Source organism: Oryx dammah, unplaced genomic scaffold, assembly GCF_014754425.2.
Source record: "Oryx dammah isolate SB20612 unplaced genomic scaffold, SCBI_Odam_1.1 HiC_scaffold_28, whole genome shotgun sequence".
NCBI classification, from domain to species: Eukaryota; Metazoa; Chordata; class Mammalia; order Artiodactyla; family Bovidae; genus Oryx; species Oryx dammah.
In genome coordinates this window covers 111350658-111494836 of record NW_024070212.1, presented here as the reverse complement: position 1 = coordinate 111494836, position 144179 = coordinate 111350658, and the positions used below count along the sequence as shown (strand labels likewise).

The following is a 144179-nucleotide window of genomic DNA, read 5'->3' as shown; positions in this document are numbered from 1 at the left end:
TGCTTCCCAAAGATAATCTTACCAAATTACCCTCTCTCTAACAATGTTTGAGATTTCCCTTTTTCTCTCCTCCTTCCTCTTCACCTTGGTATTTCAGTTCTGATTTTGTTGGCTGTTAGAGAGGTGATGTATTTTCTCCAATGCTTCTGGTGCATTTGTATTCCTTCTTTTGTGAGTTGTTTTGTACCCTCAGTGCCAGAGATCTGTTCCTTCATCTCTTTCCTGAGCTCTTTGCTTGACTCTGAGTGGATCTCTTGGGTCTACTGTTATGGGGGGGGGGGGACTGGCATATTTGGGGCCACCTTTAGGTCATTTGTAGGAGGTATGACTAACACATACTCCTTTTCCTGTTTGGAACCAGACATGCAGATGACACCACCCTTATGGCAGAAAGCGAAGAAGAACTAAAGAGCCTCTTGATGAAAGTGAAAGAGGAGAGTGAAAAAGTTGGCTTAAAGCTCAACATTCAGAAAACGAAGATCATGGCATCCGGTCCCACCACTTCATGGCAAATAGATGGGGAAACAGTGGAAACAGTGGCAGACTTTTGAGGGGAGGGAGCTCCAAAATCACTGCAGATGGTGACTACAGCCATGAAATTAAAAACTACTTACTCCTTGGATGAAAATTTATGACCAACCTAGACAGCATATTAAAAAGCAGAGACATTATTTTGCCAACAAAGGTCCATCTAGTCAAGGCTATGGTTTTTCCAGTAGTCGTATGGATATGAGAGTTGGACTTTATAAAGAAGGCTGAGCACCGAAGAATTGATGCTTTTGAACTGTGGTGTTGGAGAAGACTCTTGAGAGTCCCTTGGACTGCAAGGAGATTCAACCAGTCCATCCTAAAGAAAAGCAACCCTGAATATTCATTGGAAAGACTGATGCTGAAGATGAAATTCCAATACTTTGTCTATGTGAAGAATTGACTCATTGGAAAAGACCTTGATGCTGGGAAAGACTGAAGGTGGGAGGAGAAGGGGACGACAGAGGATGAGATGGTTGGATGGCATCACCGACTCAATGGACATGAGTTTGGGTAAACTCCGGGAGTTGATGATGGACAGGGAGGGCTGGCGTGCTACGGTTCATGGGATCACAAAGACACAACTGAACTGAACATGTACAATAAAAAGCAAAATGTGAACCACTTCTAAAAAGAAAGAAGCATCACCAGGACAGATCAAAAAGGGAGAGTTTTCCTTCCATTGGGAGAAGAAGGGAAGTTTTCATGGCAGAGACATGGTGATGGAACTTGGCCAGTGAATTTGAATAATGAGAAAAGGCTGGAAAGAAACAAAATTAAGCAGAAGTCCAGAGAGAAGGCAGCTTACTGGAAGTGAAGGGACATCTCCTGCTTGTGTTCTCATTAAGGATCCCACACACAGGTATGTTATTTGCAGGTGCCTGTGTGTCTGGGCTCAGATGTCTGATACCAAGATGACCCCACGTGCTGGAATGTGCTCTGGGTGACGACACCTCATGCTAGCTCATCTTCACTGGCCAGATTTCCATGGTGTCAGTAACTGGTTCTTTCAGGAGCAGTCCTCAGGCTCTTATTCACTTATTTAACTACTAACTTTCTTCTGTAGCAAGCACTATCTAAATTACAGGTAAATCTAAACTGTCTATTTGCATGCTGGGCAAAAGGACATGAATACCCACCCTGCCACACACATGGATTTCATTAAATGGGAAAGATGGAAGCCAGTACAGCCAGTGTGGGAGGGAGAGGTTCTTTATTCTGTCCAGTACCCCTCCAGAAGGAACTCTCCCTTTGGCTTGGCAGCTGACCACATATATCTTCCAGGGTCTCTGCACTGCGACAGCCAGGCCACGTGACTGTCTACAGCAGCCCAGTTCTGGGCAGGGTGCCTTGCTGAAGCATCATCTTCATGACCTATGACCCAATTAGGAAAGACAACTGGGATAATTTGATACGTTTCCCAGGAATATGGAATGAGAAACTGAGCCATTTTCTGAAGAAGCAGGGTCAAGATGAATGTATTGATATCTTATTTGGAGACTGGAGCTGTGGAGCCAGCAGCTGTGTGCCCTTCACAGGAGGAGAGAGGCAAACAAGATGAGAGCTAAGGCAGTACCCAGGGCTTCCCCAGTAGCTCAGAGGTAAAGAATCTGCCTGCAAGGCAGGAGGCACAAGAGAAGCTGGTTGGATCCCTAGATTGGGAAGATCCCCTGGAGGTGGAAATGGCAAACCACTCCAGTATTCTTGCTTGAAAAATCCTATGGACAGAGGTACCTGGCGGGCTATAGCCCAAAGAGTCACAAAGAATTGAACACGACTGAGCAATCATGCATACAGGTGGCACCCCGCAGGGATGGGAGACATGAGCACGAAGGTGGAGAGGACGCAGTGGCCCTCTGACCTCTGTGAGGAAGCAGGCATTGCTTGGACTCCTGGTCATTTCTCCTTGGTTCCCAATTTCCCGGGTGGCCTGGCTGCAACGAGTTCTCACTCTTAAGACCTGGAACCTTGTAGAAGTTCCCCACCTCTTATCTTAATCTTAACTCTGCTGGAGGATATTTCTGCTCCCCCTTGCTGAAGACAACGTGCAGGCGGTGGAATCACCTGGGGCCCAGCGAGGGGGTAGACGACTGCTGTCTAGTTTCTCATTCCCTTTGAAGGATAATTCTGTGTTTCTTTCTTTGCCAATCATGCTCTTAGTCATTGGAAGCCCATGAAAATTCATCTTTTCCCCATTTCCCCAAGCTAACAGGAAACAGACGATTACCAAATTGACAAAGGAAAGTGGATTTCTTTGGCTCAAAAGCCAGAATTTATTTCCTATAAGTATTAGAAGCAGAACTGCTGAACTTGAAAAGGCCTCATTTCTAATAAACAAGCAGTTTTTAATAAACGTCTCAGAAAGAACCATGGGCACTTTCAGTCTAGAAACAGAGGGTAACATCTGGAAACAGGAAATGAGGCCAGAGGGAAGAAAACTGAAAGAAGAATCAGGAATCTGAGGTAGCTTTGAGAGCTTTATGGCAATTGTAATTAAATCCTTTCTCTCGCAAAAAAAGAATGTGAAAGCGATGAGTAGCTGTTATCTTTTTAAACTGGAAAAATTTTAATGTGTACCTCAAAAAATGACAAGAGGAAAAAAAATAGTATAGAGAAGATGTAACAAGCACTTACTCTTTTAATTGAGCTTCTGAACGCTCGAAACAGATAGGGGCTCAGTGACTGGGAATTCACTTTTGCCACAGAGGCGCTGAGAGCCTCCTTCAGGGAAGCCGGGTCATAGTCGTACACCGGGAAACCTGGGCACACAAGCACACAGGGACACAGTGAGTCAGGACCCAGGGTCCAAACAAGCTACATCATCAAGGGCAGGGGCCCTGGTCCCCAAGCTCCTTACCTGTACAGGTCCAGTGGTTCATTCCAAGGACAAATATCACCAACATCTTCATCACCATCTTCTCCATTATGGGAAGAACAATTTCAGTGCAGAGACAGGGAGATTGTCTCTGTGCCTTTGGGGTTGACTAGTTGTCCTGAAAGCAGCTATTTATCAGTGTGACCTGACTTGGTCTCTCCAACTGGAGCAGACAGCGGCTTCAACAGAGACTCTAATTGATCCTGGGATCAATATTTACTTCTGTGGACAAGGTCCAGTTGGAGGCCACTTTTGAAGTTTGGACCTCAACATGGGACTTCAGCCCACAGCTAAAGCCATCAAGAGGCGGGGACTCTGCATGCAGTTTTTGTTTTTCTCTATTTTAATTTCACCCAGATGGACTGTCTATTTCTCTTTATTTCATTTCATTTTTAGAGGGAGAGATGTAATCTTACTTTCAACAAAATGGTTAATTTTTTAAATTTATTTATTTCTAATAGAAGGATAATTGCTTTACAATATTGTGTTGGTTTCTGCCATACATCACTGTAAATCAGCCGTAGGTATACTTATGAAACTCTCCCTCTTGAAACTCCCTCCCACTTCCCATTCCCTCCACACCTCTAGGTTGTTACAGAGCCCCAGTTTGTGTTCCCTGAGTCATACAGCAAATTCCCATTGGTTGTCTGTTTTACATATGGCAGTAGACGTGTTTCCATGCTGCTCCCTCCATCACCCCACCCTCTCCTTCCCCCTACTATGTCCATAAGTCTGTTCTCAATATCTGCATCTCCACAAAGTGGTTAATTTTAAAATGTTATCTGTTTCGTTCCCTCCCTCTCATATTCCTAAAGATGACTGTTCATAAAAAATATGTGGTTATTTCACAATCTCACTGGAAATTATGACTTTAAAGGAGAGAACTTAACCTGCAGAATTTAAATATGCCAAGCAAGTTTACATGCAGTAAAAAGCAATGGCGTGCCTTCATGTGCACTGAACTTCTCTGCTAATGGTTGTTTTCGCATCTCACCTGGATGACAAGGTATTTGCATGCTGATGAGTCTCATGCACTATAAGATTCCAAGGTAGTTTGTGAATCATTAAAAAGAAGAGACTTTTTACAGTAAATACATGTTGTGTCACTTGTAACTCATGGTATTCTCAGTACTTGAATTCATGCTTTAGAAGCTGTACTGTTCTGGGGCTCAGAAACACCTGGACCAGAATCCTGGTTCCATGCTTGTCAGATATGCATCCTCGGACATGAACTCAGCACCTCTGAACCTCAGCTTCTTCATCCATAAAATGGGCATAAATGTTTAGATGTAAAGGCATGTTATTATTCAGGAAGGCACAGAGGGAGATTGATTTTAAGGAGTTGGCTCATGCAATGGTGGGAGTGTTGCAAATTCAAAATCTGCAAGATGGGTGGCAGGCTAAAGACCTAGGAAAGTTACAGCTCAACTCCAAAAGCCATCTATTGCCACAATTCCTTTCTGCTTGTGGGGAGAACAGTCTTTGTTTATTCAGGCCTTCAACTGATTGGATGAGGCCCCCACACAATACAGAGAGCAATCTGACTTCTTCAGAGTCCACTGATTTAAGAGTTAATCTCACTAAAAATTATCACAGAAACATCCATAATAATGCTTGACCAAATATCTGGGCACCATGGCCAAGGTGACATGAAAATCAATCATCACCTAAAAATTAAATAACAAACCCTAGAGAGAATGCTTGGCAAGTTAATTGCTCAGTAAATAGGAACTGCTGGCAAGAATTTAATTTGATAAATATATTTTTAGAATCTGCTATGTAAAAGACTTTTCCAGTAGTCATGTATGGAAGTGAGAGTTGGAGAGTTGGACTCTTTGTGACCCCATGGACTGTAGCCTACCAGGCTCCTCTGTCCATGGGATTCTCCAGGCAGTAGTACTGGAGTGGATTGCTATTTCCTTCTCCAGGGGATCTTCCCAACCCAGGGATCCAACCCAGGTCTCCTGCATTGTGGACAGATGCTTTACCGTTTGAGCCACCGGGGAAGTCCATGTAAGACTTTTCCAATAGTCAGGTATGGATGTGAGAGATGGACTCTAAAGAAAGCTGAGCACCGAAGAATTGATGTTATTGCATAAATGAATGAGTGAGTGACTGAGCCCCCTTTGCCTCTCTGAACCTCAATCCCAGTCTTTCTGTTTGAAGCCTGCACTGATTTCTGGTGCATAAAATGTACACAAAACAATGCCCTATGAGATGATGACCGCTAAGTTTTGTGACTCTGTTACTCTTAACCTGGTTTGAACTCAACTCTATTATGGCCTTCCAGATTTAACTGACTGCACCATCTGGCTCCAAACTCCAGGGTCTCATTAAATGAGCAGTAATAATAAAAGTAATTGCAAAAGAGTAGAGGAGATTAAGGAGACAACAATAAAATAACATTGCCAGCACAGGGCTATTGATTTTGTTTGTAGCCTGCTGGTGCAGAGGATAAATCATTTTATTTCTCAGATTCATTTGGTTACAATAAACATTGACCCCCGGGCATGCAGGGCAGCCACTGATAAGTGCTAAAGAGCGATCACTACTAGAAATGTCTCTGCAGAGTTCCATCATGTCTGCTAAACCTAGAAGATTAAATAGAAGCCAACCCCTGAAACTCAAGCCGTAATGATTTCTTTCATTGTTCTTTTTCTGATTGGCAGAAATGTACACAGCAGTAATTCCAGCAGTTTCCTGCTGTTCCAACAAAAATTATTTAGTTAAGGTATTAAAAGTTCTGTGTCACTAGGGGAAGAGTGCACTGTAACTTTTTAAAAAAATTTTACTTTATTTTACTTTACAATACTGTATTGGTTTTGCCATACATCAACATGAATCCACCACAGGTGTACATGAGTTCTCAATCCTGAACCCCCCTCCCACCTCCCTCCACATACCATCTCTCTGGGTCATCCCAGTGCACCAGCCCCAAGCATCCTGTATCCTGCATCAAACCTAGACTGGCGATTCATTTCTTACATGAGAGTATACATGTTTCAATGACATGCTCCCAAATCATCCCACCCTCTCCCTCTCGCACAGAGTCCAAAAGTCCACTCTACACATCTGTGTCTCTTTTGCTGTCTCACATACAGGGTATTATTGTTACCATCTTCCTAAATTCCATATATATGTGTTAGTATACTGTATTGGTGTTTTTCTTTCTGGCTTACTTCACTCTGTATAATCGGCTCCAGTTTCATCCATCTCATTAGAACTGATTCAAATGTATTCTTTTTAATGGCTGAGTAATACTCCATTGTGTATATGTACCACAGCTTTCTTATCCATTCATCGGCTGATGGACATCTAGGTTGTTTCCATGTCCTGGCTATTATAAAGAGTGCTGCGATGAACATTGGGGTACACGTGTCTCTTTCAATTCTGGTTTCCTCGGTGTGTATGCCCAGCAGTGGGATTGCTGGGTCATAAGGCAGTTCTATATGTGGCCTCTGGAAATTTATATAAAACTTATCATCTAAGCTTAATGAGCAATTTGTAAAAGTTGAATGAAGATGTATGACATCCATCAGAGACTAATAAGATTCATTGCTATTACCTTTATCATTTCTCTTGAGACAGTTTCTTTTCATTGTGGTCATCCTTACAGTAATATTATTTGAGAAAAATCACTAAATTTAGAGTGAGCATAAACCATGTGTGTACATGCTAAGTTGCTTCAATCATGTTCAACTGCTTATGACCCCATGGACTATATAGCTCACCAGGCTTCTCTGTCCATGGGATTCTCCAAGCAAGAATATTGGAGTGTGTTGCCATGCCCTCCTCCAGGGGATCTTCCTGACCCAGGAATTGAACCCATGTCTCTTATGTCTCCTGCGCTGGCAGGTGGGTTCTTTACCACTAGCACCACCTGGGAAGACCAAGCATAAACCATATTTTCATCCAATCCATAAACCACAAATTTTGCAGCTGTCTTCCAATTTCTTCTAATAGCCTGGTTTCTGAACTCCGCTATCTTTTTCCATGTTCTGAAAACATCAATATTATTGTTACTTTTATTTTATAGGGGATGGCATGTTTATTTGCAAGCAAAGTGGCAGAAATCAGTTCTCAAAGGGTGTTCCCTGGGCCAGCAGTTTCAGCATCACATGGCAACTTACTGAAAATGTAAATTCTCAAACCCCAACCCAGACCTACTTATGTCAGCCACCCTAGAGAGAAGAACCAGCCACCAGTGTTCCACAAATCCTCCAGGGGATTCTGATGAACACTCAAGTGGTTCTCAGTTGGGGGTCAGCTTGCCCCCCTACCCTCAGGGCATTTCACAACATCTGGAGACAATTTTAGTTGTCAACAACTAGGGGAGAGGTTGTAGTGGGCGTCTAGTGGATAGAAGCAAAAGATTCTGTTGAACACCCTACAAGGCACAGGACAGATTCTCATAGCAGAGAATCCAAGTCCAAAATGTCAATAGCTCCAAGGCTGAGAAATCATGGTGAAAGGAAAGAACTCTAATGAGCAACTCTGAGTTTTAATGTTTCCTATTTATTTTTATTTATTATGTTATTTTCGGTGTTCCATGTATCACAAATGATTTTACTTTTCATTTCCTATTTTTATTTTAAACCCACCCAACATGATTTCTATCACGGTCATCTTTAGAAGGTCTTCCTCCAGCTTAAATCACGTCAACGTTTACCTATGTGTTAGATTTCCTTTTTTATACTTAATTAGTTAATCCATCTGGAATTAATTTTCATAAAAGCTGTGATGTTTTGACAGTTTCTTTACTGTATTAAAAGTCTTCATACATGGATATGAATTGCTTCTATTTCCTGACCAAGCCACAGCTAAGAGGATGTGCTTCACCAAAACAAAGGAATTAACTGAGCGAAAAGACCAGTTTGAACCAGCTTCAACCTCATGTGACCAAAACTTTAATACTAAATTGAATGCCAGATGAAAGGATATTTCTCACACTAAAAAATAAAGATGTGGCAATGAACAGAATGGTGCCTGGTTTGTGGTGCTGTGATTATTAGGGGCCTAGACCTCTTCAAAATATCCTTGTCATTATGATCTAAAATGCCCGCGAAAGCTCCAGCCATCCCATTCTATTACATGCAGTTTGATGAAGAAAAAGACAGAAAAGGGTGAGCCTCTTCTCTTTAAGGACACTTTCCGAAGTTAACATACATTATTGTTTGTATCTCATTGGCCAAAAATAAGTTATAGACCACATCTATTGCAAAGAAGCCCAGGAAATACAATCTACTAATTAGGAGAATAGTTATAGAGGTAGGGATAATCATCTTTGCCAAGTTGAGTTGCAGGAACCAGGGGTTTAATGTTCCAAAGTTTTGAGATAAAGGGCATCTCCAGAATGACAACTCTGTGTGTGTTGGCTGTGGGGTGTGCTGGAGGGCAACCCTTTAATGGAGAGTCCCAAAGAGAAAGTGAAAGAGGAGCCTCTCAGTCGTGTCTGACTCTTGGTGACCCCATGGACTTGTAGCCCACCAGGCTCTTCCGTCCATGGGATTCTCCAGGCAAGAACACCAGAGTGGGTTGTCACCCCTCTTCCATGTCATCTTTCTCTGCAGAAAAGGGAGGAGAGAGATGATTTGCCTTATTTGCCTTACTGGCATCTTTGCCACATAACACCAAGTGCTCAGCCCTGGAGCAAATCCTGAGTCTGTTTCCATTTTCACAACCAACACATAAGCATTGCTTAAGAGCAAAGAAAACTCAGTAAGCCCCAACAAAGAATGATCTGCAAGCTTTTACCTTTCCATTAACCATATCTAGCCATGTGCCAACCCCTGGGAAGCATAATGCCATTTCTATAAGACTGGAATAAAGCTAATTTTAAAACAGCACACTTTTATTTTAAAAATGTAAATCAGAGGACCTGTTTGCAGGCTCAATCACTGAATGCACTCCAAAGATTTATTTAAAAGCTTCTGTGATTTTTCCAAATTCTTGAGATTGTTTGTACCTCTCTGAAATGAATCAGAAATATTAATTTTTTTCTACCTGATGAGATATGGATATTTTCATGACAGTCATTTTCCAAGCATATGCTTGTTTGAAGGACAGAAGGAATGGGACCTATTTGGGGCCAACATGGCTCTGTCTCCCTGCTGGTTCCTGGCAGGTCAGCCAACGCCATGTGACTGAGGCTGTTAAACTCTTCCTATTGACTCACATAGATGTAAATAATACTGACAGTCTTGGATATCCTCACCAGATGCCCTGAATCACTTTTGTCTTCCTTCTCAAGACTGGTGGGGTGAAGACTCAAGACAGGAGAATAATAGAGTTTGTAAATTCCACCTCTAGACAGTATTCTGCCTTCCAAGGCTAACTGCTTACTCCCTAATCCTATTATGCATGTTAGAAACTGGGAATTATCTCTGCCTCCCTGCAGGATGCTGATATGTTTCTGATCTGGGCTCCCTTTTCCCACCCTAGACAGATGGAAATGCTAGGCCAACTGGGGAAATGCTTGTGTTCTCAAAGAGGCAAAAAAGAAAGTTGTTTTTGTTCAATGCCTAAGTCCTGTCCAGCTCTTTGCAACCCCATGGACTGCAGCATGCCAAGCTCCTCCGTCCTTCACCATCTCCCAGAGTTTGCTCAAATTCATGTCCATTGAGTCGGTGATGCTATCTGATCATCTCATCCTCCGTCTCCCCTTCTCTTCCTCCCCTCTATTTTTCCCAGCATCAGGGTTTTTTCCAATGAGTCAGCTCTTTGCATCAGGTGGCAAAGTACTGGAGCTTCAACTTCAGCATCAGTCCTTCCAATGAATATTCAGGGTTGCTTTTCTTTAGGATGGACTGGTTGGATCTCCTTGCAGTCCAAGGGACTCTCAAGAGTCTTCTCCAACACCACAGTTCAAAAGCATCAATTCTTCAATGGTCAGTCCTCTTTATGGTCCAAATCTCACATCCATATATGACTACTGGAAAAACCTTAGCTTTGACTATACAGACCTCTGTTGGTAAAATGATATTTGTGCTTTTTAATATGCTGTCTAGGTTGGTCATAACTTCCCTTCCAAGGAGCAAGCACCTTTTAGTTTCATAGCTGCAGTCATCATCTGCAGTGATTTTGGAGCCCAAGAAAAGAAAATCTGTCACTGCTTCTACTATCCCTTCTTCTATTTGCCATGAAGTGATGGGACTAGAGGCCATGAATAACTTCCAAGCTTCCCCGCCCCCATCTGGGTGCAGGCACTTGGACGCTTGCCTTTCTCCAAGGTCTGTGTCAAGCCCTGATGTCCCACAACCACCTGTCATGTGTGTGCTCAGTCTCAGTCATGTCTGACACTTTCTTGACCCCATGAACTGTATCCCACCAGCCTCCTCGGTTCATGGCAAGAATATTGGAGCAGGTTGCCATTTCCACCTCCAGAGCATCTGCCCAGACCAGGGATCAAACCTGCATCTCCTGTATTGCAGGCGAATTCTTTACAGCTGAGCCATCAGTGAAGCATGACCACCCCTGGGGGATGCTAATAGGATCCCCTTTAGGCAGACAAGAAGGCTGGGTCCAGACAGTAGGCTTATGGCAGAGCGGGGCTGGGCCCTTCACAGTAGCCTCACACTGCTGTCCACAAGGTACACGTGGCCCTAGGGGTGATAAAGATTCTCCCCTGGGAGGGAGACTAGCACTAGAGGTTTGATCATAGAGGCAGAGCGTGGCAAGCAAGGATGGTAAGGGAAAGACTCAGTAGAAATTGTAGGGACTGCTTCCTTTGGCTAAAACCCCTGTCCTGGCCTTCTTCATGGCCAGTTGCCTGAGCAGACTGGGCTCAGGCCCTGGCTCACCCTGGCAGATCACCTTCCTCTGCCCACTCTGGAGAGCTATGCAGCGGCTCTCCAGGATTTCCTATGATGTCACACTGTTCACCGTGGGAAGATCTTGAGTTCTCTTGTCTGCCTCCCTCATTAGAGGGCAAGTCCTATGAAGGCAGCAACAAAGTCATTTATTGCAAATAATTCAATAAGTGACTTGTTAAGTGAAGGAGGGAGTTCAGATGAGGAAACAAGTTTTGCAACCTGCCCAGTTGTCCATAACCAATTACTCCTAATGAATGTCAAAGTTGTCTCCTAACTTCTGGCCCAGAGATTGTTCTTTGATGCTTTACTAAACCCTGATTTTATGTCCTCTTTCAGAGTCCTCTATAAAATCTGGATAGCAGTGTGGGAGAAATTAGTTTAACCACTTGGAAGAGAATAGAGATTAAAGACCTAGGAGGGAAAAAATTGCAAAATTAGAAGGAGAAAAAGAGAACATGCACGAAAGAGATGAAAACCATTGCTAGCTTCAGAGGGTCTCAGTTCAGTTCAGTTCAGTTGCTCAGTCGTGTTTGACTCTTTGCGACCCCATGGACTACAGCACGCCAGGCCTCCCTGTCCATCCCCAGCTCCCAGATTCATCCAAACTCATGTCCATTGAGTTGGGGATGCCATCCAACCATCTCATCCTCTGTCGTCCCCTTCTCTTCTTGCCTTCAACCTTTCCCAGCATCAGGGTCTTTTCCAATAAGTCAGTTCTTTGCATCAGGTGGCCAAAGTATTGGAGTTTCAGCTTCATCATCAGTCCTTTCAATGAATATTCAGGACTGATTTCCTTTAGGATGGACTGGTTGGATCTCCTTGCAGTCCAAGGGACTCTCAAGATTCTTCTCCAACACCACAGTTCAAAAGCATCAATTCGTTGGCGCTCAGCTTTCCTTATAGTCCAACTCTCACATCCATACATGACTACTGGAAAAACCATAGCTTTGACTAGATGGACCTTTGTAGGCTCAGAGGGTATTTCCAGGATATTATTTGTGTGGAAGGAATAAACAGATGGTCCTCAAAGCATTCACATTTCATTTCTTCACATCTTGATACTGAAATCAAAGAAACATGAAAAATGGATAAAATAGAATTGCTTTTCATGTTCATTATGCCTAGAATAGGGTATGCTCAGTTGTATCCAACTCTTTTGTGACCCCATGGACTGTAGCCTGTCAGGATCCTCTGTCCCCAGGATTTCCCAGGCAAGAATACTGGAGTGGGTTGCCATTTCTTACTCCAGGAACTCTTCCCAACCCAGGGCTCCAACCTGTGTCTCTTGCATCTCCTATCTCCTGCACTGGCAGGCAGATTCTTTACTACTGCACCACCTGGGACTCTAGTTAATGTCAGGCCTTGGGAAAAGTCTGAAGTTTTTCCCAACATGCAGCTGAGATGGACGCTGAGAGAAGACCCAATACTCCTGCGTAAGAGGTGAGGCTACCTCACTCACAGCGGTGGCCAGGGTATCTGCAACTGTTGCTTTGGTTACCTGGGCCCTGATTCCCAAAGGCAACATGAAAAAGAGCCAGGTGATACCTGCATGCATGGTCAACCACATTACAGAGGAAGATCTTAGAGAACCCGAGGCTTCTAAGGGGCAGTGAGCATGCCTGCCACTTTTTTTTTTCCAGAGGAGGATATTATCTTTATTATACAGAGTGTTAGTGGGCCTGTTCTTTTTAGTAAAGGGAGAAATCACTTCTATCTCCAAGGCTGTTCTTCATATGAAAATCCTTGAACAAATAGAAACAGAGGCAAATGTGCAGACTCATGAGAAACCAATGTATCCATTGCTGTCTCTCAGAAATTACCTGATTTATCCATTCGCTCACACACTGGACATCACTTAGCAATTATATGCCAGGTACTGAGCTGCTTGCTGGATATACATCTGGGAGCAAATCTTGATGTGGTTCCTGACTGCAGGGAGCTTACACTTTTAGCCAGGAAGATAATCATACCTTCAGGATCACATAAAGGCATGCAAAATGGCAACAGTGATGAAGACCCTTTGAGGAGGGCTCAGTGCCACCACAGAGACATATCATAGTGGATACTACGAAAGTGTGATGTGGCAAGAAAGAGACTCCCAAACAGATGAGACAGGATGAGCAAAGGCCCCGGAGTCAGAGGGCAGATGTCCCCTGTGAGCGGATGAATAGTACAGTTTTCCCATGACTGTTGTCTCTTTCAAGCCAGTTGCAGCAGACTGATCATTAATTGCATCCCTCTTCCCTCTAGAAAAATGCTACAGGTGAACCTGTCTGCAAAGCAGAAATAGAGGCACAGATATAGAGAACAAATGTATGAACACCGAGGATGGAAAGGGGGGATGAGGGATTGCCATATGCACACTACTGTGTATAAACTAGATAAGTAATAAGAACCTACTGCACAGCACAGGGAACTCTACTCAGTGCTCTGTGGTGACCTAAACGGGAAGGAAACCCACAAAAGGGATATGCACATACATATGGCTGATTCACCTGTGGTAGAGCAGAAAATAACAAAACATTCTAAAGCAACTATACTCCAGCTTTTTTTTAATAGTGCCATCTGAGGATCTGAGAGGTTCAGAGTTCAGGGAGAAGGCAGCATGTTTCAGATGCCACTCTACAAAATGGGACCAGAGCACGCTGAGTTTTTCAGGCACTGCTAACAAAGTGGGTCATTATCCCAGGAGCAATGGGGTGCTGTATGAGGGTTTTGAACAAGAGCATCACATGAGCAGGTTTTCATTCTGAAGAGATCACTTTGGTGTTTGTTGATGCAGAGAAGGATTTAGAGGAGATAATCAGGTCATCAGAATCTATGACTGTGGTTCAAGCAGAGAAAACAGTGGCTTGGATGAGAATGGTAAAGCAAGACGAAGTTGGATTTAAGTGGAGAAGAAGGGACATGGTTAGACTCCAGATACTTAGGGGGTTCAAAGGACAGGCTATGACTTGGGAGTAAATAGATCATCAGTGATGATGCTAGAATTTCTGTCCGGCACTATCACAGCAAATATTAGTGAAGGTAAGGAGAAAGTCTAGCTAGGCAGCGGGATGAGCAGGTATGAGCTCAGGTGGGGAATACAGGCTGGAGCCATACATCGGCACTGACATCATCTGGACGCTAACTGAAGCCGGGGTGTGAAGGAGGGAACCCAAGTACAGGAGGAGAGAGCCAAGGATGGAGCCTGGGAAAGCCAGCCTGGACAGATGAGCAGAGCAGGACAAGTCTTAAAGGCAACTGCGAGGGTGCTTATCGAGTCAGGGAGAAGCCTGGACTGGGGTTCCAGAAAGCCTGGAGGAGCAAGGTCACAAGAAGACTGGCAAACGTCTGTGGATGGAAGACTGGAGCCCACTGGTGGTCCACGCAAGCGGAGGGGTGTGGAGGTGGCTGGAGGAGACTCAGCCACATGTGAGGGGTGGGGAACAGAGCCCAAGAGTCCCGGCACCTCTGTGAGGTTTCAGGCGGTGAGAGGGAGGAAACAGAAGGGCTGCGGAAGGTGGAGGGCAGCAGGGCTCGATTCTGAGGACGGGAAATATGGAAGCAAGCAGAAACACTTCCAGTGGGGAGAATCCCCTTGAGAAAAGAAGGGGTAAAAGGAAAGTGAGGAGGAAGAGTAACCAGCCCTAGAAGATTCCTGAGAAGCGCAAGCCCGGGATGGAGTCCAAAGCACAGGAGGAAGGAACTGACTTGGAGAAGACAAAGGGCAGCGGGAAGGAAGGCCCCTCGGTGGGTGTCAGGGTGTCCACAAATCTGGAAGAGGGTGGCCGAGTGAGCCCATGGGTATGCGAGTGGGAGGAGGAAGGAAGGCTATTGACCAAGGGCAAAGAAGGAGATGGAGTCAAGTGGAGCCAGAGGTTTCCAGGAGAGTGTGTCTGGAGGCAGCCACTGCAGAGAACAAGTGGGACAGAGGAAAACAAGGAGGGTGCCGGGCGGTTTCTGTGTGCACACACAGACACACGCACACACATGCACACACGTGTGTGTTGACACACATGCACAGGCACACACACCTACAAATGTGCATACGCACAAGCACATGTCCACACATGCATGTGCACGTGCACATATGTATGTGTGCATGCACACATGTGTTCGCATACACATGTGCACACGTGTGAACGAATGTTCCCACATACACGTGCTGTCGCACACTCACACACGTGTGTGCATGTGTGTTCACACATGCATGCACACATTGCACGCATACACGTGCACATGGTGCCCACATACGGGCACACACGCGTGTGTGCACGTGCACACTCATGTGTGAATATGCGTCGCATGCATGCACACACATACAGGCACACACGTGTGTGCACGTGCACACTCACATGTACACGTGTTCACATGCACATACATATGCACTTACATGCGTCACACACATTCAAACACACAAACACATACACACAGGCCAGGACCCCAGTCTCTCTCGAACTCTGTAAACACTCCCTCACACCCGGGCTCCCTCCTCCCTCCCACTAGCCTGCCTGTGTCCATCCCTGCATAGTCCTGTCACCATAAGCCTTCCTACAAGAGGTGGCCTGAGGAAGCCTCCGAAGCTTGGGCAGCTGGTGAGAGGGAAGATCATTGCCAGCACTCCTCAGTTCCTATCCACCCCCTCATCAGACACATTTACAGAAATAAGCTCAAAGCCATCGAAGTGACCCAGAAGAGAAAATCCAAAGCCAAGCTCTGCTCATCTACCCAGGGGGCTGGTGTTTCAGAGAGGGGAAGGCCTGAGGAGCAATGAAGCTCAACTTCTCCTCCCTCTAATGAGGAGCCCAAAGCCCAGAGAGGTTTAAAGGCAGCTGCTCACCCACAGGTGTCCTCGTTCTTTGAGAATTAATCTGGGCACATTGCATCCAGAGGCAGGCAGTGAGTGCTTGACGAAAGTGAATTTATCTCCCCCTCGCCAAACCTCCAAATGCTTCCCTCCAAGTCAAATGCACCACAAGTCTGAAAATGAAAGCCTCTCTTTGCTTAATCAGGGGAGAAATGGTATCGCCTCATTTCAGGCGGATCAGAGGAAAGCTCAAGAGGAAGGAACACGGCCCAGGATTCTGGAGCTGGAACGCCGAGTGCTCTCCGGACTGCGAAGGAAATGACTCTTCTGACCTGGAAACAACCCTCATTTGCCATGAAAGTCTCTTGTTTCCAGACTCTCCAAGGACAGCGGGGGTCAGAGGCTGGGGCTTTGGTGGGTAGACAGCGTGGGGTCTGCAGGGAGAGAGAATGCAGGTTGTGCCTGGGGTCTCCCGGAGGTGGTGGGCTGTTAGGGAATCCCTGGGAGTGTGCTGATGACCCCCACCCTCCTGCCACCACAGCCAGGACTCCTGAGTGTCTTCCGTTCTGGGTCACTGAAGGCACACGGCTCCTTAAGCATCCATAAATCGCCTGATCTGCCTGAAAGAAACTGACAGTGGAGCTTGAAAGAAAATCCATTTCTGGAATAATAAGAGAGCTTGGCAGCTTCTGCGAGCAGATTCAAGGCAAAGCTGAGGGCGCCCGGGGTATTTTCACTTTGCAAGGGGTGGGGAGTGAGGGTTGTCTGTGCCCGGAGGTTGAACCAGGGGATGTGAAAGGTGAAATTGAAGGCGAAAAGCCTCTCTGTCAGCGTGGAAGGGCAGCTTCACTCTTGTTCTTTACCCATCTCCAAGAAAAATTAAGTAGACATCAGAGTCATCTGCCAGCACTGAACTGGAAGGAGAGAGACAATGAGGAAGGGAAAGGCTGGAGAAGGCTTGGGCAGGGGTGCAGGGGGAGGAGGCAGGGGGACAGGAATCAGGGCCAGAGACCATTGCTGCTTAACATCTCTTCAGCTGGGGTCACTGCAGCACTGTAACACAGTTTGTTCTTTTGTACTCAGCTCAAATGGAGAATCCCAGGGACAGGGGAGCCTAGTGGGCTGCCGTCTATGGGGTCACACAGAGTCGGACACGACTGACGCGACTTAGCAGCAACAGCAGCAGCAGCAGCAGCAGATGGTAAAGAATATGCCTGGGGATCCGAGTTCGATTCCTGGGTCAAGAAGATCTCCTGGAGAAGGGAATGGCTCCCTATTCCAGTATCCTTGCCTGTGAAACCCCATGGACAGAGGAGCCTGGTAGGCTACAGTCCACGGGGTCACAAAGAGTCAGACACGTTTAAGCGACTGACACTAACACAACAGCAGGAAGGCGAAGGAGCAGGTGAGGTTTTACATTCATGCACACAAAATCACTGCAAACACTGTTCTCCTACCTCAGAACTATGTATGTGTGTGTGTGTGTATACACATATATTAAATCTCAATTTGGGAGTTACATCCTTTTTGGCTTATTTTTAAAATAAACCCTCCTGGAGTAGGAAATGGCAACCCACTGCAGTATTCTTTTCTAGAGAATCCCATGGACAGAGGAGCCTGGTGGGCTACAGTCCATAGGGTCACAAAGAGTTGGACACGACGGAGCAAATGAACACATAAAATAAAAGCAAGTGCTTCTCTGTGTGTCTGTGTGAAAAACGCACTCCGGCTTGAGGGTGGGAAGGGACCCACAGGTTCAAGGCTAACGTCCTGTGGGTCAGAGCTTCTTGCCAGGTCAGGTCTAAGTGAACTCCAGGGTCAGGATTTGGGCCCAGGTGAGCTGGTTCAAGGGCTTCCCAGGCGGCGCTTCCCAGGCTTCCCTGCCTGCCAATGCAGTAGACAGAAGAGACTCGGCTTCGATCCCGGCTTCCCTGGGTAGGGAAGATTCCTCTTGAGAAGGAAATGGCAGCCCACTCCAGTATTCTTGTCCAAAGAATCCCCATGTACAGAGGAGACTGATGGGCTACAGTCCATGGGGTCACATAGAGTCAGATGCACCTGAAGCAACTCAACAGGCATACTCAACTTGGTTCAGGTCCCTGCTTTCCACCACATCCGTGCTGCTGCTGTGTCTTCCCTCCGCTTTAGACACTCCCCTCCTGTCCTGGATTAACACTCTCTATCGCTTTGCTGGTTCTGAGGAATCCCTCCTGCCTCTCCCCCAGAGCTAGGTTGAGAGGCCCTCATACCTGCCCCCTGGATCCTTGTACTACACCCCCCCATCAGCCCCCAAGTCTCAGGACTCCCTGCAGACAGGAAGATCCCTGGGGACAGGGTTTCTGTAATATCCAGGCATGGTGAGGCACACAGTGCGTGTGTCTGCAAGCACAAATGACTGAAATCCTTAAAAAGACCAGATCTTTGTCCTACAAGAGCTCCTAAACCCGTGGGAGGACAGATTTCTACACAACGGCCATGACACCTCATGGACAGGCTGGGATGGCTGCAGTCCAGTTTACAAGTCAGGTTCCAAACTCACACGGGAAGGACTGGTGACCTCTGCCTACGGTGCAAGGAAAGGGCAGGATGGCACTTAATTAGGGATGCGTGTGTATGTGCTCAGTTGCCCAGTCATGTCTGGCTCTTTTGCAACCCCATGGACCACCAGGGTCCTCCGCCCATCTCCCAAGCAAGAATACTGGAGCAGTTTACCATTTCCTACTTCACAGGATCTTCCTGACCCAGGGGTCAAACCCACGTCTCTTGCATCTCCTGCGTTAGTAGGCAGAGTATTTACCACTGAGCCACCTGGGAAGGGATGAGTCATTCTAACCAGCCAAGAAGGGAGGAGGAACAGACTGATAAGGAGACCACAGGGCACATGGGAAATGGTGACTAGTTTAGTCCAACAGCACAGGTGTCTGATTGAGCTCCCACAATAGATCGGGCATCGTCCAGATGCAGTGAGCCAAACACAGAGGGGACACAAAGCCCTTGCCTCTGAAAGGCCACATTGAAGGAGGGAGTGAGACCCCCAGTGCACCGTGGTGGAAACTTAACCACAGGTTCTTGGCCAGGATGCCCATCCAAGCAGGGGGTCAGTGAGTGAGGTGCTCACCCTCCAGCTCCTGGGTGGCTGGGTGGAGACATGGCCAGGGCCTGTGGCCTCGAGAAGTCCCCTCTAGCACTCTGGTGACCCATAGGTACTCATATCTTCCACACGGCCAGGAGGTAGAAAAGCTGGGAAACTGTCTCAGGACAGAGCTTCTCTGGGAATGCAGGGTCAAGGCAGACTTTCTGGAGGAGGTGATTCCCAAGTTGGGCCCTGACAATACAGTAGGAGAGGTGGAGAGATTTTTAACAAAGGAACAAACTAAGAGTGGTGACAATAAAGAGTGCTAATCTTCACTGAATCACTTCATGGTAAATAGAAGGGGGAAAAGTCAATTCTAAAGAAAATCAACCCTGAACATTCATTGGAAGGACTGATGCTGAAGCTGAAGCTCCGGTACTTTGGCTACCGGATGCAAAGAGCCAACTCATTGGAAAAGACTCTGATGCAGGGAATTATTGAAGGTCAAAGGAGAAGGAGGTGGCAGAAGATAAGATGATTGGATACCATCACTGACTCAATGGGCATGAGTTTGAGCAAACTCTGGGAGATAGAGAAGGACAGGGAATCCTGGCACGCTGCAGTTCATGGGGTCACAAAGAGTCAGACACAACTTAGCGACTGGAAAACAACAAGCCTTCACAGAGCAGTAAAGAAGCGCCAGCCTGGACCTAAGCACGTCTAAACTTACCTCATTTAACCCTCCCACCTCTCTGAAGGGAAAGAGGTCATTTTACACATGAGTAAATTGAGGCACTGGGTCATTGAAAAAGCAAGAGAGTTCCAGAAAAACATCTATTTCTGCTTTATTGACTATGCCAAAGCCTTTGACTGTGTGGATCACAATCAACTGTGGAAAATTCTGAAGGAGATGGAAATACCAGACCACCTGACCTGCCTCTTGAGAAACCTGTATGCAGGTCACAACAGTTAGAACTGGACATGGAACAACAGACTGGTTCCAAATAGGAAAAGGAGTACATCAAGGCTGTTTATTGTCACCCTGCTTATTTAACTTATATGCAGAGTACATCATGAGAAATGCTGGGCTGGAAGAAGCACAAGCTGGAATCAAGATTGCCGGGAGAAAGATCAATAACCTCAGATATGCAGATGACACCACCCTTATGGCAGAAAGTGAAGAAGAACTAAAGAGCCTCTTGATGAAAGTGAAAGAGGAGAGTGAAAAAGTTGGCTTAAAGCTCAACATTCAGAAAACTTAGATCACAGCATGCAGTCCCATCACTTCATGGCAAATAGATGGGGAAAAAGTGGAAACAGTGGCTGACTTTAGTTTTTTAGGCTCCAAGATCACTGCAGGTGGCGATTGCAAGCATGCAATTAAAATACGCTTACTTCTTGGAGGGAAAGTTATGACCAACCTAGACAGCAAATTAAAAAGCAGAGACATTACTTTGTCAACAAAGATCCATCTAGTCAAGGCTATGGTTTTTCCAGTGGTCATGTATGGATGTGAGAGGTGGACTATAAGGAATGCTGAGTGCAGAAGAATTGATGCTTTTGAACTGTGGTGTTGGAGAAGACTCTTGAGAGTCCCTTGGACTGCAAGGAGATCCAACTAATCCATCCTAAAGGAAATCAGTCCTGGGTGTTCATTGGCAGGACTGATGTTGAAGCTGAAATTCCAATACTTTGGCCACATGATGCAAAGAGCTGATGGATTTGAAAAGACCCTGATGCTGGGATAGATTGAGGGCAGGAGGAGAAGGGGATGACAGAGAATGAGATGGTTCGATGGCATCACCAACTCAATGGACGTGGGTTTGGGTAGACTCTGGCAGTTGGTGATGGACAGGGACACCTGGTGTGCTGCAGTTCATGGGGTCACAGAGTCGGACACGACTGAGTGACTGAACTGAACTGAAATTGAGGCACAGAAAGTTTAAGTAACCTTCCCAAAGTCACACAGCCAGAAAGCAGTGAAGCTAGGATTCACAGCAAGGTAAATGTGCCCCAAATTTCTGTTCCCTAGTAAATGATCCATTGAGGCACATAGCAAAACCGCAGAAGCGGTGTGGCTTTCCTGGGATACAGGATGCTGGATGGTCAGTGGTAAGAAACAGGCTGGGAGGAAGACACAGCATTTGACTCAGACCAGGAGAGCCACATGTTCCTGGAGGTTGGGAACTAGGTCAGGAGGTCACATCGTGTGTCTGCGGAGGTGGGTGGGGGCCAGTCTGCCCAAGTCTGGGGATTTGGGCAGGAATTCAGTGGGGAACCATCGAAGACTCATGAGCGGGGCATGGGATGCTCAGTGGGGAGTGTCAGGAAGATGACTCTCAGGCAGGGCCAAGGATCAGGAGGAGGGGGTGCTGTGGTGGAGACACGTAGAAGGATGTTGCAGTGGTGCGGTGGGACGCGAGCCCGTGGGTGGCTCCAGGTGCGATACGGTCCCTGCACATGTTCTCTGTCTGCTGCCACGACTCCTTCCTGGTTTGTATTTCTTGCCTGATGATTGGTACCATCATAAAGATGTGCTCCCAAGAACACCACCCTACACACCCCTTAATACACCCCTCCTGGCCTGCACCTTTCTTCTCTGTCCCCATCTCAATAAACCTGCCACAATCCACCACCCCTCTCCAGCAACTTCAAACACCTCAGCCCTGCTGGTGAACAGCAGTCAGTGACTGGCTTTAGCTACTTGGGTCTCACTGTCTACCCCAGGGAGCTTCTCAAGGCATTTCTTTGATACAAACACAGAGGGATTCGGGGGAAGCCAGTCTCCTCCGTCTGCCGCCAGAGCAGGTGTCTCTTGGACCCTTCACCCCACACAGTCCCTCCTGGGTCCACACTCATGGCCTTTGCACTCGGCTTACTGCCTGCAGCATCATGCATGCATGCCTGCTTAGTCATTCAGTCCTGTCCGACTCTCTGCAACCTCATGGACTGCAGCCCACCAGGCTCCTCTGTCCATGGCTTTCTCCAGGCAAGAATACTGGAGTGGGTAGTCATTTCCTACTCCAGGGGACCTTCCCAACCCAAGGATCAAACCCAGGTCTCCTGCCTTGGCAGGTGGATTCTTTACCACTGAGCCACGAGGAAGCTTTCACTTTTCACTTTCATGCATTGGAGAAGGAAATGGCAACCCACTCCAGTGTTCTTGCCTGGAGAATCCCAGGGACAGCAGAGCCTGGTGAGCTGCCGTCTATGGGGTCGCACAGAGTCGGACACGACTGAAGTGACTTAGCAGCAGCAGCAGCACCAGTAAGCATCAAGTGCCTGTTTATCTTAAATCAATCTTGTCTCCCTGGTGGCTCAGACAGTAAAGCGTCTGCCTGCAATGCAGGAGACCTGGGTTCAATCCCTGGGTCAGGAAGATTCCCTGGAGAAGAAAATGGCAATCCACTCCAGTACTCTTGCCTGGAAAATTCCATGGGCAGAGGAGCCTGGTGGGCTACAGTCCTTGGGATCTCAAAGAGTCTGACACAACTGAACGACTTCACTTTCACTTTTATCTCTTCTAATGGATTGTAAGATGGTGGAGAGCAGGGTCTCCTGTTCCTTTCTTATTTTGATTTATTTTTATTTTTTACTTTATTGTTAATCCCTAGGAAGTATTCACAGTGGCTACTTACTGACAACACATTGCACATTATGAGAAAAATAAGGGAAACTGCTCCTAGTAAAGCAAGACTTCTGCAGGGGGAAAAACACTGATTAAAAATTTGAGGCTATAAATGAGCCCATGGAGTCCCAAAGCCCCAGCTTGATCCTAAACTATGGTTCAGAAACATCCACCGAGGTTTGATGGATGAATGGGACAGGCCACGGAAGGCTGTTTTGTCCCTCATGTTTTCCACCTTCAGGAGAATGGAGACCTGTCCAGTCCACATGTGCCTGGGCTGGGGTGGGTAAGGAAGGCAATGGGATGTTTGTGTCCAAAATCCGGCCCCAGCTCAACAGAGGGCCCAACTCCTAAGCCTTTTCTTTTTGAGGTGGAGGCTGTGGGCGGAGGCTGTGTCCATGACAGCCACCGAGTTCAGTCCACCACATGGACTGTGAAAGGGGAGGGGCAGCAGGAGGGAGACACACTTCCCCAGTTGTGTCCGGAACCAAGGTGGCTTTGGAGGACTCTGCCTTCAGCAAGGACACCAGGTCTGGGCCCCAGCCTCCATCAGCACGTCGGGTTGTGGACATAAGGCACCATCTTGGCCCCAGGACAGATCCTGAGCCCACAGGAGACCCTGGAAGCTCAGAAACAGCCACACATATCTGATGGGTGGTGACCTAGCAAGGTGTCTCCAAGTCACAGAAGCTGGAGACCCTGGGGGTGCAGATGGGTGCCCAACCAGGGGCACCAAAAAGCGACCATGGACCCAACCTTGGCCCTGAGGGCAAGAATCAGAACCATGGGGACAGCCTTCTGCGTGCATGTGGTCTGAATGCTCGAGTTATCTGCTTATCAAAGTCAGCTCGTGTAACTCTGCGAGTCAGATCCCCATAGAAATAAATCTGGAGGGAGGGATTGTATTTTTTTTCCCACTCTCAAAAGAATGACAAAGGCAACCCATGGCATTTCCTCCTCATTTAATTCAACACAGTCATTTGAACCAAGCCGCAAGGCTAACAGCCGCCATGTACACATGCCCAGGACACTTTCAGTCCCACATACAATGACAGCGCCTTTGATTACAGGTACAGCCAAGACATGTGCTGCTTTCATGAGCTACACCTAAAACAAGGACTTGTCCTAGACAGAGATCACAGAGAGGAACCATGCAAAAACCTCCGCCAGACAAGCGGAGCTGAAACACTGGGCGGCTCCTCCAAGTGAACTCCAAGCGTCGTTCAAGTTCGTCATTAGCGTCAGCGGAGCAGTTGCTTTTACTCACGATGTTTATGTGCACATGGCCTATTTCTCACACTCACAAAAGCACAGTCTGTGAAAACGTGAACATAGAGACAAGCACATTTAAGGAGATCAGCCAAGAGTTATGCCAAGTTTCATCTTCTAGGAGGTTTCAAGTTACTGATTTTATTCACATTCGCCATTTGAACTGAGGATAAACGGTTAGGATGGTTGTCATTCTCTACGTGGTCTTGTGGACAGAGCTAAATGGTTTTTTTCCAGTCACTATGGCGATAACACAAGCTTCTGCTTGGTGGATTCAGAAAAGGCAGTTCTTCTAGTTGCCATGGTGAAACAAAAATGAAATTCTCTCGCTAACAGAAAACTTCAAAATTCCACTCATCGACAATTTTTGCCACGTAAATTTTATTCCACCTTTCAGAATCCAAAACCATGAATTGATCATCCCTACCACTAAGATTCCTTGTCAGCTCATTAAAGAGGTTTAGGTAAAAAGACACCTTTCATTTGTGTTCATTCGCTACAAACATCATGAATGTTGTGAGGAGTCATTTTAACTACTGCCCAGACAAAACAGAAAACTATTTTTTTGGTTCATGCTTTTGTAGTTTTTCTAATGAGATAATCATTTAATAGCTTCCTTCTAAGATTTTCTTCTTTAGCCACTGAGTACATTCTATTCAAAGTGGAAAAACTAATCACGGATGTTTAAATAACTTCATGTACTTCTTTTGTGCAAAGATAACACCACTTCCAGAAAAAGCTGGGACTACAAGCATTCAATAAGATAATACCTTGAATTCTATACCAATGCCCTCACCCTCTCTAATACTGAAATAAGTATACTGGTTTCTTCCTAAACTAAGAATTAGATGCAATATTTTATCTTAGGAGTTCTAGGTTCTGTATCGCATTAATAATTCCCATTTGCTAAACATTTTTGAAAAAGCCTTATAAATACTTTGATAAGACTTATATTGAAGGCAGGAGGAGAAGGGGGTGACAGAGGATGAAATGGTTGGATGGCATCACCCACTCAATGTACATGCGTTTGAGTAAACCCCGGGAATTGGTGATGGCCAAGGAGGCCTGGCGTGCTGCAGTCCATGGGGTCGCAAAGAGTTGGACACAACTGAGCAACTGAACTGAACTGATATCAAGCTAACAATTCCTATTTGCTAAACATTTCTGAAAAAAACCTTATAACTAGTTTGATAAGAAGTACGTATTCCTGGGAATCTAGCCATGGGAAATTTTCCCAACTGTGGAAAAAGGTTCATACACATAGATGCTCACCTCACTGGCCAACAAGAAACCACCTTCCGTGACCAACAGAGCGGAAATCATTAGAGACTAATTAGCATGCAAGTGCTAATGTAAAGTTTAAGGCTGTATATAAAGACTACATCTGGGATAAAATACTAAGTGAAAAAGCTTATGCAAAATGTATATGTGGTATGCTGACTTTATATAAAATTTTAAAAAGACATAAAACATGCATAGAGAAAAAAAAAAAAACAGACCTGGAAAAACACCCTGACTTGTTAGCAGTGATTATTTTTAGATAGTGAGACTGTTTATATTGTCTACTTTCCTCGTAGTCTACGTTTTGTATAATACCCAGGAATTTCCTATCATACCCATGAATTATTTATAATGGGAAAATAATAAGCAAGAGGGACACTCAGTGAAAACAAAATCAGATGCGCCTCTCGGGAGGTCGTCTTCAGGTGCCTTTTCGCACTGCTAGGAAGGGGGTACTTCCGTCAAGTGGGGTTCCTGGGGCACGTGCAGGAAGACGATGCTTTATCACCTGCTTTAATGATTAAAATCATAGAGAGCAATGATAAGAGTTTCTCCTGAAAAAAAGCAGAGTCCTCTAGCTGTAGCACGTCTTAGAATCTGACCTGACTGCAGAAATGTTTAACACTATGACAGCTAATTAGTCACATAATACCAAAAAAAAGGAGGGGGGGGACAAAAGAGAATCAGTTGAAGACAAAGTAAGGATCCAGGAGAGAAAGCAGGACCAGGTTGCTATTCCTAGGAGAGATGTTCCCTAACATGCATGGGTTCAAGGAGGACAAGAGGAGGAAACAGGAGAACACCGGGCAGCTCAGACCATCCACAGAGGTTCTGGCCACGGAGACGTGGAGAGCAACAGGGCGGCCTGGGGGGAAGCACGGGCAGGAAATGTTCTTCCTTTACATCCGTCTTCTTGAGTGAAATCGGGGACACATTTTATCCTCAGACTGAGCACACTGGAGCGATGAAAGCCATCACGGTGCACCCAGGGGCCTGAACAATTCTCGCTTAGTCAGGAACACAGCTGTTGTCAAGATGCAACTGTTCACCAGGATCCCTTGAATCTTGGCCATGTAGACGTCTGATGTGACCTGTAAAAACAAAGGAAGAGTACTGCGTGAAGAGCCATCTCCCTCTTCTGTTCTCAGGACACTGTCGGCTTCGAAACACACCGGTAACATACTGACAGAGGGCCGAATGCCTAAGCCAGGCACTGAGATGCTGCCTTTCAGTACTGAAGCGATCACATGACCATTTTTTCTCCCTTAAAGAGGTGAGTTCTGACCACTCTGCCAATGTAAACGAAATGACTATAGTTAAGACTCAACTCAAAGGTAAGACCCAGAAAGCTTCCAAGTGCCCTATTTGCTGAGTGATTTCTGCATAAGGATGAGTTGATAATAACAATAAGAACTGCAATAATGTACTGAAGAGATGAACTGGAGTTGAAGTGCAGCCAACACCAGAACGGATGGATGATTATGGAGGGATCAAACAATTTCTGGTGCCCAAGGAAGTACTCCCCAGCAACCTTCACTCCGTCCCATCCTCAGGGAGGGTGCAAGGCTGTGAGAAAACAAATAGCTTTCTCTCACCCTGGTTCTTACTTCCTTTTCATTTTAGCATTGGAGGAAGAAATATTTATACCCAAACATCTCATCCCAAGTTACTGGATCCAAGGCTGATTCAAGATGAAGAGCCCCGATGGGCAAACTGATAAAGACGTGTCCCCAGATGTCCTCTTCTGCCCTGCCTTCACTGGTGCCCAGCTTACACCCGCTTGAGTTGGCATTCACTTCCTTGCCCCTACTCCTAGGAAAGATAACCTCACCTCTCTAGAGAAAGCAGTATCAGAGAGACACTACAATAATATTTCAGCCCCATGTACCAGTGGGGAGAGGTAAGAGAGAGAGGCAGGATATGGGGAGGGGAGTAAGAGGTACAAACTATTGGTAGAAAATAACCTACACGGATATATTATACAACATGGGGAATGTAGCCAACATTTTATAATAACTATAAATAGAGTTAACCTTTAAAGAATTAACCTTTAAAATTGCAAATCACTATACTGTACACTTATAACATATAATATTTTACAGCAACAATATTTCAATTTAAAAAATCAAAAAATATATATTTTAGCAGCATGTAGGTGGTTGCCTATAAAGTTACATTTTCTGCGAACTTCTTAAGGACATGCCAGACAGATGACATCAAAAAAAGAAAATGGATCTTCTACCCAGAAGTAAAAAGTATACCAACAAACTGGACGTGCCAAGCACACTGTTTCTAAAGATATCTGTGGTTAAGACTATCTCGGGCTTCTGTGTTCTCACGCTCTTCTCATCCCCAGGCTCACAGATGACCACGTGGACGTGAAGTAATGTCCTTCTCCCAATTCATCTTCATTCACCAATGAATTAACTCTCCCTATCTTAAAAAAAATTAAGTCTAAGCAAAGAGTAGGTTGCTAAGAAACCAGTCTGTGTGCTCATTTTCCTCATAGTCAACATTTTTGGAAAAAAATAAAAAGAGAGATGAGATTAGAGCTTTAAGAGGTGGATGAGTATATCTTTTCTGATTATTACACCTCTATGGATTTTTTAATCATTTTGAATTGTTTCATCACATCCTAATTGCTTTTTCTGTGGCTCAGCTCATAAACAAAATACCAAATGCTTCAAAACTCGAATTATAATTTATTGTAAAGTATAATACAGTGTTCATGAAACACCATGATGGAAGAGTTGAAATGCATTCTTCCTAAATATACAAGGTTTGTTTTCTTGAGCAACTTGCGAGGATATGCCTGCCTTCACACAAAATAAATATGCGCCAATCTTGCCCTTACGAAATCTTCCAGGGTAGTAGGCTTAGAATATGATCTGTAATTGTCAGAACCCAAGGAAAAGTGTTGAGGGACCAGATAAACCAAATGGGTCCCAACACAGTTACCGTTATAACACAGCCACTCTGTGAATAGAAATTCTGCTGTGAGAGGATTTATGCAAAGATAGAAATCAGAGTCTGAGCCTCAGCACTTAGAAGGTGCTCAGTAAACACAAAGGGAAAGAGGGAAGGTGGAAGGGAGCCTTAACTGTGTTTCAATTCTGTGCAATTCACTTTCTCAAAAAAATTCTAATCAAATAGAATGCTTATAGCTGTTTCCTCCTAGCTCTACAACTCCCTAACAACATTGTTAACATTTGGTTTCGGCATTTGGACAAGTAATGAGAAAACTTAATTAAAGTAAATGCTCAGATCATGGTGCAAAGCCTTGGGCTCAATTTTGTCAGTTAACTGAATTACATTTTTATTGTGCAAATGAGCTATTGCTAAAAACCTTGCAAGTGAATGAAAGCGTTAGTGGCTCAGTCGACTCTTTGTGATCCCTGCAACCTGCCAGGCTCCTCTAGCCATGGAATTCTCCAGGGAAGAATCCTGGAGTGGGTAGCCATTCCCTTCTCCAGGGCATCTTCCTGACCCAGGGGTCTCCCAACATTGCAAGGAGATTCTTTACCTGTCCAAATTATCAGGGAAGCCCCCCAAATCTTAAAAGCTTTACTAAAACATTTTTGATAGTAAGATGTGTTCAACATGCATTTGTTGAGAGAAAATAAACCAACCAAAAGACCCAGACATCTGCCCCCCACAGCAATAATCATCAATGAAGCACCATGAGAATGAGGTACATATTTGAAGCACAGATCTGTAAAGACACTCATGATCTAGAGCTAAGTAAAAGAAAAAAAAAAAAGCTAACTCTTAGAATAGTCTGATATTGATTCAATTAATGTCAAAATAGCTGTACAATTTGCAAGTTTGTTTTAAAGTTTCAAAAGGATGCTATCAGTGCTCACCTTGGACCAGGAAACAGTCTTGGAGTGTGGGCATGAGGGGGAGTTATGGGAGGGTTTCTACCTGTATCCTTTCTATATCCCTTGATTGTTTTTTTTTATACCATCGCTATTTTGCAAATCTGATCACATGTGAAAATAAAATAACTGAGAAAATATCATGATTTTGAATTAGTCTAAAAATATGTAAATTTTCAGAGCAAAAAAAGAAGAAAGCTATTAAAATGACTTACCTTGCTAGAATTAAATTTTTCTCCATCAGAGTCCATGCAGTATTATTTGATTTTATTAGCAATCTCTTTCAGAATACCTTTGAGGTCATTAAGCTTGGAAAGGGGAAAAACAGAACTGGTCTTAAGATAAATTTTCCAACTTAAATTTTAAATCATGACTCTAAGGCTTTTCCATGAAATAGATTAACTATACATGAAATAAGAAGTATGGCCCATGCCTGGAGTACGGCAGAATATCAGACAGGTGATATTTCAGAGCTTGTTCACTACAGACTTTCTGAAATCAAATCAGTAACAAATAAGCATTAGCACCAATCAAGATTCGTTTTTTCTATTGTTGTGGTTTAGTCACTAAGTCACGCCCGACTCCTTTGTGACCCCATGGCCTGTAGCCCACCAGGTTTCTCTGTCTGTGCGATTTTCCAGGCAAGAATACTGGAGTGGGTTGCCATTCCCTTCTCCGTGGGATCTTCCCAACCCAGGGATCAAACCTGTGTCTCCTGAATTACAGGCAGATTCTTTACCACTGAGTCATCAGGGAAGCACAAATCTTAATCACTAGTGATTCCCACATAGAAATGATAGATTTTTTTAACAGCACAGAAATAATATATGACCTATATATAGATATATAATTTACACATATAAATCATAATGTTCTATGTAACTAATACCAATAAATGATATCAATAAAGCTTTGCTTTGATAAAGGATAACACTAATGAAAATAATATAATATCAATCAACTTTTTGCAAATAAAGTGTCTCCCCTCACCAAAAACACAGTATAAATAGCAAAACAAATTTAGGTAAAAGGCATGATAAAATTATTTTCAATACATGCATATTTCACAAGTTTTTACACAAAATACATGAAGATGATAAAGATCACTTCAAATTACAAGCCATATTGTTACACTTGATAAAAGCTGTAGACATAAAGCAATCTCTGTACTGTTGGTTTCCAACTTGCTAAATCACTCACTCAAGGAGAACTCTTGGTTTAACTATGGCTTCTTTCCAGTATTAACCTCATCATTTAACTGTTCTCGCTGCTGCTGCTGCTAAGTCGCTTCAGTCGTGTCCGACTCTGTGCGACCCCATAGACGGCAGCCCACCAGGCTCCCCGATCCCTGGGATTCTCCAGGCAAGAACACTGGAGTGGGTTGCCATTTCTTAGAAAAGGACAAAACGAAACCAGGAGGGCTGCCTAAAATAAAGAAGGCATAGTAAGATTCCTACTTACAGATTCAAGGTCAAGGAATGACTTTGTTTTCTGGTGTAAGAATGAGATGGAGTGGGTTTTTTTTGTTTTGTTTTGTTTTTTACTGGAGGGCTTTGGGGAAATCTCTATATTTGTTGCAGTAAAAGGACTTCAATACACTGTTTAGTATGGTTTAAGACATCAAGAGCTTGCTCAAGAAACAAGCGGCCAGCCCTAAAATTCTCTTTGGATACAAAGGAGAAACTTTTTGTTGTTCAGAGGAGAAGGCACAGAGGATGGGGGAGGAGAAAAAAAGGAGAGAGGGCGGAGGCGGGACTAGAGAGGGGAGAGAGGCAGCGAAAGAAACCCGAGGTGGGCCCCGAGGGCTCTGCGTTGTGTGGTTTATGGTTTCCCAGGGGTCTGCCTAAATTCTACCAAAACCTGCAAAATGCAGCGTGTGGGGGGCTTCTTAGAGGAACCCACAAAGAGGCTGAGCTCCACAGCCAGAGCGACGCCAAGGGGCCTGGACCCAAGGCCCTCCCCTGAAGGCCCCACAGAACCCAGGCTCACACGTATGTGTGGACAGCCCCCAACTGTGACTGCCACCATCTGGGACCCCTCAGCAGCCCCCACACCCCCCACTGCTCAGGCCCACCGCCCCCACCACCGGATCAACCCTCCCAGAAGCTCACTGGCTAGGAGGCCTCCCTGAACCCTGGGAATCAGTTCAGCTGGTCCAGTGCCCGGATGTCCAGCTGACCTCTGACCCCAGTCCCACTCTGCTCCATCCCCGTGTTGCCATCCTTCCCAGGCTCTGCGTGCCCCCCAGCAAGGCACACAGAAGGTTGAGTTCAACCTGAAGTCCACTTTCCATCGACTCCCTCCAAAGCCACCTCAAGTGGACTCACAAGTAAAGCAACAGAATAACCCAAAATAGCCTGTTTTCTCTACACACAGACACACACCTCTAGACACATCCCTTGTACCTCTATTCCCAAGCCAAACTGTTTAAGCCCCTCTTATGTGGCCACTCTGACTGCTCAGAGGGCTCTTTGAAGGGAGTGTCCCCAGATATGTCCCCAGAGGTTTGTGGGGGAATAAAACCCATCCCTAAAGAGGCCAACAAGTTCCCTCACAGGATGACATAGCTTCCCCCTTCTTCCCACTCGGGGTTCCCCCTCATTCACACTGTCCCTCTCTAGACTACAACATTCCATGCCTCTCTGGACTTAGGGTCTTCACAGCTGCTGACCTTGTTCCCGGATAATGTAGACTCAGGCAATCTGGAAAACACGCCTGATACTGCAAAGTGTTATTCCTACTTAATCCTACGTAATTGGGCTTGAAAATGCTCCCACACCCAAAACATTCAACAAAGGGTCCATTCATGAAATGTGGGGGCCGGGTCTGCTTTGATGGCACTTAGCCCAGTGGTGTCTTCCTTGTTCAGTTGCTCACTTGTCTCCGACTCTTTGTGATCCCACAGACCACAGCACACCAGGCCTCCCTGTCCCTCACCATCTCTCGGAGTTTGCTTAAACTCATGTCCATTGAGTCAGTGAAACCATCCAACCATCTCATCCTCTGTCGTCCCCTTCTCCTCCCACCTTCAATCTTTCCCAGCATCAGGGACTTTTCCAGTGAGTCAGGTCTTCACATCAGGTGGCCAAAGGATTGGAGCCTCTGCTTCAGCATCAGTCCTTCCAATGAATATTCAAGATTGATTTCCCTTAGGTTGGACTGATTGGATCTCCTTGCAGTTCAAGGGACTCTCAAGAGTCTTCTCCAACACCACAGTTCAAAAGCATCAATTCTTTGGCCCTTGGCTTTCTTTACAGTCCATTTCTCACATCGATACATGACTACCGGAAAAGTCATACCTTTGACTAGACAGACCTTTATTGGCAAAGCAGTGTTCTGCCTTTTAATATTCTGTCTAGGTTTGTCATAGCTTTTCTTCTGAGGAACAAGCAATCTTTTAATTTCATGACTGCTTCACCATCTGGAGTAATTTTGGAGCCCAAGAAAATAAAAGCTGTCACTGTTTCCATTGTTTCCCCATCTATTTGCCATAAAGTGATGAGACTGGATGCCATGATCTTAGTTTTCTGAATGCTGAGTTTTAAGCCAGCTTTTTCACTCTCCTCTTTCACCTTCATCAAGAGGCTTTTTAGTTCCTCTTCACTTTCTGCCATAAGGGTGGTATCATCTGCACACCTGAGGTTATTGATATTTCTCCTGGCAGTCTTGATTCTAACTTGTGCTTCATCCAGTCTGGCATTTCTCATAATGTACTCTGCATAGAAGTTAAATAAGCAGGGTGACAATATACAGCCTTAGCATACTAGGGGTCTTCTTCGTCACTCAATTAAAACCCAGCAATAGTATGAGATCAGAAGGAGAGCAGTCGAAACAGGATATACTCTTGTGTGACGGTGTGGTTCCAAAGAGAGCTGTCACATTTCTCCGTGTCTGCATGTCACTCCCACCTCGAGGGGTAGAGGATGGACGTGTGGCATTAACTCCTCCCCCAGCTAGATCTCACCTGGGGCTTCTTTACTCAACATCACGCCAGGTCCAGGTCCCACCTTGGGGAGCGCTTCCTCAGTCTTGGAACCCAGCCCCTATGGAACAAAGGGAACTAACCCGAGATGCCCAAGCCACGTGGATCAGAGGTCATGTGGGGAGAAAAGCAATGAGGAGGAACACCAAGGTGCCAAGTCCTGGCCTTACTGCCATTTGAATCCAGCCCCGTAAACCCAGCTGAGATGGTAAGAAGCAGAAGAATTGCCCAGCTGGTCCCTTCCCAAACTCCTAATCCAGAAAAGCAAGAGGGAAATAAGATGGTTTTTTGAAGTCCCTAAAGTGTAGGGAACTAAAGCTGATTGTGACAGAAACATTCTACACAGAACGTACCATCATCCTGAGTGGTTGACACTGATGTATGGAGCAGGCAGCTCCAGGGGAGGGAAGGAGATGAAGGAAGGGACAAGCTACGGGGCCAGGGGGTACAGGTAGGAAGGTTCCAGGCATCAGTTCAGCATCCTGCACAGGACCAGAGCGCAGGAAGGCAGACCCATGGACACATGGCCTCAGATGTTTTACATGCTGCTGACAACTAACACAGACATACATATGCAAGGACTTGTGGACTGGATAAATCATCAGTCAGAGCTCTGAAAGAGCACTTTTGGTTCATTTATTCAATGTTCCTTGAGACCCTCCTACAGGAGGGGATTTGGGTACTGGAGACCCTACCACCCCTGATGGGGTATTGTCAGTGAAAAGGCACATCCTGGGGGCGGCAAGAGGGGGCAGCAGTGAATGTGACATGTGACTGCAATACCCAGGGCCCATCCTCAAAACGCCACGAAAAGAGAGATACCACCTCCTCCTCAGAGTCTAACAGGGAGCCAGTATTTATGAATCGATTGCCACTTCTCCTGAACCAATTTCCAGCTGCCCAGCTCAGGATGGAGGTGGGCATTCTCTCTCTAGACTTGACATTTATGTGTGTATTCATGCATTCATAATTCAAATTCAGTAGGTGACAAATTAGAGTGGCAACAAAGACTGGCATAGAGGCTCCCAGGCTCCCAAGCTGCTTTTCTGAGCCTGCCCAGTGTTCCTTATCATTGCAAGCATGTTTCTCTTGGGAGAAAAAAAGAAATGGGGTCCTGGGTTAGATAGAAGCAGGAGAAATTTCAGACATTGTAGAAATGGGACTCAGGACTATTCCCACGTGGGCTAGGAACATCTGAGAAGCAATTTTGTTCCAGCAGTCAGACTTTACGCAATGAACGAAGACAGCTGAACACAGAACAGGGTTATATCCATTTTTCAAAACAATTAACTTCATTTATTTTTGGACACTGGCCTCTAGCTGAAAGTTCAAAGATAATAAGAGTTTAAAAAATATTTCCCAAACTATAAACAGGACCCTACCTTTGTATCCAGCTGTCTAAAACGATGCCTTATTCTTCAAAGATGTTTAAAAAGAGAGAGAACAGAGAGAGAGAGAGAGAGAAAAGGGTTATTAGGCTCCATTTTAAAGAACAAAATACAGATCATTTTCATCTCCAACTAAATTAACATCAGCTGCTTTTATCATTTTTACTTTCTTCCAAATACCCAACCAAAGCAGAATTGCATTCTTGTCCCATATGGAAGGACAGAAAATTGATGTAACCTTTGTTGATGTGGGTGGGAAGTGGAAGATGACACGTAATGTCCATTCCTTCCTTCCAAAACTAAGGTCTCTGAGTCCAGGGACAGAGGATGATAGAGGCCTCTGCCTCATTGCTCGAAGAGAAAAAGCACGTCCCGTGCTCCCGATAGCTGTGTGATAGCTGTGTTAAGCCTAACAAAGGGAGTAGTCGTTCTTAGATTTACCCTTCCTTAGACGAATTCTGAGGTGTGTTTGGAGCTCTCCGTTAGAATTACATTTGACTATTAACCCTGTTAACCCCATTTTAAGCTCAAAGGGCATGCTCCTGGAGACCCTGCAGCCCACATTCTTCGTGGACCACCTAGGGAGGGGGTGATGTGTCTAGTTCTATGGGATGTTTACAGCAACTCCACGTGCCTCACAGAGGATGCTCAGGACTTCCCAGGGACAACAACAGTCTGTGACAGATCAACCCAAGGGCTTTGCCATCTTCTAATCTCTCTGTTTCTTCCTCGCAGAGATACATGTGTGGACCCTGTGAAGTAATGACTGCTGCCCATGATGTGCGGATCTTCCCAGAATTCACCTCTGTAGCTATGCCACAGGGACCCATGCTCTGGTCACCTGGTCCATGGCATTGCCTTGCAGGTTCCAAATATCAACACCTCTTTCTTCCCTGCAATCAGGAGGGCCATCAGACAGCAGGTGGGGAGGTTTGGCCCTTCCTGGAAGGCTGACACACCCTTTTGTGTTTGTCACCTTTGGCTGTCTGAGCCTTACGCTGCTGCTCTCTGCTGCAATTTGTCTTTACCCAGAGTTTGTCCAAGTAAACTGCCTGTGATCTGCTAGCTTCCGCACACAAGGGGAGCCTCACAAAGCAGGAATAAATGGCTGACATACTCCTCTGACGAGTCGCTGGCTTTTGTGTTGATCTTGACAAGGTAATTTTCTTTCATGACACCCTCCCATGCCAGAGTCATGTTGTCTTCATTTCTGAAACCTTGAATAATGAGACAAAGAAAAACATTCAGATTGTTTCACTTACCCCTTTCCCTCCCAAATCAACACCTGCTAGGCATTTTGCCATACTCTGGAACCAAAGGAATTGGATTCGTCCTGCACAAGCTGATCTGACTAATGTTACTCACTAGTGACTGCAGCAGAGCAATGGAATAGTAATGAATTTCTTGGTAACAATGAGGAATCGGAGCTTGCATGACATAGGAATGTAATTTTCATTCCAAATAGAGATCCAGCCATAGCCCGTCTGTGTGTTTTGTGACTTAACAAAATCATTTCACTAGTCAATTTGGTTCTCACATTTCCTATGTTCCGTTTTGATGACATCAGAATGCTACACTGATTATCCAGTTGGATAATTACTGATGAATTGTCTATTCTCAACCTAACGCTGGGGTAGAAACTTTGGAGGAGAGGAGAATCATCCCTGGACTTCATTCCTACCCTCTTGAAATATGCAGTCTGGGTGTAGACCTCAAGGAAAATCTTATGTTTAGTCTCTTCCTCTCACCTAAGCCAGGTGTGCTGCAAAATTGGCCTGGGGAATGTTCCAGCAAGATTTTCAGCTCTTTTTTTTTTTTTTTTTTTTTTTTACAGTAGGGCTTCCCCGGTGGCTCAGATAGTAAAGAGTCTGCCTGCAATGCAGCAGACCCAGGTTCGATCCCTGGGTTGGGAAGTTCCCCTGGAGAAGGAAATGGCAACCCACTCCAGTATTCTTGCCTGGAGAATTCCATGGACTGAAGAGTCTGGTGGGCTACAGTCCATGGGGTCACAAAGAGTCAGACACGACTGAGCAACTAACACTTTTTACAGTGACTTAGCTTTTCAGACGACACGCAAACAAAAGGACAGATCAACGTGTCACCTGTGTCTCCAGGACTAGCAATGGACAGCAATCCTCTATATGAATTCGTGGGGAAAGAAAAGTTCATACGTTCATGCAGGGGTCCACTCAGAATAAGTTTATCTAGTGTTTAGTTTCAGAGACGGCAATAGCACCCACTCCAGTACTCTTGCCTGGAAAATCCAGGATATGGATAGAGGAGCCTGGTAGGTTGCAGTCCATGGGTTCACTAAGAGTTGGACACAACTGAGCGACTTCACTTTCACTTTTCACTTTCATGCATTGGAGAAGGAAATGGCAACTCACTCCAGTGTTCTTGCCTAGAGAACCCCAGGGATGGGGAAGCCTGGTGGGCTGCCGTCTATGGGGTCGCACAGAGTCAGATACGACTGAAGCAACTTAGCAGCAGCAGTGTTTAGTTTTAAATTTGTTCTTCAAGATGTTAGAGTTTAGGAACTGTTACAAGATTTTCCTAGGTGTAAACAGAATTAATTGGGAGTCAAAGGCAGAACCAATATGGAAGGGGCAGAATTGAAGCAGATCCCAGATAGCAAATCCAGATTTATTTTTCAATGGTGGTCATTCACTTTAAAAAATAATTCCTAACTGAATTTCTCTTAACTGGATTTTTCCAAGCAAAGTCATTCTCAATTTGTTTTCCTCAAATTAAATGTATGTGGAAGCCCAATAGGAGAACTTAATCAACCGGAAAAGAATAGATGCTCCTGAACTAGGTGGCTAGACAGCAAAAATGGCCAATGACTAGATGGCCAACCTCTGTAAGAGTCAAGGAAATGTTGACTGAGACAATAACATAGCATTTTCACAATCAAACTGGAAACTGAGCAGGGTCTACAATAATGACTGTACCGTGTGTTGGCAAAGAGGTGAATAAACAGATTTCCCATATATTGGGAAAAATCTGTGAACTGTTACAGCCTTAGGGAACGAGGGATGGGATGGGAACAGACATATCAAAAGACTTCAACATGTACATACACTGTATCTAGAAATTTCTCCTCTGGAAACAATTCAAAGGAAAAAAAAGTCCCTGATGCACTCAAAAATGAATATATAAAACTGCTTATCATAGTGTGACATAGCAACCAAAGAGGAGAAACCATATACATGCTTAGCAAGGGATTGGTTTAATGAAGTATGGTATATCCATAGGCTGAAATAGTCCAGAGCTAAAAACTGTCATAAAGTTATATATTTATAGTGATGGGAGATGTTCTATGGGAGGTTATTAGTTAAATGAGCAAATTAGATTTTGAATATGTATGCACAGAGCAATCAAATTATCACACACCCACCTAAGAATAACAGAATCAATACCAATGTGCTAACAATATTTATCTCTAGATGTGCTGTGCTGCCGTGCTTAGTCACTCAGTCGTGTCCACCTGTGTGTGACCCCCTGGACTGCAGCCTGCCAGGCCCCTCTGTCCATGGGGATCCTCCAGGCAAGAATACTGGAGTGGGTTGCCATGCCCTCCTCCAGGGGATCTTCCCAACCCAGGGACTGAACCCAGGGCTCCCGCATTGCAGGTAGATTCTTTACCGTCTGAAGCCCAGCTGCTCTTACCCTTAGTGAGCTTTTCTGTATTTTGCAAATCTTCTATAAATAAATACATTTTCATTCATGAAACGTGATGGGTTTTATAAAACTGTAATCACTGGGTAGCATACATTTTACCATCGCTTCAAAGTATCGCCCAAAACATACTAAACAGGGAAGCTTGGATTCTACCTTTTCTGAAAAGTTATTTGAAAAATCTTGCATTTTTCTCTAAAGAAGAGCCATGTGAAGCTTAAACCCCATGATTCTCCTATCACTGGAGGCAAATGCAAAGTGAACGTAGGAAATGAGTTACCGTGAGAGGAGTCGACGGCCACAGAATGTTGTGGTTCAGGCATTAGCCATCCCGAAAGAAAGACAAAAGGGCAGGTGGTGACCAGATGCCGCAGAATCTCCAGGGAGTAAAGAGGCTCTTGGCTCCCTGTCTTCTGTCATCATTGCACAGTTACTGGAGGATCCTGTCCTCCACCCCCGCCCCCGTTATGTCTTTATTCCTTCCTGAGACTAAGAACTGTCTGGAGAGAACGTCGTTGGCTCCCTGTTTCTCCAATTGTGGTGAGCCCTTCAAAGAGACAGGTGCAGATGAACACAGCTGATTTCTGCCTTCTTTGCTTTCCCTAGTTGAAGTTCCTGTTCACTTGCTGGCCAGGTTGGGGGATTTGTTTTCACTTTATTTATTTATCTTAATTGGAGAAGACTCTGGAGAGTCCCTTGGGCTGCAGGGAGATCAAACCAGTCTATCCTAAAGGAAATCAACCCTGAGTATTATTGGAAGGACTGATGCTGAAGCTGAAACTCCAATACTTTGGCCACCTGATGCGAAGAGCCAACTCATTGGAAAAGACCCTGATGCTGGGAAAAACAGAAGGCAGGAGGAGAAGCAGATGACAGAGGATGACGTGGTTGGATGGCATCACCGACTTGACGGACATGAGCTTGAGCAAGCTCTGGGAGATGGTGAAGGACAGGGAAGCCTGGCGTGCTGCAGGGCTCACATGGGGTCACAAACAGTCAAACACGACTGAGCGACTGACCAACACATGCTGCTTTGTTGCTTTACACTGTTGCGCTGGTTTCTGCTGTACAACAAAGCGAATCAGCCATACGCATACACATATCCCCTTCCTCTTGGACCTCCCTCCCACCCCTCTAGGTCGTCACAGAGCACTGAACTAGCTTCCTGTGCTTTGTAGCAGGTTCTCCACGAGTTTTCTATTTTACACATGGTAGTGTGTGTGCTCACCAAGAAACCAACACAGCATTGTAAAGCAATTATACTCCAATAAAAAATAAATGAATGAATGAAAACATATCCCCAAACCTGGCCAGCAAGTGGACAGGAGCTTCAACTAGAGAAAGCAAACACGTCAGAATGAGCCGTGTTATTCTCTACCTGTTTCCTTGAAGGGCTCACTACAATCAGAGAAACAGTGAGCCAACGACGCTCTCTCCAGACAGTTCTTAGTCTCAGGAAGGATACAGAAATGGAACGGGAATGGGAGACCAGCAGACAGGTCACCTCGCGATTCACCCCACCCTCACCTTCCTCAGCCCCCGGTGTCCACGTTCCTGCTCTCTACATTTATGTTCTTATTATGCTTAATCACAAATAAGTTTGGGGAGGGTATCTGCATCTTATCCTGCCTTCTCAGCCCATCCTGAATCCAAAGGACTGATTTGTCCTCACCCATACACCACGTCTCCTGATTCTATTGATTCTGGGCTGGAGAGCAGACCTTCGTCCCATGGACCCCTCTACCTCCCCACCCCCAGCTGGAATCCCACTGGTGATGAGGAATTCCCTACCTCCCAAGACACTACATTATTTCCAGACAGCACTAACTGTCAGACATGGCTTTTATAGCCCAGTTGGTAAAGAATCTGCCTGCAATGCAGGAGACCCTGGTTCAATTCCTAGGTGGGGAAGATCCTCTGAGAAGGGATAGATTACACACTCCAGTATTCTTGGGCTTCCCCTGTGGCTCAACTGGCAAAGAATCAATGCAGGAGACCTGGGTTCGATCCCTGGGTTGGGAAGATCCCCTGGAGAAGGGAAAGGCTACCCAGTATTTTGACCTGGAGAATTCCATGGACTGTATAGTCCAGGGGGTCACAAAAACTCTAACACAACTGAGCCACTTTCACTTTCCTTTATACTTCATCAAACCTTTCTCCCCACAACCTTTCTCCATCATTTGTTTTTTCTCTGTAACCATTCAGGAAGAAGTGTGAAACTTGTTGCCAAAGACTCTGGTTGACAACACATTTCCTAAATTTACTTTGCATTTGCCTCCAAGTCTGCAGGCTTGGTTTGGTCCCCTGAGCCTTCCCACAGGTTCTACAGACATTCATCCATGACATGGCTTCAAAACAGACTCAAAGGTAGTTCTGAGATGCTTCATGACATGCCTCTGATCCTTGGGTGTAGTCTTTGAGTACAAATTCCAGGTCTCAGCTTTCAATTCCCATCCCTGATATAAAGACTTCTCATTCTTTTTGGTTAGAAACGACTCACTCTGTCTTCCACAGCAAAACAATGAGGAGAAAGACAGTAACTTATCCAAATTGTCAAAACACCTTTCCTCATTAGGAAAGGCAATTACATACATGCGATAGCTAATGACATTCCCAAAGTGACATTTAACATCTTGAAATAATGCTGTTAAAAGAGTTGACAATGAGGAGTCTTTAAACTGTGACATGAGATAGGGGTCGTTGTACATTTACATTCTGAAAGCCAGACTTTAGGGGATCATGGCTGCAGGGGTAACACAGAAGCAAATTATGAACAATATTGAAGGTCATATTCCTGAGTATCTTTCCCCCATTTTTCTTTGCAGGAATCAAACAAAAAAAAAAAAATGATGGTTCTTGACAAATTAAATTTTTCTTAATTACAGCCAATTATCATATCTAGGTTAGTAAAATTCATGTTTTTACTTTCTGAATCATCAAAATATTTGGGATATACTAGAAAGACAGGAATGACTGGCCCAAAATGGAACATGAATCCCATGATGGTAGTCATGCATTCTTAGTCACTCAGTCGTGTCTGACTCTGTGCAACCCCGTGGACTGCAGCCTGCCAGGCTCCTTTGTCCACGGGGATTCTCCAGGCAAGAATACTGGAGTGGGTTGCCATGCCCTCCTCCAGGGGATCTTCCCAACCCAGGGATCAAACCCAGGTCTCCCACATTGCAGGCAGATTCTTTACTGTCCAAGCCACCGGAGAAGCCCAGTCAGTGAGCAGATAAATAGTAGCTTTTCAAGCAACCAGGTCTCATGGAGTTGTTAGATAAGATACAAGAGATCTTCTTAGAGACTCAGTGAGACCCTTCTTGGCTTTTCCTCAAAAAAAAAAAAAAAAAAAAAAAGAGAGAGAGAGAGAGAGAGAGAATGGAAATCTCACAGGTTCTAGGGCTAAGTCCAATCTGGGTCATCAGCTGTGCATCCCTAAGCAGCGCACAGAGCCACTGGTGACCTCTGTGAGTCCCTGAACTGATGGAGTCCCTGGGATACAGGACTTCTAATTTTACTGTAGGGCTGGTCAGTGGCAACTGAGATAAGTCAGTCACCCCAGGCCCTCAGCACTGGCACTTCTGCCATCATGGGCCCCTTCCTGGATGAAGAAAATATTAAAAAGATCATATGACTGGGTTGGTATAAAGACAAGTATATACCAATAGGGGTTTCCCGGACAGCTCAGTGGTAAAGAATCCACCTGCCAATGCAGGAGGCGGGGGAGATACAGATTGGGTCCCTGGGTCAGGAAGATCCCACGGAGAAGGAAAAGGCAACTCACTCCAGCATTCTTGCCTGGAAAATTCCATGAAGACCGAGGAACCTGGCAGCCTACAGTCCATGGGGTCACAAAGAGTTGGACATAACTGAACATGCACCCACGTATATGAAAGTAAAAGTGAAATTGTGTCAAACTCTTGACTACCCCATGGACTATAGCCTACCGGGCTCCTCAGACCACGGGATCTTCCAGGCAAAAGTACTAGAGTGGGTTGCCATTTCCTTCTCCAGGGGAATCTTCCCGATCCAGGGACTGAACCTGGGTCTCCCGCACCGTTGGCAGAACTTTACCGTCTGAGTCACCAGGGAAGTGGTGGCTTCCCACACATGTACCAATAGATTTTCTGTCACCTAAAAATTATTTCTTTTCCTTCTGACTGTTAAAAAAAAATGGAAAGATCCATGTGGACCCCAAAGGGTCTGGGCCCCGTCAATGTGCAGACGCCTGCCCTGCAGCTGCGCCCCACTCCCACCCTGAGATGGAGCCCCCGGCTTAAGCCTGAGGCTAAAGGGTAAGCTACAGGAGCCAGTGGTACTCTTTCCAACTCTTTCTTTGCGTCCAAACATCTGGAGGAATGAAAACAGGCCTCTCTCTCCCTTGGGCTGAATCTGGTGGAAACACATTTGTGGGTGAGGAAGACTTGCCCAGCTTAGTGGCTCAAGGAAGGGGCGTTAGGAAACCCTAGGGTCTCGGGGTAGAGAGCCGGATGTGGGTTCTCTGCAGCCAAAGAGATGGTGGAACCAGGTATGACCGAGGGTCAACGGTCGGAGAGTCCAGCTCCCACAGCCGGGGCGAGCAGAGGGGCTGGTGGCGAACTGCCTGCCTTGAGTCTAACAGGGCTCAGGAGGTGGGCAAGCATGCGAGAGAGACAGAGCAAGCCCCACGGCCGTGTGGACTCTTGTCTTCCGGAAGGCAGTGTGGGAGAGTGTGCAGAAGACACCCCTGGAAACCAGAGGCTCGGGTCGGGGAGCAGCCCCCGGAGAAAGCATTGCCAGACCCCAGGAGCGGTGGTTGGTGTGAAGGGGTCGGGCAAGGCTCAGCTGAAGGACCCACCATGCACCACACGATCTTGGGTCAGCTGGAAACACACACAGGCCAGGGGGCACAGAGCCAGCCCAGGGCAGCGCCATTGTTTCCACAGAGGGTTTCCGCTCTTTCCTCTCCCTTCTCCCACGCTCCAGCCCACAGAAGGTCAGTTAGGGCAGCTGGTGAGTGAGTGGGCAGGAGGCGGGGAGAGAGGAAAGCCAGTGGCCCACCCTTCCTGACGAGTCCACCAGCTGAGAAGGGTGCTAAGGGGAGCCTCCCCTCTGGAAGACGGCGAACAGGCAGGTTAATCTATTGGACAGTGGGTCCCAATTCCTAAACTGAGAGTCTTTAACCAAGTAAGGTCACTGGAAGATTTTCTCTAAGAACCACCAGAAAAGGCATGAATGAAGAGGAAACGTTAAAATTTGACATAACCTCCTTCTCCTTCTGCCTGTGTAACTCAGCTTGCCCCTTGCAAAGACTAGATCACATAGGTCACGTAGTCTCAGAAAGTGGAGACTCGCAATACTAGGAATTGGAGTTTATCTCACTCACCCTTGTCCTGCTCTTTGCAATCACCCAGCCCCTGCAAACCTGCTTCATCATGCCTGTCCAGGCCAGGCATCCCCCTCTCCATCTTGACTGCTGTTCCTACATGCAGGAAACCCCTTAGTTTAAACCAGCCTATTAACAGCTAGTGTTGCCCACTACAGTTTGTCTATAAAAACTCTGTAATCCCTTTGTTCGGGGCTCAGAGATTGGAGTGTTAACTCCTCTGGGCCCGTCGGTGTAATTAACCTGAGTTCTCCAACTCTCTGAGGGTGAGTGTGGGGCCTGGTTTCTCGAGTACTGGTTTCTGCAACAGTGAGCCTTGCCAGAATCAGACCTAAGGTTTCCCAGAGAATAAATGTCACAGAAGCAACAGAGAGCAAGAACCAAGTCACATTTTGACACTATCCCACCCATCGTGTTTGTTCAACATCTTACTTACACCATTATGATGTCCATCCAAAAGCGAGCCGCTGGAACAAGGCTGTCCCAGCAGATCTAGATGTCTGTCTTAATCTATTCTTCCTCCTGAATTAAGTCACTGGGGGACTCTCTGCCTGACCTTCACAGAGGAACACTTGGGTTTTGTTTTGTTTTTTTTGGTTGTGTGGCACGTGGGATCTCACTCAGTTCTCTGATTAGGGATCAAACTCAGCCCCCGCCCCCTGCCTTGGGAGCTCAGTCTCAACCACTGGGCCATCAGAGAAGTCTCAGGACACACCACTGTGAGTGCTGAAATAACTGTGACTAACCCCCCCTGTTGAGATGCGGACCAGACACCCTCCCAGAAACGAACCCCCGCCTCTGGGCCCCAGCGCAAGGGCTGAGCCACTCACAGCAGGCAGAGGGCTCCGTGTTCCTCTCTTTGCAGCAGCACCGGAAGCACTTCTTGACCGTCATGTAGAAGTAGGCGAAGACCACGAACGGGAAGGGGATGTTGAGACGGCTGCAGTACTCTTGCACCAGGAAGTACCTCTGGAACTTCCAGACCTGGTCGTTGTTTTCCTGGACGGTGCCCACGGTGTAGCTGGCGGGAGGGGAGAGAGGGTCAAGACTCAGCCTCCCACAGGCCTGGCCATTTCAGTGCCGAATACGGCAACATCGGTATCAAGCTCTCACTGACACAGGAGAGAAAAATTCATGCTGGTATCAGAGCCTGAACAACTCAGGCACTCTTTCGTTCATGCCGGGTCAAAATTAGATCTGGCTTTGGTCTTGTTGTTGTTGCTAATCACAAAAGATTGTCCAATGAACTTTAAAATGATTCCTATTTCAAGACCTCTCAAGGGTTCTCTTTGTCCGTTAGTCTGGTATCGTGTTTCATATTGAGAGGCCCAAGGGGATGACACTCATAGGAATAACTTGCCTACGTCATTGTGGGAGTTTAATTATAAACGATCTGGGAGAGCCGTTTGTTAATATTTATCAAGGGCCTTAAAAATATTTATCCCTTTGACCCATTGATTTTATTTCTGGAAATCTAACCTAAGAATAAGGAGACACTGAGAAAAGAGAATATAGAAATGGTTATACATATCATGGGTGTCTGGTGCCCCCACCATCCACCCAGCAGCGTGGAACAACCAAAATGTTCAACACTAAGAAAATTTATCACAAATTATGGCTAATCCATATGATTACATTATACAGTCATTAAAAATTACGTTTATAACTAACTTTTATACTTTGGGAAAATGCTTATATGTGAGTGAAAATAATAAGGCTTGAATTTTTACTTACAATACCATCCCACTGTGTAAATCACAGTTCATAGGGAGAAAGAGATCCCCCATAAGGGAAATTAGGATGTCTATTTATTGGGAAAATGTCTGATTATACTACTGATTTATCGGTTACGAATTAAACCAAGATCGCGTATCTACCAGACCCTGTTGTCAGCAGTCTACTTATATTAGTTGATTTAATCTGCAAACAACTCTGTAGCATATAAGTGCTACCATCACCTATGACTAACAGATCAGGAAACTGAGGCAGAAGCAGGGTAGGTAAATTGTCTGAGTCCCCCAACTGGGAAGTGATGAAGCCAAAATTTGGACCTTACGACCCACTCCAGAGCCTGTTTGCCCTGTCACTGCCTGATGCCATCACGTGACACGGTGCATGAATGTTCTGAGTTATGCTCATTTCAAAAGGACCTGCTTGGTTATTGTTGTTTAGTCACCAAGTCGTGTCCGACTCTTTGCGACCCCATGGACTGCAGCACGCCAGACTTCCCTGTCCCTCACCATCTCCCAGAGTCTGCCCAAGTTCACGTCCATTAAATCGCTGATCTGCTTGGACTACTTAGTAAAAGATTACTGTGAAGCATTCTACCATTCACTGAAGTTCAATCATCCAACACAGTTCCACTGCTAACACCAAATCACCCCTTTAGGAGCCAAAGAGGTAGCAGTGAATGCTTAGAAATCACCTCCAAGCAGGTCCTGATTGCAGATAGATTAAATTCTCCAAACTCTGGGTAAAAACTTCAGAGGCCAAACTTCTCAGGCAGACCAAATGGGATACATGTGTTGTGAGACCTCACTCTTGCTCTCTGCCACACTACCACCTAAGACTTAACATATCTTCAGGCAACTGATGGTCATACACACAAGCAGAGCCCTCACCTACATGGAGCACAGTTGTGGCTTTGCCCGTAAGTTCAGCTCTGCCTATCTTGGCATTGACTGATGAATCAGACTCCTCCAGGTCCTGGGGTCTGTGCAGGGCAGGCTTTTGCAGGGAATGCCTCTTCAATAGGGGGTGGTTTTTAAAGTGGAGGGAATTCACATTTACTGAGTATCTACTATCCATAACCTCTCAGACTAGGCACGTAAAATGGTTTCTTGATTGATCATGTGTCATCTCTATGTGGTAGACTCTCTAGGTGAAAAGCAGACAGGACTGTGATGCGTGAGCGTGCAGCAAACTGAACCCAGCAGGGAAGCTGCCGCTTCTTCCAAATGTAGGTCAGGTTGGTCGGGGACGAACACCCAGCATCATTATCTGTCCTGACCAGTCCCTGCTGATTCTGCGTCTGCAAAGGACACTGCTGGCTTTTGTTGCTGCAATGAGAGAGGACGGCAGGCACGCGTCCGGGTTAATGAAGTCCAGGCGGGCAGCCTGCCAGGAATCACGTTTTACTCTATTCTTTGTGCCAGAACCAGTATCACCATTCAAATGGTGATGCCCTAGAAGCAGCATCTTAAATTCTTACCTATGCACCCAAAAATGGTTTCTGCCAATTGCTATTGCAATGCCCCAAATTAAAAAAAATAATAATTGCATCGACTGTCATGCATCAAATGTTGTCTTCTGAAGTTTTATCCAAAAGGAATTACTCACTCCTATTGAAGGGAGGAACACTCAGGATGCCTAGAGCTGGAGAACGTGAACCCTCCCTCTCTTCCTGAAAAGCTTTGAGTGGAACTATGGCTGAGAAGGGTCCCTTCCTAGCGGGAAGAGATTGGCATCTTAGCTTCACCAGTCACTCAGAGGCAATGGAAAACATCTTAAGTCTCCCAGGTTATCTAGAAAAGGAATTGACAATGTGACCCAGGGGCCAAAACTGCTCTGTAAGGGGCCATGAGCAGAGAGGAGGGGATGGTGCAGGGTCATGAGGCATGGCTTCTTTCCACATATCTGGTCGAAGCCAGACCCTGGCCGGCACGTACAGAAAAGTCTGCCAAGCCCTGATCTGAAATGCACTTAGACCAGTGCCCACAACAGAGACTAGTGCTGGTAGCACTCTTCACCTTGAAGAACTCTGCCTCCCATGCTGCCCCACGTGCTCCTCAGGACAACCCAGCAGGCTCCATGGAGCCCCAGCTGGAACCACTGCTTCCTCTGCACTTCAGGGTCCAGGTGGATCCAGTGACCGGCATTCCTCTCCTGGGCAAGCAGTAAAAGCCCTGATCTGCATCCCAGGGGTTGTGGATGAGCTGGCTGATTACTGGACATGAATACCCAAAGGCCACTTTGCAGAAATCACGCATTTCCAGGGCTGACCATGCTGAGGCCTACCTTTACTCAGGCCCACCTTCCCCCAGAGAGCAGCAGAAAAGGATACATGTGACCCGGAGCCAAATCCCACCCCAGACCTTCCAGATTGCTCTTCTTCTCCTGAGTCAGCCCCAGACTCCACCAAAAAGACATGAGGACTCCCCAGGGGAGGCTAATAACTGGGCACTGCTTCAAAGCCCTTTGCTCGAATGATTTTGATGTTCTTTAGACATGGTTTTCCATTTCCATAGAGGAGGGGCTAAGTTCTGCTGCCGATACATCTCAACCCCCTCAGCAAACCCAAATGTCCAGAGCAGCTCAGGGGCCCTCCCTCAGGTTCAGGCTCTCATCCACCCAACTCTGACAGTCCTCACTATCCCTGCCAAGCACTGGCCATCTAGTGTCTTCCTTGGGAGAAATTCTGCAAGGTCTCTACCTTCTAAAAAAAACATTTAGCTGCATCACGCAGCATGTGGGATCTTAGTTCCCCAGCCAGGGATGGAACCCATGCCCTCTGCATTGGAAGCACAGAATCTTAACAACTGGACCACCAGGGAAATCTAAGCACAGTCCCCTTTGACTAAACATCTCTAGTGATATCTTGTGCCTTCAGCTACCCAGCCGGTGGGATCTCTGTCCACTAGGAGCAGCTGAGTATGAGAGGGTGAAGAGACAGGAGAGACGAACTCTCAGACATCACGTGACAGTGAAAATGTTACTGAGAGATAAATGTTTAGGATTCAGATAGCCTTGTAACACACATGGCTGAAATTCAGCATTACGTTAAAAGAGTAATGTGCCTGACCAAAGAACAAAAGGATAACTAAATATTAAGGTCACTTACGTAATTCATCATTTTCGTAATGCATCATAGATCAAAAGAAAAAATACCATTTCAATTATTGCTAGAAAGTCTTCTGGTGACATGCAACATCCATTTCTGATTAGGAGGGGAAAAAAGAAGAAGAAGAAAGAAGTAGCTTAATAAATACGAAATAGGAGGAAACTTCCATGACATGATAAAAAAGAAAAGAGAGAGGAAAAAAAGAATTCAGTAAGGAGACATGGAATTATTTTTTTCTCTCTCTCTCTTCTTTTCATCACATCATGGAAGTTTCCTCCTATTTCTTATTTATTAAACTCATTGGGAAAGACCCTGATGCTGGGAAAGATTCGGGGCAGGAGGAGAAGAGGGTGACAGAGGATGAGATGGTTGGATAGCATCACCAACTCAGTGGACATGAGTTTGGCAAACTCCAAGAGATAGTGCAGGATAGGGAAGCCTGGCATGCTGCAGTCCATGGGGTCACAAAGAGCCAGACATGACTTAGCAGCTGAACAACAATAACAAAAGAGACTTATTCCAAAATAAGTTATATTTCATAACCTCCCTACATATCAAAAAACAGTTATCGAAAAAACATAATAGAAGAACTGTCACTCACAACCACAAATGGCTAGAAAAAATGTACAAAACATTGACCATATCCATGTGAAAAAAAGTCCATAAAACTGAGAAACTATATGTGTTCGATTAAGTGAAGAAAAACCCATTTTTCTCTGGCACTTCTTTTAGATTTCAGCTTCCCCTAAATGAATCTACAAAGTTAACATCAGCACAATAAAATTCATTAACAAAATTTTTGGAACAGGAAAGAAAAACGGATTTCAGAAGATGAGCCTTAGGCCCTCCATCTGATTAAACATACAAGAAAAGCCAGGAAAAGTCTGAGTAAGACTAATGAAGGGCCTCCATACAAAAGATGTTAAAATGATTTTTAAAAATCAGTAATTAAAGCCGTTTGGTAGTAAAAACAAAAACAGAAAGACCAATCCACAGAGCAGAACGGAAAGTCTGCAACAAATTCACAAAGAAAAAGGAGACACTAAAATGATGCCAGAATCTAGAAAAACTTGCACTACAAGAAACTTGCCAGCTAGACTGCAAGCAGATCGACCTCTCTCCAAGCTTTTCACAGATTTCAGGCATTTTTCCATCTGCCCTTCTTGGCCTGACACACTAGCGATACCCAAGGACCCTGGATCACCCTGACGTTTTGCACCCAGGCGGTGCCCCGGCGGGTGTGTTAAAATGTTTCCGCACATCCAGGCTCCCCTCTGACTCTGCAGCACCAAAAATGCATTACAGGGAACAGTAAGAGACAGCGATTTCATGGCACTGGGTTTTGTGATGCTAAATGTCAAGTTTCTTTTTGTCAAAGTAACACAACTAAGATTATGCTGCTTGCCTGTGTAGAGACCCATGAAAATCTCCCTTCACCTGCAGGGAAAACTCCAAATTCTTTGCCAAGGCAGAAAAGACTCCATAACCTACAGCTTCGACTTCTCCCCTCTGTAGTTGCTGGTCCTGCCCAGACCACTTTATCTCCTCTGCCTCTCCCTCTCCAGTTCAGTTCAGTTCAGTCGCTGAGTCGTGTCCGGCTCTTTGCGACCCCATGAATCGCAGCACGCCAGGCCTCCCTGTCCATCACCATCTCCCTGAGTTCACTGAGACTCACGTCCATCGAGTCCGTGATGCCCATCCAGCCATCTCATCCTCTGTCGTCCCCTTCTCCTCCTGCCCTCAATCCCTCCCAGCATCAGAGTCTTTTCCAATGAGTCAACTCTTCGCATGAGGTGGCCAAAGTACTGGAGCTTCAGCTTTAGCATCATTCCTTCCAAAGAAATCTCAGGGTTGATCTCCTTCAGAATGGACTGATTGGATCTCCTTGCAGTCCAAGGGACTCTCAAGAGTCTTCTCCAACACCACAGTTCAAACGCATTAAGTCTTTGGCACTCAGCCTTCTTCACAGTCCAACTCTCACATCCATACATGACCACAGGAAAAACCATAGCCTTGACTAGGCGGACCTTGGTCGGCAAAGTAATGTCTCTGCTCTTGAATATACTATCTAGGTTGGTCATAACTTTTCTTCCAAGGAGTAAGAGTCTTTTAATTTCATGGCTGCAGTCACCATCTGCAGTGATTTTGGAACCCCCAAAAATAAAGTCTGACACTGTTTCCACTGTTCCCCCATCTATTTCCCATGAAGTGATGGGACCAGATGCCATGATCTTCGTTTTCTGAATGTTGAGCTTTAAGCCAACTTTTTCACTCTCCTCTTTCACTTTCATCAAGAGGATTTTAGCTCCTCTTCACTTTCTGCCATAAGGGTGGTGTCATCTGCATATCTGAGGTTATTGATATTTCTCCCGGCAATCTTGATTCCAACTTGTGTTTCTTCCAGTCCAGCATTTCTCATGATGTACTCTGCATGTAAGCTAAATAAGCAGGGTAACAATATACAGCCTTGACGTACTCCTTTTCCTATTTGGAACCAGTCTGTTGTTCCATGTCCAGTTATAACTGTTGCTTCCTGACCTGCATATAGATTTCTCAAGAGGCTGGTTAGGTGGTCTGGTATTCCCATCTCTTTCAGAATTTTCAACCAAATCTCAAAGGGCAAAGGTCTCATCCACTCACTGCTGCCCACCCCCAGGATCTGTCATAAGTTATGACCCCCACTCAGCACCATGATCCTTTGTCAAGAGCCTTTTCGTGCTGTTTATATTGTTTGTATCACATCACATCGCTTATATCACTATGCCTCGTGGTCATCACCCTCAAATAGCAGGGATTTCATTCTTTTTTTTTTGAATATAACTGCTTTCCAGTGTTGTGATGGCTTCTGCTGAACAACACGACTCAGCCATAGGTAAGCATACATACCCTCCCTCAAGCTTCCCTCGCTACTCGGTCCCCATCTCCCTGCTCCCTTAGGTCATCAGAGCACAGCAAACTGAGCTCTTTGTGTTAGACAGCAGCTTCCCACACATGGCAGGGCATAGATGGCAGCGCCACTCTATCAATTTGTCCCACCCTCCTCTTCCACCACACACCCCCGTCTCCACATGTCCATTTTCTACATCTCAAATAGCAGAGATTTTCCTCTCTCTGCCTCCAGCTTCTCATTTATAAATGGTTATAAAGCCATGCCTACAGAAAAATGATGAATATTAAATAAGGCCACACATGTCAAGCACTTGGATGTGCCTAGCCCAATAAAGTGTCAATAAATATTAGCTATTATTATTGTTACCATTATCTGCTCCCTTTTCATCCTGATTCAATAGCCTGCCGGGGACTAATTAAGTCTGTATCACATGATTTTTTTTTCCTATTCTGCTCCATATTTGTAATGAACATACATTAGTCCTAAGACTAAAAAATCATTCTTAGAAATCACCCTAGATGGGGCATGTCTGATGGGTCCCTTTCAGCAGAAAAGCCCTGATGGATTGAACTTCAGGAGGCAGCACCTGCAAGCGCCTTAGCTGTGTGTTAACGTGCCCCCCAGTCACCTACTGACAATTAAGTTCACTCCATGCTCTGATAAGCCTCACATGGCCTGTGATCAATAATTTTAATGTGGAATAATCACAGATGTTCACAGCCATTTCCTTTCCCCGCTGAATACCATCTAGAGAACACTCCAATATCGCTTTAAAATCCCAAGTGTTCATTTACTTTGAGTTCAAAAGGCTGCCATTGTGTATAGTTAAGCTGTTACAAGAATATTTTGATGTGAAGTCAGATGGGGGTCATAGCCCAGAGCTGTGGGCTCGAAAAGCGAAAGTGAAAGCCACTCAGTCATGTTTGATTCTTTGTGACCCCATGGACTATGCAGTCCATGGAATTCTCCAGACCAGAATATTGGAGTGGGTAGCGTATCCCTTCTCCAGGGGATCTTCCCGATCCAGGAATTGAAATAGGGTCTCCTGCATTGCAGGCAGATTCTTTACCAACTGAGCTATCAAGAAAGCCGAGAACAAACATTACAACCATCACAACCATCTCCCAAGACAGTGTTCTGATCAGTTAACCTAAGGATAGGAAGGGGGCTGTTCTCAAGTGCCCAGACAGGGATTAACAAAGAAAAGGCCTCTGCTTGAGCCCAAGAGGAATCCAGGTAGCCCTCCTGGGAAAGGAACTCCTCCAGCTTTTACACTTAAGCACTGAATGAGGCAACAGTGGGCTGAAGGCCGGCCCAACGGCTCAGGCCTCATGGGGAAAACACTCAGGTTCAAGTCTCGAATGGACACAGCAAGCTGGATGGCAGTGTGGCCAGCACCGTGGATGCTGAGCTGCCCAACTTCCACTTCCTTGACCCAAAAAAAAACAGGCCAGACTCCTGTCCCTCTCAGCTCCAAATTCTATCATTTTATGATTGTCTAGGGCATAATGAATTACAAACTGATACAGTCCTGAAGAACGGCTTTGGAGAACACCTAGAGGAAGAAATGGCAACCCACTCTGGTGTTCTTGCCTGGAGAATACCATGGCCAGAGGAGCCTGTCACAGTCATCCGCCATAGGCTATAGTCCATGGGGTCATAAAGAGGTGGACACAACTGAGTGCCCCCCTACACACACACACAGTCACGGCACACAGACTCAGGCAAGCTCTAAGCACTATTCCACTTTGCCTCTTGAGATCTACTGAATTCACGTCACTCAGAGCCCACAGCCCTGGGAGCTGTCAGCCTTTTCGTTGAATCATTGTAGATGTTATATCAGTGGTCGGTTTTTACAGGGGCTGCCCAGTGTTCAACATAAAGGTTGATAGGATAGGCTATCACTGTCAAATAGAATCCCAGTCGTCTCATTTCCTCCCCACTCTTGCTTCAAGTCTGGGACTTGGTCCTCCCTTCTCTGCCCTCGCATGGATACATAATCACTCCTCTTGCCATCTCTCTCTGCAAGCTCAGACTTGGGGACTTTCACAGCCTGACATGGTCCAGCTTCCCTTAAGCAATACAGGTGTCTGGGTCCCTAAGTCCTTTTCAGGACCCTGTTAGAGCCAGTGATGGTTGAGGGAGGGGATTGGTTGCACATCCCCTCTTTAAGGCCAAGTGGGACCAATGGCCACGTGACCTCCGTGGCCGACACAGAACAGATGTTATCTATGTGGTGAGCCCATTACTAGTTTGACATTCACCATTAACAGTTCCCTAGTGGCTTCCCTAGAGGCTCAGTCGGTAAAGCATTTGCTTGCAATGCAGGAGACCTGGGTTTGATCCCTGGGTCGGGAAGATCCCCTGGAGAAGGACATGGAAACCCACTTCAGTACCCTTGCCTAGAAAATCCCATGGACAGAGGAGCCTGGTGGGCTACAACCCATGGGGTCGCAGAGTTGGACACGACTGAGCGACTTCACTATTAACACTTCACCCTGACTAACAGAACAGGAAGCTAAGCTCCTCACTGGTGACCGAACAATGATCTAAAAGCAGAACGAATTCTGTTCTTTTCATCCATGGAACAAACCCAGGAAGGGCCAGGCACTGAGACAGACACAGTCTCTGCCCTCCAGAGCCTACAGTCTGGAAGGAGAGGAGGCTGTGGTTGTGAAGGGGGCTCATGGGGTTGCTATGCACAGTAGGGAGGGCACGTGGACCACTCAGGCCAAGGATGCTGCTGGGCTCCTTAGAGGACAAGGAGGAAGGAGGAGGGAGCCGTCAAGATGGAACAGGTGATGCCGACAGAGCAGTGACATCTGCAAAAGTGTCAGGCAGGACAGATCACCTTGTTCAGGGATGAACAGGTGGGATGCCTGCAGACGGAATCCTGAAGGTGTTTTCAAAGTTCAGGTCACAGACGGCCTTGGAGGAGGTTGAAATTTACCCCAAACACTGTGGGGAAATACTAAAACACTTCCAGAATTTTAAGCAAAGCAGTGACATTTTGGAAGCACCTGGACTAGAGGCAGATGTCTCTGTGCACCTAAGGGCCAGGCGACCACTTGCTGCTCAGTGCCATGAATGTGTGATGTCCCCAGAGGCACGTGTCCCCCACCCAGCCTCACTCCAGGGCGGGCCACTGACCAACAGAGAAAGATGACCCGCGATTACAATCCTGGCGCTGGCGCCCCTCACGGCTCTGTGTGACAACTGACTGATTTTTTTTTTTAATTATAGAAGTAATATGTGATCATTGTGATGAGGGAAATATACACTTGATTTTTTAAAATGTCTTGTTTTTCTATTGTCAGAAAATAAGATTATACCCTAAAATAAGTCTGCACTTTGCTTTTTATATTTAACAAAATATGCTTCCAAGTCAAAAAACAGAGACCCCGCCTTTTCTTTTTAAGGGCTGCATAATATTCCATGGTGTGGCTAGAACATGTTTGGTTCTGTCATCACCTTATTGACTGGCATCAAATGATGATCCAATAAATGCTCTTACATATGTACCTTTAGTAAAGATTCCCAGACGTGAAGGAGTTGGGCCAAAGGTTTGTATATTTTTAATAGCTATTTTCAGGTCACTCTCCCAAAAGTTGGAGACAATTCAGACTCCCAGAACCACCCCCAACCCTTCTTGTGATGTCTGTTTACCTGACGGATCCTGAACCAGCACCTCACTCTTGGTTTCATCTGACCTTTCCCACAACAAAGGTGAGCCCCTTTCCATATGATTAGGGACCATTTAAATTTCTCTGAATTGCATTCCCCTTGCCCATCTTCTACTGGCTCATCTTTCTTTTACCAGTGTGCAGGAGCCCATTCTATCTTAAGAATTAGAAACCTTTGCTCACATTCAGGCAAAGATTGCCCCCAGTCTATCATTTATCACATGACTCTATCTGTGGTCCCCTGTACCTAAAACATTTGTTTAATGAAATCAAATGCATTTCTTGTCTGTCATAGTTTCCCAGTTTTGGGGTCAACTATAGTTTTCATTCACTCCAAGGTTTAACAAATAATTTTTTAATTTGTATTTTGTTTCTAAACTACGTGTCTCTCTCTGTGTGCCAGGATTCATGTACTCAATATAACCAGCTACTTCACAGCAACAGCATAAAAAAACAAGGTACCTCCACTGTAACCGACACATGGGGTTCTTTGAAACCCTCTTAAGAAAGAATAAGGGGTGAGATAAACATGATTTTCTAAATGTATTAAAGAGAATGGCCAAAGGCAATAAAAATGTTCCAGAGTCTCATCGACTTCTCACGCCAACCTCATTAGACACGAGCCCCAAAGAGAATCACTCTCCTGACCCTGTGCTCTTGACTTGTACTTAAACTCAACATTTTAAAGCAGTGACTACCTAACAGCTGAGTCCCTTAAGCCCTGGAAACCATCCATCTGAGTCCACAGAAAGTGAGGACCTTGAGCTGGCCAGGATGCTCAGGGGAGGTTGCTAAGAGGATATCTAACATACAGTCTGAACATGCTGGAAGGGGTCACAGTCATCTGTCTTTGGGGTCAAATAAACTCAGGTTATAGCTTACAGGGACACACTATATTTGTAATATAGTCCCTTCAAGGCCCCTCCCTACTCTAAACCGCAAGTGCCCTAGAGACCTCTATCATGCGCTCCTCAAGGGGGACCTTTGCTGCCTCCCTCCCAGTGCCTCCAGCCTGGCCCAGCACAGGCCCGGCACTGTGTGGGCACCCAGCCAGTGCATCTCTGAGCACGTGCAGCACGTCACCAAGCACGTCCAGCGCGTCTCCGAGCACGTCCAGCGTGTCACCGAGCACGTACCCGAACATGGCGACCAGCAGGTTGACCAGCAGGATGTTGGTGGACAGCATGTAGATGCACACCAGGGGGATGGTGATCCACTCGGGGAAGCGGGGCAGGTTGTGCTCGTCCAACTCCACGCACAGGGGCTTGGACTCGTTCCCGGTGAAGGTGCAGTGGGAGAAGTCGTACGTGGTGCCTGAGGATGCAGCAACCAACAGGCAGGGTGAGGACACCTGGAAGGGCAGCACTCAGGCACCCCAGCGGGACGTGAGGTGAGGATCATGCATTGTGCTGGGCACTGTTCCAAGACACTCTACCCAACCGGGCATAAGCCTCAGAATCACGCTTCATTCATTGACTAATATTCCCCTGAAACAAGGCCATTTGTAGCAACACGGATGGACCTAGAGATTATCACACTAAGTGAAATCAGTCAGAAAAAGACAAATATCACTTATAGTGAAAGTCGCTCAGTCGTGTCTGATTCTTTGCGACCCCGTGGACTATACAGTCCATGGAACTCTCCAGGCGAGAATACTGGAGTGGGTAGCCTTTCCCTTCTCCAGGGGGTCTTCCCAACCCAGGGATCGAACCCAGGTCTCCCACATTGCAGGCGGATTCTTTACCAACTGAGCCACAAGGGAAGCCCTATCACTTATATGTGGAATCTAAAAAATGGTAAAAAAAAAAAAAAAAAAAGAACTTATCTACAAAACAGAAATAGTCACAGGTGTAGAAAACGAACATGGCTACCAGGGAGGAAACGGTGCAGGGGAGGGGTGTGTGGTAGATTGGGAGGCTGATACACCTCTGTGTGACAGGTATTAACAGCCTAGAATGGGGGCCTTGGAGAAAGTCTGGGTCTGGAAGGGAAGATGAGGAGTTTTGCCTGGGAATCTTAGAGAAGGCAGTGGATGTAAGCGTCTAGCCCTCCAGGAGTCACTCTGGACTCGAGAGCCTTCTCTGAGCATGCGAGTTTGTCCCTGCTGGTTGGTGAGACACCAGTCAGAGAAGCTGGTGCTGCCCCCACGTTACCAGCAGCAGAACTTAGAGGCTGAGATGCCAACTGCATCCCAGGTCACACAGCACACGAGTGATGGAACCAGGACTCGAACACTACCGGTCACTGACTCTTTAGGTCACCGTGAACCGCCTCCCGTGGGACTAAGGCCACCAACCTGTAGGACTGTCGGGAGGACAAAACACACCCACTTATGTAAAACGGCAAGTGCAGAGTGCAGACTGGGGAACAATAACAGCAAGGGGCCTTTCTATCGGCGCATGGGGAAGAGCTGTTCCTAAGGCCTCGGAAAAGACTGCAGTCGCGGACACCAGAAAGACCACATGAGGCCATGGGGACAATTGAGAAAACACCAGGGAGCTGGGAAACACAAGCCTTGGGCCGGGTGAACATCGCAGGGCTTTTCTCGTGGCAGGACAGAACGCGATGAGCCCAAGCTACCACTAGCATCACAAAGATGTTCTACAATTTATCCAAAACACACGCCCCACGCTTTCCTTATGCCAACTGGCTATGATCAAATTAATGCCATCTCTGCTACCATTAACCTGCCTCCAGATAGTTGGCAGTGAGCTCATACCAGAAGCTTAAATTCCAGGTTCCAGGGCAAAATTTTTCACTATTGCACTTTGTGAAATAAATGGGTATCCTGTCACTCTGGACAGACCCACAACACTCTTTTCTACACCAGTGAGGATTCTGGCTGTCGTTGGCCATGCCACTCTCAGAAATTTGAGAGACACTTCTTTTTAAAAAGGTTTAAAAGTTGCAGGCTGAGATGCTGGGTACAAGATTGCCAGGGTACATAAGATCCTGCTCAGGAGAAGGAAAAGGCTTTGAGGGTTAGTATCCACTGCCTGATGTTGGCCGGACTCCAGCAGCCTGTTCCTAGGACAGGTCTCAGGATCAAACCAGAAAGCCCCGGAGGCTCCCTGGGAGCTGGTTCTGGAAGCATCTTCCGCCTCCCAGCTGTCCCCACCCAGACCACGTCAGGCTCACCGTCCACATCGCTGGGCACTTGGCCAAACATGGCCAGGTAGGGCTCATAGATGACTGAGCGGAAGATCCACCTCCACCGATGCTCGTTCTGTCTAAGGATGCCCTGCCTGGCCACACCGAAGGCCACCATCCACACGGCAAAGAGGAACAGGAAGAAGAACACGTCGATCAGCTGTCGAGGGAGGAAGACAGGAGGGCAGAGTCAGGACTGTACCAGGGCGGCTCGACTGCTCCGCTGACCACGGAGAAGGGCAGAGGGGCCCCAGGGACCTAAGGCAGCCAGCATCATCCGCTCACCAATTTTTAAACATGGCCATCATCATCCCTGGGTCTCGGGGCATCCACTGACGGATGCATCTTTGCTTGTAGGTCCCCAGGCCATCTCAGCAGCAGAGACTTTCTGAATGAGACCAGCCTGGGAGCAGAAGAGGGCCTCAACTCCACAGTGTCCCCCTCCTCTGCAGCCGACCCCTGAGCTATTGCTTTTTTTTTTTTTTTAAGAAAATAAAAGCTTTCCTTTTTAGACAACAATGCACCATTTTATTGTTTTTAATGTTCTGCACACATAGCATGACTTCATGGTGACTCGATGCCCCAGATATGCTTTGAATTAAAACCACAAACTCAAAGGAGCTCAGCGCTGGAAAGGAACCTCAAGATGAGCTCATTCAAACGCCCATCTGATTTAAAGACAAAAACACGGAGGTTTGGGTCACGTGGAAAACAAGCTGGGAGAAGCAACATGGTCAGTGTGTAATCATCTTTCTGTTCTCTGGCCCCATGAAATGGGTCTGGTGGTGCTTCCCTGAGGTCTGTATTACATGGTTATAAGATTAAAGTTCCAGACCTCGCTGTGCTTCTAACTCACTGCCTGTCTCCAGACAAACATGTGAACCTCCTGAACCCAATTGTCCACATCTATGAAGTGGGTGTAAAAGTCCCTATCCTGCCTACGCACACGTGTTCAATCGTGTCTGACTTTGTGACCCCATGGACTGTAGCCCACCAGCCTCCTCTGTCCATGGGATTCTCTAGGCAAGAATACTGGAGTGGGTTGCCATTTTCTATTCCAGGGGATCTTTTCCACACAGGGATTGAATCTGAGTTTCTTGCATCCCCTGCATTGGCAGGTGGATTCTTTACCACGGTGCCACCCCTAGTGAATACTTAAGACTCAAGTGAAAGCACTTGGTAACATGGACGGTCTAAATAGAGATCTTTACTAGTAATGTGCTGAGTTATGCAGTTTGCTCCCAACAGTCATCTTTCATTAAATTTTAACCTGGAAGGGGCCCCTGAGGAAAACAGATCAAAGAAAAACAAATGCTACTGATTATGAAATGCAGCCATCCCTCTGTGGAGAAAAAGGTCCTCTCGGCAACGAAAGGAACTCTGGGTATAGTCAGAAGAAGGACAGCTAACCACAAATACTCTTTAGTCTTACCATCCTCTGCAACATTATAATCTTGGGTCCTAAATTTCTGCTGACCGTGAAAATGTGAATCAACCTTAGGGTGAATATAATGTAATCCAGGCAAAAAATCACTCGTCCCGAGTACAGTGAGGTTTTGTTAGAAGGGTGGAGCCTGTGGAAAGAAGGGAAAGACTTTGTGAGATGCTGACAAAACATTTCAAAGCTGTGCTTTTGTATCACTTTTACTTATTTCTGGATTTTATTTGCTAGTATTTTTCTTTTAATTTTACTGAGGTGTGGTTGATTTATAATCAAAGTTTTAGTTTTAAAAATAACCAAACGTGAAGAAACAGCCAAAAGCCTGGGAACCGAAAGTGGAAATAGACCAGGGTCTGCACCTGCCCTTCAGTCACTGAACACCAAAAGCCACGTGCACTGCCCTCGTGACTCCAGGAGACACGAGGACATCACACACAGCAGAGCTCTCAAGACTCCCAGCACTTCAGCCCTTCAGCCTAAATACAGTCAGTCCCCTACACATGAACCTTCAAGATGTGAACTTTCAAAGATGCGAATGTGGGTTCCCATGTCCAATCACACAAGTGTGTTCAGCTGCCTGGTGTGCACTGCCGAGAGCATGCATCCTCTAGAATGGGCTTTGTGTGCTTCACTGTACATTCTGTGTAGTGTGGGCTTCCCAAGCAGCTCAGCAGTAAAGAATCCGCCTGTCAGTGCAGGAGATGCCGGTTCAATCCCTGGGTCGGGAAGATTCCCTGGAAAAGGAAATGGCAGCCTGCTCCGGTATTCTTGCCTGGGAAATCTCGTGGACAGAGGAGCCTGGTGGGCTACAGAGGGGCCGACAAGAGTCAGACACAACTTAGTGACCAAACCACAGTGTTGCGTACAGTAGTACTGTAACTTTATTCCAGGCCTAGGCTGTCCAGAAGCAAGCGTAAAAGCAGCAGCAATACAGCTGGTTCTACTGTACTTTTCAAGGTACTATATTGTAAGATCAAAAATGTTTCATTTTTTGTGTTTGTTTTTAATGTATTATTTGTGTGAAAAGTACTATCAATCTATTACAGTACAGTACTATATAGCAGATTGTGTTACGTGGGTCCCTAGGCTAACTTTGTCAGACTTAATGAACACACTCCCCTAACATAACACGTTCGAACGTAGGGGATTTATTGTACTACTGTAGGACCCAATCCCATCGTTGCTAACTTCCCGGCTCACACGGCTTCCACAGTGATGCCAACCACTTGGCACCTGAGCCTGCCAGGTTCCCCCCAATGAAACTTACCTCATTTGCACCAGATCATTTGATTAACTAACCATCTGCTAACGTGTTCATTGAAAACCTTATGTGCTTTCTAACTGGAATGATCCGGAAATCGCATCCAACCATGGTCCAAAAGCTGAGACTTTAACCCAAGCAGAAAGGGAGGTTTTGAAGGAGAAAATTGAGCTTTACCCAGTTCACATCATAGCATGAGCACTCACTATAAAGCTTCTCATTCTAAGTGGGTGTAAATACGAACAGTCAAGCTTCTCTGCTCCATCAGAACCACGAGCTTCACCTTGAAGCTACTGGGGAGGCAGGTCTGGAAGGAGCAGGACTGGGCAAGGGGGTTCACAGTTTGGGTGCACCCCAATATCCCTATCAGGTGGAGTCATGTTGCTTTTTCCCTCCAAACACAATTTCCAACTGGCTTTTCTGATCACGAGCTCTGAGACTGAGGAAACCTTGCAGCCGGGAGGGCAGGCTCCAGAACCAACACTCGAGTTGAAGTTAAATGCATGTTAGATTCTATGGCCTCAAAGCAAAACGCTGTGTGATATTTACACCCTCATCATTCTCTAGGGTCCTCAATTTCTAATTTCCTCTCCCCAAATTCTACAAGCACAAAGAGAAAAACCATGAAGAACCCCTTTCCAGTTACAGATCACCAAGAGGTGGGGGATGAGAGGAGACACAACTTTATATCAACCAGGCTGTGGCTCCAAGAGGCAGAGACAACAGGCATTTGTAATAATCTCTAAATGGGTGGGTCGGGGGGGGACAGGGAGGGTACATAGCAACTGGGCAGCCCTAGACCAGCTCACCCTCCAGCCATGTGATGGGAAGAACTGTAAGCAAACCAGTTCCGGGGTGCAGAGGGACTGCTGCAGTAAGAAAACATTTTTTAAAAGGAATAGCAACTGCTTTTCTGAATGGTGTTCTGGAGATAGTCTATTCCCTCCTAGCTCAGTTGGTAAATCATCCGCCTGCAATACAGGAGACCTGAGTTCGATTCCTGGATCTAAGTGGGTGGAAGATCCCCTGGAGAAGGAAATGGCAACCCACTCCGGTATTCTTTCCTGGAAAACCGCATGGACAGAGGAGCCTTGCAGGCTACAGTCCACGGGATCACAAGAATCAGACACAACTTAGTGACTAAACCACCACCACCACACTCATAATGTTGTTGTTGCTGTTGTTGTTGTTGTTTAGTCGCTAAGTCGTATTCCACTCTTTGTGGCCCCATGGACTGTAGTCCACAGGCTCCTCTGTCCGTGGAATTTCCCAGACAAGAATATTGGAGTGGATTGCCATTTCCTCCTCCAGGGGATTTTCCCGACCCAGGGATCGAACCCGTCTCCTGCATTGGCAGGTGGATTCTTTAGCACTGGGCCACCAGGGAAGCCCTGTATTCATAAAATACCAGGACCGTATTTCATCCTATCTCACTTATCTTGGGCTTGAAATGTCTCTCCTCCGCCTTTCCACCTGAGAGAATCCGCAAACACCTGACACGTGAAGGCGTGGTGAGAACTACTTACCGAAACACGATTCCCGCTATGAAGTAGAAAAGCCCGAGGGAGTCCATGACATTCCACAGGTCAGTAAAGTAATTCACGCCGTTCACGCACCACTGCAGAGCAGAGGGACACAAAGGACACAGCAGCTGGAACATCAGCTGCATCCAGGTTTATTCACGCTCACACATTGCTCTCCAGATCCATTCTGAGTCCGTGATGTACCAAGTACGCCCTGCAACTGACCCCTGTGATTCCCGGTGGGTTGGAAAGTAAGGTCACATGCTTGCTGTTCTGTTGTTCATATGTTGCTAACAAAGTCAAGGGAAAAAAGACACATGGATCCTTACTGTTCTTTAAAAAGGAACCTGCAGAGCCTGTGTGGGCCAAGTTGGAACCCTCTCCCAACTGCCATGTACAGTGGAATAGGCTGTGAACTGAACAACTCTTCAAGGGTGTTACCCATACTGCTGTCATCACAGATTTGTGTGTTTACTATAAATATTTTCTGACACATGACAATAAAATGTCTTGAAAAGGGGAACATTTTTTTAGAAGTTTTAAAAAACCCTTTTTTGCACGCAGGTGCTATGCATGGCACCTAAGAGAACAGATGTGGTCACAGAAATGACTGACAGGAACAATGTGTCTCCAGGATCTTTTTGTCATGGTGTGTATATATCAGTCATGATTTCTCAGAAGAAAGCATGTCAGGAAAACACTTAAAGAGGGATAAGATTATCCATTAGAAGAGGCTGCATCTGGACAGCCTCTCTGGCAATCTGTCCACTAGATTTGGGTGATTCCAGGGAGGTCATCTCACCTGGTCATTTGCTCATCCAGTCAGAACATATTTACTGCGAGTCCACAGGATTGCAAATACCTGTGCTGGACTCCTGAGACACAAAGACATCAGATCGGGTGCAACGTGGACTCTTAAGGAATCCACTGGCCCATGGGAAAGATAGATGTTAAACATGTTTAAAATGAAACATGATAAGGGTCGGAGGGGAGGTAAGACCAAAGGTCCCAGTGAGCTCAGATAAGGAAACCATGTACCTGCCTTACTCAAGGAAGAGGAAAATAACAACAAAGATGCGTCATCAAAGGAACATGGCACTTTTCAAATATACTACATGAACTCACCACCATGGGCCACCCGCTATCCAGATATCTCCTTTCCTATTCTGCACCTGAAACCAAGGCCTAAGAAAATGAAGCAAAGAAACTCGCCCAAAGACAGAAAGGCAGCAAGTGTTGGGTCTCGGGGTTCTGAAATCCAGTTTCCTCTCTCCAGCATCACCCTGCTTCTTTATACTCTACGGGGATCCCCCAGTCTTAGACTTGGAAGAGATTCAAGAAACAGCATCAGTTACTCAAGAAGCCCTTCTCTTCACTCTTTGATAAATGCAAATGGCAACGTTAGTGGGCAAGGGGGTGAGAACATTATGAAATCAAGTACCAAGAAAGTATTACAATCCCCCAGGTGTACCGGGGTAAGGGGTGGCTAGGGAGTTTGGGATGAACAGGTACACACTGCTATATTTAAAATGGATAACCAACAAGGATCTACCATATAGCTCATGGAACTCTGCTCAATGTTGTGTGGCAGCCTGGATGGGAGGGAGTTTGGGTGAGAATGGATACATGTATATGTACGGCTGAGTCCCTTCACTATTCAGCTGAAACTATCACGACATTGCTAGTCGGCTATGTGCGTGCGTGCTCAGTCGTGTCTGACTCTGCGACCCCATGGACTGTAGCCCGCCAGGCTCCTCTGTCCATGGGATTCTCCAGGCAACAACAGTGAAGTGGGTTGCCCTCTCTTCTCCAGGGCATCTTCCCAACCCAGGGATCGGACCTGAGTCTCCTACATCTCCTGCATTTGGCTGCTGTGTTCTTTACCACTGAGACACCAGGGAAGCCCTTAATTGGCTATACCCCAATACAAAATAAAAACTTTAATTAAAAAAAAAAAAAAAACACTAAAAATCCCCCAAATGTAAGCAGCCTTATCTGATCCTGTTCCCCTGTGGGGTGGTGGATCTCGTGGGCTCAGATCTCTAATGGTCCATTAGGTGACCCCAGTGATGTGGGTCACCACCCACCCAGGGCAAGATGAGGGCGGCTGGGACAGGCTCTCCCTGCCACCTACTTCCCTCTCTGAGACCTTGGCCTGCGAGGCAGGTAGGCACAGGGCAACAGAACAGCACCAGCCTGGCTCAGCCTCTGAACTCGTGATGAGAGGAACACTAAGTAGATCAATTCTGCGGCTGGGAGACACTGTTACAGTAAGAAGACATTTTTTAAAAAGGAACAGCAGTCTCTTTTCTGAATGGAATGCCAGGGGCAGGCTACATTCATAAAATACCATATTTCACCATCTTTCTCAGGACTGGGTGATTCGAGGGCCTGAAGAATGAGTGTGCTCTCCATGAAGGGATGCTGGGTCTTGCCTCATTTTAAATAAACATTCACAGACTGCTTAATAGACCTAAGAGTTATTTAGCAACTAACTCTGTTTGCACTTATTGATTGCCTTGGTTAAAGATTCCAACTAACAGAACAACCTCTGCTACCATCATCCCCTCACCGGCAGGGGACCCAGGCAGACACTGGAGCATGAGTTTGACACCCAGACACGATCTGAAATAGGTAGCATCCCACCTGGTTTTGATTTTCGCTAACAAGTGTGAATTGGGTTAATTAAGGCAGTACCAGGCTGGCAGAACTGATGGTTTGAGGAAACCAACCGCATGGAGGATTCCAAAGGCCTGAGACTGCAGACCTGAGGGAAAACAGCAACCTCTAGTGTCAGAGTCCTGTAATGACAAGAATCAGCAAAGCTGGCTGGCATCGCAGACTGGTTCACAGACCACACAATCAGAGCAGCTCTTGCCTGGCAGGGCTGGCCTGGGCCCCACGCTCCTGACCCTAAGCATGTCCTTCACCATTGCCTTAACATGCAGGGTTGCTGGATTCAAACTGCCCCTTCAAGAAGAATTTTTACAGGATGACCCTAGAGCCTGTTATGCAGAATGAAGTCAGAAAGATAAGAACAAGTATTGTCTATTAATGCATATATATAGGCCTTCCCTGATGGTTCAGTAGTAAGAGAATCTGCCTGCAATGAAGGAGACGCAGGGGAGGTGAGTTCGATCCCAGGGTCAGGAAGATCCTCTGGAGGAGGAAATGGCGACCCACTCCAGTATTCTTGCCTGGAGAATCCCGTGGACAGAGGAGCCTGGCAGGCTACAATCCATGGGGTCGCAGAGTCAGACATGACGTGACTGAACATGCACACGTACAACGCATATATGTGGAATCTAGAGATATGAGACTGATGAATCTAATCGCAGGACGGGAATGGAGACTCAGACATAGAGAACAGACTTGTGGGCACAGCTGGGGAAGAACAGGGCACAAACCGAGAGGACAGCGTTGACAGGCATACGCGAGCACAGGGGAAATAGACAGCTAGCAGGAAGCTGCCGTGTAACACGGGGAGGTCAGCTCGGTGCTCTGTGATGACCTAGAGGGGTGGGACAGGCGGGTAGGAGGGAGGCTTGAAAAGGAGGGAATGTATTTATACTGATAGCTGATTCACTTTGTTGTACGGTAGAGACCAACACCACATTGGAAAGCAATTATCCTCCGATTAAAACTAAATTTAAAAGAATAACTTTTTACCGAGAAAGAGGACAAACTTGGACAGAGCTGCTGCTGCTAAGTCGCTTCAGTCGTGTCCGACTCTGTGCGACCCCATAGACGGCAGCCCACTAGGCTCCTCTGTCCCTGGGATTCTCCAGGCAAAACACTGGACTGGGTTGCCATTTCCTTCTCCAATACATGAAAGTGAAAAGTGAAAGTGAAGTCGCTCAGTCATGCCCGACTCTTAGTGACCTCATGGACTGCAGCCCACCAGGCTCCTCCGTCCATGGGACAGAGCTACACACAGTCAGATATCACCCATTTGGAAGGCAGGACAGCTGGGACCCAGTTGGACGCTGTGGGCGTCACGTCAGGCCTGGGGAGTAACTGGGTAGCACACTGGCCCACTGTCTGCTCACACGCAGAGTCCCCGCTGTGTCTCTCCTGAGCAACTCTCCACGCACTCCACCTGCCCAGAGCCCCGCTCCAAGCTAAACACACCTGTCCTGAGGCTCCTTCCTGCATGACCCGAAGCAGTGACGAGCAGTTGATACGCATCCAAATCTGAAGGGACGCGCTTGTGCTGAGAGGGCTTAGAATTCCACTCTCTTGGGTCCTCTCTGCCAACCTCCCCATCAACTCAAAACTCGCTCATTCTACACTACCTGCCACGCTCACCTCCTCTCCTTGAAAGCTCTCAGAAATGACCCTGACGGTCATCTCTAACTGGTAAAAAGTCTATGAGGACAGAGATGTTTGCCTGCTTGGTTCATCCCTGGGGTCTAAACACTGCTTGGCACCTAGTAGGTGCCCAATAAATATCTGTTCAAAGAAGGAGAGCGTGGATGAAGTGTGTTGGCTTGAGCGAGGATGACTCTCCCTGCGTCCTCCATTCAGGCCCAGCTCTGCCCCTGAAGCAGCCCTGTCTCTGGACCTGATGCTCCTTTAGGTGCCTGGAGAATACAGATGACCTTGGGAGTCACATCGCAGGCTCTGTGATGAAATGCAGCCAGGAGGCAGGGTCAGGAGTGGGACCAGGGGAGAAATGTTGGGAGTGTGAGTAAGGGGCAGTCAAGGGCAGGAAAAGAACTTTTTATCACTTGTTCCAAGAAGCAGCTGCCAACAGCACACACTAGCCAAAAAGCTACCCCTAAGCCCTTCCTGCGAGCTTCCTCCCCAAAGCCTGGCTCTGGCCTCAGGGCTCCCCACTTATTCTTGGTCACAGCACAGCTCTAGGGTTCAGTCAGGAAGACCCTGCCTTGTCAATTTATTTTTTAAAAAGATACACATGCTTGCCAAAAACACAATAACGCCAGCTCCTATGCTAGTACTCAAGGGTTAAATGTGAATAAAAACCAAATGTCTGAATGAAGTCATTCCCCTGCCACCCACTTCTGGTCAGGAGCAGTTTGGGCGAGGAGCTGGAACTCCTCAGTAGAGCTGATGCAGATGAGATGGGCGAGGTTGCCTCATAAGGCATTCAGTCCTGTTACTCCTCTCTGGGACTTCCTGTGGCTATCATTTCACAGTTCTATGTAAGTTAAGTCATTATACTACATACCTGGAATGGATACAGGGCTATGCCAACAACCTCGCAATAAAATGGAAAAAAATGACTGCTTACAGTAGGAAAGATGCTCATTTAAGGACAGGAAATCAGAAGATCAAAGAAATTCCGTTACTACCATGCTACTGAGAGTCCCTTGGACTGCAAGGAGATCCAACCAGTCCATCCTAAAGGAAATCAACCCTGAATAGTCATTGGAAGGACTGGTGCTGAAGCTGAAACTCCGGTACTTTGGGCACCTGATGCAAAGAGCTGACTCCTTGGAAAAGACCTTGATGCTGAGACAGATTGAGGGCAAGAGGAGAAGGGGACGACAGAGGATGAGATGGTTGGATGGCATCACCGATCCAATGGACCCGAGTTTGACCAAACTCTGGGAGAGAGTGAAGGACAGGGAAGCCTGGCGTGCTGCAGTCCATGGGGTCACAGAGAATCAGACACAACTGAGCACCTGAACAAAAACCATGCTGTTTGCACTTCTTGCTGATTTTCTCTTTCTCCCTCTCCACTTCTTTGGGCTCGTGACTTATTTCCCTGCTGGGCATCCCCCATCCACAGAGGACAAGTGGTCTGCTAGCCTCCAAGATGGTGTGAGACTCAGGGCTTTCCCCCCCGCAGCCAGACAAAGCCCCTCAAACTCGCCCTTTCATCCTCTTTCTCTGCAGTAGCTAAGCTTTCCCTTTGATGTGGTTTTGAAAGGTAATCAACCACGCCCGGGAGCTGAGCAAATGGAGGGAGGCAGGGCCCCAGCCCTCGACCCCACTGGTCTAGGAGGAAGCATGTGTGACCCTGGGCAGTGCCAACTCCCATGACAACATAACTCAAGAGGTGCTAGTTTAACTTGGTTAACTCTCACGATGGCCCATTTCTGTTTTAATTGTTGACTCTCCTTCCATCTTTCTCTGATTCTCTCGTGCAGGTATTTTCCTACCCTGGCTGCTGACATGCAGTTAAGTCCAAAAAGAAAGAGAGAGAGAGAGAACTAGCAAGTAAAGAGCACTGATAGACTGCATGGAAGGAGCTGTGGGTCGAACTGTGTCCCCTCCAAATTGATACTTCCAAGGAATACCCCCCAGGAAGTAGAGTCCTTGAGGGTGTGGATTAGTTAAAATGAGGTCATACTGGAGCAGGATGGGCCCCTGACCCAATGATTAGTGTCCTCATGACAAAGGGAGGCTGGGACAGAGACACGCACATGGGGAGAAGGTGGTGTGGGATGAGGACAGGGATCGAACAACCCATCTCCAGCCAAGGAGCAGCAAAGATGGCCAGCAAGTCTCCAGGAACCAGGGAGGGGCCTCAAACAGGCTCGCCCTCGCGTTCTCAGAAGGAACCAACCTTGCCCACAACCTGGTCTAAGACTTCTGACCTTCAGAACAATGAATTGATGAACTTGCATTGTTTCAGCCACCTAGTGGTGCTTCATCATCGCAGCCCTAGCCCTCATGGACTCATACAGAAGGGCCCCGGGCTGAACTGTGACCTCCTGAGCCAGTGCTGGGGCTCCCGTGAGGCTGATCCGAAACCATAGAGGCCTTTTGCACATTAGCAGGACCAGGTCCTGGGGGAGACCTGCTGGAGGAGATTATCAGACTGGAAGCCTGATAATCTGACCGTGCTCAACACACTTCCACCTGTACCCCATCTGCAGTCCACACCTGCAACTCCCACCTACCGGACAAGCAAAGGCAGATTCAGGGCATTGGTGCCAGGACTTCTGCCATCTCTTGTGCCCATGGCTGATGCGGCTAATTCACCAAGATGTGGTTCTGCTGAAAACAGAGCCTCAGAGTCTTTCTCAACCCAGGGATCCTAGAAGCCACCTAGAAGAATCTATTAGAATTGGCATGATAGTTGAAACCAATTTAGGACTGTCATTCGAGGCAGTGACTCTGTGAGGTCAAGACCAGTATCCTTGGCCCCTCCAAACATCTTGTATCACTTCGCACAGCACCTCATAAACTACAGGCACCTAGGCTGTACTTGTTGAATGGATATGTTCTTGCATTTGGGCTCATATGGGACGAGAGTGATGGCAAGAGCAGTTCTCATACACTTTGTAAATAACCATTTTTAAAGGATTTTCTGAATGACCTTTCATGATGGTTTAGGGACAGCACTGACCTTCACCATCAACATTTATTTATTCAACAACTATTAACTGAGCAGCGCTACGTGCCCAGCCTGGGCCAAGTTTGGATTCAAGCGTGGGAAGAGGATGTCAAACAATGCAGATCCCAAGAAACTACAGAAAAGCACCATGAATAATTGAAACGAACTCCCTGAAATTCACAAGAATGAATATGAATTCCCAACATTGTCAATCTGACACACTGCGCATTGAGATGCTCTGAGTGGAAAGTCCTTCCAGTCCCCCTGCCACTCTTGCTGCTGCCTCCCCCAGTGATGGTACTGACAAGGCCACAAATAGCTCCTAAACCCTAAACACAGGAGTGGGTTTAGAGTCCACGGTCAACCTACTGTTTGAACACATTCCTGATCCCGAGTAATTAATCACAGAGCAAAGCACGGGCCTGGGGCTAAGAGATCTCATGGAAGTGTGTCTTCATGCTCATGGGTGATCGCTTAATGAGAACATTTGTTTGGGGGAAATAGTGACTTTGGAACTTCAGGAGCAACTTCTGTTCCTCCGTGGCATTAGGGAGACACCACCCACTGAGGAAAGGAGGGGGCACCCACGTGAGGACTGACCTACCTGCCTCACTTCATCACAGAACAGGACAAAGACTAGCGCGTAGAGGACCAGCTCTGGGGCGTGGGGCACAGGGTGGAAATCCATGAGCAGCACGTAGGCGAAGAGCAGGAGGAAGGCGATGTAGAAGACCACGTTCCAGGAGAAGACCACGAACGGGGAGGTGAAGAAGGCCACGTAGTACCACAGGAGCTTCCTGTGCTTGTCCAGGGGCTTCTTCCTGGACCAAGAGGGGAAAGCCCTGTCACCATGCCAGCCAGCGTCGCTGTGTGGGCCTCATCTCTCCTTCTGAACACAGATGAACACAGACCCACAGCCAGGCCGGGGCCAGGCAGCCAGAATTCAGCCTTGGCATTTCTTGGTTAACTGATCCAAATTCTGCCTTGGCTATAAGAACATGACCCCACTTCTACCTGTTTCAAACCCAGGGAAAACCCACGGAGATCCCAGACCTAATGTGTGCAGGCCCTAGAGTGGACGTCATAAATTCCGGGCCTTACAATGCTTTCTTTACACAAGAGCACACACACAGAGATGTGTGCACAGACACAGACACTTGTACAGACACAGATGCTTGTACACACACAGAAGAATGTACACACACATATGTATGTACACACAGATGCTCATACACCCACAGGTGCATGTACATACATAGATGCTTACAAACACACAAGTACATCTACACACGCATTTGTACACACACGCTTGTACACACACAAGTACATCTACACACAGATGTATGTACACACAGAGAAACGTTTGTACACACAAAGATGTTTGTACACACATAAGTACATCTATACACACAGATGTCTATACACACAGACACTTATACACCCACAGGTGCATATACAAACACACAGATGCTTGTACACACACAAGTACATCTACACTCACAGATATATGTTTACACACAGATGCTTATACACCCACAGGTGCCTGTGCACACACATGCATGCTTGTACACAGGCAAGTACGTCTACACACACAGATGCATATACACACACAGAGATGCTTGTACACACACAGATGCATGTACACACACACACACTATTGTGTGCCTTGGTTTCATACCTAAATGACACCAAGCCACAGCCAACCAAGGGTATAATAAACAGACACAGGATAATCTTCCAGTTCTTGGTGTCTCGGGAAATCTCTCCATACCACTGCTTGGAAAGAAAATTCTAGAGGAAACAGACAAAGGAACAGGTCCTTATCAGTGCAATGACTTGCCGGATGGTGTGCGACCTTTCTTCCCAGCCCTCCATCCTCCCCTCATTCTCTGAATTGAGATCCTTATTCTTTTATATTGGTTACCTGGATTCTAAGGGGCTATGATTAAACCACTAAAACTTCTGCTTGATTTTCAGTTCTGTCCTGTGTTGAGTTCTGTGGACTTTAAAACAGAGGCTGTATGAGTCCAAATTCACTAAACCTATGAACCTTAACAAACTGTAATTCTTACTGTGCAAGTCTTCATCAGTAAAACAGGATGATGTTGACCTGCATTCATGCTGTGAAGATAAAGCGTGATTGCATGTACAAGGAGTGTGTAGATGAGTGTCATTCTGTCCTCTTCCCTACCTTCCTTCCTTTCCTCCAGCTGGGATAGTGGGTGAAATATCTCCCCTCCCAAAGCTGAGACACAAGACACAAATTGCTGTGAGGGTAATTCAACGCAGAAAGCATCTACAGTGGCTGAACCCACTTCATACTAAATTCTCTGCTCCCATTACTACTGACAATGGCTGTAACAGTAACTGCTAGCATAAACGACTGGCTCCACTCGCATACTGTCTCATTGAATCCTCATAGCAACCCTTTCTTTACCTGCTACTCTGCCCATTTTACAGATAAGGAAACTAAGGCTCGGGAGCTTGTGTAACCTGGCCCATCCCTGCGCCAAGCTAGAGGTAACACTGGATCCAGAGACACAGCTGATGGGAAAGGCCCGTGTCTAGGCGTGCTGTTTGGTGACAGCGTGCTGCTTACCTGGACCCCGGGCTGGGCAATGAAATGCTGGTCAGTTGCCTCCACCGCCAGCTCCAAACAGCTGCTTCCACCCCAGGCTTCACAGGAATAGACCAGGAGTTGTTCCGCCAAGTCCTCGTCACTGCTGTAACACTCTGTGAACAGCTCTAAGCGACAGCATCCCCAGAGAGAGGGAAGAGGGAGGCAGGCAGGCCAATACATAGAACTTTCTCACCCTGCCCCCTCTCCCCCAGCCAAGCCCCGACTTCCACAAAATCCCGGCTGTGACTATCCTGGTTTATAAAAGACAGAGAGAAGGCCAACACAAGAGACTTCTCTACAGGGCATGGAGTCTTCTTTGGGCACCCCATGCCCATTACAGCACCTCCTGGTGGCAGGTGTCAGAAATGCCCATTGAGCTGCAGTGAACACAGGCAGCTCCCGCTTTGATGGGGCTCAGCCACTACAGGGAGGATTCAGACCCTCAGCTATCTCATTTACCTCTTGTGCTTTCTTGGTGACGGTCTGTGCAGTTAAGGCACAGTGCCAAAAAAAAAAAAAGCCAAAATGATGTAATAAAAAAACACTGACCAACTGCATTGAGGACGTGCTCATATTTTGACATGTAGAAGTTCATATTTTGTGCTCTTATGACAAAGAGATTGGTGTGTTGATCCTCAGAGGAACTATTTTAAAAGTCAAAATGTTAGGAGTCATTGACTAACTAAGTCAATCCGAAATCAACATGATATCTTCAAATTTTAAATATATTAGAAGAAAAAAATCAGACACCTTTTTTTTTCCAACGCAGAGAAGCTCAACTCATGAGGATTTCTTCATTACATAACAGATAAACATGCCTGCAGCTGGCAATGTGTCACACTGCAAACTTAAAACTCCCAAGTGGGAAAAAAAAAAAATTGAACTGGCCTAACATTCTGTGCTGCTGGGAGGCAACTTGGTCCTGGATTTCTCACACCTCGCACAGTCCAGGCCTTCTGAGCAGGGGCACTGATAAGCTTTGTTCAAGGGCAAGTGAAGCAAACAGAGGACAGATGTTCTGGCAACATCAAACTCAGCAAGGCCTCTGCCCTCTTCTGTTCCAGGTGATGAGAAACCTCCCCCTGGAGGGGAGCTGGGCAGCTCGCCTGTCATCTTATATTATAGAGGCCCTGAGTCTCCTGATTTTGGGGAGCTGTGGGGCTGTCAACACCAGCTCTTATTCACATCACCCCGTGGGGAATTGAGGCACGAGGAACAACCCTGGATGTTGTTCTGAATGCTTCCTTTCCCATAGTAATAAACTATCTGTGTCCCCTAACTAGGGCTCTGGGATCCTCCCTGGGTATGGGCATGGGAGACTGGCAGGCTAACCTATTAGCTCACACGTCAGGTGAAACCTCAAACCTGTCACGGTTTCTGAATAGCAGCACTCCAAGGCTCCCGTATGGTGCTGAGTTGCTTAGACTTGACCTGGACATGGCTCTGGGAGGCTGTGGGGTGAGGAAGCCCGCATTTCCCCTCTTCAGTCTTAGGAAAGTCAGCAAGTGCCCGCTAGCGTGCCTGTGCCAGCCCCAGGTCCCGTTCCGGGAGGCTCACCCACTGCTCGGCTCTCGTACTCGTTTGCCAGCTCCTCTGACTCCCCGGCAGCGTTGATGTCATTCTTCACCTTAGCCAGAGTCTTCAGAAGTTTGCTGGCCCCCAGGGCGGCCAGAGTGCAGCCCCTGGTCTTTCAGAGAAGTGAGCATGCTGCCGTTAATTCTAAATCCCTTGCGGTCAAGCCAACGTCAAAGTCAGACAAGGAAAAAAATTGTGGCAAAAGCAGGAAATGGATTCCCAGCAAGATGTGCAGTGTGCACCAAGAGTCCTGAACCTGAATATACTCACAGTCGTGAACACGGAATTAGCAGACAAAAAGACAGTATCAAGATCAATGCAGGACAAGCTGATAGTTAGATGGGGCAGTGGGAGGTCTGAAGACCCACCCCCATGCTGTAAGAGCTCAGGTGGGAAAGTGGCCAAGGACACGAAGATCTGACAACGTAGTTAGTGAGACTGTGTGTGAATTAATATTTAGTACCTAATTGTAGGTTCTAAAAGTGGAGAAGGTAACTGCTTTTCAACTGCTCATAAATCACTTAGAAAAATCATTATGTAGGGAATCACAGAGAAAAATATCAATCATTTCCCAGAGCAGATTTTGTACAGGCCCTACCTTCCTGTCTATAATGTGATAAAGCCAGAAATTAATTTTTAAACTAAACTTAAAAACCTCATCCACTTGGGAAACAATCGCACATCCACACACACCTAAGAAGTAAGTGCTTCTTGGATTGCCCACAAAGCCCAGGACTTTCCAGAGCCCTCCCCTCCCAAACACACCTCTGTTCACATTAAACACAAGCCACAACCATTTTCGTTACATCAAATATTTCATTTCATTAGTGATGCTTTAAGATTAGGCTCCCCAGGTGGTGCAGTGGTAAAGAATCCATCTGCCAGTCCAGGAGATGCAATAGACAGAGCTTCAAACCCTGGATCAGGAGGGTCCCCTGGAGAAGGAAATGGCAAAAATTTCAAGGATAGAGGAGCCTGGTGGGCAACACTCTCTGGGGTAGCAAATAGTCAGACACAACTGAGCGTGGACACACAGACACACATATGTGTGAGTTCTGAGAGGGTCAGAACAACCACAGCAAAGCACACATTTGCCAAGGAATTGGGCATTTACCTGCTCCCAAATGACTTTGGAGAGCTCCTTCTTGTTCTGAAGAATGGCCCAGATGAAGAGTGCTTGCAGGGGATGCCGAGTAATAGGAGACACATCCTGGGAGGGGTTAGAGCAGGGAGTCAGCACTTACAGCTGGAACATTACTTTAGCAGACACACTAGGATGAGAATGAAAATGAGGTCAGGATGCCCTAGGGAGCACCCCGTGTTTGGAGGGCTCTGTAACTTGGTGCCTGAATCCATTTTCACAGAATAGGGGTGAGTGTTTCATCTCCACAATGCACCAGGTGGTATAATCTGACACGGAATCTTTGATCTATCATAAAAGGCAATGTACAAGTAGATGGAAAAGTATAAAGGGTGAAAAAAATGTGCTGACAGCAATTTAAAAGCTGAATGACTCTGGCAGCCGGAAGAGAAAGCAATTCCTTTAATTCACCATATAAATCTCCTTCTCATCTAGAAAAATGCTCAATCTAAATTCCAACTTTCCGATAGTTAAAGTTCAATTATCACAATGTAAAACTGTATTTATTTCTTTGGAGTGTTATTCAAAGTTTCAATTCCTAATGTTTCAGCTAGAATCCCAGCTTCATTTAGCCACCCATATCTTCCAAGGGACTCTTTTTCAGATAGAAAAAACAACTCTATGTATAGATTCCTCTTAATCTTTCCTACAAGTTTTACCAAGATACAAAATGTTTCTGGCACAGTTATGGATACTGTGGAGAGTTTCACTATAAATAGAATCAAACAGCTTTTTAAACACTTCCAACTTCTTCAAACACCTAGCTCGTTTAGAGTGTTGCAACACACACATATATTAAAATTCTAGAACTATAAAAGCTAATGACCTAGCTTGAGTTTTCCCAGAAGTAAAAGGATTTGAGACAAGCATTTTGAGAAGCGATTCCAAGAAAACCACTTGGAGATTGAGGAAATGAGATTAGAAAAGAAAGGACCAACAGGTTATCATGGTAAATAACCAGAAGCTAATCCCACTAGGTGGGGCTTCCCTGGTGGCTCAGTGGGAATCTGCCCGCCAGTGCAGGAGATGTGGGTTCAGTCCCTGGGTCAGGAAGAGCCCCTGGAGAAGGAAATGGTAACCCACTACAGTATTCTTGCCTGGAGAATCCCATGGACAGAGGACACTGGTGGGTGATAGTCCATGGGGCTGCAAAGAGTCGGACATGACTTAGCAACTAAACAACAACAGTCCCACTAGGCAACTAACTCTAGGGGCCAGCAAAGGACACAGGCCTCAGAAGTATCCCCTCTGAGCAGGAAGGTTGCTGGGGTACTTATACACCAACTTGACCCTCAGTGGGCTCTGACCAGAGCAAGCCTTCAGCAAAGAGTTGGCAGGTACAGGAAACTGGCCCTGCCTGTCCTTTAAGTAGAAAATCTTGAAAGAATATAAGTGGTACATCCATACCATCCTCTCAAATGGAAACCAGGATTGTCCTTTTGGAAAGATTCACTTCCCTTCTCATTCACAAAGGAAAACTTGGCAGTTCTCCAGTCCTTTGCATGGATAGCACAGAACTATTTTAGGCAGATCACGTCCAAAAGGCTAAGGAATGAACAGGTTGCCATTTGGTTGCCCCTCTTCTCTGTTAGATGCCTTCAGAAAGTGTATCACACCAACTTTTGCAATTAATAAACACTGCAATAACTAGTTGTTAATATAACACAAAGAATAAAGCAAGAAAATACACCACTTGTTATCTCAATAGGATTTGCTAGCTTAAATAAATGAAGTAGGGCAAACAATTTAACAAACCCAGTATGTTAACTACATGATGGTGATGAGGTAGGGAGTAGAGATCTAGAGAGTTAGAGAGATTTTTCTGAAGGAAGACTCAAGGGATCAGAGGGTTCAGGCAGACATCCATCCCAGTACATACATGGAGCTCGAGGTCTATTTCATCTCTGCTATTCCTGTCTTCCTTCCGGAAGCCTCTTCGGAAGTTAGCAACCAGTTTCCAGACAAAGGTAAGGAGGGCATCATTATAGGAATTTTTGGCGATCTGCAGGTTTTGATACACCAGGGAGCTGAAGTGATTGGAGAAGAGCTCGGTGAGGACGTCATTGGTGAGGAACTTCCGCAGGTTCAAGCCATTCTCCAGAAAGAGGCGGACAAACTTGGGTCTGTCCTTTATAAGAGCTGTAAACATGACTTCCTGGAGGTCAGCAGACTGAGGAGAAAGAGCAGAGAGAGAATGCACACCCTAAATCCAACTAAAGAAGCAAGGCATTTTCTTTCTCAGCTTACATCGCATTTTCACCCACAAAGTAACAGGATCATCAGTTTTCTCTTTCAGTTTTGCTTTGGAAATAAAATTTATATTTTCAGTTGTAACACAATGTTGGATTTTAGCTCAAGCATTGAGGCAGGAGAAGGAAGCAGTATGGTGGGATCTGAAATCAGCCAGACGTGGGCTTGGATGGGACTTGGCCTTGTGCTATGGTAAAGTGGAGATGATGACACCGTGTAGGGATGACTGATCAAGAATTGATCCCAATGTCTTGTACAGAAGCACTGGCTCTGTGAGGGGACAGGGAACTTGCCATCCAGCTCACACCATTTCTCTGAGGTCTACAGTAGACACCATTATGAGCCAACCACCAACCAACTCTTCCGTCTGTGCCGTGAGGTCACCCTGCCACCCTTCACACACCACGAGGCCAACGCCTGGCCATGTTAAAAAGCCATGAGTTACTGGAACACCTGACAGGGATATCCAGTTATTATTTCCCTTTATCTCTGCTGTCTGGGCTCTGATAAGTCTTATCCCATAGAAGCTTATTGAAAATCTTAATAAAGATAATTAATACATTCTTCAGGCACAAAACAGTGGTCCACAGATCACACCATTGTTTCCCAATGTCCTCCTTAGTACTGGGTTGGCCAAAAGTTCGTTTGTGTGTTTCAAAACCTGAATGACTATTTTGGCCAACCCAATATTTTTTACAGTTTGATTCAGTTGGCAACATTAACAACTAGACTATGTATAAAATAGAAAACTGATAGGAATATACTGTATAACACAGGGAACTCAATGCACCGTGGTGTCCTAAATGGGAAGGAAATCCGGAAGGGAGGGGACATAGGCATACGTACGGCTGATTGATTTTGCCGTGCAGCAGAAGCTAACACAACACAACACTGTAACGCAACCACGTGTGTGTGTCAGCCGCTCAGTCGTGTCTCACTCTTTTCAACCCCATGGACTGTGGCCCACCAGGCTCCTCTGCCCATGGGATTCTCCAGGCAAGAATGCTGGAGTGGACTGCCATTCCCTTCTCCAGAGGATCTTTCCGACCCAGGGACTGAACCCTGGTCTCCTGCCTCACAGGCAGATTCTTTACCATTTGAGCTACAGGGAAGTCCTACAAAACCACTATAAAGTCCTATAAAGCAACTATACTGCAATAAAAATTAATTAATAAAAAATTAGATGGTTCATAAAAATCCACAAATTCCAGCATTAAAATCCAGATGCCTCAGACAGTAAAGAATCCACCTGCAATGTAGGAGACCTGGGTTCAATCCCTGGGTCAGGAAGATCCCCTGGAACAAGGAATGGCAACCCACTCCACTATTCTTGCCTGGAGAATCCCATGGACAGAGGAGCCTGGCGGGCTACATACAGTCTATGGGGTCGCAAAGAGTCTGACATGATGGAGTGACTAATATCCATGAGTAAACACCAGAAGATCTGACACCACGGAGAACCATCAGCTGGACCCAGTGGTGGCAGTTCCAGGAGCGTGGGCGCTGCAGCGCCTAACCCACTCACGTCTCCTCGCTACGCACCCAATCCTCTCTCCTCACTGGACCTGTCTGAGCCCCAGTTGAGGGGAATATCCCCCACCAGGGCAGTATTAGCAGTTTCTGTTTCTGTCTGATGTTGGTCTCAGGAGGACCACATGTTGCCTGCAGAGGGAACTGCCAAGGGGCCCTTGAATCCCCACGCTGTGGCTCCCAGTGGGACAGAGGCAGAAAGCAGTGGCTGCCCTAATGATCTGCACTGCTAACCAGATCCCAAGTTAAGCCTGTGCTACCCCTGGTCCAGGGATCACTCTTTCAGAACCCCTGGCACACAGGGTAAGAGAACAGCTTCAAAGTCAGACACACCTTTGTTTCCACATCTTGGTTTTACCATTACCTTACCTTATTTGTCAGCAAATTTGAAAACTCAGCAGTGGCCACAGAACTGGAAAGGTCAGTTTTCATTCCATTGCCAAAGAAAGGCAATGCCAAAGAATGCTCAAACTACCACACAATTGCACTCATCTCACACACTAGTAAAGTAATGCTCAAAATTCTCCAAGCCAGGCTTCAGCAATACGTGAACCGTGAACTTCCTGATGTTCAAGCTGCTTTTAGAAAAGGCAGAGGAACCAGAGATCAAATTGCCAACATCCGATGGATCACGGAAAAAGCAAGAGAGTTCAGAAAAACATCTATTTCTGCTTTATTGACTATGCCAAAGCCTTTGACTGTGTGGATCACAATAAACTGTGGAAAATTCTGAAAGAGATGGGAATACCAGACCATCTGACCTGCCTCTTGAGAAATCTGTATGCAGATCAGGAAGTAACAGTTAGAACTGGACATGGAACAACAGACTGGTTCCAAATAGGAAAAGGAGTACATCAAGGCTGTATATTGTCACCCTGCTTATTTAACTTCTATGCAGAATACATCATGAGAAATGCTGGGCTGGAAGAATCACAAGCTGGAATCAAGATTGCCAGGAGAAATATCAATAACCTCAGATATGCAGATGACACCACCCTTATGGCAGAAAGTGAAGAGGAACTAAAAAGCCTCTTGATGAAAGTGAAAGAGGAGAGTGAAAAAGTTGGCTTAAAGCTCAACATTCAGAAAATGAATATCATGGCATCTGGTCCCATCACTGCATGGGAAGTAGATGGGGAAACAGTGGAAACAGTGTCAGACTTTATTTTGGGGGGCTCCAAAATCACTGCAGATGGTGACTGCAGCCATGAAATTAAAAGACGCTTACTCCTTGGAAGAAAAGTTATGACCAACCTAGATAGCATATTCAAAAGCAGAGACATTACTTTGCCGACTAAGGTCCATCTAGTCAGTTCAGTTCAGTTCAGTTCAGTCACTCAGTCATGTCCGACTCTTTGTGACCCCATGAATCGCAGCACGCCAGGCCTCCCTGTCCATCACCATCTCCTAGAGTTCACTCAGACTCACGTCCATCGAGTCAGTGATGCCATCCAGCCATCTCATCCTCGGTCGTCCCCTTCTCCTCCTGCCCCCAATTCCTCCCAGCATCAGAGTCTTTTCCAATGAGTCAACTCTTCACATGAGGTGGCCAAAGTACTGGAGCTTCAGCTTTAGCATCATTCCTTCCAAAGAACACCCAGGGTTGATCTCCTTCAGAATGGACTGGTTGGATCAACACCACAGTTCAAATGCATTAATTTTTCAGTGCTCAGCCTTCTTCACAGTCCAACTCTCACATCCATACATGACCACTGGAAAAACCATAGCCTTGACTAGGCGGACCTTAGTCGGCAAAGTAATGTCTCTGCCCTTGAATATGCTATCTAGGTTGGTCATAACTTTTCTTCCAAGGAGTAAGCATCTTTTAATTTCATGGCTGCAGTCACCATCTGCAGTGATTTTGGAGCCCCCAAAAATAAAGTCTGACGCTGTTTCTACTGTTTCCCCATCTATTTCCCATGAAGTGATGGGACCAGATGCCATGATCTTCGTTTTCTGAATGTTGAGCTTTCAGCCAACTTTTTCACTCTGCCCTTTCACTTTCATCAAGAGGCTTTTTAGTTCCTCTTTATTTTCTGCCATAAGGGTGGGGTCATCTGCATATCTGAGGTTACTGATATTTCTCCCGGCAATCTGGATTCCAGCTTGTGTTTCTTCCAGTCCAGCGTTTCTCATGATGTACTCTGCATATAAGTTAAATAAACAGGGTGACAATATACAGCCTTGACATACTCCTTTTCCTATTTGGCTATGGTTTTTCCAGTAGTCATGTATGGATGTGAGAGTTGGACTGTGAAGAAGCTGAGCGCAGAAGAATTGATGCTTTTGAACTGTGGTGTTGGAGAAGACTCTTGAGAGTCCCTTGGACTGCAAGGAGATTCAACCAGTCCATTCTGAAGGAGATCAGCCTTGGGATTTCTTTGGAAGGAATGATGCTAAAGCTGAAACTCCAGTACTTTGGCCACCTCATGCGAAGAGTTGACGCATTAGAAAAGACTTTGATGCTGGGAAGGATTGGGGACAGGAGGAGAAGGGGACGACAGAGGATGAGATGGCTGGATGGCATTACCGACTCGATGGATGTGAATCTGAGTGAACTCCGGGAGTTGGTGATGGACAGGGAGGCCTGGCGTGCTGTGATTCATGGGGTCACAAAGAGTCAGACACGACTGAGTGACTGAACTGAACTGAACTACCTTATGTGCAACCTTGAATGAGACTGTGTCTCTGAACCTCATTTTTCTCATCTGTAAAATAAGTGTTTGTGGGGATGAAATGAGGTAACACAGGTCACGATGCCTTTAGAGATTCAAGTTCAGAAGAGGCTCCCAAAATGCCATCAGAATGCCACCCCCACCGTGGTACCCATGGAGCCCTGGCTTATTAACCATCAAAATGAGATAATCCCTGGGATGCTGGCATGAGGGCCAAGTGAACAAGCACAGTGAAACTGCTTTGTGCTGTATAAGAGAGTACACAAATATTACCATTATTGCAAAGATTTGTATTTATTTTTAAACAAAGACTTACACTGGACTTAACAGGTGCCTGTGTCTCAAGCTCTTTGGAAACATCTGATTGTATCAGTTCAGTGAGGTAGATACTGCTATTACCATCTCCATTTTTAAATGAGCAGTGGTATGCTGGTAAACATGTCACAACCAACTCTCTAGAAGAAAATAAGCCCAGATTTGTGGCATTTGCCCATTACTATGGTGTACATGCTCCCACCGCGGCCAGCCTTCAGCTATCATGTGGTATCACTGAATGCTCAATTGGGCCTCAACAGAGAGTACCAGGTACGGTGTTTCCAGCACACAGATACATCAGACATAACTTCCAGAGGCTAGGTCATAGCAAATGTAGTAAAATAGTTAGAAAGGGATGAGTCTGATTCAGTATTGCCTTTGTTTTTAATAAAATTTATTTAGTTCTAAGTTTATATTATTTGATTTTTAATGACTATATTTAACAACTGACTCAAAAAGCCCTACAAATTTTAGCAGTCAACTTTGATTTTTGCTAAAAAACAGTATGAGCTGACCCCAACTCACCACTGTGCAAGGAAATGGAGGTATGGAAATGTTAGGTAACTTGCAGAGGTTAAGTCATGCAGAGGGGCTGGCTCCAGAGTCCATTCTCTCAACCATTAGACCCGTCATGCTTAACTATCTTTAAGTTAGTAAAATTAAGTGATCAGTTCAATATGTGCACAACTTTATGTTTATTTGTACCATCTGCTGCTGCTGCTGCTGCTGCTAAGTCACTTCAGTCGTGTCTGACTCTGTGCGACCCCATAGACGGCAGCCCACCAGGCTCCCCGGTCCCTGAGATTCTCCAGGCAAGAACACTGGAATGGGTTGCCATTTCCTTTTCCAATGCATGAAAGTGAAAAGTGAAAGGGAAGTCGCTCAGTCGTGTCTGATGCTCAGCGACCCCATGGACTGCAGCCTTCCAGGCTCCTCCATCCATGGGATTTTCCAGGCAAGAGTACTGGAGTGGGGTGCTATTGCCTTCTTGTACCATCTAACCTCACTTAAATAGGGCAGTTCACACACATGGGTTCATTTATGAATCAATTAACTAAATCTACTTGCAATTCTACTTTCCCTCAACTAACTCAAGGCTTGCCATATGAGATAGGACTCATTATACTGCAAAAACCAAATACAGTGTTTGCTAAAGAAATGAATAATTTAAATGTCCATAAGCCATGACTTTATTTGTATTCTATTATTAAAATTGATCACGTTCGTATAAATGAATTCTTCATCTTTGATTATATGATGATGAGCCCAGAAGTGTTTTCTGAGTCTGACTGGGAAGGATACAAGGTTATGAAATATACATGCCTTATACTGTTCTACACATATAAAATGAAATTCTCACTGCCCACCAATGACTGAAGAGCTGAAAACAAAGAAGCCCTTGCTATGTGGATCCAAGTGTGACATTTTATAATTGTTCCTATGAAACAGAATTCCTAAAGTGGATCTCAGTTGAGTTGTATACAAGAGGATGCTGCTGGAAAGTGTAGCCTTACAGCTGTCATCAAATTCAAAGTGAGAGGGACTTCCCTGGCAGTCCAGTGGTTAAGATTCTGTGCTCCCAATGCAGTGGGCCTGAGTTTGATCCCTGGTCAGAGAACTAGATCCTGCAACTAAGAGTTCCCATGCTGAAACGAAAGATCCTACATACTGCAACTAAGACTCAGTGCAGCTGAATAAATGCAAAAAAATTAATTCTAAATGAGAAAAGTCAGCTTACTGGAAAAAAAAATATAGATTTTCTGGACATACAACTTCCATATTGGAGGCACAGGTATGCCTGGAGGAGGCCCGATTTTCTATGATATTCATTGTATGTCTTCAATCGACTTGTTCTATTTGTCTCTTAGGCATCTCATGTCTGACAGTTTTCTCATTAGAATTTGGCTAAGAAGGTGGAGTAGGGCACAAAATGAGTACTGCTGTCAAGCATATATTTCCCCCAAGAGGAAATCTTCACCTCTATACCCAGATGGAGAATTGCCTCTCACGTCATAGCTGAAAAGCTGTAAACTTTAGATAATATTGATGGCTTGATGTTACCTTACATTAGTGTATTTAGTTTTATTATCTCTTTACAACCAATCTACAAAGTCAGTGTTATTATCCCATACTACAGATGAAGAAGTGCTGGAGAAGACTCTTGAGAGTCCCTCGGATAGCAAGGAGATCAAACCAGCCCATCCTAAAGGAAATCAATCCTGAACTTTCAATGGAAGGACTGATGCTGAAGATGAAGCTCCAATACTTTGGCCACCTGATCTGAAGCGCCAACTCATTGGAAAAGACCCTGATGCCGGGAAAAATTGAGGGCAGAAGGAGAAGGGGGTGACAGAAGACGAGATGGTTGGATGGCATCACTGACTCAATGGACATGAGTTTGGGCAAACTCCAGGAGATGGTGATGGACAGGGAAGCTTGGCGTGCTGCAGTCCATAAGGTCGAGAAGAGTCAGAAACAACTTAGCAACTGAACAGCAGCGAGAACAGATGAAGAAAGTGAGGCCTGGCAACACAGATGCACCAGAGAGAACATCCATTTCAAGATTCAGTATCAAAGGCCTTCTTAGAAATGGACTAGACCTGCACTGGGATCACCAAGGAGGGCTTCTTCTTTACCTCCCATCGGCGGTCATTGGTGAAAATCTCATCATTGGCTATGTCCAGCTGGTTCCACTCCAGCAGAAGCTTAAGCTGCCCGTTCCAGTTATCCTTATCTTGTTCATTGGTGCTAAAGGCTGTAAGAGAACAGAGAAAAAGTCAACTTACCAAACATCCAGAAACAAGAGCATCAGAACCACTCCATATGGCCAATTATCAGAGCTATTTGTCAAAGGAGATTCTAAACATGTTCTCTTAGAATCAAACACTTAGAGGGACTTCACTGGTGGTCCAGTGGTTCAGATTTTATCTTCCAGTGCAGGGGGTATGGGTTCAATCCCTGGACAAGAAGCTAAGATTCCCACATGCATTGCAGCCAAAAAACCAAAACATAAAAAGCAGAAGCAATATTATGACATATTTATTAAAGGTTTTTAAAAAATGGTCCAGATTAAAAAAAAAATCTTAAAAAAAAAAGGAATCAGACGCTCAGAGCTGTCATTTCACTGACACTTTATTTTCACTGATTCTTATCCCTATTCTCTATGTCCCAAAGTATATGATGAGGATCAATTTAGATGATAATATCTTTCCATTCCATATCCTAACAGTGTAACTATGGTATATTGATCTTTTCCTATAGATTCAGATTCCATAAATATTACATTTCCAGGGCCACATCTGACTTATACTATATCTAAATCTATGAAATAAAGAGCTATATTATAACAATGTTTTACTTGTCATTTCCAGAGCTATTATTTTCTGTATTTATGTATCTCTACAGATGTAGCCCCATTTCAACAAATATCCTTATAACCAAATTTCTGACAAGTATGACAAGAATGTTTCTAATAAATAGTCAGTGCTTAAAATGCACTTCTGAGGTGCCTTGCCCTGCTCTGCATACCTTACAGATATTAATCAGGTGGTTCAACTCCGCACAGTCTTTGTCAAGGATCTATTTACTTCAGGTAATTCCACCTGGATGGGATTCTCAGGAAGCAAAGTTCACACATGAGAATTTAAAACTGAGGTTCATTCACAAGCTTCAGAAGATTGTTAGCCCCTGAAACTGAATGCAGAAGCATCTGCGTGTGAAGTGTGTGTGCACATGTGTACACAGATGTGGAATACCAGGACAAAGGTCCATAGCTTTTATCACATTCTCCCAGGTGTCTGAGGCTCAGAAAAAATTTTAAACCACTACGAGAGACAATTCTTTGGAAAGCACTGTGATCATATTTAACCAGTATTTTAATGACATAAAAATTCTTGTTCTGTTAAATACATACATCCAAGGAGGTCAATAATAGTTATTCTAACTTTCAACCTATGATACTCAAAATTAAATTCAAGATTATATTTCCAGTAAGGCTGTTTAAAAAATAAACACCAGCCATTAAAAGCCATAGAAAGTCACATTTCTAGAAGAGCTATTTTTACTCACCTTTGTACAACGCATAGGAGATCGCATTGCTCACAATTTCGTCCCCTGCTTCTTCCATTTTAATAACTGTTAATAGGTGAGAACTTTCGACAATTTCTTTGAGCTGGCAAGATTTAAAGAGCAGAATTGTCAACAAACTGATTTCAGGCCCGAGGAGTATAAACTTCTCTCTCTTTTGGTGAGGAATGTCTTATTCCATTTTTTTTCAAAGACCTCCTATAGGAATGCTTCCGATTTCCTTCCCTCCTCTGCAGTGCCCATACTCATAGCATCTAACTTCTAAACTGAAATAGTGAGTCCTTGACCACGATGAGCATAGAGCACTGCTTCTATAAGGACACATATATCAAAAAGAACCTATCAGAAAGCTGCAAGATAAAACGATTAGGGGTGAGTGTGAGTGTGTGTATGTGACACATGGCAGGTACTCAATCACTGAACAAGTGACTAAATCAGGAAAAGACAACAGAAAAAACCACAGACATTGTCCTAATGTGGTCCCGAGGGCTTAGACAATAGAAAGAAAAATTCACTGCGAATAAAAGCCAAGACAACGTGGTTATTAAATAAAGAGACAAGGGATTCTTTATATTTTCCTTTGTGATTTTATGTAATGTTTAATTTTAAGACATTTTGTAAGATTCACGAGCTGGGGAAGGGACTTCCCTGGCAGTCCAGTAGTGGGATGCAGGTTCGATCCCTGGTCAGGGAGATAAGATCTCACATACCTTGCAGCCAAAAAACAGCTAAGAAACATAAAGCAGAAGCTATATTATAACAAATTCAATAAAAGACTTAAAAAAAAAAGAGAGCCTGGGGAGAGGCAGAGCCCCTCCTGAGTCTACGGTTTCAGGCCAGCTTGGAGGGAGCTTGAAAGTGAAGAGCTCCCTCTAGAGGAGGAAGCTAGTCTGGCTGTGGTTCCACGGAGTTCAAGGCGGTGGTGGGTTTTCCCGGCAACATTTGGCCCTGAAGATCTGGAACTACAGAGTCTTGGCTGGGCAGACAGGGAAGCCTCAGGTCAGGTTGGCTATACATGCATACTTGCATATATTCAGAAAAGATGAAAACCCTGATTTGAAAAGATACATGCACTCCAATGTTGAGAGTGTCACTACTTACAATAGCCAGGTCATAAGCAACCATCAACAGACAAACGGACAAAGAAGATGCGGTGAATACAAGTGCGCGCGCATGCGCGCACACACACACACACACACACACACACACACACACAATGGAATATTAGTCATAAAAAAAGAATGAAATAATGCCATTTGCAGCAGCATGGATGGACCTAAGTGAAATAAGACAGAGGAAGATAAAGTACATATCACTTACATGTGGGATCTAAAAAGATTACAAATAAGCTTATTTAGAAAACAGAGACAGACTCACAGACGTAGAAAACAAACTCATGATCACCAAAGGGGGAAGGGGAAGGGATGGATAAATTAATAGTATGGGATTAACAGACACATGCTGCTAAATATAAAACAAGGATTGTCCAAAGGATAAGGGTTTACTGTATAGCACAGGGAACTATATGCAATGTCTTTTTTTTTTAATATATTTTTATTTATTTGGCTGTTCTTGGTCTTAGTGGTGGCATGTGGCATGTGGGATCTAGTTCCCTGACCAGGGATTGAACACAGGCCCCCTGCATTGGGAGTAGAGAGTCTTAGCCACTGGACCACCATTAATGTCTTATAATGGAAAATAATCTGAAAATAACATATACATATTCTTTACATAAAACTATGTGCATATATATATTCTTATTCTTATATATATAAACATATATATATATGTACAGAAAAATATCTGTCTCTGTTCATCAACTATGCTAAAGCTTTTGACCATGTAAATCATGACAACTATGGAAGGCTGAGAGATGGGAATACAGACCATCTTACCTGTCTCCTGAGAAACCCATATATGTGGATCAAGAAGCAACCGTTAGAACCCTGTATGGAACAACTGACTGGTTCAAGATCGAGAAAGGAGTAGGACAGGGCTGTCTGCTGTCACCCTGTTTGTTTAACCTATACGCTGAGCACATCATGAGAAATGCCGGGCTGGGTGAGTTACAAGCCGGAATCAAGACAGGCGGGAAAACATCAACAACTTCAGATATAGCACTGCAACCGCAGAAATCAAAGAGGAACTAAAGAGCCTCCAGGTGAGGGTGAAGGAGGAGAGTGAAAGAGCCAGCTTAAGACTAAATATTAAAAAATCTAAGATCATGGCATCTGGCCCCATTACCGCATGGCAAATAGAAGGGGAGAAGGTGGAAGTAGTGACAGATTTCCTCTTCCTGGGCTCCAAAACCACTGTGGACAGTGACTGCAACCGTGAAATCAGAAGACAATGGCTTCTTGGCAGGAAAGCGATGACAAACCTAGACAAGCAGAGACGCTGCTCTGCTAACAAAGGTCCACAGAGTCAAGGCTATGGTCTCCCCAGTGGTCACGCACGGTTGTAAGAGCTGGACCACAAAGAAGGCAGAACACCAAAGAATTGATGCCTTCAAATCGTGTTGCTGGAGCAGACCCTTAAGAGTCCCTTGGACAGCAAGGGGATCAAACCAGTCAATCTTAAGGGAGATCAACCCTGCATATTCCCTGGAAGGACTGATGCTGAAGCTGAAGCTCTAGTATTTTGGTCATTTGATGCAAACAGATGACTCACTGGAAAAGTACCCGATGCTAGGAAAGATGGAGGGCAGAAAGAGAATGGGCGGGGGGGGGTGGAGATTGAGTGGGCGCCCCTGACAGCAGCACTGATGAAATGAACATGAACTTGGGCAAACTCCAGAAGATGGTGAGGGACAGAGAGGCCTGGTGTGCTGCAGTCCATGGGGTTACAAAGAGTCAGACACGACTGGGCGACTGAACAACAACAATAAGCACATTTATTTATATATGCATATATGTATTTGAATCACTTGGCTGTACACCTGATAGAACACAGTATTATAACTTGAGTTCAATTTTCTAAAAAGAAAAAAGGAGAGCCCTTGAATTTTGACTTTAGGAGGTGACCTTAAGGTTGCAGTTTCCTGGGAAAGGTGGTGTCCAAGGGCTTCATTCAAAAGGCATCTGAGGGTGACGAAATAGATGAAAACTGCAGGAAAGCACAGACTACAGTGAGTTTGACAGAGAGGGAGAGGGGCTGATGGCAGGAAGGGAAGGGTCCTCTCACCATGCTGGCAGCCTTTGTTCATGCAAAGGAAAGGGGTCTGGCCAGAAATGACAGGTGAGGAGGGGTCCAGGTCCCAAGATTCTGGGGCCAGCTGGGGGTGGGCAGCACAGAAGGGCCAAGACAACTTTTCCTTTGAAATGAAAAGGAAGAAGGAGAAGATGAACATGGATACAGAGCAAATGGATGGACCCAGACCCTCTGCAGGGGCGCCCACTGATACTCCATCCCCCTAGGATCCTGACCCCCAACCGCAGCCCATGTGAGCTCAACTTAAACAGTCTCAGATCACACCTCACCCTGCCTCAAACTCCTCGGTGACTTCCTGACACACCTGAACGAGACCTAAAGCTCCAGTGTTCAAGGAGCTCCCTGGCCTGGCCCCTCCTAAGTCCCACAGTCTCCACCCCAAAGCATCCACCCTCACCGCCATCTTTCCATCCTTTGGGGAGCTGGGCTTATCTCGAGTCTCAGGAGCTGTGCCCCAAACAAGCCCAGCCCTCACCCTTTACCCTCACCCATCACTCAGATCTCAGCTTCCACGTCACCTCCTCTGAGAAGCCCTCTGCTGAAAGGCCCTCCCACACCAGGCCGGGATCCCTTGGCTCAAGCCCAGTGTATCCACGCTACTAATTTTCTTCAAAACTCCCTTTTCTGGTAGTGAGAGAGTCATTTCCTAGGCAAGTTGATAAGAAGTCTAGGGGTCACCAAGGAGAGAGGGGTCTGGAATTCTCAAGGAGGAAGAAAGGACAAACTTTTCTTTTTTTCCTTCTCTACATTCATTAGGATTATATAACAATAATGTATTCTGCCTGAGGACAGTCTCTGGATTAAACCTTCTGGCTAATACTGTTATCTTAAAATGTAAATTATGGGAGTAGGTCTGGTGAGGTCTTTACAACCTCCAGACATTCTTTGGATTCATTGGAGAGTATATAACTTCATTGCTAACACTAACAAGGGGGTACTCTTTCTGCCCCCTTCTGATGCCTATGTCAGAAGATTTCTCTATCTCCTTTATACTTTAATAAAACTTTATTACACAAAAGCTCTGAGTGATCAAGCCTCGCCTCTGGCCCTGGATTGAATTCTTCTCCTCTGGGGGCGAAGAATCCCGGTGTCATGATTCAACAACAACCTTTCATCTTGGGGGCTCGTCCGGGATCCTTCAGGACAAGGTAAGGATGCTTGGAGCTCTAGTTCTTTGTTCTCTTAGAGAACACATTTTCTGCTGTGCTTTACTAACTCTACAGTGTGCTTGTGTGAATGAATGACGTGCCCTGCGTGAAGCAAGTAAGGAGCCCTACTCTGCAGTTCCACGGTGATCTCATACGGCTTATGGCAGAAACCTATCGGGGGTTTCTACTGACCTGCCAATGCCAAGAGGCACCCAATGTCTCCTTTGGGAACCGACCAGGAAAGGGCAAAGCATGTGGACCGAACTCTCCTTTCTCGGTCAAACTTTTCAGTCTCTTTGACCATTTCATAACTCCTTGGGAATTAGAAGTACTAACCTAATCTATCGGATCTTAGACTTTCAAGAAACTTGTGATATATACTGTTACTGTGTATTGTGGCTTAGGTCCCAAACTTGGATTGGTAGTCAAGAAAGCGCCTAGCCTCACTAGGAAGTTCAGAAGCTAGAGGGAGCTCTAGCCCCAAAAACATCTCTGAGGTTAAAGGTTACTCAGATTGGGAATGCAATGGGTTTTTCCCTTTGGTAACACTGGTTCTTAGTGGACCAGAGGAGGCTCTTATACTAGTGTGGTGGTGCTTGAAAAGAACATCAGCTTTATATTCGTATCGGTCTTATTGTGGTCAGGAATATACTCAGGGTAGTGCACAGGCACTCAGGTGACAAATGTTTCCCCCAGCGGTCTTAGCTTGGGAGGCATTCCGGAAGGTTACTCTGATTGCACCCCGGGTGGCATCAGAGGCAAGCAAGGTTAAAGGTGAAGAGCTGGACGTCAGGTAGAGATGCTATCAGGTCTACCCCTGGTACATCCCCACCCCATCTCGGTGGTAGAACCGGGAGGGTCGAAGACGGCGCCTGCATCAGTAAGGGACAGACCTAGTCCAACCAGGAAGGAAAAGCTTTTGGTGTAAAGTCTGTCTACACCCCCATCTAGAGCAGGGAGGGACGCCTCCGGTAGAAAAATGGTGCTGGTCGCTCTTTTCTCTCTTACAGATGGGAGCTAACCATTCCAGCCTCATTCCTTTGAACTGTATCCTGAAAAACTGGGATAGATTTGATCCCCAGTGCTTAAAGAAGACACACCTGGTCTTCCTATGCGATACTGCATGGGCACGGTATCCATTGGAGGACAGCAAACGATGGCCAGTTGGAGGGTCTCTTAAGTATAATACTGTTTTACAATTAGACCAGTTCTGTAAGGAACAAGGGAAGTGGGTAGAAGTAGCATATGTGTTGCCCTTTTTCTCTCTGCGAAATATGCCAGACTTATGTCCTAAGGGAATAGATTTGGGCATGAAACCTTCAGCTCCCTCCTGTCCTCCTACTTTGCCCCCATACCTGGGGCTCCAAGCTGAGCAAACTGAAAACCAGAGAACCCCCCTCAGAAGGGTTGCCTTTGTCTCAGTGGAAATCCAAACTGAGATTCAAACTGCTTTGGTCTCAGTGGAAACCCAAACTGAGATTCAAACTGTCCACGTGGAGGTCCAAACAACTCCTGTCTCAGTACGCCCTCAGACTACTCTGGTTTCAGTAGAAATTCAGACCATCAAAGTAAGAGATGAGATGGAGGACAGGAGACAAAGAGAAAAAGAAAAGCAGGTTTCTCCAGTCTATCCCTGGGATCATATGCGCAGAGCAGCCAGAGAGACTGAGGAACAGCCACACAAGCTGTTGCCTCTTCATGAAACACCCACCAGGAGAAATAATCAGTCTATGAGAGTTAATAAGCCTTTTTCTTATCAAGAAATACAAAGAATCAAGGAGGATCTGGGAGACTATTTGGAGGGCCCAGAAAAATATATTAGAGCTTTTAAAGGTGTTACTCCGCTTTATGACCTTAACTTGGAAGGATTTGATGTATATCTTGGGACAAACGCTGACTCCAGACTCAAAGACTCGAGTTTTGGGAAAAGCGGTTGCTTATGGAGATGAATGGCTTGGTAATGAATCAGTAGGGAAGAGGGAGAATGAGATAGAGGCCCTCCCCACTGGGAATCAGGCGGTCCCAACTATAGAACCAGACTGGGACTACAACACAGCTACAGGAAGATGGGATCAGAGTCATTTTGTCAGATGTATTCTTGAAGGACTCAGGCAGGCACGTTCTAAGCCTTTAAACTATACCAAATTGGCAGACATAGAACAGGAGGAGAAGGAAGCTCCTGGTAAATTCCTAGATAGACTAAGAGAAGCCCTTCGCAGATTCACTGAGATTGATCCCGAAAAGTGAAGAAGGAAAAGTGAACTTAAAAGATAGATTTCTCACTCAGTCGGCTCCAGATATCTGCCGTAAGCTACAAAAACAGGCGTATGGACCAAATCAGTCTTTAGATACTCTGCTACAACTGGCTCAGATGGTCTATTACAGTAGGCAATATGAGGAAAAGAAAGAAAGGCAAAAAAACACACAGGAAAAGGCGGAAGCCTTCGCAATGGCTATGAAAAACACTCTTAAACAGCCAGAGAAGAATGCCCAGAGGGACCCAGGTGAAAAGGGATGGGCTTGCTATTACTGTGGAAAGGAGGGGCACCTCAAGCGGGATTGCCCTCAGGCATCTAAGCCGTTGCCGGCTCCATGTCCAGTCTGCAAAGGACCACAATGGAAGAGAGATTGCCCTCAGAGGCGTAGGTCTCCGGGGTCGGACTCTCAAGACAATCAGGACTGAAGGTGCCCGGGGGTCCCCACACAAGCCCCCGTCCTAATTACACCTAAGGAACCCAGGGTATTAATAATTGTTGGGGGCCAATCCATTGATAATCATGATGATGTGATCACTCATCTAGAGCCAGACATCTTGGAATGTGAAGTCAAGTGGGCCTTAGAAAGCATCACTACGAACAAAGCTAGTAGAGGTGATGGAATTCCAGTAGAGCTATTTCAAATCCTGGAAGATGATGCTGTGAAAGTGCTGCACTCAATATGCCAGCAAATTTGGAAAACTCAGCAGTGGCCACAGGACTGGAAAAGGTCAGTTTTCATTCCAATCCCAAAGAAAGGCAATGCCAAAGAATGCTCAAACTACCACACAATTGCACTCATCTCACATGCTAATAAAATAATGCTCAAAATTCTCCAAGCCAGGCTTCAGCAATACATGAACCGTGAACTTCCTGATGTTCAAGCTGCTTTTAGAAAAGGCAGAGGAACCAGAGATCAAATTGCCAATATCCACTGGATCATGGAAAAAGCAAGAGAGTTCAGAAAAACATCTATTTCTGCTTTATTGACTATGCCAAAGCCTTTGACTGTGTGGATCACAATCAACTGTGGAAAATTCTGAAAGAGATGGGAATACCAGACCACCTGACCTGCCTCTTGAGAAATCTGTATGCAGGTCAGGAAGCAACAGTTAGAACTGGACATGGAACAACAGGCTGGTTTCAAATAGGAAAAGGGGTACGTCAAGGCTGTATATTGTCACCCTGCTTATTTAACTTCTATGCAGAGTACATCATGAGAAACGCTGGGCTGGAAGAATCACAAGCTGGAATCCAGATTGCCGGGAGAAATATCAATAACTCGATATGCAGATGACACCACCCTTATGGCAGAAAGTGAACAGGAGCTAAAATCCTCTTGATGAAAGTGAAAGAGGAGAGTGAAAAAGTTGGCTTAAAGCTCAACATTCAGAAAACGAAGATCATGGCATCCGGTCCCATCACTTCATGGGAAATAGATGGGGAAACAGTAGAAACAGTGTCAGACTTTATTTTGGGGGGCTCTAAAATCACTGCAGATGGTGACTGCAGCCATGAAATTAAAAGACAGTTACTCCTTGGAAGAAAAGTTATGACCAACCTAGATAGTATATTCAAAAGCAGAGACATTACTTTGCTGACTAAGGTCCGTCTAGTCAAGGCTCTGGTTTTTCCAGTGGTCATGTATGGATGTGAGAGTTGGACTGTGAAGAAGGCTGAGCGCAGAAGAATTGATGCTTTTGAACTGTGGGGTTGGAGAAGACTCTTGAGAGTCCCTTGGACTGCAAGGAGATCCAGCCAATCCATTCTGAAGGAGATTAGCCCTGGGATTTTTTTGGAAGGAATGATGCTAAAGCTGAAACTCCAGTACTTTGGCCACCTCACGCGAAGAGTTGACTCATTGGAAAAGACCCGGATGCTGGGAGGGATTGGGGGCAGGAAGAGAAGGGGACGACCCAGGATGAGATGGCTGGATGGCATCACGGACTCAATGGACGTGAGTCTGAGTGAACTCCAGGAGTTGGTGATGGACAGGGAGGCCTGGCATGCTGCGATTCATGGGGTCGCAAAGAGTCGGACACGACTAAGCGACTGAACTGAACTGACTGAATCTGTCGATTTCCTTTTAGATACTGGGGCAACTTACTCTGTGCTTACTAAAGCCCCTGGCCCACTTTCTTCCCGATCTGCTTCCATAATGGGACTGTCTGGACGAGCCAAAAGGTATTATTTCAGTTATTCTTTATCTTGCAACTGGGATTCTGTGATATTTTCACACAAGTGTCTGATCGTGGCAGAACCTCCCTCACCCGTTTTAGGGAGGGATATACTGAGCAAGGTCCATGCCTCTGTTTTCATGAATATGGAGCCCTCCCTTTCTCTCCCTTTAGTTGAACAAAATGTAAATCCTAGAGTATGGGCTGATGGAAAATCTGTGGGTCGAGCACAAAATACTAATCTTGTAGTTGTCAAGCTCAAAGACCCGCATTTATTTCCACATAAGAAGCAGTATCCACTGAAACCTGAGGTTAGTTCAGTTCAGTTCAGTTCAGTCGCTCAGTCGTGTCCAACTCTTTGTGACCCCATGAATTACAGCATGCCAGGCCTCCCTGTCCATCACCAACTCCCGGAGTTCACTCAGACTCACGTCCATTGAGTCCGTGATGCCATCCAGCCATGTTATGCTCAGTCGTCCCCTTCTCCTCCTGCCCCCAATCCCTCCCAGCATCAGAGTCTTTTCCAATGAGTCAACCCTTCGCATGAGGTGGCCAAAGTACTGGGGTTTCAGCTTTAGCATCATTCCTTCCAAAGAAATCCCAGGGCTGATCTCCTTCAGAATGGACTGGTTGGATCTCCTTGCAGTCCAAGGGACTCTCAAGAGTCTTCTCCAACCCCACAATTTAAAAGCATAAATTCTCTGGGGCCCTGCCTTCTTCACAGTCCAACTCTCATATCCATACATGACCACAGGAAAAACCATAGCCTTGACAAGACGGACCTTAGTCGGCAAAGTAATGTCTCTGCTTTTGAATACGCTATCTAGGTTGGTCATAAAACCCATCATCAAAAATTTAAAGGAACAGAGACTATTAATTCCCTGTAACAGTCCTTGCAACACTCCCGTTTGGGGTATCAAGAAATCAAATGGTAAATGGAGACTAGTTCAAGATTTACGTATAATAAATGAGGCTGTAGTTCCTTTACACCCCATGATGCCTAATCCTTATACTCTGTTGTCTGAAATTCCTGAACGAGCCAAATATTTCTCAGTAATTGATTTAAAAGATGCCTTCTATTCAGTGCCTTTGGTGGAAGAAAGTCAATTTCTATTTGCCTTTGAAGACCCTATGCAGCCAGCTTCTCAGTTAACCTGGACAGTTTTGCCCCAGGGATTTCGTGACAGTCCTCACTTATTTGGACAAAGTTTGTCACGGGATCTACAAAACTTTAATAGCTCTGAAGCGGTGGTGTTACAATATGTAGATGATATTTTGCTCTGTGCTGAGACAGAGGAAGCTTGTTCAGGAGCCTCAGAAGATTTCTTTAACTTTCTGGCAGGCTGTGGTTACAAGGCATCAAGAGAAAAGGCTCAGCTGTGTCAACAATCAGTTAGGTATCTGGGCCTAATCATATCAGAAGGGATTAGGGCCACAGGCCCTAATTAAACCTATACTAAATCATCCCCTACCTATGACTTTAAGACAATTGAGAGGATTTTGGGGAATCACAGGTTACTGTCGCATTTAGATTCCAGGTTATGGGGAACTTGCCCGGCCTTTATATAAACTTATAGCTGAAACTCAGCAGGCCCAAACTGACAAACTGGTTTGGTCTCCAGAAACTCAAAAGGCTTTTAAGGTTCTTCAGGCTGCTCTCCTGCAAGCTCCAGCTCTGAGCTTGCCCACAGGGTCAGAATTTAATTTGTTTGTCACTGAAAGAAAAGGTATAGCCTTGGAAGTTTTGACACAACCCCGAGGGCTTCACCAGCAACTTATTGCTTATCTAAGCAGAGAATTAGATGTAATTTCACCTGGTGGCCCCACTGCCTAAGAGTAATTGGGGCATCAGCTTTATTAGCACCTGAAGCTTTAAAAATAATTAATGGACGAAAACTTACTGTACTGACTTCTCATGATGTGAGTGGAATCTTAAATTCTAAGGTTAATATTTGGATGACAGACAGTAGGCTTCTTAAATACCAGTCATTGTTGTTAGAAGGACCAGTAACTAAGCTTAAAGTTTGTGGAAATTTACATCCTGCTACTTTCCTTCCTGAGAAGGAAAATGAAACACCTGATCACGATTGTTCTCAATTCCTAACTTTAAACTATGCAGCTCGGGAAGATCTAATGGATACCCCATTAGACAAACCTGACATGGAGATATTTACAGATGGCAGTTCTTTTGTTCAGGATGGAAAGCGTAAAGCAGGTTATGCCGTGGTGATCGCTGAACAGGTTTTGGAAGCAAAATCTCTCCCCCAGGGAACCAGTGCTCAGTTAGCGGAGCTTGTGGCTCTGACCCGAGCTCTAGAGTTAAGCAAAGGGCAGCGCAGCGGGTAAATATCTACACTGATTCTAAGTATGCTTATTTGACTTTACATGCTCATGCTGCAATATGGAAAGACAGTTTAAAACAGCAACAGGAGAACCTATTAAGCATTTCAGAGAAATCGGGAGACTTTTAACTGCTCTATATTGTCCTAAAGAAGTAGCTGTTATGCATTGCAAAGGGCACGGCAGGGATGGGAGTAAAGCAGCTGAAGGTAATCAGCTGGCTGACTGTCAAGCCAGAAAAAGCGGCACTTTAGGAAACCCCTTCACTGCAGACGCCTTTGATCTGGACAGGTCCTGTGGAACAGGAAAAACCACAATATACTGAGGAAGAATTAGAAAGATATGAGAAAAGAGGAGCAAAGATTACTGATAAAGGATGGTTACAGTCCGAGGATGGACGATTAATAACTCCTGAAAATGCTCAATGGAAAATTCTTAAGGGTTTACATCAGAGTTTTCATTTGGGTGCAGAGAGGACTTACCAAATAGCTTCTCGTTTGTTTGAAGATAAAAATGTAATGAAAACTTTAAAGAATATTATCAAAAGGTGTGAGATTTGTCAGAAAAATAACCCAAAGACTGAAAAGCTAGCAAAATCTGGATTACAACGAAGTGGGAAGTATCCTGGAGAAGACTGGGAAAACGATTTTACTCATATGCCAAAAGCTAATGGATATTCTTGCTTACAAGTTTGGGTAGATACTTTTACTGGATGGACTGAGGCTTTTCCCTGTCATAGTGAACAGGCTAAGGAGGTTATAAAGATTTTAATCCATGAAATTATCCCCAGGTTTGGCTCCGCCTTTAAAGCTGCTGTCACTCAGGGGGTGTCTAAAGCTCTAGGAATAGAATATCACTTACACTGTTCCTGGAGACCCCAATCCTCAGGAAAGGTTGAAAAAGCTAAAGACATTATCAAAAGACATCTGCACAAATTAACTCAAGAGACGGAGGACAATTGGATTAAAGTCCTACCCATAGTTTTAATGAGGGCTCGAACTGCTCCCAAAAAGGAGGGACTGTCCCCCTTTGAATGTATTTATGGAAGACCTTTCTTACACACAGACATTGTTATAGACCCTGAAGCCTTGGAATTAACTAGTTATGTAACTCAGCTTTTCAACAGGCATTAACAGAACTACGGGAGACGACTTCTGACCCCGCCTCTGAGTCAAGCAAGCCTCTATTTGAGCCAGGAACTGAGGTCCTCATAAAAACATTGGGATCTGGGGGCCCATCCCTTGAGCCCCTCTGGGAAGGCCCTTACCAGGTTATGCTTTCTTCTCCCACAGCTGTCAAAGTGCCAGGAATTGATTCGTGAGTACATCACACTCGAGTTAAGAGGTGGCACCCTGACCAAAACTATGTGACATCTTTTTATGTCTTTACTTTCTATGCTCTGACTTTGTACTTTTCAGATGGGCCTGATAACCTAAGTGAGCTTACTTCTGCTGACTCCAAATATCCTGAGTCTGCCGTTTGAGCCTCAAGACAATGCCTTCCTGTCCTGGGCTCATTCCTACGCTGCATTCCACAATCGGTCTAACTGCTGGGTCTGTGGAGCACTCCCCTCTCCATCAGTGAAAGGCTTCCCGTGGTGGACATCTCCACTTCAAGGAAAGGACTTTCTCCAAGTCTGTGAATACTTCGACAACAATCACATGCGATGCCTCTTCTTCATCTGATGACATCTACCAACCCTAAAATGGACTGGTGCAACACTTTGTACTTTAACTATGGACATAATGTGACTTTTAATTTTGATTTTCACTTGTTTTTGCTGTTTGCTCCCTGCATCTGTAATTGCTTAACTGGGTTTGTTTCTAGCCACATGAAACCTTCTTTTAAGTTACAAATGGTTGCTCAAACTCCTGCCACTGCTGCACCTTCCTCCAACTACTATTTGGGGCCCCTGGATCAGATATCCTCAATATGAGGATTAGGAGAATATGTTGCCTCGCCAATTTAGGGACAACACCCCTTCTCAGCTTGGAAGCAGTTATGGAATGAGAACGATGCCCCTTTTCCCTAGGCAACATAATTCTCCTAAAAGAAAAAGGAGAGGAATGAGAGAGTCATTTCCTAGGCAGGTTGATAAGTCTAGGGGTCACCAAGGAGAGAGGGGTCTGGAATTCTCAAGGAGGAAGAAAAGACAAACTTCTTTTTTTCCTTCTCTACATTCATTAGGATTATATAACAATAATGTATTCTGCCTGAGGACAGTCTCTGGATTAAACCTTCTGGCTAATACTGTTATCTTAAAATGTAAATTATGGGAGTAGGTCTGGTGAGGTCTTTACAACCTCCAGACATTCTTTGGATTCATTGGAGAGTATATAACTTCATTGCTAACACTAACAAGGGGGTACTCTTTCTGCCCCCTTCTGATGCCTATGTCAGAAGCTTTCTCTATCTCCTTTACACTTTAATAAAACTTTATTACACAAAAGCGCTGAGTGATCAAGCCTTGTCTCTGGCCCTGGATTGAATTCTTCTCCTCCGGGGGCCAAGAATCCCGGCATCGTGATTCAACAACAAACTTTCAGTAGGAAATTAAACACTGCACTGTACTGTAATCACTCAACAGAATTTTTTTAATTTCCATTTTCTTTCTGAAGACAAGCACTCTCTGTTCTGTACTGTCCTTTCTGAAACGTCTGTTGCAGGATCAGGCATCAGTATGTGCTCAATAAATTACTACTGAATAAATGCAAGTGTTGGAAATGAATGATACCAGATTGGCTGGCAGGCTGGGAGACACTGAAGGGTCAAGTTCTTGAGAAGGTGGGAGTAGGCAGAGTGGGGAACTATGAGAGCCCGAGTGGGGAGGAGGGCCCAGGCCCAGTGGGCAAGCATACTGGGGTCTCTTGAGGAGTCTGAGAAGCTGACGCCAGGCTTAGGGGCTGCTTGTCCACATGGCCAGTGAGGCCACCCGCAATTACCCCGAAAGCTTGCTCAACGAATGTCTGACTGAATGTATACATTCATTCATTAATAATTGCACTCGAGCTTTGTCTTTTGGGAAAGCTCTACCAACTGCCAAACCCCATATAAGTGCATAATTAAAATGCCAGGCTAATTTTTATTATTGATGTATGTCTTCTGATTGACATGATTATAATTATGATAAATCATTAGCATATGAATATGAATTAGATATGCATTCCAGAAAGGGCAATATAATCACAGAAAGTGAAATGTGTCTGACATTTAGCCTGCTTCATGTGACTTTCCCGTAGCAGTTTTCTTGAAGCAGAAAATCAAAACCCTTCATAAAGGGACTTCCCTGGTGGTCCAGTGGTTAAGACTTCATCTTCCAATGTAGTGAAAGTGAAGTCGCTCAATCGTGTCCGACTCTTTGCGACCCCATGGATTGTAGCCTACCTGGCTCCTCTGTCCATGGGATTTTCCAGGCAATAGTCCTGGAGTGGATTGCCATTTCCTTCTCCAGGGGATCTTCCCAACCCAGGGATTGAACCCAGGTCTCCCACATTGTAGACAGACGCTTTACCGTCTGAGCCACCAGGAAGTCTCCAATGTAAGGGGAGCCAATTCAATCCCCGGTTGGGTAGCTAAGATCCCACATGCCTCGCAGCCAAAAAAACCAAAACAGAAAACAGAAACAATATTATAACAAATTCAATAAAGACTTTTTAAAAAATGGCCCACATCAAAAAAAAAAAATTTTTTTTTTAATGTCCTTTATAAAGGGTATGGGGACCCATACAGGAGCATGGCCCTTTGGACATGACCTTGTCTGGACTCTACAAGCAATGTACATAAGGAATAAGAGGAAAGTCACTGGAATGGACCCAGGGCCATCTTTGACAGGTGAGTTAAGAGTTGTCTATTCCTTTTCTGAGAGCATCCTTGAACTGACCGCTGGATTTCTTCCATCCATCCCAGGAGACTATCTTGACGACACTGCTCAACACACAAAGTCTTAGGTTTCTATCTGTGCTTTGGGGTTGCTCCTTTGATATGTTTGGAATGACTCCAGCAGTTTAGGTCTGAATATACGGGGAACCGGAAATAACCACTGTGGGTTATACGTATTTCCCTCACCCACATATTTTCACCCGGAGGACACTCTATTCAAATCGGGCTCCTGGGTATTCAGGGTGTTTGTGTGTATGCATGTTCAGCCATGTCCAACTCTTTGCGACCCCATGGACTGTAGCCCACCAGGCTCCTCTGTCCAAGGGATTCTCCGGGCAAGAATACTGGAGTGGGCTGCCGTTTCCTTCTCCACAGTATCTTCCCAACGCAGGGATCGAATCCATGTTTCCTGTCTCCTGCACTGGCAGGCGGATCTTCACCGCCACCTCGATTGGCTCAGGGCTGGGGAGTGACACAGCCAACGGACCACTTTGGCCGTGCCCAGCCAGCCCCTTCCCGCTCCTTCGTTGGGATCTGCTCCTTGCAGGGGGCTAGTGCTCTGGTGTCAGCTGTCACCACGTGTCGCCTGACAGTGGCCGGCAGTCCTCCAGGGCTGCCTCTGTCTGGGTGGGTTCCTCTGTCTCATTCTGGGGCTCAGCATAAGGAGGTCCGTGATGGCTGCACCCCTAAGCCACATCTTTCAACTTGGCCTTCATCATCAATGATGCCGATATCACTCTATTCACCTCAACTGGACTTGAACAAGATACAAGCAAATCCCAGCAAGAGCTTTCACAGAAAACCACTAGCTTTGCCCTTTTTAGCAAAATCCACAAAACGTGGCACCTCAAGTAGGAACATCACGTAAGCGTTTGTTGGACAGGGCATCATTCAGCACCAACAGAGACTCGGGCATAGGAAGAAGATGCAGCTGTGTCTTCTGAGTCTTAGTGAAGCTTAATCCGGAAAGGACTTGTGTCCTGATCACTTTGATCCTGCCGTACCTTCCCTGGATCATCACCTAACTGCCCAGTCATGTGAAATTAAGTAAAGCCAAGAGGGTCTCATTGTTCATTAATTTAATACAGAGTACCTGGTAGCCTAGACGATGGGCTTGATTTTTCTCATTATTTACAAGAATTTGATTTGTTCATGCTTGCTTTAAATAATGACAAAGACCAATACACACTGCTCCATATAAAATAAACAAAGATTTACTGTTTAGGACAGGGAACTATATTCAGTATCTTGTAATAATCTATAATGAAAAATAATCTGCAAAAGAAAGCTACATATATATATATATATATAACATTATAGATATATATATATAGATATATATATATAAAACATAGGGGGCTTCCCAGATGGCCCTAGTGGTAAAGGACCTGCCTGCCAGTGCAAGAGACATTAGAGACACAAGTTTGATCCCTGGGTCAGGTAGATCCCCTGGAGGAGGGCATGGAAACCCACTCCAGTATTCTTGCGTGGAGAATCCCATGGATAGAAGAGCCTGGCGGGCTATGCTCCACAGGGTCGCCAAGAGGACATAACTAAAGCGACTCAGCATGCATGCACATACATATACTTTTGTGTGTGAATATATATATATATATATGGGCTTCCCCTGTGGCTCAGTGGTAAAGAATCTGCCTGCCAATGTAGGAGATGAGGGTTTGATCCCTGGGTTGAGAAGATCCCCTGGAGAAGGGAATGGCAACCCACTCTAGTATTCTTGCTTGGAAAATCCCATGGACAGAGGAGCCTGGTGGGGTCCATGAGGTCACAAAAGTCAGACATGACTGAGCAAATGGGCCGGCATATATATATATGAATCACTTTGCTGTATACCTGAAATGAACACAACATTGCAAATCAACTGTGCTTCGATAAAAGAAAAAACATAATGATAAATGCTACCATGAGCAAGATTGTCTTCACTACTCCAAGATTTCAGTTTGCCAAATTTGACACTTTGAGGTTCTTCCACAATGAAATGCTGCTGAAATACCAAGTTAATTAAAGAACTTATAAAAATTGTTTATACTAAATTCAACCTTTCACTCTAATGATGAAATGGGTTCCATGATGAAAATAACTCTTGCTGTCTACATCCTGTTATTTCCTTTATGGAAAACTTCCCAAGTGGCAGCACACACTCCTAAGAATACCCAAACATCGAAGGCCATTTTCAAATGAGCTGATGGTAACATCCCACTCCTATCAATGTAAACTCTATCACAAACTGAACAGTCAACAAGATGAAAGTCATTTCAAGTCAACCCAATCATGATTCAGAGAGAAAAGTGAGAAAGCACAGCACTATGTTAAAATACTTTACAGGCTTAGCAATAAGAAGCCGGAGATATTTCAATCAGTATACATTTCTCATATGATCCAATAGGAAAGATGAGAGATTGTGAATGAATCACAGGCCAGTTAACTTAGAAAGGCAATCTTTCTGTAGTAACAGCTTCTCCACTAGATACAGATTCAGTTTAGAATCTGCATTTCTAAAACATAGTCACAGCGATTTCACCCCCCACCCCCTCACCCCCGACTGCTGATAATGAGACTCGGAAGCTCAACGCTTATTGGCAGGGTATGAAAGAAGGAGTATCAGCTTTGAAAACAGGCGGACTGGAATTTAAGCCCCATCTGCTAACCTAGATAGCATATTGAAAAGCAGAGACATTACTTTGCCAACAAAGGTCCGTCTAGTCAAGGCTATGGTTTTTCCAGTGGTCATGTGTGGATGTGAGAGTTGGACTGTGAAGAAAACTGAGCGCTGAAGAATTGATGCTTTTGAACTGTGGGGTTGGAGAAGACTCTTGAGAGTCCCTTGGACTGCAAGGAGATCCAACTAGTCCATTCTAAAGGTGATCAGTCCTGGGTGTTCTTTGGAAGGAATGATGCTAAAGCTGAAACTCCAGTACTTTGGCCACCTCATGCAAAGAGTTGACTCCCTGGAAAAGACTCTGATGTTGGGAGGGATTGGGGGCAGGAGGAGAAGGGGACGACAGAGGATGAGATGGCTGGATGGCATCACTGACTCGATGGACGTGAGTCTGAGTGAACTTCGGGAGTTGGTGATGGACAGGGAGGCCTGGCATGCGGCGATTCATGGGGTCGCAAAGAGTCGGACACGACTGAGAGACTGAGCTGAACTGAACTGCTACACCTTATGAGGTATGGAGACTAGGCAAGTCATTTAATGTATGTAAGCTTCAATCTCCAGGAAGAAAAACCTGTTTGGGCTGGAGTGCAGTTTCCAAGTCGCTGAGAAAGTATAAACAGCCAGAGCTGCTAGTAGAGGCTGGCAGTGGAGGCGCCCGCCCCCTCCCTTCCCGTGAACTTGCCCCCCTGCAACTCACCCATCTGATCCAACTCTCGGTCTCCTCCTCAGGCAGCCGGGACACGGTGCGCGGCAGGAAGCGCACCAGCTTCTCCTTGATGATGGATGACGTCAGGACGTCCTCCACCTCCACCAGGCTCGCGATCACATCAGCGATCTGCCCCGAGCCTTCCACCACCACGCAGGGGATTTTACTTTTGACGGAGGTATTGATGGCCTGCGAGAAGGGAGGCAAGAGTCAACCAGAGGATCAACAGAACCCGGCCCGGGACAGAGGCTCTAATCAAGCTGGTGAACAAATCACCTGGACACATCTCTGCACTGTATCCTTCTGCAGGGACAGGGGAGGTTCATTTTCAATCAGAAGCAAACCAAATACTTGCAACCGCTTTAAGAATCAGAAATGTAAGCCAGTTGTCTTACATCCTGTGTTAGTATCAAATTCCATAGTAAGGACATGTGCCGCTGGGAAGTCTTTCATAAATAAGTGCTTCAAAATGTCCCTCTATATAAAACTGATCACTCCAAATACTGACATCATAGATTGAAATGACAGCCCCTAAGATGGTCCTCAGCATTGTCATCGATGATTTGTCTGACAGAGGTGAATAATAATGCACAGTTTTAAGGCATGAAAATACCTCCCCAGAAGCTGGCTCGCTTTTTCGACACACATATTTCCCTCCTCAAATAAATCTTTATGGGTTCACGAAAGGCTGACTCTCTGGGTTCAACTATATTGAGGCCTCTTTCCAGATTTCCTAAGTGCAGAAGGGTCTTAAAAATCTTATAGTTCAGAAAAGAAAAACATATTTGTTTTCTGGATAAACACGTACCACAGTTTTATTTCCTGGATAAAAAGCCACAGAGACCAGCATTGGGGAATCAGGTCTTAAGAACCACTTGACAGCAAGACAAAGTGATGTACACGTGAGCACAGCCCCTTCCTTTAGCCAGGAGTGCTGTCTCCCTTACAGAAGACGTTGCCCATAGAGTGTGGAGCCTTCATCAGATCAGGCTGGGATCCATCTTCACCTCCCTACCTGTGCCAAAGGTGGGTGTCGGGGCCGTGCTGGGGCGGGAGTGAGGGTGATGGGAGAGGGAGCTGGAGGATGAAGAGCTCAGCGGGCAATGTCTCCTCCCTCTCCTCCCCTCTCCTGTAACATCTGTGGGTTGTGAGTTGCCTGAACAGACTTTCAAGGAAATGCTACAGAAGTGCGATACTCTAGACTGGCAGCACCTCACTGGAAACCTTAGTTCCAAATCTAAAATCTGAGTGATAATAGAGGCAACCATCTTCAATTACTTTTTCTCCATCTCTCTTCCTCTTTAATGTGACTGCCTCTTCAAGCATTTCCATACTGACTATTTCACACTGAAAAAAATCTCTGATTTTTCTCTGAAAAGTCTTTCTCTGAAAAATCTTTATTTAATAATGTTTTCAACAGTAGGTCTCCTAGAAGGTACATAATAAATGCCTGCTGATGAAGGAATAAACGAATGGATCATTGTTACAGAAAATAATAAACAAAGAGAAGCATTAGATTATGATTCCAACTAACTCTGCCAGGAATTTCATGTAATTCTAAGTGTGTGTGGTCACAGGGTGGCCATGGTTTCCCAACATACGTGTTGGTTACCATCCCTGAGTCTTGTGAGTTCAGGTCAAGCCCTTCTATTTGGCTGGTTGATGGCCAAAGTCAACAGTAAGTACACAGACTGTTCGTGTTGCTACAAAGTCTCTTCCTAAATCTTCTCAGCTGAGGAGACAACATAAGTCTGTTAGGGCAACACTGTGTGATTGGAAAAATGCTACTTACTTGCTATAGAAAAGAAAGCAATCAGATTAGGTTAGGTGAGCCCCCAAAGCCATGAAAATACAAACTGGTTGAGCAAACTTGTTGACCGATCTTCTAGAAAACCAAACCAAGACTCACCTTCAAAGTCTCTTTCCCACCTCCTTGGGCAAAACACACAATGGGGATCTTGCCGCCGTAGTTGGAATCTGTAAAATATCAAACATAAAATAGATTTTGGGCTCATCAGAAATACTCACCCACCTCAAGGGAACTTCTGCCCCTTGAGCCCAGGGTGGGGCTGCTAGCTGCAGATCTACCGAACCTGACCATCAGTTGATCACAATGGGCCATCTCGGGCTCCACACCAGCAGGAGCGTGACAGGAGTCACACCGCATGGCGTTTATTCAAAATGCTGAAGTCTGTGAATGCTTGACTTTTGCTAATAAATATTGTGGACTGCAAGGAGATCCAACCAGTCCATCCTAAAGGAAATCAGTCCTGAACACTCATTGGAAGGACTGATGCTGAAGCTGTAGCTCCAGTACTTTGGCCACCTGATGCGAAGAGCCGACTCAATAGAAAAGACCCTGATGCTGGGAAAGATTGAAGGCGGGAGGAGAAGGGGACGACAGAGGATGAGATGGCTGGGTGGCATCACTGACTCGATGGACATGAATCTGAGTAAACTCTGGGAGTTGGTGATGGACAGGGAGGCCAGGCGTGCTGCGGTTCATGGGGTTGCAAAGAGTCAGACGCAACTGAGTAACTGAACTGAACTGACCTGAATATATGTAGCCAGGTTCAAATTTATCCTGACAATAATTACACTTTCACTCATTTGCATAATCTGTGCTTTCTCAAGTGCATGAAAAATTTGCATAACTACGTGTTTTTTCCAGAGAGATGACTGCATATATAAATGTATTCCTCCACAGACTTCCCATTGAGAAAAGAAAAGATTGAGATTATATCCAGCAAGTCTCTGTGATGGAAACTGTCTCTAGATCATGTGGTAATCTGGTTCCACAACAGGACACATCTCAACACCAACATCTCAGCAGTAGGAAGACATTATTTATCACTTTCCATAGCAAATAAAGGCTTTCACTCAATGGTTGCATTCTCCCCGTGAAACCAATGTTTTAGGCAGTTTTGGTTGGCTCAGTGGTAAAGAGTAGGAGATACAAGTTCAATCCCTGGGTCAGGAAAATCACTTAGAGACGGAAATGGCAACTCACTCCAGTATTCTTGCCTGGAAAATTTCATGGGCAAGAGGAGACTGGCATTCTACAGTCTATGGGGTCACGAAAGAGTTGGATGGGACTTAGCAACTAAACAACAATGATATAGAGAAGCAGCCAATATTCAAAGAAGTAAATCATCTAACTGTTCAGCTAGTGGAGTGGTTTTTTATCAGTTCTACTCTAGCAAATTCCATTGCTTCATCAGTGCAATTTGCTACCGTGAGTTTTACCAGGTCTTAAATGTTGTCAAGCAGAATGGAGAGCAGGTCTCTTTATTGCCAAGCCAGAGTGGGGCAAGGCAGCATTCATCAATGTTTTAACACATTGAAGGGTACCTATCATAGCAGCAGAAGCATTTCTAGTATATTAAAGAAGAGATACAACGGCTCTTCTCTGGCAGTAGAGCATCTGAGAGGATGGGTTTATCATGCTTCACTCAATAATTGGGAGCGATTGTTGATGCTGCTGCTGCTTTTGTTCAAATGTTTTTCTAACGTCCCATCTCGTAAACACTGACCTTGAATCGTGCGCTCGGAGATGTACTTCTCCAGCTGATTCCGGAGCTTTGCCTCCACTGTGGGGTGCCCATGGCAGCCGTTGTCCACAAGCAGCAGGTGGGTGTGGTTGTTGTCCAGGATGTACAGAGGGTCTCTCTTGAAGTCATCCATAATGTACTGAGCTGAAAAATATCCCTGAAAAGCACATGGCAACTTGTCTTTGAGACTTACTTGTTGGCCAGAATGCCTGATGACATCTTTATGGGTTCACGAAAGGCTGACTCTCTGGGTTCAACTATATTGGGGCCTCTTTCCAGATTTCCTAAGTGCAGAAGGGTCTTAAAAATCTTATAGTTCAGGCCATCATTTTAAATATGAGGAAATGAAGGTTCAGAATAGTTGGATCACTTCCCTAATGTCACATAAATGACCAGTGGCAGTGTAAGAATCAGATTCTCAATCCAGTTCTTCTTCCATCACCCTGTGCTCTTTTGTATAAATTCACTGAAACATAGCATTTGGGAAAGTGTGTGTGTGCGTGTCCAGACATACGTATTTGTGTGCATGTGGATATGGTAGAGGTAGATATTGATATACACATATTTGTCTAGAATCCATCATATGCTAAGACCTATGCCAGGGTCTAGGGATTAGAAAATGAATAAAATGGAGTCTTAGCTCTTGAGGAGCACATAGTTACAGGATTATGAAAAGAGGTAATTAAACATATACTTTGTCATAAGACTTAGTACCAGAGAATAAAAAACTAAAGAACCGACTCTAACAGGATTTGCTGGGGACAAATTTTCATGAACAAAACACATCTATCAGTAACTCCTTCACAGAACCCCTTTGATTATGTCATCCTTGTTTTTAATTCCTGAGGTTCCAAAGGAACCTTGTAAGGCCAACTTCCTACAAGTTGATGGCATCCCAGAACCCCGTGCCAGGGTCGCTCTCTGCTGTGACCCCACAGACTTCCTCATATCCTGCCCATACCTCCACATCACAATTCCTGATGAGGGTGTCCCTGTTGGAGACCATGCCCCAAGCAGCAATGCCAATGGCCACAATGTTCTCCTCCGAATTCCTGCTGATGGTGTTATCTCTCACCACCTCCCCGATGAACTTCATCAGCCCATAGTGGGTGCCTCCAGTGAGAATCCAGGCACCTGCCAACAAGATTGGAGAACAGAGGCTCGGAATAAGTTTTTCATCCTGTACTCAATCCCTAAAGAAGCCCCACCTGTGAGCACCAGGACCCAGCATCGCCGGCCACACTTTGGACTACGTTCAACCTATGACATGGACGTAGGAAAGAGAAGAGGATGTCCAAGTGTCTAAGAGATGCTGCTTAAAAAGATACAGATTCTAGACCCCACTCTAGACTAACATCATCAGACTCTCTGGGAGGCGGGGCCAAGAAATCTGTCCCTTTACTCACCTCTCGGGTAAATCTTTTCATGGCTAATAAGCACCTGCCCTTAGCTGTTGAGCAAGTTAAACAATGTCATCATGGCAAGTGGAACACTCTGCTCCCACACCTCCCACCCCCATGGATCTGGAGTGATCTTCCTAGCAGGACCTGATGCCTATCATTTAATTTTGGGCTTCCCTAGTGGCTCAGATGGTAAAGAATCTGCCTGCAATGTGGGAGACCTGGGTTTGATCCATGGGTCAGGAAAATCCCCAAGAGAAGAGAATGGCAACCGACTCCAGTATTCTTGCCTGGAGAATCCCATGGACAGAGGAGCCTGGTGGGCTACAGTCCATGGGATCTTCTAGCATGACCCTGGTGCCTACAATTTAACTTTAAAATTGCACAAGCTTGCACACTGGTGTTTGAAGGTTTCTATTTGATGATCTTTGCAAGGCCAAGAGTTTTTCACAGCTTTGTTTTCAAAACTGTAGTAAACAAAATACCTAAAAATATGATTTCACATAATAATGGAATCTAAAGTTGAAAATGTGCCTAGGCCAGTTTGCCACCCAGGCAGGAATCTAGCCTGAGGCTTGGCCACCAGTCTCCCTGAATTCTGAGGAGTTGAGAGGCAGCCCCCTCCCCCAACTGTTAGAAAATCCCTTTGTTCATTGTCGTCTCCATTCTCCAATTTTGTTACTGACTTCCAGACAGGGAGCTACTTTAGTCATCTCCCACATAAAAGTCCTTCCAATATTTTACGGTAAATGTGATGTAGTCCCTAGAACATTCAGATCCCATTCCTTTGGCCAGTTCTCACAAGATGTGAATTCCAGACCCCCTGGCACTCAGTCTCCTTCCTGCAGATTTCAGTTGTCAATACCCCCGTTTCAAATGAGGCAATGGGAGACAAAGCAGCTCTCCACATGGCTGACCCAGAGTACAAGAAGACAATGAACCCCCAGCTCCGGCCATTCACTTCATCTAAGAAGAATCCCAGCCTGGGGACTTTTGTCTGCTTTGTTCTACTCTATTTATTCCCAGTACCTAAGACAATTTCTGACACATGGCAGGCATATAAGAAGTATTTGCTGAAGGAATGCATTATGCATGTTCAGATTTAGTGGTGAGGAAGTCAGCTGCTGGGGTTTCATAACAAAGTATCTACTGTGGTTCCATCTGGTTGATCAGGAAATTAAGAATAAATATGGGGAGAAACCACCCTTTCTTCTTGATTTTAAGAAAAAGCATATTTAGAATAAGACATGCTACCTTAGTTCTGTCAATTAATATTCTTAATAAAAATGTTTTCAAGGGACTTCCCTGGTGGTCCAGGGGTTAAGTCTCCAAGTCCCCACTGCAGGGGGCAAGGGTTCAATCCCTGATCAGGCGAGGAACTAAGATCTGCATGCTATGCAGCATGGCCAATAAATAAATAAATGTAAAAACTGATGCCCAAAAAATCCATGATGAACAAAAAAAATTAAGTTTTTAAAATCTTAGCAGTAAACTAATAAAATAAATATTAGACTTTGATAAACAGAATCAAATCTCAAGGAAATATTAGTCAAGGTCAAATGAAAGGAATTCTGTTAAAAAAAAAAAAAAAAAGTTGCCTATAGTCTTCAAAAATGTCCTGAAAGGCCAAAAAGATTAAAGAACATTTCCAGACGAGAGAAAGCTTTTCAGTTTTCTATGCTATGAAAAGCTAAATGGATTGGAATCCAGGTGGAGAAAAAAAAACAAAAAACTTTTTTTGCTCTGAAGAACATTGTTGGGATAATTAGCAAAATTAAAACAAGAATCTTTTGTTAGATAACTGTATTGGTCAATGTGAACTTCCTCAGGTTTGAAAGTTATACCAGTTACATGAGAAAACAGGCTTGTTCTTCAGAGACATGTGTTAATGTATGTGCTTAAGGGCTAAAGCTCATGATACCTTAAATTTACTCTCAAAGGATTTTTTTTGAGGGGGTGGCTATTGCGCCCCACGGTTTGGGGATCTTAATGCCCTGACTAGAGGTTGAACCTGTGCCCTCTACAGTGGAAATTCAGAGTCCTAACCACTCTTACTCCTTGGAAGGAAAGTTATGACCAACCTAGATAGCATATTGAAAAGCAGAGACATTACTTTGCCGACTAAGGTCTGTCTAGTCAAGGCTGTGGTTTTTCCAGTGGTTATGTATGGATGTGAGAGTTGGACTGTGTAGAAAGCTGAGTGACGAAGAATTGATGCTTTTGAACTCTGGTGTTGGAGAAGACTCTTGAGAGTCCCCTGGACTGCAAGGAGATCCAACCAGTCCATTCTGAAGGAGATCAGCCTTGGGATTTCTTTGGAAGGAATGATGCTAAAGCTGAAACTCCAGTACTTTGGCCACCTCATGCGAAGAGCTGACTCATTGGAAAAGACCCTGATGCTGGGAGGGATTGGGGGCAGGAGGAGAAGGGGACGACAGAGGATGAGATGGCTGGATGGCATCACTGACTCGATGGACGTGAGTCTGAGTGAACCCCGGGAGATGGTGATGGACAGGGAGGCCTGGCGTGCTGCGATTCATGGGGTTGCAAAGAGTCAGACACGACTGAGCAACTGAACTGAACTGAACTGAACCACTGTATGAGATGGTTAGATAGCATCACCAAAGAGTCAGACACAGCTGAGCAACTGAACAACAACAAAACTCGATTAACAAGAACCTGGGCAAACTCCAGGAGATAACAGAGGACAGGGAAGCCCGGCATGCTGCAGTCCATGGGATTGCAAAGAGTCAGCTACAACTTAGCAACCAAACAATAACAACAATAACCACTGGACTACCAGGGAATCCCTCAAACCATTTTTAAAATCATAATATATGAATATCTAAAGAGAGGGAGAAGACAAACATGAGAAATTTTTAACAATTGGTAAATTTAAGTGAAGGCTGTACAGATATTCACTGGATTATTCTTACAACTCTTCTGTAGGTTTAAAATTTGTCATAACAAAAAATCAAAAAAGAAAAAATAAGCAAAATATTTCAAATAACAAAGCCAGGGTTCTGTGTTTTGATCCCCATCAGACACTCACCTGGCCCTCACCATCTGCCAGGCACGGTCACTTTTTTCAAAGCATATTATTGGTCCCCAAATGAAACAGCAAACATTAAGCTTTCTTTTTTTGATTGGCCAGAATACTCTGAGTATTTTATGTAAAAACGACTAAATGAAAACGTTAGGTTAAGAGAAACATTCAATTACCCACATGCAATTTCCTGAGCTCTGATTAAGGAAATCCCCCCTCCTTCCTCCACCCCACCCCCCGGAGTTCCGGATCTGTTTCCTCCTTTAAGGATCTTGTTTCTAATTAAGATCAGGATTAATCATACAGCTCTAGAGTATCTGCAGTCTTGCGCATGAATGGCAGAGGACAATTTCGTTCAGTCTCTGCAGACGCGGCGCAGCCTGAACCGACAAACCAGCGGGCGCCACGTCCTCGCCCGGGACGGTCCCCTCGGCCACCGCGGGACCCGCGCACCTTTCGACTGCGCGATATAGATCAGGCGGCTGAAGATCTTGCGCATGCGCGGCTTCAGGGCGAAGTTTTTGGCGCCGCCAGTCACGGAAATGACCAGGTTGGGTGTTTTCAGGTGCCAGTGCTGGGTCAGCAGCTCGTACAGCGTCTCCGCGTCCGTGTCGCAGGACAGTCGGATATACTGTGGGGAAGGACAGAAGCATCAGGATCCGCAGGTGCTCTCCTGATGGCGGGGGCGTGGCCCAGTCTACCTGTTCCTTTGGGACGGGAGCGCATGGCCGGTGACGAAGGTCCCCTTGGGGCAGTGGAAGGGGGCGTGGGTGCCCCTGCAGGGACACCCAAGCCAGCTGGAGAGCTGGAGACTTCATCCTAAAGGCAAGGGAGCACCCGTCAGGTGTTCTAAGCAGAGGGATTTACATTTTAGGGAGCCCTCCAGCAGGAGGGTTAACTACAGACTGTGAGCCAAGGCAGGTGGGGAGGCAAGACAATGGTGGCCCATCTCGAGACAGAGGCCTCGGGAAGAGACAGAGTGGACAGAGGAGAATTTAAGGAAACTGTTAATAATGGCCAACCGAAAACGGGCACCTGCCATCTGCCTCTGAAAGGGAAAATATTAGTCGTGTCCTGTCCGACTCTTTGTGACCCCACGGACTATAGCCCGCCAGGCTCCTCGGTTCTTGGAATTCTCCAGGCAAGAATATTGGAGTGGACTGCCATTCCCTTCTCCAGAGGATCTTCCCAACCTAGGGACTGAACCCAGGTCTCCTGCATTGCAGGCAGATTCTTTACTCTCTGAGCCACCAGGGAACCCCTAAAGGGTGGTATGGTCGCACTGGGGAGGTCGGTAGGTGGCAGGGGGAGAGGAAGAAGAAAGGCTTCCCTGATCAGGAATCAAACCCCAGCCGCGGCGGTGAGTTCAGGGTGGAGATCAAGAATGAAACTCTCTGTGCTCTGGGGAAGACCCACAGAACAGGGCTTCAGACAGGTATTTTCAGCATATTATATGAGCCCAAATTCTTGCATCTTCTCATATCTACAAAAGCACTAAAATCGTTCATGGAGACACCTGCTTCTCATGACTAGCAGCAAGCGTCTACCAAAGCGGGTGCCTGACTGCACGTACCCCCTTCACTAAAATCATATGTAACACTGACCTTGCTCCCCTACCTCTTTGGAGCAGCTCCTCAGAGCTATCTGAGATGCTGTCTCCTTGGCTATAGTCCTCATTTGCCCCCAATAAAATTTAACTCACAACTCTGACATTATCCTTTTTGTTTCTATTCGACACAGTCCATTAAACAGCTTTGTAAAATGCTGTGTGAGAGCCTGCAGTGTGGGTGTGCAAAGGAAAATGTCATCTTATTCAAGGCCACGTGTACTCTCGAGAATGCCATGTGCCACACTAAACCACAAATGCGTTTGTCAATCATTCTGTAGCAGGGAGGGTCAACGAGGATATCGCATGAGCCTGCACTGTGCCTGGAGAGAGGACACTGGGTGGCAAGCCAGCCATCCTGGGGTCACGGGCCAATATTTCCAGAATGAGCCAAGCTCCATGAAAACCATTGTCAAAGGCCACCTTGTTTGTCAAGAGCCAGCCTGTCCCTAACCAGCCAGCTCCCATCTCTATGTTAAGTAACATGTGTACCATATAGAACCAAAGACTTAACGCCAACCCTTCCCTTAGGAATTTTCTTTGTCCTGAGGCTATAAAAATTGGCTGCAAGCCCACCAAAGCATCAGCTCCCCCTTGAAAACACCTCAGGATCGGCCTGCTGTTCCAATAGCATCTCCCGCTCTATTCTCCCTTTGGCGGTCATCTCTCCCTGGTCTGTCAGAAAGTCGGCCTGCTGTCTTTGCAGCACCTCTCACTACCTCAGTCCTTTGTTCTCAATAATCCTCTCTTGTAAAATACTCTGTGTCTGGAAATTCTTTTCCAGCCCATGCCCAGACAGTCGTAACATTTGGTGGCCCATATGGGAGCTGACCCCACCACCTTGGCATTACCAACACCTTACAGATGGAACTCATTCTGCTCTTTCCTTGCTACTCACTACTGCCTTAACAATCACCTAAGGAGTGTTACCAAGGCACGTAATCTAATCACAGCGCTTGATTTTTCACAAGATTTATCTTTTTCTGCAATCATGTTTGGGTTGACAACCCACCTCTTCTGCTTTCATACATACTATCAGACAATTTGAAGTAACTCGAGGTACTTCAGTAGCCTACCATGTTAGCATATGGATTAGCTAGTCCAAGTAGAAAACCATTGCTTACCTTCCCTTTCTTCCCCTGAGTCTCAAACTGAATATCTCCAAAAGCATCGGTGGGAAGTTCCTTTGTGTGTTTCTTGTAATTCCATTTCTCATTTTGGTTGACCTGGGTGCCTTCTATGTGTTGGTTCTGGGCGTAGCCACACTTACACATATTCTCCCTGAGCAGGAGGATATTGACAGGAAGGAACAGATTTCATTAAACCTACCTAAATGTTTCATCCCATCTCTTAGACCACACATGATTAGCTTAAATCAACACAAAAAGAGATTTTAGCATAACATCTAATTTCCAGACTGTTTTCATCATCTCGGTTGTTTAAAAACTATCTTGATGTTTTATCCCTGTGCCATGGAAGATTCAGGCAACACACTGCACTTGCATCTCCACTGAGAAAGAAGAAAGTAGGAATGCAGGGAGGCATGGGAATAAAAGATAACAGAGAAGACTTCTTGAGCCTTCACACGCTCTGGCCATAGCCCTAACTATTCTAGACTCCCAGCCACTTATCTCTCAGGTTCTGCAGGGCTCTTCCTTTTCTTTAGAGTAAATTTCTTCATTTAGGTTAAAATAACTTGGGTTCCTTGTAACTGAAAGTCTTAACTACTAACACTGTGTATGTGTGTGTGTGTGTAGGTATGTTCAGTTGCTCACTAACATCCGACTCTTGCAACCCCGTGGACTGGAGCCTGCCAGGGTCCTCGGTCCTTGGGATTTCCCAGGCAACAATACAGTGGGTTGCCATTGCCTGCTCCCCAAGAGCTTCCCAACCCAGGAATCAAACCCATGTCTCCTGCATTGCAGGTGGATTCTTTACCACTGAGCCACCAGGGAAGCCCAAATCTTAATTACTTTAGGGTATAGAAATTATCTGTATTGATATCAAAACATTTGATATTTTCTAGAGTTATAAAAATTGAGCTAGAACCTAGAATCCAAAATCACTCCTCCACCAGTAACCTTGCCTCTTTTTTTTTGGAACAGGTCTCTCAGGCATCACTCAGTTTGGCCAAGAAAAATTTTAAAAAGTCAACTGGACTTGATTGCAGCTGCTTTAGTCTTTTCTCTGACTAGCCCTGGGGCATTTCCTGAGCTGAGGCTGCTCCTGGTTGTTTCAGGATCTTCCCCACTATTGTGGTCCAAGTTGGCTTCCTCCCCTCTCTCTTTAGCTGTTTCTGTCCCACTATCCTTTGGGGTCCTTCCTCACCCACCAGAGTTCATTGCAGGATTGGGGAGGGAAGTCCCTGTCCCATCTGTCTTTGCTACACCTGAAGAGTGACTCTCGAACCCTTTTCCCTTCCAAGAATAGGTGTGTGCTTTGGGTGACCTCGAATGAGAAGCTTGTCTGGCTCCATCTTGATGATTGGGTTCAGTTCAGTTCAGCCGCTCAGTCGTGTCTGACTCTTTGCGACCCCATGAACCACAGCACGTCAGGCCTTCCTGTCCATCACCATCTCCCGGAGTCCACCCAAACCCATATCCATTGTGTCAGTGATGCCATCCAACCATCTCATCCTCTGTTGTCCCCTTCTTCTCCTGCCCTCAATCTTTGCTAGCATCAGGGTCTTTTCAAATGAGTCAGCTCTCCACATGAAGTGGCCAAAGTATTGGAGTTTCAGCTTCAGCATCAGTCCTTCCAATGAACACCCAGGACTGATCTCCTTTAGGATGGACTGGATGGATCTCCTTGCAGTCCAAGGGACTCTCAAGAGTCTTCTCCAACACCACAGTTCAAAAGCATCAATTCTTCGGTGCTCAGCTTTCTTTATAGTCCAACTCTCACATCCATACATGACTACTGGAAAAACCATAGCCTTGACTAGATGGACCTTTGTTGGCAAACTATTGTCTCTGCTTTTGAATATGCTATCTAGGTTGGTCATAACTTTCCTTCCAAGGAGCAAGCATCTTTTAATTTCATGGCTGCAATCACCATCCACAGTGATTTTGGAGCCCAGAAAAATAAAGTCATCCACTGTTTCCACTGTTTCCCCATCTATTTGCCATGAAGTGATGGGACTGGATGCCATGATCTTCGCTTTCTGAATGTTGAATTTAAGCCAACTTTTTCACTCTCCTCTTTCACTTTCATCAAGAGGCTTTTTAGTTCTTCTTCACTTTCTGCCAGAACGGTGGTGTCATCTGCATATCTGAGCACCAATGTACATGAATTGGTCTACAAATGGAGAGGAGGCGGGAAGAATGCCAGGAAGGCGTTAGCACAGATACTTGGAGGAGGCAGAGAAGTGACAGAGAAGGGGGATGGAGAGGATTAGGAGAGAGTCAGGATGCTAGTTCTACCCCTTGGGACAAGTCAGAATCCCACAGAACTACCCTGGATGTGAGAGTTGGACTGTGAAGAAAGCTGAGAGCCGAAGAATTGATGCTTTTGAACTGTGGTGTTGGAGAAGACTCTTGAGAGTCCCTTGCACTGCAAGGAGATCCAACCTGTCCCTTCTGAAGGAGATCAACCCTGGGATTTCTTTGGAAGGAATGATGCTAAAGCTGAAACTCCAGTACTTTGGCCACCTCATGCGAAGAGTTGACTCATTGGAAAAGACTCTGATGCTGGGAGGGATTGAGGGCAGGAGGAGAAGGGGATGACCGAGGATGAGATGGCTGGATGGCATCACTGACTCGATGGACGTGAGTCTGAGTGAACTCTGGGAGTTGGTGATGGACAGGGAGGCCTGGCATGCTGCGATTCGTGGGGTCACAAAGAGTCGGACACGACTGAGCGACTGAACTGAACTGAATATAGTAGCTGCTAGTCATGTGTGGCTGTTTAATTTAAATTCAGCTCCTTGGTTGCACTAGCCAATTTCAAATGCTCATATGGGCTGATGCAGATAAAGAATATTCCCATTATAGTAGAAAGGACCATCGCACAGAGCCCATTACAGTAAAAGCAAAGTTCTTCCTGTCTCTACCTAGAACCCAGGATAGCTGAGGCAGTGAGAACTGAAGAAAACAAACCCGGATTCAGGGATGCCTCAGGAGTGCCAGGAGGTGACCCCTAACTGGGCAGCAGTGTCTCAGAGGGTACCCTCAGCAACAGGGGTCATAGTCAGGCATCACTCTCCTGTGACCACATAAGAAACAGACATCTGAAAGGGGTTAAAGAAGAAAAACATGAGTGGTCTGGGCTTAGCATATACAGGACAACTCTGGGGAGATTTGCAGTAGCTTACGTCAGCTGGTGTGCGAAGCAGCAGCAAAATTACAGTATCACTGTTACCAGTCACTTCCCTTGATTCCTTTGTCTGATGAGTAATTTAGATTACTCATCAGATGAAAATAATAAATATAAGAAGTTGAAAAGCTTATGGAGTCTTGACTCTGGTCTATAACCTCTGGTCTCCTCTGAGACAGGCACTGGGAGACCCCGAGGTGTTCCTGTCCTCAGCTGGTGTTGTGGAGGGTGAGGGCTGCTCACAGCAAGGCCCTTCATTTGGGGTCAGACCTGAGCTGCAGTCAGACACCATCAGGTGGGCAGTTGTAGATTTCCCTATCCTCCATCCACTTCTGCTGCAGCTAGTAGAAACACCCTGTCTTTCCTTTGAGGACCCATCCTTCCCACACCAGGTCCATATGGACACAACACCCAGTCAGTCAGTTCAGTCATTCAGGCGTGTCCAACTCTTTGCAACCCCATGGACTGCAGCATACCAGGCTTCCCTGTCCATCACCAACTTCAAGAGTTTACTCAAGCTCATGTCCATTGAGTTGGTGACGCCATCCAACCATCTCATCCTCTGTTGTCCCCTTCTCCTGCTGCCTTCAATCTTTCCCAGGATCAGGGTCTTTTCAAATGAGTCAGTTCTTCGCATCAGGCAGCCACAGTATTGGAGTTTCAGCTTCAGCATCAGTCCTTCCAGTGACTCAAGACTGGCCAACTACATATTCCATCACCTTCCCAAAGATTAGAATGGGTCCATGGCCCATGCCAGGCCAATAAAAGACATGAACTCCAAGATCAAGGTTCCAGGACTTTGGGTAGAATTGCTAGGAACCAGGCCCTCTTTCCCTTCACTGGTAAGCTGAAATAGTATCAGCCAGAGTTGTGGTGTCCATTTTGCATTACAAAGGAGGAGCCTTCACACCCAGAGAAGGACAGCCTCACAGATGAAAAAAAGAGGCAGGGTCTTGGTAATACTAAGCCCTGGATCTGGCTGTGCTTTCCCAGCACTAGGTCCCATTACAACCACCACTCATTTAAGCCAATTAGATTGGATATCTGCAAATGACAAGGTACTGATGAATACAGTCAGCCCAAGGCAGGGTCGTTCTTAGAAGGGGCAGGAGCTGGGCCCGAAAAGAATGCACACATGGTTGCTTCCATGTCCTAACTATTGTAAATAGTGCTGATCTAGAGGGGTGGTCTGGAGGCAGGGGAGGGAGGCTCAAGAAGGAGGTGATATAAGTATAATTATGGCTGATTTGCATTGCTGTATGACAGAAACCATCACATTGTAAATCAATTTTCTCCCAATTAAAAAATAATTTAAAAAAAGAATGCACAAAGAAGAATCAGAAAGCTGGGTTCAGTCCTTTATTTCTCTCCTACCAGCAATATGAAAGTGAAAGTGTTAGTCCCTCAGTCGTGTCTGACTCTTTGCCACCCCATGGCACCCCATAGCCTGCCAGGCTCCTCTGTCCATGGGATTCTCCAAGCAAGAATACTGGAGTGAGTTGCCATTTCCTTCTCCAGGGCATCTCCCTGACCCAGGGATCGAACCCGCATCTCCTGCATTGCAGGCAGATTCTTAACCATGAGTCACGAGGGAAGCCCAGCAACGTGACCCTGGGTAAAACACTGAGCCTCTCCAGGCCTCACTTGACTTGTCAGTCAAATGATAACAGCTACCTTGCAGGGCAGTTGTAGAATTCATGATTAAGTATGTGAAGTCCCCTTGATACAGTTGACGCTCAATAAATATTGACTGACTGAATGAATGAATCCAAATGGTGTTTTCTACCAGTCAAACAAATTAACACAAAATCTTTCAGGGAAATATGGGGGATAGATAGCTGACTCACAGAATTTATACTTTGTCAAAATGTTTCATAATGACTAAGTTTATACCAATGACAAAATAGAAATCTCTTATTTTTTCTGATGTTCATTTTCTAATTTATACAAAGAAAGAAAGCCCATTGACTGAGAACTTTCTATAGTAGGAATTTTATGAAACATCCCACTGAATCCTTACCACAACCCCGAATGTATACTTTGCTGGGTTTCTAGGATAAGAAAATTCAGTTCAGAAGATAATAATTAGTTCAAGTTCATGCAGTGAACAGGCAGCCAAGCCAAGGTTGGATCTAAGGCTGATTGTAACACCCCTGATCTTGCTATAACTCCCTCTGATCAACAGAGAGTCAGTCTTTAAACATAAACTATGGCAGCGACTAAACAATCAATTAACAGCTAGACTACTATATATAGAAAGGGTAAACAACAAAGTCCTACTGTATAGCCACAGTCAACAGCCAGACAGAGGAGCCGGTCAGGTTGCCACGTATGCGCATGCCTGCTGTCGCCTGCCAAGGGCTATGAAATAACAAGGTTTATTGCCATGGCTACTTGGGCAGGCTCCCAGGCTCACGGGAACACCAAGAGAGTGACAGCCTGTCTTGGAACCTTCACTCACTCCAGCCAAAGCTTAAAATATGAAATAATACCTCTCTAGGGACAAGCTGCTTGCCAAATTCTTCCTGCTCACACAACATTTCTGAGAACTGCAAGATGCAAATAACTTGAATAATGAACTAGTCTGTTGTCATGGTTGTTAATAATTTATCTTTGAACACACTAGCAAAATCAGAGGCAGAAGAGGTGCTTACGTGGCCTTGGAATCTTTGGTAAAGAAGACACACTCCCGTTTCTTAAAATTTGCTTCGATGAAATTCACCAAGTCCTTTGGAGAGAGAACATGGGAACAACACATCACTAATTTGCTCTTAACCCCTGCTGCTGTTCATGAATGAACTAAACCTACTTCAAAGGGTTTAAGGATTCACTGCAAATCGGTGGCACCCAGTATCCCATCACACCTTTAGAGCATACAGAGCTTGTAAAAAAGAGGCATACTTTTAAATTTTTATAACTAAATGTAAATTTTTCTAACAGTTACTTGGCATTATCTTGTAACAAATGTCACACATGCAAAGTATGTTTTTTCAACTCTAAAACAACCAGGGGAAACTAAGGATTTGTTGGTAGCTTAACATAAATAATGTATTACTGCAGATTCCCATGCCTCTAATGCTTGCTTTTCCAAAGACGATAAACTGCAAACACTCTTTCTAGACTTGCATTTGTCCCTCCATGGGCAGGTGGTCAGGCATAGTTCGATTCAGTTCAGTCACTCAGTCATGTCTGACTCTTTGCGACCCCATGAATCGCAGCACACCAGGCCTCCTTGTCCATCACCAACTCCCAGAGTTCACTCAGACTCATGTCCATTGAGTCCGTGATGTCATCCAGCCATCTCATCCTCGGTCATCCCCTTCTCCTCCTGCCCTCAATCCCTCCCAGCATCAGAGTCTTTTCCAATGAGTCAGCTCTTCGCATCAGGTGGCCAAAGTACTGGAGCTTCAGCTTTAGCATCATTCCTTCCAAAGAACACCCAGGACTGATCTCCTTTAGAATGGACTGGTTGGATCTCCTTGCAGTCCAAGGGACTCTCAAGAGTCTTCTCCAACACCACAGTTCAAAAGAATCAATTCTTAAGCGCTCAGCCTTCTCCACAGTCCAACTCTCACATCCATACATGACTACTGGAAAAACCATAGCCTTGACTAGACGGACCTTTGTTGGCAAAGTAATGTCTCTGCTTTTGAATATGCTATCTAGGTTGGTCATAACTTTCCTTCCAAGGAGTAAGCGTCTTTTAATTTCATGGCTGCAGTCACCATCCACGTGATTTTGGAGTCCAAAAAAATAAAGTCTGACACTGTTTCCACTGTTTCCCCATCTATTTCCCATGAAGTGATGGGACCAGATGCCATGATCTTCGTTTTCTGAATGTTGAGCTTTAAGCCAACTTTTTCACTCTCCTCTTTCACTTTCATCAAGAGGCTTTTTAGTTCCTCTTCACTTTCTGCCATAAGGGTGGTGTCATCTGCATATCTGAGGTTATTGATATTTCTCCTGGCAATCTTGATTCCAGCTTGTGTTTCTTCCAGTCCAGCGTTTCTCATGATGTACTCTGCATATAAGTTAAATAAGCAGGGTGACAATATACAGCCTTGACGTACTCCTTTTCCTATTTGGAACCAGTCTGGTGTTCCATGTCCAATTCTAACTGTTGCTTCCTGGCCTGCATACAGATTTCTCAAGAGGCAGGTCAGGTGATCTGGTACTCCCATCTCTTTCAGAATTTTTCTGTGTCTTAACCCCAATTCCCATTAAGGAGAGGTGTTCACCTTCACCCACCAGCCTCAATCCAGAGAATCTTCTCCAGGGACCACCTCACACATCCAGGAAGGTTCAGAATGGCCCTGCTCCTAATAGCAAAATCAGAAACTCAAATGTTCATCCCCCTTAAGCTGGACAAAGGAGCATGAGAGAAAGCCCAGCTCAGCAGGATTGAATCAACAGCCACTACACATGGTCACTCGGAGAACCACGTACATAGGACGCTTGCAACAAACCAAACCCACAGAGGAGTCCTGATGGTGGGGTTCCACAAATGTCAAAACAGACAAAACAGAACCATCCATTGTTTACACACATATAGTCAAACCATAGCTTATGAATAAAAGCGAGGAATGAGGAACACAAAATTCAGGAGAGTGTGGAGGGCTTTGACATGGGGCGGGGGGGGGCACATGGGAGTCTCCTGGAAAGTGCTGGTGATGGTGCAAGAGTGTTAGTTGTATTGTTTCTCCTTAGGCTGGGAATTTAGGTTTGTAGGTTCTTTTCTACCAATATTAATAATAAAAAGGTAAAAAGCATCTTATATCCTCTGAATGAATAAGTTTTGAAGCCCTGTGATGGCCTTTCCTCCTCATAACTTTTTCTAGCTCTTCACTAGTTTTAAGTCTACTTCACACAGATAAAGAAAACTCCACAGGATATATAAGCTTATATGTATAAGCTTTTGAAATCGATGACGGTGATGGAGAAGGGGTGGGGATAAAAAACTATCTTGTTGCTAATAGTTCCCTCTGCAAAATGCGCTTTGCAGAAGTGTGTGTTCTCAGGGATAAAGAGGACCCTCAGAACTGGGATGTACCTGCGTGGTCTCAGAAATCCTACCCACATGACTGCTGGCATCTCTGAGCAGAGTGGGAAATCCATCCAGAAACTCCAGGGGAGCCCAGAGGAGCAGAACAGGAAAAGAGTTAGTCTCCGCCTGCCAGCAGCACCCATACCTGCCTCCACGTGGGATCCGGAAAGACCTTTTCTGCCCTCCCAGGGGTCTCGCACTGCTGGAGGCCAGAGAAGGGGGCACTGGAGAAGCCACCAGCGTCCTCTGCCCATGGTGTAATTCTCACAGGGCCAGGGTGACTGCAGCAGTTACAAAATCTAAGTAGGCATTGGGTGGTGAGAATGGCAAGAGCCTGGGTACCCAGAGAACCTCATCCCACAGATCAAAATACTGGCATGGGGACTTTCCTGGTGGTCCTGTGGTTAAGACTCTGAGCATCCACTGCAAGGAGCACAGGTTCAATCCCTGGGGAAGGGAAATAAGATCATGCATGGCCAGGGGCTAGGCCAAAATAAATAAATGAATAGCTTTAAAAAAAAAATTACTGACATGCCCAGCACCCCAGAAACCCCAGCCCAGTCCCTCCTCCTCCTTCCCTTTTCCAGAGTCAGCCCCCACCCCGACTTTCATCACTGTGGTATCAGACTGGAATGTTGTCTTTATTCCTGACAAGTGAGAGTGTTCGCTAGGACCTGAGAGTGAGCGGAAACCCTGCGGGCATGACTGGAGGTGCAGGTGGGACTGGATGGGAGGGGCGTGCTCCCATCCCATCAGGTAGATGGGAGAGCCTGAAGGCAGAGAGGAGCCTTCTGCCCACTCACCCCTCCCTGCCCCGAGTCCTAAGCAACTCAGTGTACAGAGACACAGAATGGCGAGAGGTGAGACAGGTACCAAAGAGAAGGGCTAGAAGCTCAGCCAGAACAAATGCAGACGCAGAATGAGCCACCAGCCATGGAATTAAATAAAAGGACTTCAAAACTCACTTCTAAAGTGAACCCACAGGGCTGGAAGCAAGAACACCAAGCATTACGTAGTAAAAAACAAATATTCATAGTATGGTATTTCACTATCATGTGTAAAATAGATGTGTGTGAAGTCGCTCAGTCGTGTCTGACTCTTTGTGACCCCGTGGACTATAGCCCACCAGGCTCCTCTGTCCATGGGATTCTCCAGGCAAGAATACTGGAGTGAGTTGCCATTTCCTTCTCCAGGGGATCTTCCCAACCCAGGAATCGAACCCGGCTCTCCTGCATTGAAGGCAGACGCTTTATCCTCTGAGCCACCAGGGAAGCATATATGGTATTTCACTATCATGTGTAAAATAGATACCATATATAAAATAGCCAGTGGGAATTTGATGTATGACTCAGGGAGCTCAAACCGGTGCTCTGTGACAACCTAGAGGGGTGGGATGGAGTAGGAGGTGGGAGGGAGGTTCCAGAGCCAGGGGACATATGTATACCTATGGTTGAATCATGTTGATGTACAGCAGAAACCAACACAATATTGGAAAGCAATTATCCTCCAATTAAAATTAAATATTTTTTAAAGTGCAGTATTTAAAATGTTACATAGGTCAGTTAATAGGTGCACTCTTGAATGGATAAACAATGTCCTACTGTATAGTACAGAGAACTATATGCAATATCCTGTAATAAACCATAATGAAAAATATGAAAAGGTGCCTATCTGTGTGTGTGTGTGTACGTGTTAACTGAATCACTCTACTGTACAGCAAAAATTAACACATTGTCAATCAATTACACTTCAATAAAATCTATTTTTTAAAGGCGCATAGTAAACGCATTTTTTTAACAACGTAAGGTTACAGTTACAATCTTTAAAACAGGAATGCTTGACAAACAACACAGAAAAGAAAACGTCTCTGCGTTCGACAAAAATAACCCACAGACAAGAGTGAGATGAGACATGCACTTTTTAAAGAAGGAGTACGGGTCCCCAAAGAACCTTAACTGCGTGTTGAAGGGGGCGCGGTTAACTCACGCTCTCGGTGTAGGACACGTCGGTGCTCCGGGACGTGCTGGAGTACAGGGTCCGGGTGCTGTCGGGCGTGCCGTTCCTCCTTTTCCTCATGCTGAACCGTGCGCCCTTGAAGGACATCTCTTCTCCTGTGGACAAAGCGGAGCGGGGGAAATGGGGTCACCAACCTGGACAGGCTTCACTGAAGGCTTTACCGCAGTGCCCTCCCCGAACCCCTCCCGTCTCGCCTTCTGCTGCCCCCAGAGCCCCATCCCTACCTGATCCCCGCCACCGGCCCCCCTAACGGGGTAATTGTCCCCCCGCCTCTGCTCTCCTGGCTTCATCTCTCCTCCGGGACCCAGCCTGAGTTCAGCCCCTCCGTATGCTTTCCCTGGCCCTTCCCTCGTGGGCAGGGCCACTCCAGGTGTGCCCTCCTGTCTGGGGGGTGGGATCCATCATTCCTGACCACCATATAAGAGGGGAAAGGATGGCTCCTTTCAAGCTCATGGCTTTGGAGAGAGCTGTAACCAGCGGCTTGCAGCAAGAAGACCAGCTGACAGGCAGGAGAGGGGACTCCTGCCCTGATCCAGTCACAGGAAGAGGGAGGAGGACTTTGATCGACGGGGCAGTAGGGCCTGAGGACCAGTGAGCTCAGGGTCACCCCGACACTTGGAGCCAGCACACGGGTCCCAGGCGCCCCTGACAACTTCCTGCCAGGCTCCAGGAGCAGGCCATGAGCTGAAGGTATCATAGAAGACTCGGTTGCCATGGAGATGCCCCCGGCTGCCCCCTGCTCTTCTGGGGATCCGAGTCTCCCATCCCAGCTTCAGGAGCAACCTGTCCCTCTTGTCTCCCGAACGTTATCTCAGACCTGTATCCACCAACAGCTACATCACATCCCTGGGTGGTTGAACAGACACAGCAAACATGGGGTTCCTAGAACAAAGGCATCATCCTTCTCCTACACTCCCCTCTGCCCTCCCCTCTGCCCTCCCCTCTGACCCTCTGTCTGCTCCTGGGACCAAGCTCCCCCCGCTGCCTGTGACCTCTCTACCCACCACCCTCAGCTCTGTAATCACCACATCCAAGGGGTAGTCCCACCCCTTTGCCCCTCTCCAGCTCTTCCAGTGGCCCACAGCTGCCCCCCAGACCCAGGTACCTCAGCCTGACCTCACTCTCCTCCCTCTCTTCTGGACCAGGCTCCTCACTGGGCCCTGACTTAGCCATGAGAATCCCATGGTCTGTCTGCAGCCCTCTTCCCCAACTCCCCCCACACCCAGCTGGTTATCTCCTGCTCACCCTCCCGATCTTATGCACCATCTCTTCAGGGAGGTACCAGTGATGCCCAGGCTTGCATAGGTGCCCAGTGGCCTATTCTGGAAGCACCGTCTACTCTCCACTAAGACATGAGTACCCTGATATGTTTCATGATCTGTTTGGCCCCCGTCTGTCTACTTAAGACTAAAACCAGATCTATCTGTTCAGCAAGGAGACCAAACCAGTCAATCCTGAAGGAGATCAACCCTGAATATTCATTGGAAGGACTGATGCTGAAGCTGAAACTCCAATACTTTGGCCCCTGGATGCAAAGATCCCACTCATTGGAAAAAATCTTGATGCTGGGAAAGACTGAAGGCAGGAGGAGAAGGGGACGACAGAGGATGAGATAGTTAAACAGCGTCACCGACTCAGTGGACATGAATTTGGGCAAACTCCAGGAGATACTAAAGGACAGAGGAGTCTGGCATGCTGCAGTCCATTGGGTCGCAAGGAGTTGGACACAACTGAGTGACTGAACAACTGTATTCCCAGAGCCTGGCACAGAGCCCAAAGCAGAATGTATTAATACCAAGACTGATGGAACACATAAGCGATTATATAACACTCCCCCTCACCCCCAAAATCTTCCTTTAGTTTGCAAATTAATTCCACCTGATCTTCCGCACACCCTGCAAGTGGAAAGACTGAGACCCACGGCTCAGCCGCTCAGCTGCTGACTTCTCAGCTTGGCTCCTCCTCCCAAATCGCCAGTCCCAGCCTCAAAACCCTCCCATGCCACAGAGATTGGAGGCCTCTTTAAACCCCACTGAGAACCCTCAGGCCAGGCTGTTTAAAACAACAAGTGCTTCTTTTACTTCTCTCTCTAGGCGTTCACAGAGAGACTCAGAGTATTAATTGGTACTTTACATACATTATTGTAAAACCACAAATCAATCCTGCCAGGGATTTACTGTGATTCCCATACAGCAGCAAATGGCTTCTAAGTAGGGCACCAATGGTCAGCAAGTGATTTCATTTGCTCACAATGAAAAAACTGCTTATTTCATTGCAGCAGAAAATGTCTATTTTTGCTTTTTAATCACAGTTCAAATAAGAAATGGGAAGGCTGTGTAGAAAGGGCAGGAAGCAGTCCTGTCCTGACATCTCAGGGGCCTTTATTCCATGTTAGTTTCTAATTGGTTTTCTGAGGTCAGCTGATATTCTAGTTGACTAATTATGGGTCTGGACCACCTTCACACTGCTTCACATACCACGTATGCCAGGTACACCGTTCATCCATCTCCTAAACACAGTTGGGAGTTAAGGCTTGGGTTTGAAAGGAGTATTAGGAGAGGGGACATAGGGTCAAGGACCAAGGGCTTCTAGGGAGGCCTGGAGAGGAGAGGAGAGAGTCTACAGGGGCCCCCAGGATCCTTGGAAAGAGAGTCATCCACCCCTGAAAAGGGGTGAACTGGAAAAGCAAAATGACAACCAAGAGGAGGAGAAAGTGAAATTCACACCAGGGAGAAACCAGTTAATGCATCAAATACTAAGGAAAAGTCATAAAGTCATGCCACTAGGTCGAACAATACAAAACCCTGTAGAAAGTGGGTGAAAGAATCCAAAGCCATCAAACAAGGAAGCACAAGTCACTAATAAACACAGACATATGCTATGCCTTCCTAGTAATAAAAACAATGAAACTCCAGTGACAGTGAAGCATCCAGGGGAGACAGTCTCAGATGACAGAATTTGATGTTGAAAAGAGCTTAGTGCAAACTCTGTCATATGGCTGGGGGGCCAGGGAAGGTAAAAATCATTTTCCAGCTTGCCAACCAGTGTGGCAACAATGTAGCAAAAGTTCAAATATTACCTTTGGGGCTTTGGAGAATCCTAGATAAAAGAAGTCATCAGAAAGACATTAAAGGGTATACTTAGAAGATCTTCATTTCATAGAAAAAATTAGAAATGACCTAAAGTTCCCACAATAGGAGAACATTACACACAGAAGGAGTAAGAAGATGGTACCACGAATGAGGTGTATTTTAATGACACAGAAAAATTAATAAGACTTATTGGGAGCAGAAGAAAAGCAGGAGGCAAGAAATGCCAGTGGTCAGGAGCTCAGACCTTAGAAAGACAGTCAGCTTGGGTTCAACCACTCATCCTGTGACCTTTAGTGGGTCTTTCACTCTCTCGGCTTTGCTATAAACGTGAAGGAGGGAGGAGAAGGGGATGACAGAGGATGAGAAGGTTGATGGCATCACCGATTCAAAGGACATGAGTCTGCGCAAACTCTGGGAGATAGTGAAGGACAGGGAAGCCTGGCGTGCTGCAGTCCATGGGGTCTCAGGGTCCGACACCACTGAGTGACTTAAACAGCAACAACAAAGGAGCCAACGCACAATGCACCTTCAGGAAGGGCAGCGATCTAAGAAGACGGTGTACAATCGTTACATATAACGTGTATAAGGCACACGGAAGTAAATGCGCCAAGATGGTAACCACTGCTATATGTGTGGGTGGGACTCAGTGACTTTAATTGTATCCTTTCACTTGTTCTATTTGGCAAAATTCAATGTATTCCTTATGTAATCCTGAAAACACATTTAATAAACAGGAAACGTTTCTAGAGACCGCATAAGGCAAAGATAACCAATGACCTTAGTGATAACGTTTCAGTAAGTGCTGGTGAGAGACTGAGGACCATAGGACAGATGGCTCCATCCACGAGAGCACATGGGTGGGGATAGTTATAGGGGAGGGGAGGGTCACAGGCTGACTTGTCAACTTGTGGAATTGTGTTTAATCTTGGGGGATGAAAACTAGCAGAGAGAGAGAGACAGTGATGACAATATAGACCACAGAGTAGGACTTGGTGCGGCAGTTGGGAGCAGTAAGACTCTCAGCATGAGACTGATCAGCTGCGGATAAATGGTAAATCGAAGATAAAAGGAAAACAGAGTCGAGAATAACATAATAAATGCTGGTGACAATTTGGGGGATCTTTTTCTTTCCCCTCTCGCATCGTGTTCTTTGAAATTATTCCTGGACATGACGCTGACCTCCGACGGCCCCAGGTCCTTGACTCAACTGGACTGTCTGACACGTACTGCAGAGAAGAAATGCCACGTCTGCCCCAGACGGGAGGCTGGCTGGGGACACTGCACGCACGTGAAACTGCACACTCTGAAACTCTAGAGCAGTCGTTTAAAAAGCCGAGTTTAGAGCAGTGGTCTCAAAGGTGGAGCTTAGGGCTTCCCGGTTGTGAGGGGCTCAAGGACCCCTCCCCACACCTGTGGGAAGAGTGCTGCTCCTTCAGATTTGTATCTTCAGGGTCCTAACAGGCTCTCTCTAGGGAAGGGTTTGTGCTGCCCAAAAGCATCTGCACACATCTGCTCTGGAGCTTGGCTGCACACTCACTCCTGGTCACCCAACCGCATGGGCCCCCAAGAGACGTCTGCGGCTTCCGTCTCTTGGAATGGAGAAGAAAGAACTACTTTACTCAAGGAGAAGTGAGTTTGTAAATGGTTTGCCAAGCTCCAGAAGTTAAAGGTGATGGGCTGATTCCCCAAAACCCCAACACTTAGGGGTCGGAGTTTCACATACGTCTTGGAATACATGATCAGGTAACTCCCAAACTGTAACACAACACAACGGTGCACGGCATAAGCCTAATACATAACTCTTACGGTCTTAAAGCCTAGGCAAAGTTCTCTCTTGGACATGGCTTTCTCTGGGTCAGAAGTGAGAGGTTTGGGACTTCAGAAATGAGGTATGGTCGTCCAGTGGTTAAGAATTCGCCTGCTAATGGAGAGGACACGGGTTCCATCCCTGGTTCCGAGGAGCAACTAAGCCCGTGCGCCACAACTGCTGAGCCTGTGTGCTGAAGCCCGTGTGCTCAGCAACAAGGGAAGCCACTGCAATAAGCCCACCCGCCGCAAGGAAGGCTAGCTCCCGCCCACAGCAATAAGGCCTGCATGCAGCAGGGAAGACCCAGAGCAACCGAAAACAAAAGGAAATAAATTATTTTTTTAATGAGATATTTGGTATCCACATGAAAGAGACATTCCACCCACTTGGAGGGCAGTGGAGTATGATGTTGTCAAGCATGAGTTTCAAGACTAGGACCATCTTCTTGCTTTATCTGAGTGTAGTTCTCTCAATTAACGAAATTCTCACTTAGGAGTAGGAAAATGGATTCAGGAAAATGATAGCGCCAGATGTAGACTAACCCCACCGGGGGACCTCCCCAAGCAAGAGTCCACCAGTAAAATGACACCAAACACGCTCCGCAATGTGGATATGATGTCTGATAAGGTGGATTTCATGTAATTAATTCACACACGCAGTTTCCTCTATTATTCTACTTCTTAAAAAATTGTAGAGCTGGCCAATGCATCAGGAAAGTGCTAGCTTCATAACACAGGCCAGAATTTCAAAAGTGAAAGTGTGAAAGTGGAAGTGCAAATCAAATGCGACTCTTTGTCCGTGGGATTCTCCAGGCCAGAATACTGGAGTGGGTAGCCTTTCCCTTCTCCAGGGGATCTTCCCAACCCAGGAATTCAACTGAGGTCTCCTGAATTGCAGGCGGATTCTTTACCAAAACCTCAGGCAAAAAAATGAAAAATGTACTTTTCTTCAATAATGAAACACATAATGTCAAGAGGAATTCAATAAACACACCAAGCGTGCATGCTCAGCTGTGTCCGACTCTTAGTGACTCCATGGATGCCATGAGCCCCCGAGGCTCCTCTGTCCATGGGATTTCTCTGGCAAGAATACTGGAAAGGGTTGCCATTCCCTTCTCCAGGGGATCTTCCCAAACCAGGGACCGAACTCACATCTCCTGCATTGTGGGAGGATTCTTTACCACTGAACCACCAGGAAGCCCAGATGTTGATTCCTGTAGGACCACCCTCACCAGCTTCAATGTGAAGTCTCTGAAGAAGGTATGTGCTGACCTGATCAGAGGCATGAAGGAAAAGAATCTCAAAGTGAAAGGACCTGTTTGGATGCCTCCCAAGACTCTGAGAATAACTACAAGGAAAACTCCTTGTGGTGATGGTTCTAAGACTTGAGACTGATTCCAGATGAGGACCCACAAGCTACTCATGGACCACACAGTCCTTCTGAGATTGTCAAGCAGATCTCTTCCATCAAGACTGAGCCAGAAGTCAAGGTGGAAGCCGCCATTGCCAATGTCTAAATCAACCTTTTTAATAAATTGATAATCAGTTATTTAACAAAAGGAAAGAAGAAAAAGTTCCACACAGCAGACGTAGCAAAAGTCAATAGGATAAATCTTCTTCCCTGGAGTAGAGAAAGAACTGAAAGTGAAGTCACTCAGTCGTGTCCGACTCTTTGCAACCCCATGGACTGTAGCCCACCAGGCTCCTCCGTCCATGGAGTTTTCCAGGCAAGAGTACTGGAGTGGGTTGCCAACTGAGTCTTCAATATTTAAAAAACAAAAACAAAAACCCAAAGTCTCATGCCAGGTGAAATTAATAGGCTTAAAGTACCCAGTGAAATTATTTAAGGATAAAAATAAAGATAAAGCTATACAAGCAGGTAAAACAGAAAATTTCTTTGGTATGTATGGATGTTAGGAATAGTTTGTGTTCTTTGTACTTTCATATACATTTTAATGTCTAAATTAGAAACTTTATTAAGGCTGTCTTGATTTTTGACTTTTAAAAATGTTCAAGACAATGAATTTTCTTGAATTAAAGGTTACAGTAGCTTTAAAAATGACCCAGATACATGTACAAACTAAATCTCAGATGTTCTTGGAAACTTTACAGGCATAAGACTCTGGTTGAACTTCACAATGTAAGGACTGTTGAATGAAAATTGCCCAGTGAGAGGAAAGCCCTACATCTAAAAAAAGACATTGTGAACAACTCTTAAAGGTTTTAGATCTGCCCAGAAATCCACCTCATATCTGAAGTTTCCCTCTGTCTCTTCCTCTAATGAAGTTTGTTACTGGTTATAGCATTCAAGATAACAAAAAGCATTGCATATAAGGGGAAAGATTGAGATGTAGGAATTGTATCCTCAGCCAACACAAATGTGAATGCAGCAGAAAGCACCCTCAGGAATTGGAGGAGGAGGTCAGAGGGTACCCACACAACTTGCAGCCATTCAAAAAAAGGATTTTGAAGGGAGTGATGAGTTTAAAGAATAAATGGAGAAGATATTGGAACTTTATTATTTTTTTTTTTGCACTTTAATTTTTTTGTATTCTATCTCAGTGCACAAATATTTGAAGAGACTTACTAAGATATTATTGAAAGCAAAGGAACCAGAGAGAAAGAGGGGAGCAGAGATTAAAATGAAAGAGAAACTAGTAAGGTGAAGGGCTCCTGCAGAGCATGGAAAGCCTGCTTGTGGGGCATGGCTAGAAATTGCAACCTAATTGCAAGAGACATTGTCACCCTGCTTATTTAACTTCTATGCAGAGTACATCATGAGAAACGCTGGGCTGGAGGAAGCACAAGCTGGAATCAAGATTGCCGGGAGAAATGTCAATACCCTCAAATATGCAGATGACACCACCCTTATGGCAGAAAGTGAAGAACCAAAGAGCCTCTTGATGAAAGTAAAAGTGGAGAGTGAAAAAGTTGGCTCAAAGCTCAACATTCAGAAAACTAAGATCATGCCATCCAGCCCCATAGCTTCATGGCAAACAGGTGGGGAAACAGTGGGAAAAGTGGCTGACTTTATTTTTCTGGGCTCCAAAATCACTGCAGATGGTGACCGCAGCCATGAAATTAAAAGATGCTTACTCCTTGGAAGGAAAGTTATGACCAACCTAGACAGCATATTAAAAAGCAGAGACATTAGTTTGCCAACAAAGGTCTGTCTAGTCAAGGCTATGATTTTTCCAGTGGTCATGTATGGATGTGAGAGTTGGACTGTGAAGAGAGCTGAGTGCCGAAGAATTGATGCTTTTGAACTGTGGTGTTGGAGAAGACGCTTGAGAGTCCCTTGGACTGCAAGGAGATCCAGCCAGTCCATCCTAAAGGAGATCAGTCCTGAGTGTTCATTGGAAGGACTGATGCTGAAGCTGAAACTCCAGTACTTTGGCCACCTCATGTAGAGAGCTGACTCATTTGAAAAGACCCTGATGCTGGGAAAGATTGAGGGCAGGAGGAGAAGGAGACAACAGAGGATGAGATGGTTGGATGGCATCGCCGACTCAATGGACATGGGTTTGGGTGGACTCTGGGAGTTGGTGATGGATAGGGAAGCCTGGCATGCTGTGATTCATGGGGTCGCAAAGAGTTAGACACAACTGAGCGACTGAACTGAACTGAACTGAAAGCAAGGGAACACGGTCAATTTCACGTTTCCAGAGTCCATAAAGCAAGGTCAACCCCATATTCCCTGATCCAGAGTCCAGTATACAAACAGATCCTGCTGCTTGGGTGGGATGGGGCAGATGGCAAGACTGTGAAGGAGCAGCATGGCGGGTATTTTTCTAGCAGTAGCAGTAGAACAGTTCCACAACATGACTGTGGTGGTGGTTACACAAATCTACTCATGCTAAAATTGCATAAAACTCTCCGCCTGCTTCCTAGGTGGTGCAGCGGCAAAGAATCCACCTGCCAATGCAGGAGAGGGTTCGATCCCCGGGATGGGAAGATCCTCTGGAGTAGGAAGTGGCAACTCAGTCTAGTATTCTTGCCTGGCTTTTCCCATGGACACAGGAGACTGGCAGGCTACAGTCCATGGGGCCACAAAGAGTCAGACATGACTGAGCACGCAGGCACGCACTGCACGTGCAAATGAGAAAAATCTGAATAAATAAAGGCTGTGGAGTATTCCAGTGTCAGTTTCCTGGTTTTGATATTACACTCTGTATGTGTGATGTTACCTTTGTGGGGAACCAGGTGAAGGTGGCCTGGGGTCTCTCTGTACTATTTTTTCAATTTCAAATGGATAATCCTATGTGATTGTTTCATACATATTTGAGTATGTATGAAAGGCAGCAATTTGAATCTTAGCATGTGCGAAAGCAGTGACAGTTTCCAAACTACAATTTACGAGGGCCTCAGAGGCAGCAATTTGACTCCGACTGGTGGGCTACTCTGAGTCTGTTATTACCTCAAAATAATAAGTTAAAAGAACTAAACCTGTATAAAAAGAACACTGGGCCACACGATAGGAGACATCTTGACATAACCCTGTAATACCTACAGCACCAAGCTCTGTGGCCGTCTAGTATAAAGTCCTGAATGCCAGTGGAAGATGCATGGCTAAGGTAAAATTCAGTGCAGGCAATTCTGTAGTAGGGACAAATGATGGCTCCAGTATAGAAAAGTCTGAGAGTTTGCCCAGATTTAGGACTTACTTCTTCTTGTTCAGTCGCTCAGTCATGTGTGACTCTTTGTGACCCCATGGACTGCAGCACGGCAGGCTTCCCTGTCCTTCACCATCTCCCTGAGCTTGCTCAAACTCATGTCCATTGAGTTGGTGATGCCATCCAACTATCTCATCCTCTGTGGTCCCCTTCTCCTCCAGCCTTCAATCTTTCCCAGCATCGGGGTCTTTTCCAATGAGTTGGCTCTTTGCATCAGGTGGCCAAAGTGCTGGAGCTTCAGCATCAGTCCTTCCAATGAGTATTCAGGGTTGATTTCTTTTAGGATTCACTGGTTTGATTTCCTTCTTACTTGTTGAATGATGTAAAATCTTTCTTGTTTTCATTAATATCTCAATTATTTTTACTTATGGTCCTTATTCTCAGATTGCAGATGACTCTTATTAAATTAGTGGAGTCCTAATACCCACCAAGAAGATTATCTCAGTGACGATTAAAGTCACAGTGGATTCTGAACCAGCCTTCATGGTTTCCAACTTTACCATAGATCGTGAAGATACTGCCTACCATCCACATCAGGACGGCAGCTCTGTGCTAACCACTTCCCACTCTCTCCAGTTTCCCACGTGGAAACACAGGCAGCAAAGTCACTGGGGGCCTCATTCAAACTCAGACTTGTGGGCCCCACCTACAGGGGCCCCACAGATTTGGGGTGGGACGCAGATTCAGCAACTCTAACATGTTCCTGATGCTGCTGAGGCAGCTGCAGAACCACTCAGCTCAGCCAGGAGGCAACCAGTAACACCAATCAGATTTTTTTCAAAGCTTGTACTGAAATCTTTTCAAAGCACAAGCATGGAATTGACTGGACACTTCAGAGGAGGCCACGTGTCATGTATTCAGTCTGTATTTTGTTGTTGAGTTGCTCAGTCATGTCTGAATCTTTTGCGACCCTATGAACTGTAGCCAACCAGTGTCCTCTGTCCATGGGATTCCCCAGGCAAGAATATTGCAGTGGGTTGCCATCTCCTCCTCCAGAGGGTCTTCCCAATCCAGGGACCAAACCACATCTCCTGCATTGGGAGGCGGATTCTTTACCACTGAACCATCAGGAAAGCCCTCAGTCTGTATTTAGAGAAACCCTAGATTCATAAGCCTTGGGTGCCAAAGTGAACACTGGTATCAATATTAGTATTCATCCACTTTCTGCCACCTCTTTTCATTCACACACACAAAAAAAAAACAAGGAGACCTGGGAAGGGGGAGAGGGACTATTTGAAGCAAGACATGGAGAAGCCTAAGAAAGAGATTTTTACCTCTCTGGAAATAGTCTGGAATTAAGAAATCCAATAACCCTCCTCTCTTCCTCCTGTTTCAACCCTTAATTTTGTTATGTTGGCTCTATCCATTAAAGTTCTACGGTCAGTTATAACATTTTTACAAACAATAATCCTAGCATTTTTGTCTGGAAGCTTCTACTAAACACTGCATTGCTAAGAACACAGGCTCTAGACCTGAGTTGTTCAGTCCAGCAGGCTCGAGCCACTTGTGCCTGGGGAGCATGTGACATGTGGCTGGTGTAACAGATACTCTGTAAGTGTATAATACACAGTGGATTTTGAAGATTTAAAATGAAAAAAAAAATAATGTAAAACATGGCATTTATAATTTTTATATTGGTTACATGTTAAAATGAAAATATTCCAGGTATATGACTAAATGAAATATGGTACAGAAATTTTAGAAAATAAAAGAATCTTTGACTAGAAAAAAATAAAATTATTCTCAAGAAAACTTTGGCTGAGTGTTCTTTTGTGGTTGCAAGTTGAGTTTATAAACAACACGATTTGTCCTGACAGCTTTTGAAGCTAGGAATAAAAAACAGCTTTGTCTTATGTAAAGCTGGTTATGTGCCAGGCACTGTGCTACACTCTTCACGTGTGTCAACTTTTCTAATCCTCCCACGAATTATATGGATTATTATTTTCCCTCTTAAATGAATGAGGAAACCAAGGCCTGTACAGAGAGGTAAAGTAACTTCCCCAAAGTCAGACAGCTGATAAGTAGGGTATACAACATTCACATCAAAGCAGCCTGGCCTGGGAGTCTAATCCTTAAAATTTAAGCTCCTTTTACCACTTTACTAAGCCCTTGTGAAAGAAAAGATTGTTATATTTATGTATCAACACACTATCAAAATTTAAAGAATTAAAACCTTTGTTTTGTTGATTGAGGGGAGTAGGCTGACATTACTTTTATCACTGACAATCACAATGATTTCAAATAGTCTAGAAATTTCAAATGGTCACCCATCAACAACAGAATACTCTTTCGTCCTGTGAGCCCAAAACAAAAACAAAAATCAACTTGTTATGTTATTGTTCTAACACTTAGTGGCTTTTGGCATGTTTTTAGAATTGTGTTTCAGCCTGCCTATCACCATGTTCAAACCAGTTCTAAGATGCCATTTTCAAGTTCTAAGTCTCTCTCTGATTTCTAAAAGAAAAGAAAAAAAAGAATAAATAATAAGTTCTCCTTACTAACCCTGAATGAGAGAGGAAGTAAATTGTTCATGTTCTGTTGAAAATGTTCCAAAAGGCCCAAACCAAACCCCAGCCATCTCCACTCTTCACTCCCATCAATTATTCATTGTAATGATGAGTGTGACACTTACAGAGGCTTCAAATATACATGACACCATCCAGAGAAATCTTCTTAACTCTCATTTTGGCAAAAGTGCTACAGCGATGCCTGCAAAAGCTACAGTGACCTGCAAGGTCTGTCTACACCTTTGTCGCCACGCCTCACTCACCCTTAGAGAAGAACTGAGATTTGTTTGGTTACAGGAATCATCCTGCTTTTCTAATTGCCTCTGTCGACCATATTTTTTTTGCGATTTGAGTAGATAGCTCTAAACTGGGAAAATGGCAGAAGCCAATGGAGGCTTCTAAAGTCTCATGTGAAGTGAAATAATAGTGTTAGTCGCTCAGGTGTGCCCGACTCTTATGCGACCCCGTGGACTGTAGCCCGTCAGGCTCCTCTGTCCATGGGATTCTCCAGGCCAGAATGCTGGAGTGGGTAGCCATTCCCTTCTCCAGGGGACCTTCCCCACCCAGGGACCGAACCCGCATCTCCTGCATTGCAGGCAGATTCTTCACCATCTGAACCATCAGGGAAGCCCCCACGTGTCCTGAACCAAAGATAATAGGAAAGAGACAGGAGGCAGGACAGGGCAGCAGATGATGCTTGAAGGAGAAAGGCAGAGGGTCCCTGTGGTGCCTGGAACTCTGTTGTCTGATGTGATGCCAAGAATCACATCAGTTCTTGGGCAAAACCAAAAAAAATTAATAATGGATGATAACAACTTTGTTCCAAATTCTAAAGAATTGTACATCCAAAGCCCTAACCTTAGAAGACATTTCTTTATCCTCTATGATACTGACAAGCTAAAACTCCTGCCATAATAAGCATATTTGTAGGCATACATATAGAACAGACCTGAGGAATAACCATTCTCTTACTTTCTGCTTAAGAATCTTTACACTGAAAAAGTCAGCACTAGCAATAATGGCTTCAAAATTAAACAGAAATAAAACCTTTAATTATTCATCCAACTCCTCAGAGTTTCTTTCTTGCTTCTAAATGATAGAAGCAATAAGCATATTACAGAAGCTAAAAAAAAAAAAAAAAACTAAAGGAACCACAGTGTGTAAAAGTAAGTCAAATATACCTTTCTCCTTTTATTATCAAGACCATTGACCATCTGAATACATACTTTCTGAATGTTCATTTATATGTCACCATAGTCTAGATTTAAGAACAACGTATTTTAAGGACCTACCGTATATCACAGAGAATTCTGCTCAATGTTATAAGCCAGGATGGATGGCAAGGGAGTCTGGGGGAGAATGGATACAGGTATATGCATGGCTGAGTCCCTCCCCGTTCACCTGAAACTATCACAACATTGTTAATAAGCTATACTCCAATACAAAATAAAAAGTTTTTAAAAAATTGAAGTCATAAAAATTAGAAAAAAAGTAAGAACAAGCTGTTTAGCTCCCAATGTGTTTGGAAACATAGGATTGTTTAACATAGTCAGTTGCAGACATAAGAAGCTGGCAACTTTTTACTAAAACTCATCTGAGGACATTTCTGACTCTGCCAATCAGAGGGGAAAAAAACTGCAGATTTATTTTAAATCACTCAAAAATCCAGCACAGATTTCTACATTTCTAAATAAATCCGGATGAGACTAAAGACACCTGTTCACTAGCATTTTGCTTATCCATACAGATCTTTGAGAAATTTCCAATTTCATCTTCCTTTGGTTTCTTACCTTCATAGAAAAAACAAAGGGTATCCTCCTCAGAGACACTAAACTCACATCAATTCTACAAGTTACACAATTGCAACACTTATGGAAAGATGAAAAGCAAAAGTTGGTAACTTACCCGTGGAAGTTTATCAGACAGGAGTGGAAGTTTATCAGATAGGATTTGCTTTACTCCAAGGATCCTCTGATACACTTGCAAAAGGAAGAGGCTTTTTATAACTTGAGCCTTCTCAGCCCCGCCCTCTTCTCTGAAGTTCTTTTAAGAGGAGGAACCAAAAAAAAAAAAAAACCCACAAAACTCCAGGCACCAAATACAATGGAAGTGTAGTCATTGACTTTGAGTAAAGAATGCATAGTCACAGAACAGAGTATTTTAAATGCTCATAAAGCAGAATACCAAATCCCCACTCTTGGCTTGCCAATTGTATCATAGTATTAAACACACTAAAGCTGAATTTCTACAATTATGGCACATTTTAAAAACCACAAATGAAACAGGAAATGCTCATTATGGAAAGTCATGACAAGATTAATTAATAGATTAAAAGCTAATGATTAAGATTAAGAAAATTTCTTAAGTAGAGGAAATTTAACACATGTATTTTCGTCGGTTTTGTTAACTTTCTCCACACCGACATATATTCAGTATTGGGATGGCTGGCAGGGCTGAGGTGCAAGTCACAAGAGATCTCAGCAAGGCCGGGGGCTTCCCAGCCAGCCCAGTGGTTAAGACTCCCTGCTCTCAATGCAGGGGCCTGGGTTCAGTCTCTGGTCACAGAACTAGATCCCATATACCACACTTGCATGCTGCAGCAGTCAAATAAATAAATAAATATTTTTTAAAACTCAGCAAGGCTGGCTTTATTAATTCATAGTTATTTCCATGTCCCCTTTAAACTATACTTTGTCTTTGTGACAACTCCACTAGGAGAAATAAAATAATAATCAATGGCGGACAATTTTCAGCCTTTTTATTTAGATGATGTACCACAAGCATAATTTAAACAGTTTTGTTATAGTTAATGTTCCTTGAAAAGTGAAGTGAAAGCTGCTCAGTCATGTCCAACTCTTTGCAACCCCATAAGGCACAGTCCGTGGAGTTCTCTAGGCCAGAATACTGGAGTAGGTTACTTTTCCCTTCTCCAGGGGATGTTCCCAACCAAGGGATCGAACCCCGGTCTTCCACATACAGGCGGATTCTTTACCAGCTGAGCCACAAGGGAAGCCCAAGGATACTGGAGTGGGTAGCCTATCCCTTCTCCAGAGGATCTTCCCGACCCAGGAATCTCCTGCATTGTGGGGTCTCCTGCATTGCAGGTGGATTCTCTATCAACTGAGAGATTCTGTTGTGTAGTCATATATGAAGTATACATTTCAGGTAAGTAGAAATAGGATGGTATAATTTAAAATTTGATTAAAGGGTCAAACGAATGCCAAGAGGCTAGAGATTAAATATAATGGAAGTCGAGGGGCAATTTTGTAAAGACAGAGGGGTTTGATCAAGATGTGTAAGGAGGCATATGACATAATTATAGTGGTAACTCCTAGAAAAAGCTTATTCAATTCGGGGAGGAAATCCTGTTGACAAAGAAAATCTTTAAGAAAAAGCTTAAGATAAGGCCACAGATACTCTAAGGGTCAGAGAGGTAATGAATAATGTGACCTAGTGTGAAGCAATAGGGAAAGGTGAGGACTGTGGAAAACTGGAAACATTGGGGTCGCATCTGAATGGGGGCCTATGTAAGAAGAGATCTAGCCAGAAGCAGAGAGAGAATCAGAGAAATCTCAAAATTGCCACAAATGTGGATCCTAGGACTAAAAACTCTTACACCCTTGACCCCTACAATTTCCTTCCCGACACACAACCCATGTACACACACAGACAGACAAGGCCATGGATCTGTTCCTCTCTGTCCTCAGACTGCAATCTGCACGGCATCCTTCCAGGTATTTTTAGAGATGCAAAGGAATTGGAAAGCAGAGCCTAACGTTTAGTTTGAAAACCAGGCTATGAACTGAAAAAGGCCACAAAGCTAGGAAGTTACAGAGACTGAAGTACCAACTGCATACTGCTCTGCTGTGGAGGAATAATCCTTGTCAAAGCTGGAGGAGCAGAGACCCCAGGCTGGCAGAAGGAAAGCTGAGAGCAGAGGGGAATGAGCGCAGCGTGGGGGGAGGTGAGACAGATGGGGGGAAGGAGGAAGCGCAACTCGGGTGAACCATTGTAGAGCCATTGCACCTGGGCATTTAGAGCTCTGTTTGCAGGGAAAGGTTCAAAATATGTGTTGCCAGCACTTCCCTGATGGTCCAGTTAAGACTTCACCTCCAACACAGGGAGTGCTGGTTGGATCCCTTGTTGGAGAGCAAAGATCCCACATGCCTTGAGATTAAAAAACTAAAACATACAACAAAGCAATATTGTAGCAAATTCAATAAAGACTTTTAAAATGGTCCACATACAAAAACTCTAAATATATATATATATATATATATATATACATGCTGCCAAGTAATTGGTGTGAGTTACAAAACAGGGTGTACGATTACATCTGGGGTTAAAATATACCAAGGGAGAAAGATTGAAGGCAGGAGGAAAAGGGCACGACAGAGGATAAGACAGTTGAATGGCATCACCGTCTTGATGGACATGAGTCTGAGTAAGCTCCGGGAGTTGGTGATGGACAGGGAGGCCTGGCGTGCTGCAGTCCGGTCGCAAAGATTCAGACAAGACTGAGGAACTGAACTGAACTGAGGGAGAAAGAACCAAAGGAGAAGGAGGCTGCCTTGATGCTGGAAGGAGGGGGACTGTGTTGTGGAGAACCAACGAGGCTGACACTGCAGGAATGTCATGGTCCGGAGGAATCAAAGAATGACCCGGCTTTGAGCGCCAGGCTGCAGGGCTTAGACTTGGGTTTTCCGGGTTTGCAGGGCAATCTCCTGTGGTCCTCGACAGTAACAGCGAGAGTCACAGGAGCAGGAGCTGGAGGGGTCAAGACCAGAGGAGACAAGAGTCCCCAGGCAAATAAATGCAGGCCCTCCGAGGTCTCGGGCAAGCCGGGCTCTCTGAGCACGAAGAGGGCAAGACAGGCCTGGACGCTGCCTACCACTGTTATGGGCTGGATCGTGTCTCTCTCCAAATCTATGTTAAACTCCTACCTCCCAGGATCTTGGGGCTTCCCTGATAGCTCAGCAGGTCAAGAATCCACCTGCAATGCAGGAGACCCCAGTTCAGTTCCTGGGTCGGGAAGACTCCCCTGGAGAAGGGAAAGGCTACCCGCTCCAGTACACTGGCCTGGAGAATTCCATGGACTGTATAGTCCAAGGGGTCACAAAGAGTCGGACATGACTGAGCATCTTTCACTTTCACTTTCACTTTCCCAGGACCTCAGAATGTGACTGATTTGGATATAGGATCTCTGCAGAATTAATCAGTTTAAAATGAAGTTGTTAGGGTGGACCCTAATCAACTGGTGTCCTTATAAGAAGGTGAGATGAGGACACAGACACAGAGGGAAAGCCATGTGAAGACTCAGGGGAAAAAAAAAAAAAACAAACATGCTAAAGAGAGACCTCAGAGGAAATCAAACCTGCAGACTTAACCCTGGGCTTCCAGCCTTCACAGTTGAAGAAATAAATGTTATTTAAGCCCCCCAGCCTGTAGCATTTCGTTTGGGCAGCCCCAGCAAACTCATACAGGCCAGATGTAGGAGGACTTGTCAATCTTTCCCTGGGGAAAGCCAGGACCACCACAGATACCCATAGAAAGACCAGAGAATTCCCAGGGGAGACTTTGGGGCACCCCCACCTCCAGCCTCCATCTTCAGCATTGTACACCAAGCGTGTCCTTCTGAGGAGAGGTGAAATGGGCTTTTATTGTAACTGATAGAAGTACTGAGGGCCAAGTAACCCTGTCTTGGTCTCAGAGTGAGATTAATGAAGCAACAATGGACTTTTCTCCTTATTTTCTGATTATTAAACCATCAAGTTCTTTGCTCTATCCCAATTTTCATCACAATTCCAAACTTATATCCACAGCAAATAAAGCATCACTTGGCCTAAACAAGTTCTTTTCAAATGTTTTCAGTACATCCTGAAATTCTTAAGTGAATGGATCCTTGACGTAAGTAAACACTGTCATTCATTGGGAGGGATGGAGGTGAAAATGAAGATGGAGGTGAAGATGAAGATGAGGTGGAGATGGGGATGAGGTGGAAATGGAGATAGAGCTGTGTGTGTGTGTGTGTGTGTGTGTGTGTGTGTGTGTGTGTGTGCGTGTGTTAGTTGCTCAGTCTTGTCCAGCTCTTAGTGATCCCGTGGTCTGTCCATGGGGTTCTCCAAGCAAGAATACTAGAGTGGGTAGCCATTCCCTTCTCTAGGGGATCTTCCTGACCCAGGGATAGAACCCAGATCTCTTGCACTGTGGGCAGATTCTTTACCATCTGAGCTACCAGGGAAGCCCAGAGGTGTATAGGTATATATGTGTGTATAGATATAGATAAATATCTCTATATAGGTATAGATATAGAAGTACAGGCACAGATATGTATGTATAGCTATAGAGGTATAGGTATATAGCCTACAACTTTGTCATTTTATCCAAGACTTAATGAAATGCCCAAATTCCTCTACGGAGACAAACGTGATTTTTTAGAGAATTTTAAAATACTGTACAAGGTTGCGCTCTCTTTCGGTACCAGCAGGTGGCTTCTCTGAGCAAATTCAATGGCGAGCAGGAGAGACATTTTCAATCACCTTTATCCCCAAAACAGGCTTCACAGGTGAAAAATGGCATTGGCCTGCTGAATCCCTCAGAGCCCTCTTGGTCCCACAACAGTGAGCAGAGTCCGTCAGCTCAGTGAGTGGACCAGATTCTCACTTTCGCTTCCCCGTTTTCTGTACTGTAAGAAAACAAGTCAAAATTGAATAAACTCGAAGCTGATGGTGGTGTGTGCTAAGTCGCTTCAGTCGTGTCCCACGCTTTGTGACTCTGCGGACTGTAGCCTGCCAGACTCCTTCAGACAACAATGCTGGAGTGGGTTGCCTGAAGACCCTTCAGGGGATCTTCTCAAGCCAAGGGCTGAACCTGTGTCTCTTATGTCTCCAGCACT

General features: G+C 45.5%; 2 protein-coding genes across 2 annotated transcripts in view; both read right to left on the bottom strand.

The window, feature by feature from the left end:
* The window catches only part of SPP2 (secreted phosphoprotein 2), a 37288-nt gene extending 33726 nt beyond the window's left edge, over window positions 1–3562 (bottom strand). Inside the window, exons 1-2 of the mRNA XM_040231817.1 lie at window positions 3386–3562; window positions 3163–3287 (exon numbers count right to left, since the gene is read on the bottom strand). Of these exons, the coding sequence (XP_040087751.1) occupies window positions 3163–3287; window positions 3386–3452 (192 nt within the window). The 5' untranslated portion in view covers window positions 3453–3562. The remainder of the gene's footprint in view (window positions 1–3162; window positions 3288–3385) is intronic.
* Window positions 3563–25751: 22189 nt separating this feature from the next.
* TRPM8 (transient receptor potential cation channel subfamily M member 8) lies at window positions 25752–125293 on the bottom strand. Its single transcript, XM_040231803.1, has 25 exons — window positions 125177–125293; window positions 120801–120874; window positions 114957–115113; window positions 112680–112857; window positions 108742–108914; window positions 107763–107937; window positions 106139–106206; window positions 104221–104418; window positions 85820–85922; window positions 84388–84506; window positions 76861–77151; window positions 74955–75050; window positions 73823–73952; window positions 72245–72390; window positions 71324–71436; window positions 70250–70466; window positions 62340–62431; window positions 59544–59685; window positions 58100–58271; window positions 56098–56275; window positions 44379–44569; window positions 35620–35719; window positions 34497–34530; window positions 29348–29440; window positions 25752–26345 (listed from the first exon to the last, which is right to left on the bottom strand). Exons 1-24 carry the CDS (start codon window positions 125291–125293, stop codon window positions 29390–29392), a joined length of 3315 nt encoding a protein of 1104 aa, XP_040087737.1. The 3' UTR covers window positions 25752–26345; window positions 29348–29389.
* Between the last annotated feature and the right edge of the window lie 18886 nt (window positions 125294–144179).

Bases quoted from the DNA above. Each gene is read 5' to 3' on its own strand.
- TRPM8 (XM_040231803.1), bottom strand. From the start codon at position 125,293: ATGTCCTTCAAGGGCGCACGGTTCAGCATGAGGAAAAGGAGGAACGGC. The intron at 120,875-125,176 runs GTGAGTTAACCG...CTCTCTCCAAAG, and splicing joins ACGTGTCCTACACCGAGAGC to GACTTGGTGAATTTCATCGA. The intron at 107,938-108,741 runs GTATGGGCAGGA...TGTGCTTTTCAG, and splicing joins TCAGGAATTGTGATGTGGAG to GGATATTTTTCAGCTCAGTA.